Raw genomic sequence first — 144,179 nt, forward strand, 5'->3', positions numbered from 1 at the left:
AATTTACAATTTTCCCCCAGAATATCTGTATGAGAGGGCATTCCCAAAAAACATGAGATAGCATTCCAATAGCAAGGTGACAGCGAGGGCATGTGGAGTCTGGGAGTAGGTATGCTCGCCAAGCTATCTGTGGAGAAATAAAGGCTCTCTGCAGAAATTTATATTGCATTTCCCGAAAATACATATTGCCAGTGGTTCTGGTTAAATTCCTCATACAAGCAGAAAAAGTTGCCACTGATACCGAGAATACTCCATCTCAACTGAGGTGACATAAGTACCCTGTGACAGATCCCGTTGAAATCCCCTCTAGTACATGGAAAGCGAGAGGGGACTCTGTTTCTCCAGATGAAAAAAAGACTCTAGAGCCAAAAAGTGGGCTGGGCTTTGATTATCGAGCTGTAAAGACAGTATATAATGCCTAAGTTGTAAACAGCCAAAAACCTGGGCCGAATTTAAACCATAAATCCCCTGTAAGGTGGTGAATGATAAGAGAGCCCCCTCAGGATCCAACAAATGTCCCAGGTGTGTAATGCCTTGCTGTACCCAGCCCCACATACTAGTGGCCTGGGAGCCAGGGAGAAACTCTGGATTCCCTTGAACTGGAAGCAGGTAGGAACAGTGTTGGGGCAGTCCCAGCCGTCTGGTAGGGTATAACCGGGCCTTCCTAATCGGAATGATTAACGTGCTTTGGGAGAGCGCAGTTGGTAACTCTTTGCTCGGCCCCATTAATACATATTTAAGGTCTAGCGGAGCCACCAGAGTACGTTCTGCCAAAATATTTATATAAAAGGATGTCCCCAGTATCCATTCCCGGATAAGATGGAGATTCGCTGCCACACAATAAGAGTGTAAATTGGGGACTCCCATGCCACCAGCACCCCAACGCAGGGTGAGTCAAGAAAGTGGTATGCGTGCTCTCTTTATCTGCCAGATAAATAAACGCATCATTTTGTGCAAGACGGTGATGTCACAGCGCTTGAGCGACAAAAGTAAATTCTGCAATACATATAACCATTTAGACAAAAGGGTAATATTGAACAAATTAATACGCCCTCCCATGGAAATTGGTAAATTTTTCCAGAGACTCAGCTTTTCCCTAGTGTGTTTGAGCAATTCTGGTATATTGAGATCATATGTAGCTGATTGGTCCAAGGAAAGACGTATCCTCAAATATCTGATAGAGTCTTCCGCCCAATGCAAAGGGAAGAGGCCCCCCCAGTTCTCTCTAAGAGCTGACGGGAAACCCAGAGCCTCGGATTTATCCCAATTAATCCGCAGGCCAGAAAAGGTGCCATAATCCTGGACCACTCCCAACAAAGCAGGCAGGGATTGTCGGGGACTAGTGAGAAAGATGTCGTCCGCAAATGCGACATATTTAAAGACTTCTTTCTGTCCCTGAGAGTGAAATAGCACAGAAGAGGCCTGGATGGCCAACAGTAGGGGCTCCAGGGTCAATAAGAAAAGAAGAGGGGACAAAGGACATCTTTGCCGGGTGCCTCGGAACACTGGGAAAGTGGGGGAGCACTGACCATTCACCAGTAACGAGGCAACCGGAGTTGTATACAAGAGTTGGATTGCCTGATAAAAAAAAAACCCCAAACCCCATCTCCCCCAAGAGGCAGAACATAAATCCCCACTCCACTCAATCGAAAGCCTTTTCTGCATCCAAACTAGCAATGAGAACAGGAGCATTATGTCTAGTGCATAGCTCTATAGCCACTGCCAGGCATCGAATATTAGTCAAAGTATAATGTTTCTTAACAAAACCCACCTGGCCAGATTGGATCAGTTGGGGAAGAATAACACCCAGTCTATCCGCCAAAATCTTTGCCAATAACTTTTGATCCACATTTAGCAGTGAAATGGGGCGATACGAAGCAAGTAGCAAGGGATCTTTCCCTGGTTTAGGGATTAGAGTTATATGAGCCACATTCCCATTTACCGGGAAAGTGTCCTCTGAGATCAAAGCATTGAATACTAAAGAAAGAAGTGGGGTGAGAGGCTCACTGAGGCAGTGGTAAAATTCGGAACTATAGCCGTCTGGCCCCGGAGTCTTGAACCCTGGGGAGCCCTGTATGACCACCCTGACCTCCTCCTCGGAAATAGGCCTATTTAGCCACTCAGTCTGGGTCAGCGTGAGAGATGAAAGCTGCAAATGAGCACAGAAGGCCTCCCATTGATCAGGATTCCATCCATCAGCCTTATAAAGAGTGGTATAGCAATCTTTAAATGTGATCAGTATATCAGGGGTGTCATTGACTATACATCCTCTCGAATTTTTGAGAGCAGTGATATGGCAAGAACCCCTAGCTGATTTGACTAGGTTGGCTAGAAGTTTCCCTGTTTTGTTGCCATGTCTGTAAAGCCAATGTTGATAGAATAAGAGACTAAGTTTGGCCCTTTGATGTAAGAGAGAGTTAAGCGCAGTTTGAATGGCCAGATACGCTTCCTTGTGCGCTTGCTTATGAGACCTTAATAATGCCAATTTAGTCTGCTGAAGTTTCATGGTGAGTGACAGCAGCTGACTGTCCAATGCTTTTTTCCGATGGGCTATGTATGAAATGATATCACCTCGGATCACAGTCTTATCTATGTCTCAAAATAATATGGGATCCCCACTGTGTTGGGCATTAAGTGTTGCAAAATCTTTCCATCGCTCAAGTAAAAATGCTTGAAATGCACTATCAGTTGCCAGATAATAGGGAAATCGCCAGTGGCGTTTGGCACCGTCCGGAGGGAGCAACGCCAACTCGACCCAAATTGGGGCATGATCTGAAATGGCGATGTCCCTAATTCCTGCCTCAGAGACTCTTGAAAAGGAATGCGTACTGACTAACAAGTGGTCTATTCGTGAGTGGGTAGCATGAGCTCTAGAGAGATGCGTGAAATCTCGTTCAAAGGGATGTAAAGTTCGCCAGGTATCAGCTAAGTGTAAGGTCTCTTTGAGAAGGTGAATCCATTTCCCCGCAATCCCTGCCCGCCATACGGATGAGGATCTATCCAACTCTGAGAGCATTGAAATCACCCTCCACCACCACCAATTGATCAGTATATGGGAGTAATAGTTTGTGCAGGTTCTGAAAAAAGGGCTTTTGCTGGGAGTTCGGAGCATATATATTACAAAGCACCAGAGAGGTCTGATTAACCTGAGCTTCTAAGATGAGATAGCGACCTTGTGGGTCCTTAAGCTCAGAGAGAATCTGCAAGGGGATATTTTTGCAAATTAATACAGCCACCCCGACTGAACGTGTATTCGCAGATGCAAAATGCACCGACTCCACCCAATTTTGACGCAGTTTCCTATGCTCGACATCATTAAGATGTGTTTCTTGCAGAAATACGATATCAGCTGATTTTCTTTTCAGTGCCTGTAGGAGTTTAGATCTTTTAATGGACGAATTGATACCACACACATTCCATGAAATCAATTTAATTCCACGGCTAGCCTTCTATCCCATATCATTCCCCTGTAAGATTGACTGAACTGTGAGAAATTTCCAAATCCAAGGGAAGAGTGGCCATTCCAGCTCTGGCCACCTCCCTATATCAGTGAGTTCCCCATCCCATGCACCAACCACACACCCTAATTCACAGTATTTCCAGGACCTGTAACCCACCTTCCCAACTGCCCACCCCTCCCCACCCTTTCCCACCCTCATCTCCTGGTTCCTTCTGCCCCTTCCCCCTTCGCCCTTAAATCCCATCCTAGCTAACCCACACCTATGAGATCACCAAAAACGCTGGAGGCTCCCCCCTCACCAACCCCACCCCCGCTCAACAAAAAACATCGTGGGAATCTCAATGTAATAATCAGTAAGGTTAAAAGGAGAATACAAGTCCCACAACTCCATCTCAACTGGCTGCTGACATAGTAGAGTAAACAAACCTAGAACATAATGCGTAGGAGGCAGGTGCATCTTAAGATAACACTTCAAACGGTATGAGACTTCAACGTTCATTAATCAGTAAACACTTATGGGAGACCATGAGCCCGTCTTTCCTTAGCCACAGGGGCCAACTTCAACATCAGGCTTCGCTCTCCCCAAAAACGCAGTGAAAACAATGCATGCACATTATGCAACAGGTCACCCAGTGTCTGAGCCAGAGCTATGCCCTCCCTGTCTCTGCTCCGCAGCCTGTCCCAGCGTAGTAATGTACTTCTTGAGATCATCCACTTCTGTAAACCAACGGGGTCCTCCTGGAGTGGCCAGCCGGACCCGCGCAGGGTAGATTATCACTGCATGCTGGCCCAGATTGAAGAATTGAGCACACAGGGGAGAAAGCGCTCTCCGTTGCACTGACAGGGCTCCCGAAAAATCCTGAAATATTAAGATCTTCTTCCCCTCATACATCAGTGACTGCCCTCTGCGAACCCGCCTGCAAAATTTCCGTTTTATGGGAATAGTTTAAGATTTTTATAATCACCACACGCAGCTTCTCCTGTTGGGAGCACTTCTGCCCCAGGCGATGGGCCCTCTCTATGCGCAGAGGGCCATGTTCCTTGGTCAGCGACAGTTCCCCAATTCAGCCAGCGCTCCAGCAATTTCGGCAGGTCTCGCTCCTTTATGGTTTCCGGAAGACCGATCAGGTGCAGGTTCGACCTCCGAGACCTGTTTTCCAGGTCCTCGAGGCATTTGGTATGCCGGGCGATCGCAGCCTATAACGCTGCAACCTCCAACCTCGTGGTCTGTGTGCCATCTTCCCTGTCCGAAATTCTCTGTTCCAGCGCAGAGAATCGTGCCTCATAGCCTGCGATCACTGAAGTCACCTCCCTGATCTGGTATGATATTTTTTTGAATTCGGGCTCAAGGGCTTCCTCTACCGCCGCTCTTAAATCCACCCAATTAGCCGGCACAGGAGATTCCGCCATTCCGATGTCTTCATCGGATGCCGCGTCAGCAGGCCGCGTCTTTTCTTTTGCCTGTTCCTTCTCCCTACGCACCGTCCTTGTTGACATTTTTTGCAAGATTTGGCTCCTTGCAACTTCGGCTGACATAAAGTTATTCCCAAAGTCAACAAAGTCGAAAAATCAGCACGGGATGGGGTTAGATCGGCAAAAAGGGAGCCAGAGAGGGTCGACTACATCCGCTCCCTCTCACAGCATCACGTGATCTCATGTATTCTTAAGGTTAATAATGTTTGTTAACTCTATTTTGAGCCATCTCAACTGAGATATTTTTTGGATTCCCTTAAATCACCTGTGGACAATGCTAACTAACTCTGGATGTTGCATGTAATGTTTATATGCTTTATCTTTCCACAATTTTTCTTTTTCACTTTTTCAATTGTTTTGTATCGCTCTGGTTGAGTCTTGGGTTCTCCCCAATTTCTTTACACTATGGGCTAGGCAATTATTTTCCTTTTTTGCTTAGTTGTATTGGAAAGATTTTATAGCCCTTATTACTCACATATTTGTTATGTGTTATATTTGTTGCAAATTGCAATTTAAAAAAAAAAAAAAAAACTAGCCACAAATCTGGAATCCTCTCCCAATCCCCTGACCATCCTATTTGCAAATGCTAATAAACTCTGATCTGCTCTCCTAATGCACCCTTCACTGTTTTAAAAATATTGTCCCTACCCATCTTAATCCTCACTCTCAACCTCCAGAATCCACAAAGATCTCCCCAAGCTGAGCTGGCAGGAGGTCACAGTCTTACCTCCTACAAATTTGCTGTCCAGCATTGCTCTTGCACCAACACAACATAAAATTAAACAGTTATCTTTGCCATTCAGTGGCTTTTTGAAAATTGATATTTTAGTAAGCATGCTAAACCAGTCCCCCAAAAAGTTAGCAGATACATACTAAAATTAGTACATACCTGCATTTAAATGATGTGTTATATGTAAATTAGGCTTTAGAATGCATTATGGCATTGTGTGAAATGTTCTTCTCCACATTATTTTACAGTTGCCTCAGATCTAAAGCATGCCTTGGACCAATAGATACATTTTTATCTGCTCACTGTATCTTAAAATCCCTTGTACTGATAAACTGAAAAAAAATAGATATCACCAGAAATTTCCTCTCCTTCCACCAGTAAATCCCACCATTATCCAACCCCGTAAGCACCTTCATCCCATTCCCTGATCACCATTAGACAACTCCAAGCACAATCATCCCTCCAGCACATCAGACTACTCCTCCACAATCACATACACTATCAGTTGTCTCCCTCTCCAACTCCCTGAGCACCATCAGATTCCCATCCTCCTTGACATGATAGTGATGAAATGTTGCTAAGTGGCATCAATCGGAGGTCAGCAATGATGCCAACAAGAAAGCTCTTGTAGGAACTCTAGTCTAAAGAGATCCCAGCAGCTTAATAGAAACTGTCAACAGATCCTGGATTTTTTTTTTTTCTCCACCAAGCAACCGTTTTTTGTTAACTTATTTAGCAATAAAAGTAATTCTAATCAGAAATCAACACTTTCTCTTTCATGTGTTTTTTTATGCAAAGAAAAAACAGATCAAACTGCAAGGCAATGGCAAGTTGCTCTTCCTCTACATTTAGACAAGGTCTAATATATTTCTCCATTTCTCATTAAAAGATTGTATGACCAATCAAAACATTATTCATTGATTACAAGTTTGTTTTCATCACATCCTTAAATTTTTACTATACAGTCGGTCCAATCACAGATCTGATTTAAAATCTGCACCCAATCATTTATTACCCTGTATACCTATGTCCTAATGCTAAAGCAACAACCCTTTTCCTCCATCTTAGATCTCATCATCCATTTTATGCTTTAAGGCAACGTGTCCTTAAGCCCTCCATTTTGAGAGCCATCTCATGCTAGGGTGTCTGTTGCAATACTAATGCAATACTTTGTGATGTTTTTCACTATAAGAAACTGCAAAGTTCAGCAATATTCATTGTGACTAATGGTCCAGGTGCAGATCCAAAATATCCTTATTTCTTTAGATTTCAACACAATTTCAACATCAGATCATAAGACTTTAGCAATTTATAATAAACAACAGACTTGCTAAGCTTTGCAAAATATATGTTCCACAGCATCACTCTTTGTATAGCTGACCTACAAAATGGAGTCATCAGGAGCCACAAATAAAGGTCTTTCTACTCTAATTCTACACTCTCACATCTCTTCTGCTGGTGAAGACTTGGATTTGGGAGCTCCAGAATGGTAAAAGCAGCATGGGGACTTGAGAGGTTGAGAGAATAGGGATCTTATGATGCTTAGATGAGGTGCAATAGTGGTTAGGGGTTCTGATTGTGTTTAAGGAAGATCTGATGGTGATTGGAAAGGGTGGTTCACAGGAAGGGGATCCGGTGGTGCTCAATGAGGGTCTGAAGATGTTTGGAAAGGGGAATAGTGATTGGGGGTGGTAATATTGCCCAGAGGCTTGGGGAGAGGGACAGTTTGTCAATAGCAGGCTGAGTGGCAAGAGAAAATCCCCCATGCTAAATAGCTTCTACTTTGGACCAGTTAGTACAGGGAATTTTGTTGTGCACATGTTTTTGTACACCTGGTAAACAGAGTTCATTTTAGCAGACATACAAATATATTTTCTGCATAACTCATTAAATGGCATATTAGAGTTCTTATTGAGAAGGCAGCTGGTAAGAAAAGCACCTAAATATATGGTATGGTGAATAGCTTGGGGAAAATGTTTTTTTGCAAATGTCATTTGATTTCCAGCCATGACTATTCAGATATCATGCTATGCTTTCTGGTTGTGTAGGACTGAAAAGTTCAAAGGAGTTGGAGAAGGAATTACATTTTGGTGTCATAACTTTGCTAAGGTACACTTCAGCTGAATGATGTCCATAAGTAAGAGAACAATGTAAACAGGATGCTGGGTTTGATGGACCCTTGGTCTGACCCTGCATGGCAATTTCTTATGTTCCTATGTTCTTATGGCTGGAAGACTTGATGAATTTATTTTAACTTTATCTGTTGTTAGTTACTCAAGATACCTAACTCTAAAGAACAGATGAGGAGATATGGAAGCCTGCCACATGAGATCTCAAGAATGGTGGGAAAATCACTAATCAAAAGCCTCAGGATGCTTTTTTTGAATGCCAAATTCAACAGAAGAGAGCCTTCAGAATAGTTGTTAAGATAGAACACCTACAGATGTCTGCACCATTGTGTTAACTGAATTTGTGGGGTCAAGAGGGGGGATAATACATGGACATGGACTCATTCTCTTTTCTCTCAAGTGTAGCATTCAGCCCATTTGACCGTCACAATTTTTTTTTTTAAATCCAAATCCAACCTGGATCATTGGCAGATTTGGCCTCCATGGAGCAGCTCACTTACTTACTGAGAGATAAACTCGCCTTGTATGAGAAAACCTGGGCACCTTACTGGACTTGGTGTAGGACTACAGTGTAGTCCACTGATTCTCTGATTTCCTATTTGGAGATGGATAACCCACCTTACATTTTTTCTGTCTATAAGTCTTTCATCTCTTTTCTTTTCATTATCATTGATGTCTGTAATCATATAGTGATTGTTTTATTTACTTGTATGTGCCTCTGATGTTAAAAATGGTTTAAAATAAAAAGTTAAACATAAAAAGAAAGAACAAATAGCCAAAGTATGCACAGACTATTATTGAAAACTTTATCAAATAAAACCAAAGGCTGAGAATTGGGATTGTGAACTTTCTGACCTCTTGAATTGACTAATCCTGCCCAGGATAGAGTCTGAGTTAATTGAAAGCCTAATTCGCCAATCTCACTGAAGGAATTTGTGGCCACACTGAAATATTTTTAAAATAAATCTTCAGGACTATATGGGTTGAAGGGGAGCTCTACAAAAAATATCTTTTGTCAATTAGGCTTACATCTTCTTTCCCCTGTTAAGGTCCTGTTAGGGGAGGAGCACTGACAGAATCATGGAGAAGTGCCTTCATCCCAATGATTCTCCAAAAGGGAAAAGATCCAACAACATACCTGTCCAAACATAGTAAAATAGTAAATGATAAAGACCAAAATGGTCCATTCATTCTGCCCAGTTGAAATTCATCCTCTTTTGGCAGATGTACATATAAAATTCCCCAATGAAACTGCCTCCTTGGCTCTTCCACCTTACCTCTCAACCCTCTTCTTATATCTGTCCCAAGCAAGCTCAAAATCCATTACAATGTTGGCCTCCACCATGTTTTCTTGAAGCCTAAATGCAGTCAAACAATTGCTGTTTGAGCTTATAACTGCCAATCCACATGAGTTACCTTTATGCTTTCTTGGAAACCTGATACAATCACACCACTGCTGTTTAGGATTCTAACTGCCCCTCCATGCAAGTTACCTCCGTGCTTTCTTGGAGAGCCAGTAAAGCAATTGTACCACCACTGCTCTACATTGTGATTGTTGTTCTGTGCAAGTTACTCCAATGTGCAGGTTATCCCAATGTGCTTCAATTCCATCCTCTTGCCACTATGCATCCATTTTTTTTTTAATTCCATTACCATTTTGGTCTCCACCATCTCCTCCAGAAGGATAGTAACATAGTCCATTAAGTCCATTTCCCTTCTGAATCAAAACTATAAACTCCTGACCAGGATTATAAATTTTAGGAGTATTTCTGCCCTGATAATTCTGATTCATGAAAATCAGATGTGATAGCATGGGCCGGCAAGAATATGGCAATCTATGAAAGCTTCTCCCATGATTAAAGGAAGTAGCAAGCATGAAGAGAACCTATTCTTTGATTTTGGCTCTCGATATAGAGAAGTCATTTGACTGATTGAGTTAGGAATATCTCTTGGTGTTTATGAAGTGATGTGGTTGTCTCTTATCTAGATGGACTGGTTAGAAAAAGAAAGCAATTTTCAGTGCTGCAACAGCACTGAAAATTGCTTTCTTTTTTTAAACACAGCTATAGTGCAGTTAGTATAGCTGTGTTTAAAAAAGGATTGGATAAGTTCTTGGAGGAGAAGTCCATTACCTGCTATTAAGTTCACTTTGGGGCGGATTTTCAGAGCCCTGCTCGCGTAAATCCGCCCAAAACCGGGCGGATTTACGCGAGCAGGGCCCTGCGCGCCGGTAAGCCTATTTTACATAGGCCTACCGGCGCGCGCAGAGCCCCGGGACTCGCGTAAGTCCCGGGGTTTTCGGAGGGGGCGTGTCGGGGGGGCGGGCCCGAACCGCGCGGCGTTTTCGGGGCGTGTCGGGAGCGTTCCGGGGGCGAGCCCGGAGGCGTGGCTACGGCCCGGGGCGGCCCGGGGGCGTGGCCGCGCCCTCCGGACCCGCCCCCAGGTCACGTCCCGGCGCGCAGGAGGCCCGCTGACGCGCGGGGATTTACGCCTCCCTCCGGGAGGCGTAAATCCCCCGACAAAGGTAAGGGGGGGGTTTAGACAGGGCCGGGCGGGTGGGATAGGTAGGGGAAGGGAGGGGAAGGTGAGGGGAGGGCAAAGGAAAGTTCCCTCCGAGGCCGCTCCGATTTCGGAGCGGCCTTGGAGGGAACGGGGGTAGGCTGCTTGGCTCGGCGCGCGCCGGCTATACAAAATCCATAGCCTTGCGCGCGCCGATCCAGGTTTTTAGCAGATATGCGCTGCTCCGCGCGTATCTACTAAAATCCAGCGTACTTTTGTTTGCGCCTGGAGCGCAAACAAAAGTAGGCTATTCGCGCTCCTTTTAAAATCCGCCCCTTAGGGAATAGCCACTGCCATTAGCAATGGTAACATGGAATAGACTTAGTTTTTGGGTACTTGCCAGGTTCTTATGGCCTGGATTGGCCACTGTTGGAAACAGGATGTACAGGATGGACCCTTGGTCTGACCCAGTATGGCATTTTCTTATGTTCTTAAAGGGTACATTTTATCCACTTAGGGCCTCATTGACTAAGCATTTTTCCCATAGATACAGAATGTAAGAAATAGGTGGGCCTGAGCCTACTTGCCAGAGCCCACCCATAACCGATGCGTCGCCCTCCCCACGAAGAACGGAGACCCAGCGAGAAAGGGGGAAGGCCGTCCGGAGCGCCGGCGCGCAGGCGCTGATGCAGGCAATGAGCCCTGCTCCAAGTTACCCCAGTCAGAGGGGAGCGCCAGTGGCGCCGGCCGATGACGTCATCGCCCCTTTAAAGGGCCGTGGCTGAGGTCAGGGAACCCCTTTTCGGATTGCGCGCCGGCGAAGAACCCACCCACCCACCCCTGAAACAAGTTAAAGGAAAAGTTGAGAATCTCCTCGACGAGTAGAATGACACTGTGAATTATGTTAAGCATGCAATAGTATAATGTATAGATAGCATATGTGTATTAGTAAGTACATGTCAAATCTTATTCATGGTGTGAAATATGTCGCAGCTGAGAGGGAGGGGGCGGTTACCCGGGCCGGTTGGGTTTATTGCAAGTGGTGCTGGTGACATCACAGGATGGCGTGGTAGCCGATCAGCGCCTTGGGCGGCGCAAAAAGGCGGGGGCGCAGAATGCGCCGATGGTCGGGGCCCCCTTGCTGGCAGGCAAGGCGGGGGGCCCATCAAGAAGGCTGCCTTGCTTGGTACCTACGGCGGGCAACGGTGGATTCCATCATACCGGCTCGGGTACCCAAAGAAGTTTTTTCATGATGTGTTAAATAAAAGCTGTGGCCTTATTATACCAACAACAGTGTCCGTGTTTACATGTGTTACAAAATGAAATGCACAATCTTGGTTAATGTAGTGCAGGGGCCAGAAAGTAGGGACGACGGCTGCGTGGGTAAGTGGCGGCTGCTAGCGTTAAAGCCTTAGTAAATCAGGCCCTTAGTCTTTATAACAATTTTCATAGTGAAAGTACAAATTACCCCAGATCAAAGTATTCACCACCATTTGCACCTGCTTTTTTTGAGGATATTTTTCCCATGGAAATTAATGCATGTAGATATGATAATACATTCTCTTCCTCCCCTAACTCAAATATGCCCCTGAGAATGCTTCTTTTTAATGCAGTGAAAAGTATATGCACCATGGAAAACCATGTACACTTTTAGCCAAGTAAAAGGTGAGCAGTTTTCAAAGAGTCCTATTGCTTGAGTAAATCACTACTAATTCATTTTAATGGCTTTTGAAAATTGTTCTCCCCTTGTACACCTTACCAATTTCAGAAATGACAGTCAATACTTTTACTCCACAGAAGCTCCCATTAAAAAGGGGTACCAGATAGGACTGCTACTTTTCAGCCTATTTACTGCAACGAAAGTTCAGCAATTAATTGGTAAACTGAAAGATAATTATTACCCATTAAATGGTTGTTCAATAGCACTGATAAAATTACTTTGGGCTGATGTGAGTAGTTGCATTGCCTCTTTTATCAACGCATTTTTGACTGAGGGTAATCTGCCTGATCCTCTGAAAATAGCTTTGGTTTATTCTACAGTGAGAAAGGTTGGTGTGGATTTTGTGAATTACTGCCCAATCTCATCATTACTATTTCTAGCAAATATTATTGAACAAGTGGTGCTAGGTCAGATATAGGATTTTATTAATAAGGAATAATCTTCCAGATGAATTCCAGTTTGGATTCCATGCATAATTGTGAACTCCTTTTTTCAGGCTTTGATGTATTTCACCATAGATTTGATAGTGGCATTAATTTTCTACTTGTTCTGTTTGATATTATCTCTATCTTCGATACATGGAACCATTCCATCTTTCTGGATTGGCATTTCTGATGAGGTGCTCAATTGGTTTAAATCATTCCTGTATAATTGCTATCACATTGTATCAGTAGCTTCTTTCAGGTCTGCCCCTTTTACTTTATAAACTGGGGTACCACAAGGACCTGCTCTCTCTGCAATATTGTTTAATATCTGTATTTTTCCTCTTTGCCACGTTCTCACTAATTTAGGGGTGAACTATACAACTTTATGCATTAGATGATATCCATTTCTATATTCCTATCACAACAACAGTTTGGACAAGTTCACACAATGCCTGTCCTCTATTAAAACACTGGTTGTCCTGCAAAGTTAGTATTGAATCTGAAAAAGTTTATTTTAATTGCTCATTTTCCTTCTCCAGATAACTGTACTGTCCATTGTTTTTTATTGCACCATTGTTCTTGTGCAACATCAAGTTTGGAATCCTGGAGTTCTTAATGACCCTAAGCTGATGCTTTGGTTAAAAGCTCATTTCTAAGCTGCGTATATTATGAAACTTTAAACCATTTTTTTATGAATCTGATTTTTGGACTGTCATACAAGCTTTGATAATCTTGTCTACTGAAGATTATTATAATTCTCTTTAGCTAGGTCTCCCCTACTCAACCACATGAGCCTTGCAGCTAATACAGAATGCAGCTGCTAAGTTGGTAGCTGGGGTTCACTTCATGAGCACATCATCGGTCATATCTTGACAGCACTGGATCTTGGTGCAATGGAGAGTGAAGATTAAGATGCCGACCATCATTTTGTCTAGCTCCGTGATGCATAAATTCAGCCTTTAAGGTCTATCACCTGATGCGCTCTCTGCACCCATCACAGCATAATTTCTTAAATGTCCCTTCGGTCAAGCAGGTTAGATTACCTGAATCAAGACAACAGATAATGAATGTCACAGGTCCTCGGTTTTGAAATGCTTTGTCTGAGGTGATCAAGACTGTTGCTAGAACAATTCAAGAAGGTTTTAGAGACCCATTTATTTACCTCAGCCTTAGATAAATCCTCCTAGTAAATTGCACAGTATGTTTAATGGTCAAAGGGAAAAGGGTAAAGAAACACTGTTTTTGTAAAGATGGCGAAAGGGGCAAGCCAGCGACATGATAACTACGTCTGATATATTGTTTCATTTGCTGCAGTTGTTGCAGTGTTCATGTAGGTGATTTTAGAGGAGCTGCACTTCAGGTGTTTTTTTTCTGAATGTGTAAGTGTAACCTGCCTAGAACAGGGCACAGAGTGGAATAAATATTTTTAAAATAAATAAATAAAACCGTTTTCTTCATCTTAGTCATAGGACTACAAGCAAGGTCTATATGGAAAGGTGAGCGGTGTAAGGGCATCAGAGTTGGGCTAAAAAGCATGAACTTTCAGTAAAGGGCCAATTTTCAAATGTTTGCGGGCAGTTGCAAAGTCTGCAGGTTTTTTCCCCCAAGGATTTTGTTCCAGTTTTCAATAGGAAAGTGCAAGTGTAATTTCTCATTTGAAAAGTGCCTAGGAAAAAGGACCCGCAGAGATTTGTATATTCTTTTTCTGTAAAACAACACATGTAGTTTTGGAAATACAAAACTACATGTTTTATAGGCATTCCCTGCCCTAAACCGGTATCCTCCGATAAGGGCAAGCAGGAAAGGGCGAAGATCAAAAGGGCATCGATAAAAGAGCGCCACGAACAAAGACGCGGCTTATTAAAAGTGACGATGAAGAATGGTGAACCTCATAACCGTGATGAGATTAAAGGCCCATGCTAATAAAGGAAATGATGAATATGGGTGCCTTTAATGGTGAATAATGGTGAATTATTGCACATCAAAAGCTTTTTATTATTGTTGTTGTTGAAGCAATGATGAAGAACGGTGAATCTGTTCTAACTTAAAAAATTTAAGCTTTAAGCAAAAGCTTCAAAATGATTTTATTACCAGAAAGCTTTAAAATGATTTCATTATTAATATATCAGAAAAAATATTGAACAGAAAAGTCATTAATAAAAGTGCATTTAACTTAAAAAATATTGCATATGAAACATTTAAAAAATGATTTCAATATAGTTTTAAACCAAACTTGGAATACTATCAATGATCGAATATTTGTATCGGGCTAGACCTGAATCTGTAGGTTATGAGCTATTCCCCAGACATATTCAAGTGAGGCATGATTTCTGTAATTCCAGATGATTCCTTGAATTCGGGTAGCAGTTTCTTTGTATAGATTTTTGTTTCTTTGTGGTGGTTGTCCCGCTACTAATTGTTCCAGTTTAAGTTTGTTTTTGCTCTGCTCTTTCTTTAGTCCATTAATCGCCAAATAGTCAGATGATGTGATCCTAGAAGTTGAGAGAATCCTCTATGCCACCTCTCCTCTGCATTGTTTGTTTTTGGTAGGCATCCAAGGGCTTGCTCATATACATTCCAAAGTTTCAGCGGAATTAATGGTTCACTTCTACCACCATGACGTGATGAATGGCCTATCCGTGTGTCTTCAAAGTAATTGATGAATTCTTGAAGCTCTGCTGCATTGTTCATGAAGAAATTGCTTTTAATCAAGTCATCGAAGACATGGATGATGTCATTTACTGGTACAAATGTGAGTGCCACATGACTAGTTGTCATGTGGCACAACTTTCCACATGACTAGTTGTCATGTGGAAAGAGCATAGTCTGGGTCTGAAATGTAATGTGTAAGAACATCTGGAACCTGTTGAATATGAGGCCATATGTACTGACTGAAGTGAAAGAAGCACCATTGATGTTCTGCATTTTGAAATGTGACACGGAATGCCAGTAAAATAGAGTGCTCAAAGTCCATCATTTTTATCTGTGGATTCAGGCTGGGATGAAGATTTTTCAGCTCGGACAGAACTTGGACATAACTTCTCCTACTTCAGTCCATCATAAGAATCTAGACCAATGAAATGACAGTGTCATAGTTAATCGCATGTATGCTATAGATTTGTTGAAACATTGGTGAAAGCAGTTTTGAAGGTTCCGTCACCAAACTAATTTTCACACTTGCTCAATAAATCCAGGTTCTTGACAATCGAGAAAATTAGATACTGATTCTGACCAGGTCCACTGTCATTAATAAGGAATTGTTGTCCATTAAGAGGGGTAGAACACTGAGGTGGAATTCTTAGCTCACTAATGCAAGTAGGATTTGGCAAAGATGTCTGAGCATTATGACTGACAAGTCTCACAGTCTGCTTGAGGTGCCAAACTGGTAGAAGTCATCCAATATCAGCTGCCCCAAGGCCACTAGAAGCATTTGTGATGATCTGATTAGTTGCCTCAGTAGATGTTGCAGCACGTTCCTTGATACTGGATAGCACTTTCCTATATTCAATCTTCGCAAGATCCGGAGTGTGGTTGTGTTGTGAAGGCTCTCTCAGCAGAATACCATCTTTGGTATGACATCAAGATGTGCATTTCCCCAGTCGATATTCAATGCACTTCCAGAAGCATTTCTCATTAATGATAAAAGTTTAGACCTACTGCACTGCAGAGGTGCAAATACAATCCTGTGAACAATAAAAATTCTGCCACAACGGAGGCCTATATATATATATATATATATATATATAGATATATAGATATTTGCCTCTTCATTCTTTCAGTTTCACAAAGAATAACTATGAAGTTGGTTTTTGAGATAATACCACAATTATATGTAAAGTGTGGCTTCTCTTGTGTTAAATAATCAAAGAAATACTATGAATAACATGAAAGAAATAATGCTGCTATGTGTTAAATACTCAAAGAACTACTATTATTTGTTTCATGTTATTCATATTATTTTTTTTTATTATTTAACACAAGATAAGCCACACTTCAACAACAACAATAATAAAAAGCTTTTAATGTGCAATAATTTGCCATTATTCACCATTAGAGGTGCCCATATTCATCACCACCTTTATTAGCATGGGCCTTTAATCTCATCGCCATTATGAGGTTCGCAGTTCTTCATCATCGCTTTTATTAACCCCTTTTGATCTTCACCCTTTCCTGCTCACCCTTATTGAAGTAAACCCCCTAAACCCATCCCCCAGGAAATGCCTCTGCTCGGTGTGGGTAAATGTTCATGCGCTGTGCAACAACACACATGCTTTAACCTGAGGAAAGGATGGCCATGTTTCAAAAAGCCCTTTTGTCTAGATAAATAGCCATTTGTCTGCATGCAGAACATTTTCTGCTTTGAAGGCAATTTTCAAAATTATTTCCCCAGGTAAATTGGCAGTCTGAAAATTGGCCACCCTTTCTGCGGGTAAAGGTAGGTACAGATATCGACAACACACATACTTTTATCCAGAGGAAAAGGAAGCAGGCTCTGAGGCAGGATTGAATGTGATCAAAGAATGCTTCTGCATTTTGGCAAATGAGTGTGGGCAGGTGAACATCAATGGAACATCCGTGGTGGGTCCTCTAGTGTCCTTTTTAAAGACTCAAGGGACTCAGGGAATGCTAGGAGTGAGGGTGTGTCCTGCATTTTATTGTTCCTGTGCTGAAATAAACAATGCTTGCTTCATTAATAAAGTTATCTCCTGATTCATCTGCAGGCTTTGGCCTCCCAGAGGTGCACACACTCTAAATATACTTTTTTTTGCATTTTGACAAACTGTGGGGGAGAGGGGAGATTTGCAGAATTTCTATGAAATGTTAGCTTTATTTGGGGGGAATAGGACATGGAGGTGGTTTTCTACTATTCACCCTCCAGAGGCTAAAGGAATTTTTGTAATCCAAGACCTAACCGAATATCTCCCTGAAGAATAATTTCAAGATGGACGTAAGAATAGAACAAGTGGTCCTGGTGAAGTAGAGAGGACATGGGGATAGCAAAAGTAACAACACACACACACAAATCTATATATGTTAAAACATAAATAAATGAATGAAAAATGGAAACTAATTGAAATGTATTAGTTATGGTATAGTGTCATTACCTTGACTACAGCATGCACTCACTAAGCATGAGAAGTTAGATTCCCTTCACTTGACTGCTGGTCCTCAGCTTCTCAGTGTTTCAGGTGACAGTGCTTACCCTCTAATATTTCCTTCTACTTAAACTGAACATACTCTGACAAATCTTTTTTTTTCCTCTTCATTTTTAATTAGAAAAACATTCTACTGCCACAGGATAGGAAAATATTTTAAACCATATAATTTCCCATGTTATTTCCAGATCTGCTTCTTTTTGTGTTTGTGTGTGTGTGTGTGTGTGTGTGTGTGTGTGAATGATTGCACCCCATAGCTATTTACAAACAGAGCAACCATTTCACTCTCAAGGTTTCAGATGGAATTGCAATACTAACCTTTTACTCATGGCTGCTGAATATTTCAGGCAACTGAGAGCAAGAACGTCACCTAAACATCTACAAATAACTATACTATAAGAAAGCGAAGAATCACATTTTTCTAGGAGGTTATTCACCTTTTTTTTTTAACAAAATGCTTAATTTTGCGGTTGTAAATATAGCATGTGCATGTAGATTTTCGTGGAAATCTGGATACCTGCATTTTAAAACAGCAATAAATGTCAGAGGTAACTGCAGTGATATTTGTGGTTAAAAATAGTTTCTAAACTATAGAGCGGGAACCTCAACCCTGTCTTTTCTTTCTGGCAATTTCTCCCAATAAATGATGCGGGAAAGCAGATCCTGCCTGGCAATGCCATGAGTCCAAATAATAAGACAGAGGAGCACTAAAGGAATGAAACAAAATGTGCAACAGCACAGCAGAGACATCCAATCTCAGAGGAAGATCCAGCAGTTTCTTCCTTTTTTTTTTAAGACTTTATTTATCATTTTAAATCAAATTACAAGTTTACGCAACTTGACAAGCAATGGTACATAGGAGATCAAATACAAGAAGAGAGGAAATTGAAATGACAAATATGTGATCTCGATAGTACACTGTCAGACCATTAATAGGGGAGGTATGAACAGAAATTAAGAGAAGAAATATAAAAACAAATTACACAAGAAATAGGCGAACTAAGCTAAGGGCAAGAGTCCAAAATCACAAAAGTGCTAATCAAAAGCTATGGATTAGATGTAGGCAAGGCAGAATCCTGTCTAATTCTGTCCTTAAGAAAAACATTTAACTGGGAAGGATCAAAGAAAATGTATTTGACCCCCTCGAAATTTAACGATGCATTTACAAGGAAAATACAACCAAAAGTAGGCTCCCAAACTAATTACAGCAGAGCGCATGAGCAAAAATCCCTTCCTTTTAGACTGAGTTGCTTTGGATACGTCTGGGAACATATGAATCTTTAAACCTAAAAAAAGAAACATCTCTCTCGCGGAAAAACATTTTCAAAATGAAGTCCTGATCTGAGTCCAAAGTGAAAGAAACCAATAAAGTAGAAGGCATGGAATTTTCAAGAAAAGATGAAAGATGAGAGGAATCAACTGGACCAGCCTCTGGTGAGATATCATTCAATTTTGGAACTTTCAAATCTGGAAGATAATAAGCCTTAGAAATAGGCAGAAGCAAGTTTTCTTTGATACATAGAATTTTCATAAAGTATCTACGAAGCATCTCAACCGAGGTAACAAATCGTTTTTTAGGAAAATTTAAAATCCTAATATTCCGATGATGTAAGATGTTTTCAAAGTTTTCCATCTTATTTTGCAGAAACAAATCTCAAACAGAGAGAGTTTCAACTGAGTTTTGCAAAGCAGCCCCCTGAAGCTCTAAATTATCCACATGAGATTTAATCTCAGTGAACTGAGATAGAGAAGCAAGAAGAGAATTAGAGAAATCACGCTGTTGGGAAACAAACTGTGAAACCTGATTAGACAAATTAGCAATATCTTCCCAGATAATATCAAGAGTAACATTAGTGGGCTTAACAAGAGGAACAATTGTTACAGCAGTGAATGCAGATCCACTAATCCCAGTCACTGATGAAACTGAAGAAATAGAAGGCAAGTGTTCAACTCCTACACCAAACCAGCGATCTTTTCCATGGCTTGCTTCTTCCAAACAGACCCCTCCTGATGCTGAAACTGCCGGCTGAATGAGATCATCGGGGTGCGATGATTACAATGAGGCAAATATGTCTGCTTCCCCGGCAGGGGGGGCCAGTTGAGGAGGAGGTGAATGCTGCTCCGGAGTAAAGGAAGACTCTAGGTCTGGGGTAGCTAATGAAAGAGCACTTTTCGGAGGATTGCCCAAGGCTGCTGCAACAGAGTGATGGGAATCTTGGCTCCGGATAATATGATGGTCCACCGGGTTGATCAGAGACAAACCCTCCAAGGTATCAGGGAATGCTCTGGCCCTACCCTTCCTCTTACCCATTCTGAAAGGGAAACTCTGTTAGGAAATAGAAGAGGAAAAAAGAGAAATGTGAAGCACCACCTTTAGCATGCAGCCATCTTGGTACCACCCTCTTGAAATCATTTCTTCCTGTTTTTGGGGGTGCTTTTAGTTTATTTGTAACTGCTTAGATTCCCCCCATTTTGTGTAACCCTTGCCTCCCCATCCTTCTAGTCCAGTCAAGGCAGGGGCAGATTTCCTTCTTTCAGAATGTAGTGCCCACACCCCTAAATCTAGACACTATACAGAGCACATTTTTTATTTACAACTTACAATCTAAGTTTTTGTACCTGAGGCAATGGAGGGTAAAGTGACTTGCCCAAGGTCACAAGAAGTGACAGTGGGACTTGAACCCTGGTCTCCTGGTTCCTAGTCTACTGCTCTAACCACTAGGCTATTCCTCCTCCCATTTTCAAGACAACATTGAGAAATGATTTAGCTGGCTATCTTGTAGAAGGCCAACTTTAATTGCATTTTCAGCCTCAATCTACCTGACTAGCTATTGGCTAGAAATTGGCCTAAAACTAGTTGGCTGTAACATAGCAGATAACATAGCCAGATAAATATAAATCAGTTACCCTTTGTTGCGCTGGAGGTAGACCCTTGGGCCAAGGTGGGGTTGACCCGACCCATAGGAGGGATCCTACGGGTCCCCACCATCGGTAGGCGGAGTGGGCTGAAGGACAGAGACTGACTGGCGCTTCACCAAAACCAGCCCTCATTCCCCACAGGTTGAGCCTTTGGGTACCAGTGCCAGCTAGACTTAGGTGGGCCTCCGTATGTCGTCATCAATGGAAAGGCTGAGAGGTCAGCCCAAAGGCAGCAACAGTGGAATGGAGAAGTCTGTACTGGACAAGGCAGAGTCCCGGAGACCCGGGTGCCAAATAGAACCAAAGTCAGACAGGGGGCACCAGAGCAAGAACAGGCCTAAGCCTGAATAGGCCAAGTCCAGGACATAAACTGAAGAGGCATCATACAGCAAGCTGGACTCAGGGCCAGCGGCAATCGGGAAGCGGTGGCAAGACAAGGCTGAGGTTTGGGCTTGGAGAGAGTTAATGGTGTAGTCAGGCAATGCAGAGGTCCGGGCTTGGAAAGAGTCAACGGGCATAGTCAGGCAATGCAAAGGTCTGGGCTTGGAGAGAGTCAACGGCGTAGTCAGGCAATGCAGAAGTCCAAGCTTGGAGAGAGTCAATGACGTAGTCAGGCAATGCAGAGGTCTGGGCTTGGAGAGAGTCAATGGCATAGTCAGGCAAAGCAGAGGTCCGGTCTTGGAGAAAGTCAATGGCGTAGTCAGGCAATGCAGAGGTCTGGGCTTGGAGAGAGTCAATGGCGTAGTCAGGCAATGCAGGTGTCCAGGCTTGGAGAGAGTCAATGGCATAGTCAGGCAATGCAGGTGTCCAGGCTTGGAGAGAGTCAATGGCATAGTCAGGCAATGCAGAAGTCAAGTCTGAGAAGGCAATCCGAAGATAGGTTAGGAATCAGGAACACAGGAACAAAGGAGAACAGGAACCAGCGAGAATCAGGAACTAGGAACAAAGAAGAATCACCAGGAGGCAACGACTACACGACCAGCGTGGAGACCTGTTGCAAAGGCAATCTTTGGAAGCGGAGCCCGGCCTTAAGAACCGGAGCTCCGATGACATCATCATCCTGGGCCGCAGCCTGGTTCCCACCATGGGCCCTTCATAAGAGCCAGTGATGCGCACGCGCCTAGGGAGGGGCGCGCGCTGGACGGTAGTGACTCTCCGCGAGCCATGTGGAGAGGTCCAATGCAGAGCACAGGAATCCATAGATGAAGCTGAGGCACCGGGGGTGGTCTGAGTTTGGAGCCAGTGGCTTCCTGCCGCCAGGGAAGAGGAACCAGGCACTGGATTCGTCTGAGAGAGGTGAGGGGGCCGTGGCATGGGTCTGCTGCGGCCGGCACATATAACACCTTTGAACACAGAATTAGCCATGTAACTTAGCTGCCTGGTGCTGAAATTTCAGCATTGGCCACATATTTAATTAATTAATATCTTTATTTGTATTCTGCCTTTTGTGGCACTTCAAAGCAAATTATATTCAGGTACTGTCAGCATTTCCCAATTCCCAGAGTGCTTACTATCTAAGGGGGTCAATTACTAAAGGTTTTCTCCCATTTTGGGTCTATGACAAAAATGACGCCCTAAGTTTATACCTGAGGAAACAGAGGATGAAGTGATGTGTCCAAAGTCACATGTAGCAGCAGTGTGATTTGAACCTTGGCTTTACTGGTTTATAGCCCACTGCTCTAACTACAAGGCTGTGCTTTCATTCAAAGGTAGCTACCCCCTGTAGCCATGATGGAAACATGCCAGTCAGAATGCCTATTTATGAGTGGCTAAATACAGCCGCCTAGTTTCATTAGTTTTGCTCAGCAGTGCTAAGCTTTCAAAACCTCAAAACTCCACTCAGAGGGGCCTATTTACTAAATGTTTTTTCCCATTCTGTGTCTATGGGAAAATGCTTAGTAAATGAGACACACACCCCTAAATTCTTCATTCTGCTATATTTATAGCAGAATGATGAATTGCAAAAAAAGGGGTGGAGCAATAGTGGGAAGCTGGCCACATCACAGCGTGTAGTTTTGCCCGCCCCGGTTCTGCCGTGCCACACACTATCGCCCCCAGAGCGCCATGGAAAAAGGCGGTGCTATTTCCCACAGTGCTGCTGGCAATAATGTGGAACACATCACTGGGCCATAACCCAAATCCCGCCCACACTCCTCCCCTTCCCCAAATTAGCATGGCATCGCCACAATGTGGCCATAATCGCATGCCCTAATGCCCGTGATAATGGCCCATCGCAGAATAAAGAAATCCTGATAGTTGGGTAGCTAGTGTTACGATTCCTAACGTAGCTGTGCCATGGGAGGCCTCTCACCTTCTCTGAAGGCCGCTCCGAAGTCGGGACCTCGCCTGAGTAATCGTCCAGATCTTGCGCCACAGCCTGGGAGGCCTTCGGTGTCAGCAGGGCCTACCCGAGGCCTACTCCACTGCAGCCTTATGCTCTGGTGTGGGCCACGCCCTTCTCCTAAGGGGCGGGCCCGGGCTCCTCCCCACTTTTGTAGGGCCAGAGAGGTGTGGCCCATCTGGACTCCTCCCAGGCAGTTGCCTGCTCTTCTCCAGCACTCATGCATTGCCTTGCATTGGAGTTACTAGTCTCTGGAGGTCTCCTCTTCCAGCGCTTCGTCAGGCCTTCATTCTTTGTTCCAGCTTGGTGTCCGGTGTCTTGCACATTCCTGATGTTTCCTGATGTTTCTTGATGTTGGTTCCTGTTGTTCCTGTGCCAGTCCTTGCCTCTGACTGCCGGTGTGCAGTACCTTTCTCCTAACTGCTGGTGTGCAGCACCTTGCTTTGGACTGCCGGTGTGCAGTACCTTTCTCCTAACTGCCGGTGTGCAGCACCTTGCTTTGGACTGCCAGAGTGCAGCATTTGGTTCCTGATTCCTTGTCTTTAGTACCTCGTTTTCTTCCTGCGCTGGGCCCGCTCCCGCGGTTGTAGGACAGGGTGGTCCGTGACCAGACCAGTGGTACTGGTTGTGTAGGGCGTCCTGAGGGACCGTGCCAACGTCTGAACCTTCCAAGTTCCTGAGTCTACGTCTACAGTCTACAGTTCCCGAGTCTTTGTCTTCAGTTCTTGAACCTTCATTTGTTCTCGTCCTGCGCTGGTTCCGCTCCCGCAGATGTAGGAACGGGTGGTCCGTGACCAGACCAGTGGTACTGGCTGTGTAGGGCGCCCTGAGGGACTGTGCTAATGTCTGAATCTTCCAAGTTCCTGAGTCTATGTCTACAGTCTATGGTTCCAGAGTCTTCGTCTTCTGTTCCTGACCCTCCGTCTGCCCACGCCCTGAGTCCGGTCTGTTGCCTTTTGCCATCCCAGCGGCAGGTCCGAAAGGGCCAGGAACGGTTGGAGGACTGTTCATTACCAACATTCTGTAGTTGGTTCCAGAGGCATGCAGGTCCGGCTGGGGGTCGGGCCGTCTCTCGCTACCCACGCTGTCACACGCTACACCTACCCTTGGCGCGGTCCTGATCCACCTGGGATTGTGCCAGGGGACCAAGGGCACACTCCCTCTAAGGGGGACCACTCTCCCAGTGCTTCCCATAACAGCTAGATCACTTTATCACCATTGTAGAATGGAGATGACCCCCTTTTCTGCAGGAACTGCAGCATCCCCATCCTTGGCTGGCTTAAAAGCAGAAGGTGGCCTTGGGAGTGTAGCCTAGATCTCTACCATTCCTCTATCAGGCAGGCAATATAAGACAACTTTATTCTAATGTCAAGAAATCAAAATGAAAACTATTTAATATCCAAATATGTTTATGCATTATAAGGCATAGAAACTAAATTATGCATGTTTTAAATTAATTTCCATATACCTACAGTACCTGAATGTAAACCGATGTGATATGTCAGATTGAATGTCAGTATATAAAAAATATAAATCGATAAATAAATAAATACATAAATATGTATGTAGCACTAGTGAAAAGTTCCCGGTGTTACATGGGTTGTCTGGTCTATAACAGCCTATGTGTCTGTGTGCATGTGTATCTGTGTGCTGGGGGGGCTCTGTTCCTGTGCGTGTGGAGGCCAATGGCTGTGTGGAAGCCTGTTTCTATGTTTGTGTATGTGTTTGAGGGAACCTGTGTGCTTGTGTTTGTGTGTATGCCTGTTTGTGGGGAGGGGGGGGGGGTCCGTGTCTGCCTGAGCTTGTGAACATGCTTGCATGGGCTTTATGTACTTTTGCGAGCTTGTGTATGCTACTGTGTGAGCTTCTGTGAGGTTATGTACAATTGCATGAGCTTGTGCGCTTTTCTGGATGCTTGTGCAAGTTTGTGTGTATGAGGTTGTGAGTGGCTATGTATATATGCCTATTCCTGCCTGTCCCTGTGTGTGAGGGAGAGTAAGAGACAGGCCTTTGTAGACAGAGCATATTAGCTAACATTACCCAGTGTGGCTTGGGTTGTCTGATCAATAACAGCCTATGTGTACGCCTGTATGTATGGGTGCCTGTGAGTATGTATGTGTGTGTGTATGTGTGTGTGTGTGTGTGTCTGCATGTGTGTAAGATGAGTGCCTATGTGTGTGGGTGCTTTGCTGTGTGTGGGTGTTTGCCTGTGTGAGTGTGTGTCTGCCTGCATGTACATGCCTGTGCACATGTTTGTGTGTGAGTACCTGTATGCGGTTGTGTGCCTGTGTTTGCAAGCATGTGTGTCCACACCTTTGAGCTTGCATTCGTTTGTGACAGTGCTTTGCAGACAATGCATACTGGCTTTGCACATTGAACCTTCCACTGTTCTAGACACCACCAGTGGTCACAGACAGACACAAAGGAGTGGCCACCAACATGACCAACTGAGAAAAACCTTATATATATATATATAGATTATTCATATTAATCTTCAAAATAATTATGTATTTTTTTGCATTAGTATATATAGTACAAACTGAAACAGAATATTTAAAAGTGTTATGCAGGGAAAACAATTCAGTTTGGTTCAAGCCAATTCATTTCTGGGCAAATTTTGTTTTGGGGGGTGGGGTTTGCATTTTTATGGATTCTTCGGATCATTCATTTTGTCAAATAACATGTGCTATTTCCTGAAATGAATGATTCAAAACTTTTCAGACATTTTCAGATGAGTCAATGTTTCATTTTGGTTGCAACAAACATGCCAAAAATCAATTCATGCATTTCATTTTTCACATTCAGATCATCTGAATATGCACCTCTAACTGCTTAATTGAAGGTGCAATTCTTGTACCCAGTGTAAGAAAGTGGCAGCTCACAGTTGGCTGCTGCAGTTTTCTTTGTCTCTCTCACTATTGCTGCCCTGAATCTTTTAAAAATTGTGCCACTCCATATTCTCTCCAGTCCCCTTAGTGACTCTGGATTCAGTCTGCTTGCTTCCACGCCTTCCCACTCTCTGCAGAATATGTGGGCCCAATCTACCATCTGCTACATCCTCCTCCTTTCTGCACTAATTCCAGGCTCAGACTGCAAAACTTACTCCTTTCCTTACCTGCAGCAGTTCTGTAATCCCTGGAAGAAACCAAAAGAAAAGTATCTTGAGTTTCTGCTTCCTCATCTCCCTTTTTGGCCTATTTTGGGGACTTCCATGCCTTTTTAATGTGCTTCTCAAATCAATTATTTTAAAATTATGTTTCCACTGGTTTATATTTGGTATACATGAATCATTACATTTTAATGTAAAATATAGGGCATGACCCGCTGTCCATGGTCCTGCTTCATCCCTGGGCCTTCCTCTAGGTGCCGGCATGCACCTCTTCAATCTATTTAAAGGGCCAGCGACGAGAAAAGCCCACGGCCCAACCTGAGGTCCTCATCTGCTCACTTCCTGCTTCAGCCCTATAAAAGAGCTCAGTTCCTGTTCCTCGAGGCCTTTGGACCAGAATCCACAGTTGTCTATGTTCCTCTTGGGGTCAAGGTCCTCTGTGGTCTTCACTTGTCTAGACGGCTCTTCATTCCGTGTTCCTGGTCTCCTCGTCTTAATATTCCTGGTCTTGTCCTTCGTCAGAGCTCCTTCATCACCTGTTCCATGTCCTGATATTCCGTGGTTCCCTTTCTGAATCCTGATGTTCCAGATGTTCCGTGGTTCCCTTTCTGAATCCTGATGTTCCAGATGTTCCGTATTCCTGATGTCTTGGTCCTGATGCCTTCATCTTCGCCTCTGCACCCAGTTCCCAGTTTCCTGCATCCTCCTTTCCTGGCTGCCACCATCATGGTCTATGACCAGCCCATGGGGGGTGTGTAGGGTGCTTCGTGGTACAAGGCCTTCTTCTCGTCTGCAGCAGAAGTCTCTGGAAGACCCTTGTTTTTAATGTTCCGAGTTCCAAGTTCTGAGTCTTGAATCCCATCCTGATCTTCGGAGTTCCTTGCTTGCTTCCGTCCATGCTCAAGAGTCTGCCAGAACTTGCTCCTCTCCAGCGTGGTCCGCGACCAGCCACAGGCGGCTGTGTAGGGAGGGCCCTGGTGCAGGCCTCTACTGAATCTTCGACATGTTCCAGTCTCAAGTTCCACTGCTTCACCTGGATTCTGCTTTGCGCTCAGTGTGGTCTACAACCAGCCATGGGCAGCTGTGTAGGGTGCACTGCGATGCAGTTCTCACCCAGTACTTTCACCTGACTCCTGAAACCTTGCCTGAGATCTTCTGAGTAACCTGAATCCTTGTCCAAGTCTTCTGAGTAACTTGAATCCTTGTCTGAGTCTTCCGAGTAACTTGAGTCCTCATCTGAGTCCTTCCAAGTTCCAATTCTTCGTCTGACTCTTCCGAGTAACCTGAGTCTTCGTCTGAGTCTTCTGAGTAACCCGAGTCTTTGTCTGAGCTCTTCCATGTTCCAAGTCTTCGTCTGGGTCCGTCCAAGTTCCAAGTCTTGTTCCTGCCCTCAGCCTCCGTCTGGTCTCACACACTCATCATTCCCAAGCGGCGGGTCCGAAAGGTCTTTCAAGTGGACGGAGGGCTACTCCTGAGACCAGCATTGCGTTGCTGGGTCTTCTTGGTGCATGTAGGTCCAGCAGAGGGCTGATTCTGCCTGGATCGTGTTCTGAGTTCCTTGCTTTAGTTCCAGTCCTGCTTTGTTCCTGCTCTGCCCGTGCTTGCATGCGCTCACCTCCCATGGTGTGGTTCGTGGCCCCTCTCTGAGTCATGCCATGGTTCAGGGGCTCATGCTCTCCCATGAGCTAGCAGCCATGCCTGTGTCAGCATCTGAAGGCAGCGGTAGCAACAGGATCCGAAGGCCATGAGCCCGGTGAGCTGTGTCTGCGACGGGCTCAACTTCCTGGATATTTTTTGAACCTTGTTCCTTGCATAGAAAAATGTTTTCCTCCTAGTATCTGGACCCTTTTACCTGGTTAAAATTTTTGGTTATTGGTCTCTCTTCTGAGTATGTCTAGATTTTTATGACCCGCAAGATGTGCCTGCATCCAGTTTTTTAAGCTAGTCCAGTCCTGGAACTCCCTTCAACCAGCAGGAGGCGTCTGCACTAGTTCCAGAGACCATCTCTGTTTGGTCCCACAGAGATGTGGTGTTCCTTCCTGGGTTCCACACGACCTGCAAGAGGTGCCTGCGCCCAGGTTTCCACATCTCCGTTACCAAGTTCTGCTTCTTCATTGAGCATCATCAAGCTTCAGGGTGTGTATGCCTACTTGAATCAGATTACAGCAACTCCAGGTCCTTGGGTTTGACTGACCGGCAGGAGGCGCCTGCACCCTGGGCCTGGCTTCATTCTGACACTTCCAATTCTGCCCATGCTTTTTCATCTTGGTGCTCATTATGGGATTAATAACAGCTTCCATCCCGTCCCGACGCTGCTTTGTACAAGTAGGAAGTCCAGCTTCAAATTCCATCTCAAAGTTCCAGAGTTATCACCTCATTGGGACTCTTTGCCTTAATTTCATCATGGCAATTTGCCTTGTATCTACAGCTCGCAGACCACCATCCATCCTTCTGGCATCCCGTGCACAGCTTCTGAGCTGTTAGAGTATGGATTGGGAAATCCAACTTGTTCTTCATCCATCCATCTGATGCTGTCTCCGCTATCAGACTAGGTCTGTGATTGCCATCTATCAAGCCATTCTGGAGATCCTCTTCAAGAAAGGGCTTCTTGAATAAAGCTGGGCATGTAATTCTGTTGACCATCTAATGCCTTATGGAGTATAAATTGCCCCAAGACCAGCTTTCCATCTTTTGAGCAAGTTTGGACGGTCTAGCTCCATCTGGTGCTCCTTGTACCATTGTTCATCTAACAAGTGGTATCCACAAGTTTGCATTCCCGTGATACACTATCTTGCTTCCAAGATTCCAACAGTGATGCCCTAAATTTACCTATTGGCTATTACTTTCAAGAAGAACTTGCTGTGAAAGTGTTCCTCATTCTCATCTTGATTTAATAAAATGCTGAACTGGACCTTCCCTTAGGATGCAGCCTATTTCTACCTCTATGCCTCCAGTCCAATCTGGGTCATGACTTTTAAGTTTCATCATGTATTTGTCATGTCTTCAGTGTGTTGCTTCACCTCATTGCTTCAGCTTCTTCCAAGCCTCAAAGATCTTGTGTTTGGACCCCCATGTTCCCCAGCTGGTATAGAAGATATGCCTTCCTGCCTTCAGCCGTTGAAAAGAGGCTGAAGGGGTGCTTTGAGGAAGGGGTGCTGTTACGATCCTGCTCATGGAGCCCATCCCGTGAGCAGACCTCTTCACTCACCGCTACCAGCTCCTGGCCACGGACGTCCTTCCCAAGCGGCCAGGAGCTACTCCTGATACCTCCCTCCGCGGTAGGAGGGCCGCTGCTGTCTCCTTCCACCTTCCGCGGCTAAGCGCCGCTGCCCCAATAGCCGCCGCTGCCTTGGTCTTTGCAGCCTGGTGCTGCCCCAGACACCCTCGTCTTCATGGCCTGAGCCACCACCATTGACCTTCCTTTGTGCGGCCTGTGCTGCCGCTGGAGCTCTGCCTCTGCAGCAGGCGGTTTCCCCGTTGGCATTCCCCTGGGTGGCCAGAGACCGCCACTGGTGCTGCCTCCTTCATTGCGGCCCTGAGCCACCACCGGGACCTCTTCATCTTGCAGCCTAGTGCCACCACAGGACACCCTCACCTTGTGGTCAGGGCCTCTGCTGTAGCTTCCACCTCCGCAGCCCATTGGAAGCTGCCAGAGATCCTTTTCGTGGCCTGTGCCGCCACTAGGAAGCCACTGCCGGGGCCTGCTCCAGCTGTCTATGTCCATGGTCCTGCTTTATCCCTGTGCCCTCCTCTAGGTGCCAGCGCACACCTCTTCAATCTATTTAAAGGGCCAGCGGTAGGAAAATCCCGAGGCCCCCACCAGAAGTCCTCACCTGCTCACTTCCTGCTTCAGCCTTATAAAAGGGCTCAGTTCCTGTTCCTCAAAGACTTCGGACCAGAATCCACAGTTGTCTGTGTTCCTCTTCAGGTCAAGGTCCTCCACGGTCTTCACTTGTCTGGATGGCTCTTTGTTCTGTGTTCCTGGTCTCCTCGTCCTGATGTTCCTGGTCTCGTCCTTCGTCAGAGTTCCTTCGTCGCCTGTTCCATGTCCTGCTGGTCATAAGAACATAAGAACATAAGAAAATGTCATACTGGGTCAGACCAAGGGTCCATCAAGCCCAGCATCCTGTTTCCAACAGTGGCCAATCCAGGCCATAAGAACCTGGCAAGTACCCAAAAACTAAGTCTATTCCATGTTACCATTGCTAATGGCAGTGGCGATTCTCTAAGTGAACTTAATAGCAGGTAATGGACTTCTCCTCCAAGAACTTATCCAATCCTTTTTTAAACACAGCTATACTAACTGCACTAACCACATCTTCTGGCAACAAATTCCAGAGTTTAATTGTGTGTTGAGTAAAAAAGAACTTTCTCCGATTAGTTTTAAATGTGCCCCATGCTAACTTCATGGAGTGCCCCCTAGTCTTTCTACTATCCGAAAGAGTAAATAACCGATTCACATCTACCCGTTCTAGATCTCTCATGATTTTAAACACCTCTATCATATCCCCCCTCAGTCGTCTCTTCTCCAAGCTGAAAAGTCCTAACCTCTTTAGTCTTTCCTCATAGGGGAGCTGTTCCATTCCCCTTATCATTTTGGTAGCCCTTCTTTGTACCTTCTCCATCGCAATTATATCTTTTTTGAGATGCGGCGACCAGAATTGTACACAGTATTCAAGGTGCGGTCTCACCATGGAGCGATACAGAGGCATTATGACATTTTCCGTTTTATTCACCATTCCCTTTCTAATAATTCCCAACATTCTGTTTGCTTTTTTGACTGCCGCAGCGCACTGTACCGACGATTTCAATGTGTTATCCACTATGACACCTAGATCTCTTTCTTGGGTTGTAGCACCTAATATGGAACCCAACATTGTGTAATTATAGCATGGGTTATTTTTCCCTATATGCATCACCTTGCACTTATCCAGATTAAATTTCATCTGCCATTTGGATGCCCAATTTTCCAATCTCACAAGGTCTTCCTGCAATTTATCACAATCTGCTTGTGATTTAACTACTCTGAACAATTTTGTGTCATCTGCAAATTTGATTATCTCACCCGTCATATTTCTTTCCAGATCATTTATAAATATATTGAAAAGTAAGGGTCCCAATACAGATCCCTGAGGCACTCCACTGTCCACTCCCTTCCACTGAAAAAATTGCCCATTTAATCCTACTCTCTGTTTCCTGTCTTTTAGCCAGTTTGCAATCCATGAAAGGACATCGCCACCTATCCCATGAATTTTTACTTTTCCTAGAAGCCTTTCATGAGGAACTTTGTCAAACGCCTTCTGAAAATCCAAGTATACTATACCAGTTCACCTTTATCCACATGTTTATTAACTCCTTCAAAAAAGTGAAGCAGATTTGTGAGGCAAGACTTGCCCTGGGTAAAGCCATGCTGACTTTGTTCCATTAAACCATGTCTTTCTATATGTTCTGTGTTTTTGATGTTTAGAACACTTTCCACTATTTTTCCTGGCACTGAAGTCAGGCTAACCGGTCTGTAGTTTCCCGGATCGCTCCTGGAGCCCTTCTTAAATATTGGGGTTACATTTGCTATCCTCCATTCTTCAGGTACAATGGATGATTTTAATGATAACTTACAAATTTTTACTAATAGGTCTGAAATTTCATTTTTTAGTTCCTTCAGAACTCTGGGGTGTATACCATCCGGTCCAGGTGATTTACTACTCTTCAGTTTGTCAATCAGGCCTACCACATCTTCTAGGTTCACCGTGATTTGATTCAGTCCATCTGAATCATTACCCATGAAAATCTTCTGCATTACGGGTACCTCTCCAACATCCTCTTCAGTAAACACCGAAGCAAAGAAATCATTTAATCTTTCCGCGATGGCCTTATCTTCTCTAAGTGCCCCTTTAACCCCTCGATCATCTAACAGTCCAACTGACTCCCTCACAGGCTTTCTGCTTCGGATATATTTAAAAAAGTTTTTACTGTGAGCTTTTGCCTCTACAGCCAACTTCTTTTCAAATTCTCTCTTAGCCTGTCTTATCAATGTCTTACATTTAATTTGCCAATGTTTATGCTTTATCCTATTTTCTTCTGTTGGATCCTTCTTCCAATTTTTGAATGAAGATCTTTTGGCTAAAATAGCTTCTTTCACCTCCCCTTTTAACGATGCCGGTAATCGTTTTGCCTTCTTTCCACCTTTCCTAATGTGTGGAATACATTTGGACTGTGCTTCTAGAATGGTATTTTTTAACAATGACCATGCCTCTTGGACATTTTTTACTTTTGTAGCTGCTCCTTTCAGTTTTTTTCTAACAATTTTTCTCATTTTATCAAAGTTTCCCTTTTGAAAGTTTAGCACGAGAGCCTTGGATTTGCACACTGTTCCTTTTCCAGTCATTAAATCAAATTTGATCATATTATGATCACTATTGCCAAGCGGCCCCACCACCATTACCTCTCTCACCAAGTCCTGTGCTCCACTGAGAATTAGATCTAAAATTGCTCCCTCTCTCGTCGGTTCCTGAACCAATTGCTCCATAAAGCTATCATTTATTCTATCCAGGAATGTTATCTCTTTAGCGTGACCCGACGATACATTTACCCAGTCTATATTGGGGTAATTGAAGTCTCCCATTATTACTGCACTACCAATTTGGTTAGCTTCCCTAATTTCTCTTAGCATTTCACTGTCCGTCTCACCATCTTGACCAGGTGAACTGTAGTATACCCCTATCACTATAGTCTTCCCCGACACACAAGGGATTTCTACCCATAAAGATTCAATTTTGTATTTAGTCTCATGCAGGATGTTTATCCTGTTGGACTCTATGCCATCCCGGACATAAAGTGCCACACCTCCTCCCGAGTGCTCCTCTCTGTCATTGCGATATAATTTGTACCCCGGTATAGCACCTTCCCATTGGTTATCCTCTTTCCACCATGTCTCTGAGATGCCAATTAAGTCTATGTCATCATTTACTGCTATACATTCTAATTCTCCCATCTTACTTCTTAGGCTTCTGACATTAGCATACAAACATTTCAAAGTTTGTTTTTTGTTTGTATTTTCATTCTGCTTTTTAATTGATAGGGATAAGTTTGAATTTTTTTAGCTCAGGTGAGTTTTTAGTTACAGGCACTTGGACTACTTTTATAATTATTGGAACCTCACTGTCAGGATGCCCTAATTCTAATGCATCATTAGTATCCTTTAAAGATACCTCTCTCTCCGAACCATGCGCTGCTGAGCGACTGTCGGCTTTCCCCTTCGTTCTAGTTTAAGAGCTGTTCTATCTCCTTTTTAAAGGTTAGCGCCAGCAGTCTGGTTCCACCCTGGTTAAGGTGGAGCCCATCCCTTTGGAAGAGACTCCCCCTTCCCCAAAAGGTTCCCCAGTTCCTAACAAAACTGAATCCCTCTTCCTTGCACCATCGTCTCATCCACGCATTGAGACTCTGGAGCTCTGCCTGCCTCTGGTGACCTGCGCGTGGAACAGGGAGCATTTCAGAGAATGCTACCCTGGAGGTTCTGGATTTAAGCTTTCTACCTAAGAGCCTAAATTTCTGTGGTTCCCGTCCTGATGTTCCAGATGTTCCGTGTTCCTGATGCCTTCGTCTTTGCTTCTGCAACCAGTTCCCAGTTTCCTGCGTCCACCTTTCCTGGCATGCCAACGTCATGGTCCGTGACCAGCTCATGGGGGGCTGTGTAGGGCGCTTCATGGTACAAGGCCTTCTTCTCATCTGCAGCGCAAGTCTCCGGAAGACCCTTGTTTTTAATGTTCCGAGTTCTAAGTTCCAAGTCTTGAATCCCGAGGCTTGAATCCTGAGTCTTGAATCCTGTCCCGGTCTTCGGAGTTCCTTGCCTGCTCCCGTATTTGCCCAAGATTCTGCCAGAACCTGATCTGCTCCAGCGTGGTCTGTGACTAGCCACAGGCAGCTGTGTAGGGCGCACCCCGGTGCAGGCCTCTACTGAATCTCCGACATGTTCCAGTCTCAAGTTCCAGTGCTTCACCTGGAGTCTGCTTCGCGCTCAGCATGGTCCGCGACCAGCCATGGGCAATTGTGTAGGGTGCACTGTGATGCAGTTCTCACCCAGTATTTTCACCTGAGTCCTGAAACCATTTATTTTATTTATTTATTTAACAGTTTTTTATACCGACCTTCATAGTAGATAACCATATCGGATCGGTTTACATTTTAACAAGGGAAAAACTAAGGTAACAATTCAGGTTAATGATAGATAACAATGGAGAAGGAATAAGTCAAAGTTACAATCAACAAGGAATGGAAATAACTTGGAGGCTTAAAGACAAGCTGGAAGGAAGATAAAGGCAGGTAGAATAAATATAACGTGATACGAATAAATTAACGGGTTAGAGCATATGCTTTAACCTGGAGGTGCCAGTGTCCATTGTTCGGGAGGAAGTGTATCCAAAGACCTTGTAAGAAGTGTGGCTCCAACTAGTGATTATCCGGTGGACCTGGGAAGGCTTGGTGAAAGAGCCACGTCTTTAGTCTTTTTCTGAAGGTTAATAGGCAGGGTTCCAATCTGAGATTTGCTGGGATGTTATTCCAGATAGATGGGCCTGCTATTGAAAAAGCTCTGTCTTTGGTCGTAGCGAGGCGTGTGGCTTTAGTCGGGGGAAATTTCAGAGTGCCTTTGTGGATATCTCTCGTTGGTCTGTTAGAGGAGTGGAGTTTGAAAGGGATTTCCAGGTCGAGTTGGAGTTGCTGATGAATGGTTTTATGTATTAGGGTAATAGATTTGTACAGGATTCTGAAATTTACTGGTAACCAATGTAGATTTCTGAGGATGGGTGAGATGTGTTCACCGCGGCTGGTGTTGGTCAGTAGTCTCGCTGCCGCATTTTGTAACATCTGCAGTGGTTTGGTGGTGGATTTGGGGAGGCCTAGAAAGAGGGCACTGCAGTAATCTATTTTGGCGAACAGAAGAGCCTGGAGGACAGTCCTGAAGTCTTGGAAAAATAGGAGTGGTCTTAGTCGTTTCAAAACCTGTAGTCTGAAGAAGCTGTCTTTGGTAGTTGTGTTGACCATTTTTTTAAGGTTTAGACAATTATCTATTATTGCCCCAAGGTCTCTAACGTGCGAACAGGTGAGGTGAGCATTGTGTGGTGAAGTTGAAGGAAGATTGTTTTCATTTGACGAGATGAGGAGAAGCTCTGTCTTTGAGGCATTGAGGACCAAGTTTAAGCTGTTGAGTAGATTAGTAATGGATAGAAGGCAGTTATTCCAGTAAGTGAGAGCTTTAGAGATGGATTATGTTATTGGGATTAGAATCTGTACATCATCTGCGTACAGGTAGTGAATTAGGTTGAGGTCTTTCAGTAATTGGCAGAGGGGGAGGAGGTATATATTAAAAAGGGTTGGAGATAAGGAGGATCCTTGTGGTACGCCAAGGGAAGATTTTGTTAGAGGTGACTCCTTGTTATTAATTTTGACTTTGAAAGTCCTATTGCTAAGGAAGGACCTGAACCAATCGTGGGCTGATCCGGAGATGCCGATATCCTCCAGGCGATCCAGAAGGATGGTATGGTTGACGGTGTCAAATGCCGCCGAAATGTCTAACAGAACTAATAAGAAGGAATGTCCTTTGTCTAACCCCATTATAATATGGTCTGTAAGCGAAATGAGGAGGGTCTCCGTGTTGCGTGATTTCCGGAAGCCATATTGCGAGGGGTATAGGATCTTATGGTCCTCTAGATATTCCGAAAGCTGTGTGTTTACCAGTTTCTCTGTAAGTTTGGCAACGAATGGTAGATTGGAGATGGGTCTAAAGTTGGCTAGTACATTAGGGTCTAGATTGTGTTTCTTGAGGAGGGGCTTAAGAGAGGCGGTTTTTAGGCTGTCTGGGTAGCTTCCTTGAGTTAGAAGGCTGTTGATGATGTTTGTTAGAGGTCCTGAGATCGTGTTTGGGATTAGAAGAAGGAGTCTTGATGGGATATTATCAGCTGGATGACTCGATGGTTTCTGTCTTTTTAGAAGGGATTCAATCTCTTTGGTGGAGATTAAATCGAAGCTGTCCAACTTAGGTTTAAAGAAGGAGTTGAGATTCTCATCTGATTTGAGAGGTGTTGTATTAGGAGGAAGGAGGGCGAGAGTATTAAGAATCTTCAGTTGAAAGAATGAGGCGAGTTCATTAGCCTTGGATAGAGCTTGTTCGTCTGGAATAGGTGGCGGGGTTGATTTAGTTATTTGTGTTATGTAAGCAAATAGGGCCTGGGCGTCGTACTGGTAGTTGTGTATTTTGTTGGCGTAGTATTCCTTTTTCTTTTGTAGTATGCAGGTCCTATAGCGATGTAAGAAACCCTTGTATGCTGAAAGGGTAGTTGAGTTGGGGGTTTTTCGCCATCTGTTTTCTTTATGGCGTAAGTCCTGTTTCATCTGTTTTAGTTCGGTGCTGAACCAGGGTTGATTCCCCTTTTTATTAGGATTGATTGTTTTAGAGGTTATAGGGCACCATTTGTTTGCGACTGCTTCAGTAATTTTTTGCCAGGAAGATAGGGCTGATTCGGGATTAGATAGGTCCAAGTTGGAGAGTTCCTTGGAGAGCTGCTCGCTGAGTATATCTGATGGACATGATTTCCTGAATTGAATGGTAGAAAGGTGCGGAGAGGTGTGAGTCTGTTTGTATGTGGAGAAGGAAGATTCTATCAAGAAATGATCTGACCAAGGGATAGGGGTACATGTGGGATCTACCGTGCACGTGAATTTAGAGTTAATGAATATTAAATCCAGGATGTGACCAGCTTTGTGTGTGGGGCTGTTGATAGTCTGAGAGAATCCCATTGCAGTGAGGGTGGTGAGGAAGGCTTCGCAGTTTGCAGATCGCGGAATGGCGTCTGTATGGAGGTTGAAATCACCCATAATCATTGTTGGTAGGTCTAAGTTAATATGTTTTGCTATGGATTCTATGAGGGGTGAAGGGTCGGTTTCTAAAACTCCTGGAGGAGCGTAGACTAACAAAATTTGTAGAAGTTTTGACTTGACTAGTCCTAGTTCCAATTTGGATTCAGTCTTGATGGTGTGAGCGGTCAGTCTGAGTTTTTTCTTGGAAGCTAGCAGAAGTCCGCCTCCTCTTTTTTTGTGTCTATGGAAGGTGAAGATGTCATATAACTGGATAGGTAGTTGGTTGGTTGAAGCAATGTCCGAGTTTTTTAACCAGGTTTCTGTGATGGCACAGATGTCTGGGTTGGAGTCCAGGAGGTAATCATTGAGGATGTGTGTCTTTTTAGTTAAAGAGTGTGCATTGAGGAGGGTTACTGAGAGTAGCGTGAGGCCTAGAAGTTGGTTCAAAGGTGACGTCATGATTGGAATAATTCTTTTTTGTAAGACGTTTGTGGAGATAGGTAAGGAGATTCTCCTCTGGGTGTAAATGATTGGGATGTTGTATGTGAACATGATGAAAGAGGTTGGATACGACTGGTGAGAGTCTGTATGAATAAGAGAGATGTCTGTGGATGGATGAAGGAAGGTGTCTGTCTGGATGAACGGAGGTTTGGGTGATTGCTGAAAGGATGTTTGTAAGCTTGTTGGATTGATTGGAGGAGTGCTCTGTCCTCCGTAGGTGTGGGTGGTTGTTTGATCAATTGGTGGTAGAGCTCCACTTCTGGATCTCATGCCTGAGATCTTCTGAGTAACCTGAATCCTTGTCCAAGTCTTCTGAGTCTTCTGAGTAACTTGAGTCCTCATCTGAGTCCTTCCAAGTCCCAAGTCTTGGTGTGAGTCCTTCCAAGTTCCAAGTCTTCTTCTGAGTCTTCCAAGTAACCTGAGTCTTCATCTGAGTCCTTCCAAGTTCCAAGTCTTTGTCTTGTTCCTGCCCTCAGCTTCCTTCTGGCCTCACCCACTCGTCGTTCCCAAGCAGCAGGTCCAGAAAGGGCTTTTGAGTGGCCGGAGGGCTACTCCTGAGACCAATATTGCGTTGCTGGGTCTCCTTGGTGCGTGTAGGTCCAGCAGAGGGCTGATTCTGCCTGGTTCCTGTTCCGAGTTCCTTGCTTTAGTTCCAGTCCTGCTTTGTTCCTGCTCCGCCTGTGCTTGCATGCGTTCACCTCCCAAGGTGTGGCTCGGGGCCCCTCTCTGAGTTGTGCCATGGTTCAGGGGCTCACGCTCTCCCCATGACCTAGCGACCACACCTGTGTCAGGATCTGATGCCGCAATCACAACAAAGAGATACAAAGCAAAAATAAAAACTAGAGAAAATAAAATATAGATAGTAAATAGAAAGTACATGCTATCTTCAAAAAAAAAAAAATTTAGCTCGCTTTAATCTAGGTATTTCAGAAGACTATAAAGCAAATATGATCCAGATATGACTAAATTACAGAAAGTAGATTCACAAATCCAAGACATAAAGAGGTCGATATTTGTACGGGTTGTTTTTCAGACAATAATATAGGTGCATACTTTTGACAATTCAAGGAATGCCTCTTGTCACTGCAGATCAAGTACATTTTTACTCACAGAAATGACTTTAAAAATTACCCACCCTGGGTTCCATAAATAAAACACAAGCTAAACATATTTTAGCCTATTTATGCTGGAAAAAATGGTAACATGAAAGCCAAAACACTTAACATGCAATGCACTAAGCCTTTCAACATCTGTACTAAAATATAGCCTCAATAGCATATGAACTGTTTTAGAATGAACACTCATACAACTGTAGTTTCTATGTGCTATATGTAGTTTCCTTTTCAGAAAAAGAAAACCCAGACCAAAATCTCACTCCTCAGATGTCTGCCAAGGTGGAGAAGGAGTATCATCCAGCACTGGCACATATATATCTCATTCATCCCAGAGCAAGAAACTTTACAACCCCGAGTCAAAAGGACATCTTCCCTCTAAGGCAGAATGAAACTTATATGGAATTATTAAGGGAAACTTAAGGCCTTATTCATTAAATATATTATAAAATAGAAAAAAGTCCTTTGTGAATAACACCCGTAGACCTTCAGATATATATATATATATATATATATATATATATATATATATATATATATATATATAAACACATACCCTACCTAGTGGTTTTCTCTGCCTTTTAATAATTTTATCATTTTTCAAAAATTTATCAGCTTCCGAAACACTAAGTTAGCCATTAATCATATACTTGCTGCATATAAATCAAGCAAAATCATTTAGACACGGTCAAATGAACATTAAATGGGATGTAAAGTTAAAGCAGAATAGAAAGTCTTACCACAAAAATAACTAAAAAAAACACAAAAAAACCCCACCTTCTAGATTTTATTATGGAGAAAGAAATGATTCTTCTAATGCCTTAACCACTGGAACAACTACCTCAGGCATTCCTGCATTGCAATTTCAGAAAATGACAACGAGCTGTATTTAATGTGCACCGCAAGGATTCTAAGACTTCTGTTGCCATCATGTGTTAGAGTAACGTAAATGTTTTGTGTATAGTTGTGTACGTTTAAAGCAAATCTTCTATGATAACTGGTACATGCAAACCATGATTGGAATTTACATATACCTAGCTACAATCTATTCATGAAGGACCGGAGGAGGCATGGCACTATATATATAAAGCACAGTATTAAAGCAACAACATTGCTGGGCTTATGAGGTAAGGAGGAATCACTGTGGGTTTTCTGGAAAGAGAGAATGGAATATCATCCATCACAGACAGCATAGATGGATAGAGATGTAATGGAGGATATTCACAGGTTTGCTGTGAAAGGGGAAGTATTTCTGCTAGGGGATTTTATATATAGTAATGTAGTAACATAGTGATGATGGCTGATAAAGACTAAATAGTCCATCCAGCCTGCACAGCAAGTTGCTCATAGTAGTAATTTCCATTCCATGCAAGTTATCCCCCGTGCCTTCTATTAAGGGTAGTAACTGCTGCTCATGCAAGCTATCCCCCCTCCCTTCTGTTAAGTGTAGTAACTTCCACTCCATGCAGATTACACCCATGCTCCCTTTTTTTCATATCCAATGTCTAGCATTTAGGGATCCACAGTGTCTATCCCATACCCTGTTTTCGTCCTTACCATCTATTCCAGGAGGGAATTCCAGGCATCCACTACCCTCTCTGAGAAGAAATATTTCCTGATGTTGTTTCTGAGTTGACCTCCCTGGAGTTTCATTTTGTGACAACTAGTTCTACAGTTTCCTTTCCAACAGAAAAGTTTCACAGTTTGTGCATCATTAATACTTTTCAGATATCCAGACATCTTCTATATGTTGATTGGGACATCCCAACTGCAGTAACTATCTTCTAGCAGCAGGGACATCCTGGATTCTCTGCAAGGAAAACTGTTCTGTCAACTGGTAACTGAATCCACACAGGAGGGGGCAAATCTGGACCTGGTGCTTACCAACAGGGACAGAATTTCTGATGTTGTAGTGGATGATCACCTGGGAACCGGTGACTACCAGATGATGTGGTTCTATATTAGGATGCAAAAAGTGAAGGTTCATTCTGAGGCAAGGGTCTTAGACTTCAGGAAAACTAACTTTCTCAAAATGGGGGAGTACCTTAAGGAGTCTTGAGGAGTAGAAGGACAGTGGGCAAAACTAAAAGGAAATAACTTAAGGGCAATTAATCTTTTTGTTTGGAATATAAATAAAAGGAAGAATAAAAAGACACCAGTATATTACTGGCACTCCATTTTCATAGCCTAGTTTCAATTGACCAGCCCAAGTGGAGAACTCCACATCCTCCACAGGTACCACTTGTTCATATGTTTCATCTCGACAAGGTCTACATCCCATAGAAGCCTCAAAGATTTCATGAAACATGCCTTGTACACTGGCTGCCACATCGGCGATCCCTTGTTCTTGATTCCTCCCCACTATTCATGGATGGTAATAGCATGAATATTGTGTAGCAGCATCAACAATAGAATCACTCCCAGTCACCTCTTTTGCCCAGGGGTCAACAATGGACATGCATGGGTTGGGTATCAATACCTGCTGTATGTTCTGACTATGAAAATAGCTGGGAGGACCCATTGTAACTGGCCTCTCCAACGGCAAACACCATGTTCTTCACCCTCAAATCTAACTGGTCCTTCTTTTCTGCAGCCTCTGAGCTTCGGCTAGTTTCTTCGTGGAGACTAGATTGTCCTCTGCCATGGTTATCATGACACTGACGTCCTTCAGTACCACTCCTGGTCCCATGACCACCCAATTAGCCAGGAAAACATATTGTACATGAGGTTGATGGGATATTTCCCGAGTTGAAGCTGGTTTCTTAGATTCAGTAATAGCAATAGTGTAGCAGCTGCAAGCTGGCGATGAAGTCACTCAGGGGGCGGTGCCTGCTGGTACCGATACTATAAGGTGGTTTTTGACTGCTGTAGCGGCCCCGTACCAGGGATCGCCACTATTCCAGTCATCTCTGTTGGTCTCTGACAAAGTTGCAATCCTGATGCAGGAATCCCCAAATCACTCTTTGGCAATCACCCAGTGATCTGGCGGTCGATTAAAGCAAAGGATGTGGTTAATGCAGATAGTGTAGCTCAGTTTAAAAAAGGTTTGGATAAGTTCTTGGAGGAGAAGTCCATTAACTGCTAATCAAGTTGTCTTAGAGACACTAGCATCAGTAGCATGGGATCTACTTAGTTTTTGGTACTTGCCAGGTTCTTGTGGCCTGGTTTGGCCTCTGTTGGAAACAGGATGCTGGGTTTGATGGACCCTTGGTCTGACCCAGTATGGCAACTTCTTATGTTCTTAAAGTCCAATGTTGAAGAAATGTTTTTGTAGAAGCAATGAGTGCTCAGCACAGCTAGTATGCACAACTCTCTCCCCCACATAGAGGAGGGGAAGGTGGGAGGGATCGCAAAAAAAGTTCCCTCCAAAGCCGCTCCGATTTAGGAGCAGCCTTGGAGGGAATGGGGAAAGCCATCGGGGCTCCCCTTGGGCTCAGCGCGCACAAGGTACACAAGTGTGCACCCCCTTGCGTGCACCGACCCCGGATTTTATAACGTGCGCGTGGCTGCACACGCACGTTATAAAATCGAGTGTAGATTTGTTCGCCCGGGTTGCGTGAACAAATCTACGCCCGTGCATAAGTTTAAAAATCTGGCCCATAGTGGGTGGTTGTTGTAATTTCCTGTCACATCTCTGTCCTGAAGTGACTGCTGTATAAGTTATACTGCTGAAGCTAAGCAGATTACATTTTGTGTACATTGTGTCTGTTATATATAAAGCTGTTAGTGTAGCTGTGTTTAAAAAAGGATTGGATAAGTTCTTGGAGGAGAAGTCCATTACCTGCTATTAATTAAGTTGACTTAGAAATAGCCACTGCTATTACTAGCAACGGTAACATGGAATAGACTTAGTTTTTGGGTACTTGCCAGGTTCTTATGGCCTGGATTGGCCACTGTTGGAAACAGGATGCTGGGCTTGATGGACCCTTGATCTTACCCAGTATGGCATGTTCTTATTTTCTGGAATCTTTAAGAGAGAAGGCTGAAGTCAGTGTGCTTTAAGTCTCTAGCCTAAAAGTTACTTGACTATCCCACATGAACTTCATCAAGAATGCATGAACAATTTTACATCTGGTATTTAACATGACAAACTTAAACTTGCATTGTAATTTTTTACCTGGTGTTTCACATGCTGGCTTCTAGCAAGTGAAAAGAACAGCTTGCTAGGTGTAGAGGCAGAGGGTGCAGAGGCCTAACTGGGAAATCGTTGTCCTTGCTCAGAAGTGTATTTAGCTGTAATGGATTTTTGGTGGGGTTTTCCTTCTGTCTGATACTACGTTTGCTTCTTTTCTTTGAGGCAAACTTTCAGTGGCTTGCATTTCATTTTTGAGACTGAATATATATATAGGGTTGACTGGGGATGACTGGGGGTGGGTTTTTTTATGTCACTGAGCTGACTGGAGGAGGGATGTCACTGGGACTGACAAAGGGGTGAATGTGGAAGTGAAATGATGCTCAACATATAAACGTATGGGGCCCGATATTCAAAGCATATTTAGTGCTATTTAGCGGGATAAGTGGGACATATAAGGCTAAGTAGCAGCTGCTGAATATGCACCTACGTTCAGCAGCTGCCGCTTAGCTATATAAGACCCTAAAGGTTACACACACAAAAAGTAGGTATGTATTGAGCAGATCAAGTTAGCTATCTAACATTCGGCTAACTACCGATATTCAGGGGTTAGCTGCATAAGTATACGTGTAAGTTTAGATATCCCATAGAGCAGGTCTAAACTTAGCCGGGTAGACTTATCTGGCTAAGTGTATATATCTATGTGTATATTATTCAATGGCTTTGCCATGCTGCTGAATTAAACATCTAATTTAGCCGGATATGTTCTAACCAGCTAAGTTACTTACACTGCCAGCTCTGAATATCTACTCCACGGACTCTTAGAGTGCAAAGTCTGAGACTGAGCCGAAACCAGCTTTATCCTCGCCGGGGTCAGATATACAGAGTTTCAGCTCCCCCCCCCCCCCCACCCCCCTTTTCATTTACCAGTGTCTGCTCTGACACAGCACTTTCTCCTTTAGCAGCAAAGGCACAGCTGTCCTTATAGTGGTGGCAGCTTCAGCAAAGCATCCCCTCTCTCTCTGTCCCCTCCTATCTAGCATCCCCTCTTTCTCTTCCCTCAGCCCATACCCAGCAATCCTTTCTCTTCCCCTGTATCCCTCTCTATCCCCACTTCGAGATCTGTGCCCTGAGTCCCTCTCTTTCTCCCTCACTTCTTGCCCTGCATCCCCCAACCACTTACCCTTGATCTTCCACTTTCTTCCCCGCCCACTACTTGTCCTGCATCCCCCTTTCGCCCTTACTCACCCTCTGTCCAGCAGCAACAGCAGCCCTCACTCTCTTTTGGCCCCTCCAATCTCCTGCATGAAGCAGTCCCTTCTTTGGCGCCACTCTTTCCCCCTGCCAAGAGGCAGCCCCTTCCTCTCACCTTTTTTCGGTCTCTCCTGCCTCCTATGCTCCTCAGGCTGCAGTGCTGTAGATTTTTTCTGCAGTGGCAGCAGCAATAGCTGAAGAAACAAAATCAACACAGGGCCAGGGAGTCATGGGGCAGCTCCTGCCTTTCTCCTACATGAACGTATTTATTGCAGTATCCAGGAAACATGAGTGGTAGAAGGTCCCCCAGAACAGATTTGGGAACCACGCCCCCTGGGACCTTCAGCCTTGCCCACCCTCCTCAATTAATTTTCAGGCTCATAGGCTCCCTTTTGAGTGTTTAAAATTTAATTCAGCTATCATTATGTCCCCTCTATAACTCTTCCAAGAACAATCCTGTAAAATCACACAACTGGACATCATACTATTAAATAAAAAAACTTTGTTTTACAAAAGATACGTTTCAGAAACCAAGTCACAGTGACTGATGAATATGTGTTATGTGATTTTTAGAAATAGATTGCATAAAAATAAGATCCCAAAGAATACCTAAATTGAGGTCCATGTTCAGACACTACAACTTTCTTTGTTAGCCAGATAAACTTACGTCCCTAAGTTGTGCTGTATATTTAGTGGCACAGCTGCACCAATGAATATATATGGCTATCAAAGTTAGCCAGATAAATTTATCCAGCTACATTTCGAACAGCTGTACTGTACACCCAGAGTTAGCCGGATAACTCTATATATCGGAGTTAGCTGGATGACTTATCTGGCTAAGTCATCTCCTTCCCGGAATGCCTCCAGACACCTTTGGAACTTTCCTCATTTATCCATCCAAATTCATGATGGACAAATAGTTATCCAGCTAGAATTTGGCCAGAAACGTAGCCAAATTTTATTTAGATGGATAATTTCAAATGTGTTTGATTATGGACTGATAAAAGATATTCATGCTGCATTGGTTGAGGGTAATCTCTGAAATGGCTGGCTGGCTGGACTGAACTGGAATTTTTTTCCCTTCACTACTCACCATAGGAAAAACATTCAAATTAAGTAGTCACTTCAGTTACAGTGACTCCATGTCCCTCAATTACCAGGCACTTTGTGAAGTAACTTACAAATCCTGCAAAAAGTCACTTAGAATCTATAAAGCAAGCCTTCCATACCAACAAAAAAGTACAATAATTCACTACCAAAGTGAACTGGAAGACTTCAAGTGAAATCTTCAGTTGACCGTCATATGTCAAGATTCTGTTAACATTCACTGTGCAGAATGTATATGGTCTATTCTTTGACCACATCAATACATTATAATCACTGGTCACCAAAACTAGAAACAAACTCACTAAAGGATAATAGAACATAGTGGGAGAAAGCAATGACATTGCTCTAGAGTTTGCTTTGAATAATTATCCCTAAAGGAGGCTTTGGTTTGGTTCACAAGCACAGCTACGGACTGGGTGCAGCTAATTAAACGTATTGTTAAGGTATTTCCTGCCAGAAAGCTGTGGTAAGTCCCAGAGTACTCCTCTAGAGTTTTGGAAACTAACAGGGACTTATTGAAGGATAGTATACTAAGAGAAACTGCATGTTTAATTCCAGAGCACTGCTGCAGAAAGTTGCAGTTAACTGAACTTCCCTATCTGGTAGCCTGCTAAGAGAAGCTATGTACATGGGGGGGGGGGGGGGGGGATGGTATGTACTAATTAAAAAGTATCTGCATCTAATGGTAGTCTCAAGTATTATCTGTGAGGAGCAACTGCATAATAACTTAGAGCTACTGTTGAATCTGCTTAAGGGAATTCTAGCTAAGATTGTTATAAGGGTATTTGTGTGTTGGGTTTAGAAGGTTTGCAGTTTACACAAAATTAACTAGGTAGCCTTTAGAAGAAACTGCAGATTTGATTAAAGAAGTACTCTGGAATGAGCCCATAGAGGGGGATATGTTTTGAGGAACCTTAATCTGTGAATGCAATTACTAAAGATTAATGGATGCTGTCTATAACAAGTTTAAATGCTTCTTTCAGCTGGTAAAACTCTCTCATGCTCTAACAGGTAGTAAATCCTGTCCTGAAGTTTTGGAAATAATTCTTAACCCTGTTTGTGTAACTAGAGGACAAGGAAATAAAAATTGTGTTCTAATTTATATCCTGAGTGACTGTGTGATGACTGGGAAAAACCCAGGGATTAATAGAGGGTTTAGAGTGATAGGATTTTAACCTTCAGGGAAGTGGAATTGGTCACTGGTGAATGGTCATTGGTGACCAGTGAGGGAGTCATTATTAAAGGCATTTCCCAGAGCTTTAGTAAGGGAAATAGCTCAGGATATGACAGAATGACTGCCCTCATACTTCTACTAAACCCACTAGTTGTCCCAAGTCTCCTACATAGACATAAGTCAAAGAGAGCACCCCCTTGAGGACCAGATGCAGGCACGTTTGCTACAAGAGGTCCATATTCATTCATGGAGTGGCTAGCTAAGTTGGCCGGATACACCTATCCGGCTAACTTAACCAGGATGGTAGCAGCACGGCCGTGCCACTGAATACACTTGGCTGTCTTAAAGTATTTATTTATTTATTTGTGGTTTTTCTATACCGGCATTCGCGATAGGAATCACATCATGCTGGTTTACAATTAACAAAGGGGTGTAACAAGAAGATACAATGAGAACATTAACAGGTGTGGAATGAAAAACGTTGCAGTTACAATAAAACAGGGAAATACACAACTGGGAGCAGTGAAAAATCAATAGAAATTTAACAGAAAAAAAAAATTACAAATTTACAAATTGATGGTATTTACTAAGTTATGGACTCTCGCAGAGATATTGTTTACCATGTTAAGGTAAAGTCAGAGTCAGTTAATGGAGAGTTAAGGTTCAGTTGGGGTCTGGAAAGGCTTTCATAAATAGCCACGTTTTGAATCTTTTCCTGAATGTTGGAAGGCAGGGTTCCTGTCACAGATCCGGTGGAATGGATTCCATAGAGGTGGTCCTGCTGTGGAGAATGCCCTGTCTATGAAGGTTATGTGCTGAGAGGTTTTGGAGTGTGGTACCTGTAGCGAATCTCTATAGGACTCACTGATGGAATTGGAGATATGTGATCTCTTCTCCTAGTGTTTGTCAATATTCTGGCTGCCGTATTTTGAACCATCTGAAGAGATTTAGTGTGAGATGAGGGTAGACCTAATAATATAGAGTTGCAATAATCTAACTTAGAGAAGATTATTGCTTGCAGGACTGTTCTGTAGTCATGAGAGTGGAAAAGTGGTTTTATTCTTTTTAAGACCTGAAGTTTATGGAAGCAGTCCTTGGTGGTTTGGTTGATAAATGATTTTAGGTTTAGCCGATTATCAATGATAGCTCCTAGGTCTCTTTCTTGAGGTGTTTGTAAGTTGGCTGGTGGATTTGTAGTGATACTGCTGTTTTCCGGTGATATTAGAAGGAGTTCGTTTTTTGAAGAGTTTAGGATTAAGTTTAGGCTGGAGAGGAGGCTGTTGATTTCTAGAAGGTATTTTTCCCAAAATTCTAGAGTTTTTGTGATGGATTCTTTAATGGGGATGACGATCTGGACATCATCAGTGTATAGAAAGTGTTTTAGGTTCAGTTTGGTTAACAACTAGCAAAGAGGGAGAAGGTAAATGTTAAAGAGCGTGGGTGAGAGGGAAGAGCCCTGCGGAACTCCTAGAGAAGAGGGATAATGCTGAGATTCTTTGTTGTGAATTTTGACGTTGTAGCCTCTGTTCCCAAGGAATGTTTTGAACCAGGCCAGTGCCATACCTGTTATGCCGAGGTTAGCTAACTGATGTAAGAGGATGGAGTGGTTAACAGTATCGAATGCTGCCGAGAGGTCCAGGAGGATCAGTAAGTAGGCTTGACCTTTATCAAGGCCCATGATGAGGTAATCTGTCAGGGATATGAGTAGTGATTCAGTACTTAATGATTTTCTGAAGCCATACTGAGTAGGGAACAGGATTTTGTGGTCTTCGAGGTAGTCCGATAATTTGGTGTTAACTAATTTTTCCATTGCTCTGGCTAAGAAAGGGAGATTGGAGATTGGACGAACGTTGGAAGGATCTTTAGGGTCTGTTTGGGTTTTTTTAAGAGCGGTTTGATGGATGCAATTTTGAGGTCGTCTGGGTAGATTCTTTGGGATAAAGAACAATTGATAATGTCTGCCAGAGCTTTGGAGATGGTGTCTGGGATTAGAAGAAGCAGTTTGGTCGGGATATGGTCAAATGGATGTGATGAGGGTTTCATTTTCTTCAATGCTGATTGTATTTCTGAAATTGTGAAGGGTTCAAATGATTGGAGAGAAATGTCTTTGTTGGGGTGGAGATATGTGCTGGATGGCACAGGGGTATTAGACTTTAGCTGAATTAGAAGGTTAGAGATTTTATTGCTGAAGAAGAGGGCCAACTCCTCTGCTTTTTTCTTGAGCCTAGTTGAGTGGAATGTCAGGAGCATTGATTTGAGTTAAATTTGATACGTAAGTGAAGAGGGCTTTTGAGTCGAAAATAAGGTGACGGATCTTAAGTGTGTAGTAATCCCTTTTTGTTTTTAATGTAGAGCACTTGTATAGGTGGAGGGAGATTTTGTAAGCGGAGAGGGTGGTCGGTGACGGTGCTTTACGCCATTTGCTTTCTTTCTGTCGAAGGGAATGTTTGAGTTTTTGAAGTTCTTCGTTAAACCATGGTTGTCTGTTGGACTCATTGTGTTTGAGTTTTTTTGCTGCCAGTAGACAAAGTTTGTTTGCTGCCGTTTCTGTTATATTGGACCAGGAGTGGAGGGCTGAGTTAGGAGTGGAGACGTCTATGTGAGGAAGTTCTGAGACTAGGTGTTCTGAGACTATTTCCAGATAACCTTAGGACAGCCCTATGGTGTGACCAGAGTTAGCTGCGTAACAGGTCTAGACTTAGCTGCATAACTTATGTGGCCAAGTCCCAATATCTCTACTTAGCCAGATAAGTTATCCAGCTAAGTAGTGCTGCCCTGATCCTCCACTGCCCACCCACCTTTTATCCAGCTAATTAGATAGCAGGATAATTATCTGGCTATTTAGTAGCTGCTGAACTTGCACAGATATTCAGCAGCTACTAGATAGCTGGATAAGTCCTACTTATCCAGCTATCTGCCAGTTGACTATCAGCCCCAAAATGTCAAGTTGCTCTCAGGTCACAGTTTTAGTCTGTATTTCACTTAATTATCTGCATATTATGTGCTAACTGCAAAGATAAGAGGGATCTTCAAACTTTAGTTCATGCAATAATCTAGCCAACAAGAATGTACAGCAGTTGTCTTAAAAAAAACTAAAGCTTGTGCAGCATATTGCAGCAACATTACTTTTACCTGCAAAAATCTGATCATATGACCCCCATTATTGCCTGAATTACATTATCTGCCAGTTGATCAAAAACTCAGGTTTAAAATGTTATATATTGGTGTAAATAAAATAAATATATTATACATATTGCATGGTCATACAGGTCACTCACTTTATTTGGCAGATTTGCTGATTCTATCAGCCCTGTTGCACACTTACAACTCAATTTACTTTTCATTTCACCCCATCAGAAATTATATTGGAAATTACTTGTCAGTCAACTTTTTTGTAATATTGGTCCATCACTGTGGAAAGCTCTATCTCATGAGTTAAGAGTTGAAGACAACTATCTAAAATTTAGGGAAATATTTAAGGCCTGGTTTTTTGAGCAAGATTTTTTTTCTCTTTATTTTTATTAATTTCAAATTATATAAGACGAGAACTGTAAAGGAATTCAAAAGAGCTTGGGATAAACACAATGGATCCATAGTGGCTAAGGGATGGAAATGAAGATACGGGGTCAGCGAACTGCAGTAATCTGCAAGAAGCGGCAGGTACTATCCTGGGCAAAAGCCATGGGGGTAGCTTGCATGGAATGGCAGTTAATACTTTAATATAATAAAACTAAATAAATTAAAAGAATAATTAAAGCTTGCTGGGCAGACTGGATGGACATCTTGGGAGGTTTTCTGCCATCATTTACTATGTTACTTTGTTACATTCAATGGAGTGCCTTAGGGATCTGTACTGGGACCTATACTTTTCAATATATTTATAAATGATCTGGAAAGGAATACGACGAGTGAGGTAATCAAATCTGCAGATGATGCAAAATTATTCAGAGTAGTTAAATCACAATTGGTTTGTGGTAAATTGCAGGAAGACATTGTGAGTGGAAAATTGGGCATCCAAATGGCAGATGAAATTTAATGTGGATAAGTGCAATGTGATGCATATAGGGAAAAATAACCCATGCTATAGCTACACAATATTAGGTTCCATATTAGGAGCTACCACCCAAGAAAGAGATCTAGGCTTCATAGTGGATAACACATTGAAATTGCCGGTTCAATGTGCTGTGGTCAAAAAAGGAAACAGAATGTTTTGAATTATTAGAAAGAGAATGGTGAATAAAACGGAAAATGTCATAATGCCTCTGTATCGCTTTATGGTGAGACCGCACCTTGAATACTGTGTACAATTCTGGTAGCTGCATCTCAAAAAAGATATGGTTGCGATGGAGAAGGTACAGAGAAGGGCGACCAAAGGGATAAAACAACTCCCCTATGAGGAAAGGCTGAAGAGTTTAGTGTTGAAGACGTGGACCCTTGAGCCAGCTCGAGAGTTGGAGGATCCACTGAAGGGAGGCCCTCAGTGTTTACTCATAGCCAGGAGGCAGAACGGGACTTGGAGACCTGACAGGAACTTCACCTATACCAGCCCACATTCCCCGCAGGTTAAGCCCTTGTGTGCCGGGGCTGACACGACATAGGCAGAGGTCTCCTGGTGAAGGAAGTCCAGTAGGTGATCCAAGTCGAGGCTGGCAGAACTCCGGAGAGACGGTGATTGTCCAGGAGTCATGGCGGGCAGCAGAGGTGCAGCACAATGAACCAGGCCAGAGGTCGGGGCAGGCGGAAGACAAACGGAAGCCAGAGAGCACGCCAAAGGTCAGCACAGGCAGAAGACAGGAGAATCCAGATACCAGGTCAAAGTCAGAACTGAGGAAGCAACCGAAGACAGGAGCAGGAGAAGGAGCAGAACCACAGGAGTAGGAACGGAGACTGGAACAAGCAGGAACACCAGGAACTAGCAACTAGCTACTCAGAAGAGCTGACCTGTTGCCAAGGGGAAGAATGAAAGTCTGAAGTGGCCTTAAATAGACCTCTGCTGATCATGTCAGGTTAGGGGCCGGGCCAAGATTTCCCACCGTGGCCCCTTTAAAAGTCGAGCTTGGGCATGCGCACGCCTAAGGGGGTGGAGTCCCTAAAGAGGTCGGCGGTGTCTCCTTCGTGGGGAGGACGCCATGGCAAGGCCCCTGGACAGCCTACATCAGAGCGAGGAAGGCAGCAGGAGAAGCCGGCGGTCCACCAGTAAGGGAAGGGGGACCTGGCTACGGCCACCCGTGGCCGTATTTCCCAACAGTACTCCCCCCCCTCGCCCCTTACATCCCCTCACAGAGGGACTTGGTTTGTCAGGATGATCCTGATGGAATTGGTGGAGGAGAGATTTATCTAAAATGTTGGAGGCGGGCTCCCAGGTGTTCTCCTCCATGCCGAAGCCTTCCCACGATATCAAGTATTCCCAACATCAGTAATAAAACTTGACATCCAAAATGTCTTGTACTTGGTAGATAAGGTCCTCATCGGCAACCGTGTTCAGAGGTTCAGGTGGCTTGCGATGAAATGTTGAGAGTACTGAAGATTTTAACAGAGAGACATGGAAAACATTATGTATCTTCAGACTTGATGGTAAGTGTAAGCAGTAGGAGACAGGGCCCAGGTGTTCAGTCACCAAAAAGGGTCCAATGTACTTGGGAGCCAAACGTATTGAGGGGACTCGAAGATAGATGTGGAGAGTGCTCACCCACACTCAATCTCTGGGGTTGAAGAGTAGAGCCCGGCGACGGTGTTTATCTGCATCTTTCTTGGCAGAATCAACTGCCCATTGCAAATTAGCTTGGGTGGAGTTCTAGACCGAGTGGAGCTGCTGGGCTGTGAGCTGAGTTGCAGGCAAAGGCACCGTCAATGGGAGCCCTCCAGCACTTCCTTGACTTTGCAAATTTCTACCAGCATTTCATCCCCCACTTCTCTCAAAAGGTAGCTCCACTCACCGTCCTGACTAGGAAGGGTGCCAATGCCAAGGACTGGCCACCTGAGGCACTCCAAGCATTCGAAGACTTAAAACAGGCCTTTCTTCTTGACTCCTGCCTATGCCATCCTGACTCATCATGACCTTTCATCGTCGAGATGGACGCCTCTAAAGTGGCCGTGGGGGCAGTCCTTAGCCAGCTCTCCAGCAAGGGCATTCTACTTCCCTGCTCCTACTTTTCCCAGAAGCTCTTCTCCGCTGAAAGGAATTATGGTATTGGCGATAAGAAGCTCCTAGCCATAAAAATGGCCTTCGAAGAGTGACGGCAATGGCTGGAGGGGGCCCAACATCCAGTTATAGTATACACTGACCACAAAAACCTAGAATACTTGTGTCGGGCCCAGCGGTTGAATCCTTGACAAGCTCGCTGATCTTTGTTTTTCAGACAGTTTAACTTTTCCTTAAGGTACCGACCAGGCTCGAAGAATACCAGAGATGATGCTCTCTCCCGCACCTCTGAGATTGAAGACACACCAGCTGCACCTCAATACATCTTAGACCCAGCTAAGGTCCATCTAGCTGCCACCAACTTGGTTCCCCCGGGCAAGATGATGGTGCCCCTCCGCCTGCGTAAGAGAGTCCTGTCTTGGGTATACAACTTATTGATAAACGGACATCCCGGCAGGGCCTGGACACTGGAACTCCTGACCCGCTATTATTGGTGGCCTCATGTCAATCAAGATGTCCAGGCATATGTTAGTTCCTGCCCAAACTTTGCCCAACAAAAGCCACTACCTGGTCACCCATGGGGACTTTTGCAGCCACTCCCCGTACCTGCAGAACCTTGGACCCACATCTCTACATTCTTCATAGTTGGCCTACCACTGTCCGAGGGGCAGCAGATCATATGGGTCACTATTTATAGATTTTCAAAGATGGCCCACTTCGTGTCTCTCCCGAAGCTCCCTACTGTGCTTGAACTCACCCAATTATTTACACAACATATCTTTCGCCTGCATGATTTGCCACAGCACATTGTCTCCGACCGGGGGTCACAGTTCATGGCTAAATACTGGCGAGCACTTTGCAAGAAGTTTGGGGTCCAGTTGGACTTCACGTCCGCTTTCATCCACAAGGTAATGGCCAAGCAGAGCAGACTAACCGCACCCTGAAGAGTTTTCTCCGCTCCTTCGTGGGAGACAGGCAAGATGACTGGTAGTCCTGCTGCCTTGGGCAGAATTCTCCTACAATCACCACGTCCACTCTGCGACGGGGGCTTCCCCTTTCCAGATTGTTTCCGGGAAACAGCCTATGCTGCAGAATTTGGGCCATGCCTGGAATGGCCTGGAGACCGGATAGATCTGCCGGGTCCATGGCCTTGGCTAATGTTGAAGACGTTGACCGTTGAACCGGCTCGAGAGTTGGAGGATTCACTGAAGGGAGGCCCTCAGTGGTACTTGTAGCCAGGAGGTGGAACAGAATTCTTTGAGATAGCGAGGGTTGGATGCAAGAGTTTGACAGATGGCTGTAATAGTCTTGTTTGGCAAGTGCAATAGCAGACTAGAAGGAGGTCGGCATATTTTTGAAATGTATGAAGTTGGCATGGGAATTTAAGCAGAGATATTCTGCAGAGTGGGCACAGGAATGTAGAAAGTGAACTTTAAGCCATAGTTGGGGTTTGGCGTGCCTTAAAGCACATGCAAGGAAAGGAGCAAGAATATCCAAAGCAGAGGAGAGTATAGTGTTGTAAGAAGAACCTGCTTCATGAACTGAATCAGATAATGTAGTGGAGGAAAGGATTGAAGTACATTCAAGGGTTGAAAGCTTGGAGATTCCTGAAGGTGTTGGTGACTGGATGAAGTTGTGGGGGTAGGTGGTTTAGTGTGAAAGTTATCAGATGGTCTAAGAGAGGAAGAACTGAGGTGAAGTCTGAGAAATAGGAGTTGGACCTCATAAGAGACTAGAGTGGCAATATTTGCTGTTAGCTAGTTACCAGGCTAGCTAAGTGGCAATATTCAGAGTTAGCCGAAAATCGATCATGACCAGCTAAGTGGCAATAGTCTATATTAGCCAGTAAGCTCCATATTCAATATCCATCTGTAACCCTTTCCCTGGGGATGTGTAAGGACCATAAAATAATTTATTAACTGTGGCTAGATCTTCAGCCTCTTGCCCCATATTCTTTTCCTAAAGGGTGGGTCCTTTCTGTGGTGGTAAAGGAAATTATTCTCGGCCCAGGCAGGATTGTTTAGTATCCCATAGTTGTATGTTACCCTTGCTCTTTGGGACAGGTACACTTACAAACCAGGCTGGACTCTGGATGGATATCCAAATTAAAGTTTACTTGGATTGAGTTCAAAATAATCAAGAGGTGCAACAAATGAAATGTCCAGTTACATCCAGGGTCCTTAGATTTTTTTAAATTTTATTTATTTATTTATTATTTTTATATACCGACATTCAATCTGAGATATCACATTGCAGCATTTACTTGATCTCTAATTCTGTGGATGTGTCTCTCCAGGCAGGGGCTTGAAACTAGCATATCTTCTATGGCAGGGAATGATAAGTGTCTTAACTGTGTCCAAGCTGAACAGTCCTAACCTCTTCAGACTTTCCTCATAGGGGAGCTGTTCCATCCCTTTTATCATTTTGGTCACCCTTCTCTGTACCTTCTCCATCACAACTATATCTTTTTTGAGATGCGGCGACCAGAATTGTACACAGTGTTCAAGGTGCGGTCTCACCATGGAGCGATACAGAGGCATTTGACATTTTCCGTTTTGCTAATAATTCCTAACATTCCTCTTTCTGCCAATCCCAAGCCTGCACTCTCTTGCTGTAGCAGGGAAAGCTGGAGATAGTAGCCTCAGCCTGTATGTCTGTCATTATGGGCTCTGCCGCATTGCAGGGGCTATAGGAATATCCTCTACAGCACTGATGAAATTGTATATTGGGGTTTTGAAGGATAGTGAAATATGATTTTTGATGTTTTGAAAACTAAGGGTACTCCAAAAACTGGATCAGCATTGAGTTAACTTTAAACTTTAACTGGTTCTGAATATGTTGATTTTTTTTTCTTGAATTCCTACCACCATCTCCAACAATACGTATTTATCCAACTTATTTTAAGTTTTTACAAAATATGTGCTATATGTATTCCATATTAAACATATACAATAAAGTCAGAGCAAAAATTTAGTCTGACTCCCCATTAGTAGATGAAGTAAACTTAAACTTTGTCTTAAATTTTGCACCAAAATAAGGAATCAAGGAGCTATATATATATATATATGGGTTGGGTGCCACTAGATGGCATAGCGGTATTATGTACTACTAGGTTTCTATTCGTCTTATAAGGGCAAAAGGTAGTGCTATATGCTACAATTGGAAATTTCCAGATTCAGGGGGAAAGTACAAGGAGATATAGCAGTATGACAGCCCAATAAGGGAGTATGTTGGAGTGGTATAAAATGAAATGTTTCATGTGTGGAAGGGGCTTGTCTTCTGAGGAAGGAATCTCAGTAACGGAAGTCTCTGGAGGGTCCATGCTATGTGAATGATCCAGTGCTTCCTCCAGAGGTGTTGCAGGTGCTGTGAGAGGAGAGATCTGACGAGGGGAGTCTGGGGTGCTTCCCACAGTCCCTGGGGAGAGATTTTGGAACTGAAGAGCTTGAGTGACAGAGAGCAAGAGAGTCTGGAGGACTCCAAGGGCTAGATTTTAAAAGCCCTGCGCACCGGCACACCTATTTTGCATAGGCTGCCAGCGCGCGCAAAGCCTCAGGACGCGCGTAAGTCCCGGGGCTTCGTAAAAGGGGCGGGTCTGGGGGGCGTGGTGACGGTTCAGGGGCGGGCCGTAACTTGCACAACAAAGGTAGGGAAGGGATTTAGGTAGGGCTGGGGGGTGGGTTAGATAGGGGAAGGTGGGGGGACGCGGAAGGAAAGTTCCTTCCGAGGCCGCTCCGAATTCAGAGCGGCCTCGGAGGGAATGGAGGCTGGCTGCGCGGCTCGGCGCGCGCAGGATGCCGATTTTGCACAGCCTTGCACGCGCCGACCCCGGATTTTATAAGATACACGCGGCTATGCGCGTATCTTATAAAATCCGGCGTACTTTTGTTCGCGCCAATTGCGTGAACAAAAGTACGCACGCGCGTACTTATTTAAGATCTACCTCCAAGGTTTCAAAGATTGAAGTGGAGAAGAGGAGCCTGCAGAACCCAAGAGGAAGTGGTGTCTCCCAGGAGTTCCAGAGTGAGCCCAGGAGTTGCATCTTCCTGTGGAAGGGGATTAAGTTACCTGTGTTGTGAGAAAACAAGGAGAGAGCTTGGAAAAAAGACTTTAGGGTGGGAGAAAGGAGAGTGCTTACGAGAAGAAACCGTGGAAGTAAGCTGGGACCGCAGAGGCTCTGGGGAACTAGAGAAAACGTGTGACATCGGGGTAGTAGAAGAGAGTGGACAGTGTTTTTGTTATTTGACCAAGATTAGCAAATGAAGTGCCTAAAGAAATAAACTGTGATTTGAACCTGATGTGTTTGCTGCTATTTTATGTTAAAATAGACTTTTTTTTGAGGGGGGGGAGCTCAAGTAAGGTATGGACATTGGAATTTTTGGCAATGTGTTCTCTGCCCAGTTTGGGCCCTGCAGGTGGTCTTGCCCCCAGCCCACAGCATCTGGAGAGTGTGAAAGTATCCCCCTCCCTGACTGAGCAGATCCCCAGGGCTGGGAAGGTGACCCCCCCCCCCCCCAGGAAGGTGGGGTTACATATATAGAGAGAGAAATTTTAATACATACTTCTCTATAGAAATGAGTTGATTCATAAAATGTGCGTGAGAGAGAGGATGTGAGTGTGTGTAGTGGATGATGGTAATTCTACTTTTGCATCTGGTGGTTTCTGTGGATTGCAATGAGTTAAACATGGTTCACTAGCTATTCAATGTACAAATCACAAGCCTTGATCGGACTGTTTCTACTTTTAGATTTATTGAAATCCCTTGGAATGGACCTCTTCTGATCATTTCTGTGGGATTTCTAATGTTTTTTTTTCCAAGATCAGAGCATGTTCACATAGATCTCCCTGCATCAGCAGTTTGAGCAGCTCTCAGCAAGGAAAGTGGATCTGAGCAGTTCTATATTCTCACTGGGTGGGAGATAGAAAAGAGCGGCAAGGTTAAAGAGACAGCGAGAAAATGAAATGAAGAACTGGGAAAGTATTTTGAATGTGATTCAAGAAAAGGAGAAAAAAAGAGAGAGAAAAGGGGATGAGGAACATTGTGGAAACCAGCTTCACACCTCCAGGCTACCTGTCTTCAGCCTGCAAGAAATGAGATAATGTGTCAGTCCCTGAACAGAGACTCTACATGTGGGGTAATGTATCATATCTTTGGTGCTATGATCCCTGCTTTATAGGGATGTGAATCGTTTTCCATATCGTCTTAACGATAGAAATCGTGTGGCAGGGCAAGAAAATCGTCTTAGGCACGATTTTTTAGTTAAAAAATCGTTAAAAATCGTTTTTTTCCGATTAGTGCGCACTAACGGGAGTTAGTGCGCACTAACTGGGAGTTAGTGCGCACTAACTGAAAATGATACAATTTGACACTTTTCAGGTCAGTTAAGGTCAGTTTAGGAATGAATATGTATTCCTATTGGCTGCCCTCTTATTTATTCATGTTACCAAGTTTCCTACTGACAGTATATGGGGGATGGGAAATGGAAACAGTTGGTAGCTTGACAAAACAAGTAATGTGATCAGTCAATGTGACGAGAACTTGTGCCCTAACACTGATACCAGGGGTATTGTGATCTTCCTGCACACAGTGCCCTATCCCTATTAATACCAGGAGTGTTGTGATCTTCCTGCACACAGTGCCCTATTCCTGATACTGGGGGTGTTGTGATCTTCCTGCACACAGTGCCCTATTCCTGATACCGGGGGTGTTGTGATCTTCTTGCACACATCCCGATATCAGGGATAGGGCACTGCATGCAGGAAGATCACAACACTCCTGGTATTAATAGGGATAGGGCACTGCATGCAGGAAGATCACAACACTCCTGGTATTAATAGGGATAGGGCACTGCATGCAGGAAGATCACAACACCCCTGGTATCAGGGATAGGGCACTGTGTGCAGGAAGATCACAATACCCCGGAGGAGTGAGGGTCAGGCAGCTCCCCCCTGTCTGTGAAGCCAGCCTCTCACTAGTAATGCAGGGAGGGAGCTGTCTCAGACTTCACCATCCTCCCCCCCCCCCCTTACCCACACACCATTCACTAGCTGGGACATGGGGGAAGTCAGGAGTGAGGGTCAGGCAGCTCCCCCCTGTCTGTGAAGCCAGCCTCTCACTAGTAATGCAGGGAGGGAGCTGTCTTAGACTTCACCATCCACCCCCCCCCCCTCACCCACACACCATTCACTAGCTGGGACATGGGGGAAGTCAGGAGTGAGGGTCAGGCAGCTCCCCCCTGTCTGTGAAGCCAGCCTCTCACTAGTAATGCAGGGAGGGAGCTGTCTCAGACTTCACCATCCTCCCCCCCCCCCTCACCCACACACCATTCACTAGCTGGGACATGGGGGAAGTCAGGAGTGAGGGTCAGGCAGCTCCCCCCTGTCTGTGAAGCCAGCCTCTCACTAGTAATGCAGGGAGGGAGCTGTCTCAGACTTCACCATCCACCCCCCCCCCTCACCCACACACCATTCACTAGCTGGGACATGGGGGAAGTCAGGAGCGAGGGTCAGGCAGCTCCCCCCTGTCTGTGAAGCCAGCCTCTCACTAGTAATGCAGGGAGGGAGCTGTCTCAGACTTCACCATCCTCCCCCCCCCCCCCCCTCACCCACACACCATTCACTAGCTGGGACATGGGGGAAGTCAGGAGTGAGGGTCAGGCAGCTCCCCCCTGTCTGCGAAGCCAGCCTCTCACTAGTAATGCAGGGAGGGAGCTGTCTCAGACTTCACCATCCTCCCCCCCCCCCCCTCACCCACACACCATTCACTAGCTGGGACATGGGGGAAGTCAGGAGTGAAGGTCAGGCAGCTCCCCCCTGTCTGTGAAGCCAGCCTCTCACTAGTAATGCAGGGAGGGAGCTGTCTCAGACTTCACCATCCTCCCCCCCCCCCTCACCCACACACCATTCACTAGCTGGGACATAGGGGAAGTCAGGAGTGAGGGTCAGGCAGCTCCCCCCTGTCTGTGAAGCCAGCCTCTCACTAGTAATGCAGGGAGGGAGCTGTCTCAGACTGGTATCAGGGTTAGGGCACTGTGTGCAGGAAGATCACAACACTCCTGGTATTAATAGGGATAGGGCACTGTAAGAGATGACTGTAGTAGATTGAATAAAGATCTGATGTTTCTGCTCTCCTCACACCAAACAAAAACAACACACAAGCAGAGAAGCCCTTCTTACAAAGCTGAGCTAGTGAGTTAAGTAGGAGGAAAAGTAAACATACTGGTGCCAGTGTGGCTACTTAAAAAATACACTTACCAACAATCAATTACATATATTTGAACTGTGTACAGTTCCAGCCAGGACCACCTTTCTAAAATGCACAGTGATTGGCAAATTCAACATGCACTAGCATTTCAGGTGCCTGCTAACAAAAATAATAAACAAACAAGTTCTAGTCACGTGAGTGCTGATCATTACATTACTTTTTTTGTCAAGCTTCCAACTGTTTCCATTTCACATCCCCCCAACCATATTGGTAACATCAATAGATAAGAGCACAGCCAGCCAATAGGAATACATACATACATATTCATTCCTAAGTGACCTTTACTGACCTGGGAAGTGTGAACACTTTGTTTCATTTTCTGTTGGTGTTCGTTAGTTTCCAGTTCCATTTCCCATCCCCCCAACCATCACCTCAGTGGTAACCTTGGTAATATCAATAGATAAGAGGGCAGCCAGCCAATAGGAACACATATTCATTCCTAACTGACCTTCAGTGACCTGGAAAGTGTTTATTTGTATCATTTTCAGTTAGTGCGCACTAAATCGAGTTAGTGCGCACTAACGGGGAGTTAGTGCGCACTAACTCGAGTTAGTGCGCACTAACACGATTTAACGATTTTTAACGATAAATCGTTAGAATTTCTATTGTATCGTGTTCTATAACGATTTAAGACGATATAAACATTATCGGACGATAATTTTAATCGTTGAAAAACGATTCACATCCCTACTGCTTTATGCACTTAACACTGTGCTAGTATCATCACCATGACCCGTACTATTGTCATTCTCCATCAACAAGCAGGGCTGAATTATCCATGACATCCATACAACAGTGCTGTACAGATCCTTATCTCTTAGCTCATAGAGCTGTTGATCTACTGAGTGTAGATCTTCCAGCACATGCATTGCCTTCTGAGCCCCTCAGTCTCTTTTTCATCTGAGCTTCAGAATGTACTGTATGTGAACCCTCTCTGCATTTCCTTTGTGCTATTTAAAAAGAAAAAAAAAAGAAGAAAATAAATTTTCTTCACAGAAAATGTCTGGGCTAAGAAGCTCACCATCAGGGGCTTCAAAGACTGTGTATATGGTAAGATGCCCATCATTGATAACCATGATATGTTACTGGTTCCTAGGACCTGACCATGACCAGTCCAACTGCTACCGCTGCAGCTCTCAAAAGTCCAGAGCCTGGAAAATGAAAGAACTGAGTAAGTGTCTGAGGAGCCAATGTTATTCCTCTTCACAGAGCAGAGCACTTTCCAGCTCTCTAAGCATCAAGTTGAGCAGGAGCTCTTCAAGAAAATCTCGCCCTTAGAGCAGGGCAGGAACCCTTTGCCTTTGTCAAGATGGAGTAAACAGAAAAAGCACCATTCTCAAGCATCAGTAAGCCTGCAGGGTTCAGTGCTTAAAAAAAAAAAAAAAGAAGAAATGCTACTTCTTGGATCCAGCAGCACCATTGGTGCTGAAAAAGCACAGAGCCTTGGCACTGTTAATGCAATCGATACATGAAGCACTGGCACTATTGATACTTAATTCACCAGTGCATCAAGCCCCAGTGTTGTCAATGCATTGCAACCCAGTATCACTGACATATCAGGCCTCAGCACCATTGAGGCATCAAGCCCCAGAGCCACATGAGCCCTGAAACTGTCAACGCATCAATCCTCAATACTGATGATGATTCCTCCCTTTACACCTTCGAGCCTTGGACCGTGGATCGGTATTGTCAACAAACTGGACCTCTGTGCTGCCAATGCAGCAGTCACGGGGAGGATGAGAGGTGCGCAAGAAGATATGTTTCATTTACCTCCTCCTATTTCAAGAACAATTTCCCCATAGAGATTATTTGAGCAAGGCCGGCCTTCAACTAGAAATGCTGGATCCTATCTACTCGGTGTAGCCATTACTTTCTAGCCACCCCACAGGACAAAGATTACAAAGTCCAGAGAATTATCAAGACCTCTTCTTAGTTTCTGAGGAGGATGTTTCACTTCTAACACCTGGCCAACAAGCTCAGCAGCTCTTGAACCACATGGAAAAGTTGGTGAAGACTTTCTTTGCCTCCCTGCTAACTAAGGATAAGAAGGTCACTCTTCAACCTCTCCTCCCCAAGATATCAGATTGGTCCCTCAAAGATTCCCTTTCACTCTTGACACAAAGGGTACCCTATCAGAAACTCATGAGGAGGTTTGAGTTCCTGCTACTCTCTCACAGTGGAGTCTAGCAAGTCTGTGGACATTCACCAGGAATACTCCTCAAGGAGCGAGTACCACGTCCAGACTGTCACCTGAAAAACAAAGGAGAGAGTGAGGCCCCCGAGGAGCGGGTACCTCTGGTAAGTCCAAGGAGGCAAAGTAGCTAGGAAGTAGGAGCGAGTCTGATGACATTCCTTGCTAACTCGATCTGTTAGCAAAATACTGAGACCTTAAATATCCGTCGCAGGTGACGTCATATTCGGGAAACGCCCCCGAGGTTCGCGCCATCGCCGGTACTTCAGTCGGGGCCGCGCGCATGCCCCTATACCTCCAGGAACATGGCGGACAGCAGCGTCGAGTCGGTCCGGGAACACCCGAGGACTTGCAGCAGAAGGACGCCGCAGCAGCCAATCTTCCTGAGAACGAAGAGGGAGGCGCTAAAGAGGTAAGGAGGGCGGCGAGAGGGCATCGGGAACCAATGGTCACAACATCCTGTAAGAATTACATACAAGAATGTGGGGAATCCTATTTCCTGTGCTTCAGTAGCAAGGAAATTAGACCTGAAGTATAGAGTCCAGAAAACCCCGGGTTTTGGAATGGTACTGCTGCCTCACCAATCAGTCGTTGAGTCAGTACTGAAACGAGCAAAGAAATCAGGAATATTTTCCCAATATTCCACCAGGATAGAATCCTAGACACCTTTTGAGGGAAAAAGGTGTTTCAGAGTTCCATGCTTACCACGTGCATCTCCATGCCCCTGTTCTACATGATGCAGTATTTACATGAATGCATTCAAAAACTGAAACCCTTCCTAGCACCAGGGGAGGATGAATCTGCATTTTTGCTTCACTTTCAAAGAGGCTTCTTCCATCAGTTCCATCAATACTGGGCTCCTCCTCTGCTTCCTCAGCAGCATGAGAGACACCAATAAACTGAGACTCAACAGGTCCAGTCCAAACCTGTACTACATTTTTGACCAAATTTCAAATCAAGCCCTCAACTCCTCTGGTAAGGAGAAGAATTTGTCTGTACCTGGAGAAGTCAAACAAATCACCAAAGGTCACTGGGTGCTCATGTTTGTGGAATTGGTTACTACTTGTTTCTCCCAACTTACAATACTTCTCCATTGCTCAGTCTTCAATCCAGATCTGTCTTACTCAGTGCAACTCAACGAGGAAGTGGAGTCGCTGCTCACCTTTTTGTGGAGTTGCACTGAATAAGGAGATGGAATCACTGCTCCAGCAGCAGATAATAGAACCTATTCTACCCTATCAATATGGCCAGGGGTTCTACTCCCACTATTTCCCAAGAAATCCAGGAGATTGAGATTCATTTTGGATTTACAAAGTATAAACAAACATATCTTTAGAGAAATATTCAAGATGCACACCCTCAACACTATTCTGCCCTTCATCCAAGTGGTGGAGTGGATCTATGGCCTGGATCTGAAAGATGGATATGCCCACATATCCATCTGGCCATCCCACTGGCATTATCTACACTTTGTGCTAGAATCTTCGCACTACCAGTACCGAATGCTTCCCTTCAGTCTTTCAGCAGCACTGATGGTCTTTACCAAATGCATAGCAGTGCATCTCCATTGTCAGAGCATATGTGTTTTCCCTTACCTGGATGACTGGCTAGTGATGGCAATTTCCCAAGAAGGAGTATTGACCTCCCTGCGAAAACAATTCAGCTCTTGCAGACCCTCCTTACAGGAGAGAATGTTAGTTCCAGAAGATAGAGTCAATGTCCTCAGGTCCCTAGCTCAAGTCTTGGTGAACAAAGATCAGCAACAGCCAGGGAATTTCTAGTTGTTCTGGGCCACATGGTGGCATCCATACATGTAGTTGTTCTAACTTGCCTCCACATGCAAATCCTACAATGGGGCCTCCTATCCCAATGGGATCAGTTGGTCCAGCTTTTGAAAACTCTGGTGAATGTTTTACAGAAAATTAAAAGAGAACTACACTGGTGGTTAGACCTGTATATCTTATGGGAGGGATCCCCCTCCATCTTCCTCCCCATCAGGTAACGTTAGAGACAGACGTGTCCAACAAGGGATGGGGAGCACACACAGGTCCCTTCCAAACTCAAGGAACTTAGTCGCCAATGGACAACAATTCCAAATCAATCTTTTGGAACTTCAAGCAATCAGACACGCCTTGTGTTCCTTCCCATATCTCCTCAGAGGGAAGAGAATTCTCATCCAAATTGTCAACCAAGTAGCCATATTTTATATCAACAAGCAAGGAGGCACAGGGTCATGGACTCTCTGTCAGATGGCAATAAGGATATGGGAATTGCTGTGCAACAATCCGGCTGTTCTGCAAGCAATTGATCTTCCAGGGATTTCTAACACATTGGCAGATCACCTCAGCAGGGTGTTTCATCTTCACAATGGTCACTTTCTAAGCCCCCACCCCTCTGGCATGTGCTAGTGACCCTCCCACTGCAGTGGCTGATGTGATTAGGGCTATGGGGTTTCAGATGTAACCAGAAGTGTCACCAGATAGGAACACCAAGAGGGGGTAAGATAGAATGGGAATGCTCCTTTATACTGGGCCTCCTAGGAAATTAGAATAGGGGTCTGGAACTCACCTAGAAAGTCTTCCGGGGGAGGGAAGAAAGACAGAACCAAAAGATAAGAAAAAAAACTTCAAATGCAATCAGCAATCTCTTTAAGCAATTTAAACACTCCAATACTGGTAGATTTTATTTTCAGACAAGTATTGTCACTGGTATATTTTGCAAGAAGTAATGTTGTTCTATCTCCAGCAGTGGGTACATTTTGGTATCTGTATATACATTGCAGTTTAACTGTGTCTAGTGCAGTCCTTATTTGTAACCCATGATAAAAGCCTGTGAGCCCTGTCTTTAAGGGGAGTTTTGCCTTTAAGAGAAACTCCCTCCCCCCTGCTTCTCTCATTGGGAAGGGTCTGCAAGCCCTCTCAATTTAACTTGAGTCTTCTTAAGTGCCTTATTGGCTCAATGAACTGCCCTTCATGCCCCCCCCCCCCCCCCGCATCACATGGACCCTAGGCTCGCTACCATTGGATCTTGCCCTCTAGCCCCAGCTTGTTGGGATGTTTCCTGTAATCACTCTCCAAGACTGTTAGTCAGTCTCAAGCATGCTGCCTAAAGGCTAGAAGTACCTGCAGCCTCTGAAATACAATTAGCTTTTTTACATCTCTCTTCATCGCTTTAATCCTAAAGACTAATCAGCTTCAGAACCCCTTGTCTTCTCACCCTGAATCCCAAGAAACTCCATTTCCCTTCTCCTGCCTATCTCCAACTACAAAGATCTCTGTCTGGGGCATATATATATGTTTGGAAGCAACAGTTGTAAGTAATGGAAAATTATCTGTACAATAAATAATTTCAAACTTAAAAGATCTTTGCCTGAATAATGATTAAGGGGAGAAGTTAGCTGTTTGGAAGAGGGAAATCTGTGTATTTCTTATTAAGCCAGCACAAATGTTATCATGCAATATAACAACTTTGCAAACAAGTTTTAACTAACAAGAATTTTCATTATTTTTTTCTAGATCAAGAAAGTAATAGAATCAATTCCGACTATGGATAAAGTCAGTTATCAGATAAGTACTTTAGTAATTTGCCATTTTGATAAATGCATTGCTGATGATTTAAAGAATCTGTTTCTTTGCTTATACTTTGTTTACAGAGAATGCCATACAAATCAGCAGATTGATGTTCTGAAACTGATTATTAGGAGCCTTCTCCAATAAGCATGAGTTGTTAAAATATCTGAGTCCTTCTTTCTGTCTCTTCATATTTATTTTCTGTCACTGTTCAGATTTTGTTCTCTGTTCCTTTTCCTTTTTTTTTCTTTCTCTGTATTTTCACTATTTTTGTTGTCTGTGAATCTTTCCTTTTTGTATCCTCTGTAGGGATAAATAGTTATTGGTCTAGCTACTAGCTAGACTTATTGTGGCCGTGGTGTATTTTTCTTGATGATAGAATGGAATGTGATGTATTGGTGTCAAGAAGTGCTGGTCTACATCCTCTCATCATAGCTGGGGTTTGAAGAATTGGGGGTGCTGTTGGCGAATGCAGTTGAATAGCTGAGAGGATCTGGTGAATCTGTTCTCCAGAGCTCTTCTTATACACTTGGGCTGATCTTCTCTTAGCTGTCTATAAATAACTTAAAAATGGGACTCCTGTCTACACTACTGTGATAAAGTCTTCCGGTTAAGAAACTGAATACTCTGTGTGGTCTTATCGGCTTAGTGTCCTTTAGTCCTATCCCTACTCCTAGTAGACAAAGAGGGAAGGAATAACTAGTAGTACCAGTGTGGTTCAGGCACTCAGACAACCTTCACTCATAGGGGCGGATTTTAAGAGCCCTGCTCGTGTAAATCCGCCTGGATTTACGCGAGCAGGGCCCTGCACGCCGGTGCGCCTATGTTCAATAGGCCTACCGGCGCGCGCAGAGCCCCGGGACTCGCGTAAGTCCCGGGGTTTTCTGAGGGGGGCGTGTCGGGGGGGCCGAGCGGCGTGCCATTTTCGGGGCGGGACGTGGCATTTCAGGGGCGGGGCCCGGGGGCGTGGTTTCAGCCCGGGGCGGTCCGGGGGCGTGGCCGCGCCCTCCGGAACCGCCCCCGGGTCGCGTCTAGGCGCGCCAGCAGCCCGCTGGTGCACGGGGATTTACTTCTCCCTCTGGGAGGCGTAAATCCCCCAACAAAGGTAGGGGGGGTGTTTAGACAGGGCCGGGGGGGTGGGTTAGGTAGAGGAAGGGAGGGGGAAGGGGAGGGGAGGGTGTTAGTGAATTCCCTCCGAGGCCGCTCCGATTTCGGAGTGGCCTTGGAGGGAACGGCGGCAGGCTGCGCGGCTCGGCGCGCACCGGCTACACGGAATAGGCAGCCTTGCGCGCGCCGATCCAGGATTTTAGTGGCTACGCGCGTATCTACTAAAATCCCGCGTACTTTTGTTGGCGCTTGGAGCGCCAACAAAAGTACACGAACGCGCCGTTTTTGAAAATCTACCCCAGTGTGCCTACACCTTCCTCACAGAGGGCCAGATTTTTAAAAAGTTATGCGCATAAATTATTAGGAAGGGAATTATTAGGAAGGGAATGGTTAATAAAATGGAAAATGTCATAATGCCTCTGTTTCGCTCCATGGTGAGACCGAACCTTGAAACTGTGTACAATTCTGGTCACCGCATCTCAAAAAAGATATAGTTACGATGGAGAAAGTACAGAGAAGAGCAACCAAAATGATAAAAGATATGGAACAGCTCCCCTATGAGGAAAGGCTGAAGAAGTTGGCACTGTTCAGCTTGGAGAAGAGACAGCTGAGGGGGGATATGATAGAGGTCTTTAAGATCATGAGAGGTCTTGAACGAGTAGATGTGAATCGGTTATTTACACTTTCAGATACTAGAAGGACCAGGAGGCATTCCATGAAATTAGCAAGTAGCACATTTAAGATTAATCGGAGAAAATTATTTTTAACTCAACACACAATTAAGCTCTGGAATTTGTTGCCAGAGGACGTAGTTGGTGCAGTTAGTGTAGCTGGGATCAAAAAGGTTTGGATAACTCTCTGCTTCAGCGGCAGGGGGAATGAAGAAAAGAGGATCTATATACAGACAACAACCAAAAAGGACTGAATTACATAGTCTGGGAAAACAAATAAGCATGGGTGTAGCTTGCTTACTGCGGCGGTTACTACCCCTAACCAATTAAGCTAAATATTTCACATAGTTGCAGCTCCAACACTGCTCTCTGCATTAATGGTGGGGTTGGAAGGGAAAAAGAACCAAAAGGTTACTAAGAGCCAAGGGTAACAGATAAGTATGAGAAAAAAAAATTTGCAAAGCTTGCTGGGCAGACTGGATGAGCCGTTTGGTCTTCTTCTGCCGTCATTTCTATGTTTCTATATATAAGTTCTTGCAGGAGAAGTCCATTAACTGCTATTAATCAAGTTTACTTAGCTAATAGCCACTGCCATTAATTGCATCAGTAGCATGGGATCTTCTTGGTGTTTGGGTACTTGCCAGGTTCTTGTGGCCTGGATTGGCCACTGTTGGAAACAGGATGCTGGGTTTGATGGACCCTTGGTCTGACCCAGCATGGCAATTTCTTATGTTCTTATGTTCTTAAATCCATAAGATTTACGCGCATAACCTGACTTACGCACGCCAGCCCTTTTTTAAAAAGGTCCAGTGAAGCACGTAAAGCCCCAGGACGCGTGTAAGTCCCACGGCTTTACAAAAGGGGTGGTCTGGGGGCGGGGGCCTTCAACAGTGTCAGAGGACCGCATGCTGGCAACCTGCCAGCAGGCACAAAAGGTAAGACAAAGGATGGGGGGGAAAGGTTAGGAGAAGGGGTGGGAAGGTCATGCTAGGGGGAAGGGAACGGGGGAAAGCAGCTCGGCACACGCAAGGTGCACGATTGTGCACTCCCTTGTGTGCGCCGACCCCCAATTTTATAACATGTGCACGCATGTTATAAAATCAGTACATGTGCATGCGCTTCTTTTAAAATCTACCCCAAAAGGTTTACTCATGGTTGGATGCATGTTTTTGGGAGCGCTAGACTAGTATCAATGCAATAAGGGGATTAGAGGTCCACAACATGTGCTAATATATCACAACTAGCACCTACCACATTTAAATTCCATGTAGATGAGGCTATTAACTATTACTTTCTGATACATGAAAGCTGGATCCCCAATGCACACTTTTTAAAGCCAGGAATTAAACTTCAGCCCTGGAAGTGGAGAAACGTTAACTTGCAGTCAAGGGTTCATGAGAAACATTAAATATGGTCTTCTGTGTCGCAATGAGTGTGTCCTCCTCCTTAGTATCATTGTAGCTCTTGAATTTACTGCTTGCAGTGGTGAAATAAATGCATATTGACTCAATCCAATTTTCTTATAGCAACGCAATTTAGATGCCTGTAGTAATGGGTGCCTAATTTAATACACTACCAACCACGTCAAAATAAAAAAGAAGCCGGATCAAAACAGACACTCATATAGAATGCCTGATGCAAGAGTGCTCCTCAGTGCCATAAGTGACCTACCATGTTCAAGTAGAAGGCAAGAGATTTGTATTCATCATTTAGTGTCAAAGTTTATGAAAGGCCTTTGGCCAAACCACCTGTTCAATGGGATTTTAATATCGTTCTGGCACAGCTTATGAAATCACTCTTTGAGCCATAAGAGTTGGCTTCTTTGAAGTTTGTCACATAGAAAGTATTATTCCTTGTTGTGATAGTGTCACCCAGAAGAGACAATGAACTTTAGGCTTTGGCCCATTAATCTCCATATATGCATTTCTTCCATAATAGGGTAGTACTTCATACCCACCCCAAGTTTCTTCCAAAAGCAATCTCAGCTTTTCATATAACTCAAGCCATTGTGTTATACACATTCTTTCCAAGATCAAATGCACATAAAGATGAGAGAGTCCATCATACATTGAACTGTAAAAGAACCTTGACTTATTACCATAAGAACATAAGAATTGCCATACTGAGTCAGACCAAGGGTCCATCAAGCCCAGAATCCTGTTTCCAACAGTGGCCAATCCAAGTCACAAGTACCTGGCAAGTACCCAAACACTAAATAAATCTCAAGCTATTGCATATTAATTAATAGCAGTTTATGGATTTTTCCTCTTGGAACTTATCCAAACCTTTTTTAAACCCAGTTACACTAACTGCTGTAACCATATCCTCTGGCAATGAATTCCAGAAGTTAACTATGTGCTGAGTGAAATAATTTTATTTGATTCATTTTAAATGACCTTCTTTCTAACTTCATGGAGTGCCCCCTGGTCCTTCTATTATCTGAGAGAGTAAATAACCTGAGAGAAAACTCAACTGCATTATCAGACCTTGCAATGATTCATCTGACTATCCAAACCATCTGGGCATAGCACGGGCCAAACATACCTTATCCAATTGATTATCAGATTGCATCATGCACTGTTATGAGCTAGCTGGCCCACAGATTACAAGAATCAGTTGAACCTCATCAAGTAAGAGCCATGGCTGCATTAGTGGCTCATCTGTGAGCCATGCCTGTTGAAGGCATCTGCAAAGCTGCAACTCAATCATCCATGCACACTTTCATGTCTCATTACAGTCTGGAGAATCTATCAAAAAGTGGTGGAAAATCTGAAAAAAGCAGTTTTGCCCAAACTGTTCACACAGTAGTCTACTCTCAATGGTGAAGTCCAAATAGCTGTTTTTTAGTAAGTGCTCTGCTGCAACCCTCAGCTTAGGTCTCCTCATGTACCATGGCTAATTCAGCCCTGGTTTGTCGACAGAGAAAGCAAGTTTGTTTACCATAAACTATGTTCTCTCTAGACAGGAGAATGAATTGGCTATGCTAAATACCCACTTATATCTTTGGACTGAGCTCTAAAATTGACTGAGCAACTTGCAAGGCAACTCACATAAGGGGAACTCTTGTAAAAGCTCTATTAGTTGAGTGAGAAGGGTCATTTGGCACCATCAGATGACATCATCTACATGTCATGGTAACTAATCCTGCTGCCTATGGAGAACACTGTTTACGGTAAGTAAAATAGCTTTGCTGCAGGCCTCTTTTATATTTGCATAATTAACTACAAACTGATAAGTAGTGAAAGAACCCTAGTACACTTTGCAAAGTAATTTTTTCCCAGAATATCATCCAGTGAACATGACATAGTTATTACTTCTTTGTTGATCTTATTGAATGACATTCTCCACACAGCCTTTATTAGGTTGCTGGTATAAAGTCTTCTCTGATTCAAATCACTGTTGCAAACCTTGACATAGGTTCCTGGCATGAGGATGGAAAAATGTACCAACTAGAGGAACATTTTTCTCATTTTCTTTCATTTTTATCCTGGTTTTACTTGTGGGTTTTCCTCTTACTCTCTTTATTTGGATTCATTATTGGACCAGATGTTTTTGCCTCTTGGCAAGAGATAGATTTTTGCCTGATAGTGCTAAATTTAAGTTTCGAGCAAATGTTCCACGGTGTTTTTGGCACAAGATTTTGCTTACATCATTTTTTTTTCCCTGTGGATTCTATTTCCATTCCAGAAGTTGCAGGAAATTTTAAATCCTTGGACAAATGATGTGCTACTTTAAAACTGTGCAGAGAGAATTGCAGACTTTTTGCTGCTCTCTGTCCCCATGTATGCCCAAAAGCTAAATATGGCCCTTGATGGTGTGGATAAAAATATTCCATAGCATGCCAGAAAACTATTCAGGTCTATGCAATAAACTTTAGCATGCACATTAAGGCCCTCATGACATGTGTACAGTAAAACCAACTAGCTATGAACGAAGGCCTTAATATGAATATTAAAAGAATCTTAGTAGACATTAGCATGAGCATGCACAAAATTTGCATATCCACACATCCAAATGAAGGCATAACATATGAATATGAGGGGTTAAAGAGCTCACACTAAAAAACATAGGGTGGTAATTTTCATAAGGCGTTACGTATGTAAATAAATACTATTGTAGCAATTTTAAAAAGCATAAAGTGCTTTTAAAATCAGGCCTATAGTTAGTTTGCTTTCACTCCTCACTGCTTGGTGACTGCTTGGTAAATGGCCACTATTTAATACCTGGTGTTAACATAAACCTTTTATTTAAAAATATTTTTAACCCACAACTTCCAAATTTAAAATTTATCCAGGGCAGATCATATAAGTACATAAGTATCAACAAATATATAACAAATAACACCCATATATTACATAAAATTAACTACCAGGGGCTTACTAAATACTGTAGAAATGTGCATCATGTTTTTTTATTGTCTCGGGCTTTGTTTCGGGGTTCCCCATGGGATATTTCATTTTTCCCATGGTTCGGGGATTTTTTTTTTCAGGGGGCACCCCCGATTTTCGGGTTCCTGATCAACAAGGCAAATGTATTTCCAAGCAGGTTCCCAGAGGATAAAGTTCTTTGCTTTTACTGACATTGTCACTGTGGCCACACAGTAGTATTCAGAGGCTTTATGGTGAAAAGCTGTCTGAGCTTTAAAAGCTTTTTTCAGCTGACCAATTATTTTGGTTTGAGTTCAAAGCTTATGTCTGTGAACTGAGGTAGGAGGAAACTGTATGAGGCCTACAGTAAAGAATAGTTATAGACGGATGAATGGTCAAACACCAGTGTCTTTCTGAATCAGGGTAGCCAGATTCCTCCTTGGGTCTCCACGTATGCTCCCATTTATCCCCAACTAATTTCCACTCACTCTGCTCTTTGAAGATCCATACTGACACATAGACGGATCTAAACATGCAGTCACATCAGCTTTCTGCTCTTGGAACTCTTTGATCTCTCTATCTCCTCACCTGGAATGTAATGATCTCCCACGTTTTCCTTGTCCACTGCTAAGCAATGCCTATGGAATCAGGCTTAGCTGTATACTGCTTGGAAACCTAGCAGGAGAAGCCAAAAAAAAAACTGAGTACATTTAATTTAACATTCCTATGCTATTTAGCATGCACATGGTACTTTTCCAATGCATTTTTTGCTTTCCATGCATAAGAATAGTGTAAGCATGCTTTTTTTGACACTTTTTACCCGTGACCATATTCAATTTGCTTGTGCCTCTTAAGTGGCTTTTTAAAAGGCCATAATATGTTTTGGCAAACGCATGCTAAAATTGATTTTGATTCAGCTGTATTGATTAGGTCCTTTAGGAGCTGTTTTCAGTAGTAAGCAAAATAAATACTTAGCCAGTTGTTTAAGTTGTGTACTTATCTCAATCATTTTTGTACTTATTTCTAAATGTTTAACAAAAAATGTATATGCAATAGAAAAGATAAGTTGGGATGGGAAAAGATCATGAGAGGTCTAGGGGGCATTCCATGAAGTTAGAAAGTAGCAAGACTAATTGGAGAAAATTCTTTTTCACTCAACGCACAATAAAGCTCTGGAATTTGTTGCCAGAGGATGTGGTTAGTGCAGTTAGTGTAGCTGGGTTCAAAAAAGGTTTGGATAAGTTCTTGGAAGAGAAGTCCATTAACTGCTATTAGTCAAGTTTACTTAGGGAATAGCCACTGCTATTAATTGCATCAGTAGCATGGGATCTTCTACAAAATCATGAAAGGACTTGAAAATGTTAATAAATCAGTTGTTTACTCTCTCAGATAATAGAAGGCAAGGGCTACAGAAGTGCAGCACTCAGAACCAGAACTGTGCTCCTCCATAATTACTGCTTCTAAAATAAAGGAGGCAGAATTTGCAAAAATTGATTCAGAAGAATTATTGTATCATGGATTCCCTGAATCAAAGAATATTAAAGAGCTAGTGGCCAAAGAGCATTTGTGCTTCTAGTCAGTAGCATCTTAACCTCTACTGAAGACCATCACCAAGCTTGAACAGCCAGTTCCATATAGAAATGACATCAGGCCTCCTCTAGCAATTTCCTCTGGCTTCTCCTTACCTAGGACTTGCTAAAAATTTAGTCAGTGTCCTTTGCTATGCCACTCTGGGTAGCTGCTGTACACTTATCATGATGCTTTGAGATCTTCATGCCATGCTTTAAGTTTCTTTGATCTTTTGTCACTGCCTTGGGGGGATATATCTTTTGTATTTTGTTCCCACTTCATGGTGCCTTGAGCTGTTCATCCCACACTTGGTACAGCTTTGCCCCACTCGTGCAGCTGTGGGGGATTCATGCCACTATTGTTGGTGCCCTTTGCCCCACTTTTAGAATCTTGGGCTGTTCTGGCCACTTTTGCACCCTCCATTGCCTCAAGTACAAACTTAGATTGTGAGCCCTTTGGAGACTGGAAAATACTTACAGTACATGAATGTAATCTACTTTGAAGCAGCTGAAAGATAGAATATAAATCAAATCAAACCTTGGGCTCTTTGTGCCACATTGACATAGTCTAGAAGCATTGGCATGCCTTCACCCTTCTGATAATGTCTACCCACCCATTTCATTAGAAATGATTAGAAAATTCCAATTTGGGATTAGGCTACATTGCTTCCCCCATTGACTAAAATGGAAAAAAAATGAAAAAAAATGTTTTTGTTTGAAACAAACCAATCAAATGACTGCGACCTACATAAAAAAAAGAAGTTAATTTTTTAACTCTGCATGTCTAGTGTATATCTTTATGCATAAAAGAAAATAGTTGGACCCCCAATAATTAATGACAGAGGTGGGTGGCACCTTAAAGACTAAAAGGATAATTTTAAAATTAGAGCGTGCGCACATTCACATGAGTATCGACACACGAGCGAAGATACACTTGAATTTTAAATCATGCGTACACTTGCCCAGTCAATCAGACCATTCTGGCTCTTCATCCTGCAGAATACCCAGTTTATCTGAAAACCTCACACTGTCATATCAGGCCAAAAACGCGAGATCTGCAGACTTACTCCTCATCAGGAGTAGCAGTAAAGTTACACGGCTAATATGCGGCTGCGAGCTGTGGCCTCCAGTTTAACAATATCGAGTTACGCGTATAACAGTTGGCCGGACCCTGGAATGCCCCATGCCGAGCCCCAACTCTGCCCCTTTTCCACCCCTTTATTGTATATAAGCACGTAACTTCCAGCTTTGAAATACGCGTCAATTGTGCGCAGCCACATACTCATACATATGAGCTTTTTAGCGCGAGCAACCTTTTTGAAATTCAGTCTTAACCAATTTATTCAGGCATGAGCTTTCAAGGGCCAGAGTCTACTTCGTCAAATGCATGAAGTGTAGTCATATAATTAACAATGTATTTAGAATGGGAATGAGAATGAGGCTTTAGAAAGAGGGGGTCATGGGATGAGGGTGAAAGGGGGTAGACACATGAGTAATCTAAGGAAGTATTTCTTTACAGAGCGGGTAGAGGATGCATGGAACAGCCTTCCAGTGGAGGTGATGGAGACAATATATGAACTCAAGAAAGCATAGAATAAATACAGAGGATCTCTGAGGGAGTGCTAGGGATTGGAAAGCTGAATAACTGGTGTGGATCTGCAAATTACATAGGCCATATGGTCTTTTTCATCCATCATTTTTCTATGTTTCTAGGAGAGATTCATTTCTATTCATGGGAAGGTGCTTTTCTATAAAAATGAACTCAATATATAAAAAGGAAATAAAATATTATGGAATTCTTCTTAAATGCCTCTGGCATTCTAAATGATATATCAACACTCATTTTGAGGACTGCAATTAAAGATTGTTAAAATACATATGCTGCCCTTGGTATATTATACTTCAAAAAGCATCTGTATTTAATCTATTGTAAGGATTAAAGGCTAGAAGGCTAAAATATTTTTATTAGGTTGAAGTTTTATATATATAAGTTCAGCAAAGTGCTAGTCCATTTTCTTGGCATTCAATATTCAGCTCTGCTTTATACTAAGTAGTGAATCACATATATATTTTTGGAAACTGAAACTTCAGTAAACAGAATCTCACAGAGAAAACAAACATTTTAATTATGATTATTCTGGTCCTATATTAATAACATTATTATAAGGCCCAATTCATTAAGAAGTCCATTTTCAGTATGCTGAATAACTTGTCCTGAATATTCAGTAGGATAAAAGATCCACAGAATATTCTCAAAGTCATCCAGCTACATGTAACCAGATAACTAAAAAACCATAATCTGCAATGTTTGAATATAACTCCTTGGGTTTTTAAGTTATCTGGCCTTGTGTGGTCAGATAATTTGCTGCTTAACTGGATGTCTTCAAAGGCCATGCACCTCCACCCACCAAACCCCTCCTTAATTTGAAAATAATGTTCCAGAGTCTGAAGGTCGAGCCCCCCACCCCCATCCCTGGCTCTATTTAAATATTAATATCAAGTTGCTCCCCCTCCCCACCTCTAGTGCCCATGTCCTAGGCCAAACTTCCCCAGATCCCTCCCCTCCCCCTGACACTAAAACCCCCTGTTGGGCATGAGGTGTGCACTTACCCGCTTCCAGTGCTGCTTCTGTTATTTTTTTCTTTAACGTTCATATACAATAAGTGGGAAGTCAGTTGCAAATTGTTTTGAAGTTTCTCTTTTTTTTTTTTTTTTAAGCAAACTTTGAATTACAAAAAGAACTAACCTCAGCCACTCTGGACTGCCATGACAAGGTGCACAGATCCTGCACCGAGTTTTGAAGCAGAGGGAGGAACGGTAAAAAGGTTTAATGCGTTGGTAGGGTGCAGCCTGCATGTTGTACATTGTCTGGTCCCTGAGACAGGGATTCCAGGAAGAATGGGTGAGTCTGAAGCCCCTTCTGGCAGTAGTCATGAGCGTAAGTAATTCATGGGGTTTACAAGACAGCCTGCAGGCTGCGTAAGAGAGAGAGGCATGGACCTTTAAAAGTAGGCTTTGTATGGATGTGGAATGTGGGTTAGCAGTGGTGAGAAGAGAGGCCTTGCAGGTCTGCTGTTGGTAAGCCAAGAAACTGTTTCAAGGAAACGTAGCCAACGAAGAAGCTGTAAGTTAAAGGCACTGGTGACACTGAGACCCTGCAGCCCTGAGACAGGCAATTACTCAGAAACTGCTTGTATATTTTGGACGGTGTATGCTTATGGGCTGCGCTGGCACCCTGGAAAATCAGCTTGAACTATGCAAAGTTCTGGGCCTGAAGTAAGAGCAGCTTGCAACTCTCTTATACTTAAAATGGCTGCACTGCGAACTGCTTTCATAAAAGTGCCAAAGTGGCACATTAAAACTCCATTTCCTGTAAAAACAACAACAAAAAAACCCTCTGTCTTCTTTAGTGCCTGGAGAGGTCTTCGGCACAACATTTAAAACCCGTATGGAGGGCTGGCCCCATGGTACAGGCTGATGTGCTTCATGCTATAGTGGAGGAAACTGATATTCAAAGCTGTCTGACAGAGACAGCAGGGTCTGAGGCAACATGCTCATGCCTGAGGAGGGATGGAAGATACTTTTGCTGTGGCAATCCCCGATGACTGCACAGCAGCATGGAGAGATCCTTTCAGAGAGGACTTACAACCAGCCCTTGGGGAGTGGGGAGGATGGAATTTAAATAATAAGTAGAATAAAATCAGTGATGAAAAAAAGAAATTTAAAGTACAATCTGCCTGCAAATTGGTTTAGCATGCCATACTGTAATTATTAAATAAATGGCACTTTTAGCAGTTACAAGGATAATTCAATTTCACTCTTTTCACATGATTTTAGCTCTGTCTCATTGCTCTTTACACAATAAAAAAGATACATAGAGGTGAATTTTCAAAACATTTACGTGCGTAGAATTAGCATATTTGTATGTAAGTAGCTTGGATTTGCTTACACATTATTTTATAAACATCAAAAGTATACATGTATTTTCTGTCTCACGCACACATTTACGCATGCAAAAAAGGAGTGGCCTAGGAACATTTATCAGGGTCAAGAGGAACCCATGCAAGTTATTTCCTAAGAGGGTAACTTTCAAACAACTCCGTATGGCCCCGTATATATTTATTTTAGAATTATAAGCATGTATACGGCCACATGTATACATATATACATGCGTATGGCTGCATGGAGATCTACTACAGCAGGGATGGCCAACTCCGGTCCTCAAGAGCCAGAAATAGGCCTGGTTTCCAGGAATATGCATGAGATATTGTATACTTGCAAATAATGGAGGAAGCACATGCAAATTTATCGCATTTATATTTCATTGTGGATAGTCTGAAAACCTGTACTTTTTATGGCTCTTGTGGATTAGAGTTGGCCACCCCTGTACTACAATATTTTATAACCTGCACATATCAGGTACACACAGATTATAAAGTACATATACTGTGTGTGTATGTAAGGTATAGACATACATGTTTACTTATACACAAATATTTGCAATGCATTGAAAGAATGTACTTTTCCTACCTGTTTAAAAATATACAATTGTATATTTTACACGCAAAATAATTGTGACTGGCTAGCATAAAGCCCTGTTTTACATGTGGAAGCTGGAATTTTTTTTTTAACTGTTTACTTGTAGCAAGGGGTAATACATGGCAGCACACAAGTGACAAAAAGGGAAATACAAGCAATAATATATCATAACAGTATATTATTCAACATGCACGCGCAAGTGAAATTGCCAGTTTTCCCGAATCTCCACCAGTTCACCCAGCCCTTCTTCAGGTCCTCAAGATCCTACTAGTTCTTCACTCTAGTTCATCCAGACCTCCCACCCAACCAATGGTAGACAATAAATAAATGAGTCTGATATAAATTGTACAAGATAATTAGGTGTAAAATTATGCAAATAAGTTGGCAAAAGTAAACACATAAGTCTCATATAAAATAGCACTTTTCATGCATACCTCTTTTCCTCACCCCAGAATGACCCTAGACCACCCCTTTTTTTGCATATGTAGATGTCCGTGCAAGAGTGAGAATATGCGTGCACTTTTGATGTTTGTATAATAGCATGTACATGAATACAAACTAGTACTTACACGCACATATGCTAATTTTACTTTCATAAATGGCTGGAAAATTCATCCCAAGAGTCTTATGTACATACATTTAGCAACTTATTCATGTTATTTTACACCTGCTAATTATCTTGTGTAATTGAAATCAGACTCATCTATTGTCTACTTTTGGTTGGATGAGAAATCTGGATGAACTGGGGGAATTCAGAGTGAAGAACTAGGAGGGTATCTATGCCCTGGAGAAGGGCTGGGTCAACTGGTGAAGGTTTTGGCAAACTAATGATTTCAATTACTTGCACATGTTTTAAAATATATTGACTTCTGCACATAAATACTTAGAAAAAAAAAAAGAAAAAGAATGGAAAAACAACAAATCAACTGAGAATCTAACGAAGTATAGAAACAACTAGCATACTACAAAAAACCAATCTTAGACACCAAAAAGACAACTCTTTTAGCTCTTAACAGTTCGATTTGTTATATTTTCCCCTTGCTTAAGTTGTATCCAAGTTTCTCATCCTGTTCTATGTAAGACAATTATTTTTGTCACTGTATGTTGAAGGTTGCAATGTAAACCGGAGTGATAATTAACTCTGTTATTTGAACTTCGGTATAGAAAAGTTATAAATAAATAAATAAATAAATAAATAAATAAATAAACAAAAAGAAATACTACAGCTCAAAAATAGAAAAATTTGCAAACAACGCCAGAACCCTATTTAATATAGTAAACAACCTAACATGCGACAATCAAACAATCATCTAACCCTACAAGAAAATCAATGCAATGATGTAGCCCAATTCTTTAAAGACAAAATTGAGAATCTAAGGAAAAAAATCCCCATAACTACAAAACAAGAGATTAAGATGCCCACGAGAGACGTCAGTGTCTGGTCAGAATTTGAGGAGGTATCACACACTGAAGAAGAAAAAATGATTAAGCAATTAAACCCTGCTACCCACATAATCGACACCATACCCATTACAGAATTTAAAAAAATAGCCGACACAATAACCCCAACCTTAACTAAAATCATCAACCTCTCACTAGATGAAGGAGTAATGCCGGATACCTTGAAAGGAGCCGTAATCAAACCAATTATTAAGAAAAAGAACCTTGACCCCTTAAATCTTAGCAACTACACACCAGTCTCCAACTTACCCCTAATAGCCAAACTAATCAAAAAATCAGTTCAAAAACAACTATCAAACCACCTCGAAAATAACAACATACTATACCCAGCACAACTTGGATTTCGCAAACACTACAGTACAGAAACATTGCTATTAGCTCTATCAGACAATATCTTAAGAGGATTCGATACATGAACACACTACATTCTGGTTCTATTAGATCTCTCTGCAGCATTTGACACTGTAAATCACGGAATACTAATCAATAGACTGAAAGAAATAGGACTCACTAATAAAACAATAAAATGGTTCAAGTCATACTTAAACAATAGATGTTTCCAGGTACAAATCAAAAATACACTTTGGGACAAAGTCACACTGCTAACTGGTGTCCCACAGGGATCAGCCCTATCTGCAACACTCTTTAACATTTACCTCCTCCCAGGATGTTATTTACTAGCAGGACTGGGAATCATACACTACATTTACGCAGATGATATACAATTACTGTTACCCATTCCAAACACCATCGAAGAAACAATGAAACTAGCCAATATGTATCTAGAAATAATCAAACAGCTCCTAAACCAGATGCTGTGCTTGTCCATCCAGCCCTTACGTCACTACAAGGGCCTGACACCAAATGCTGTGCCTGTCTGTCCAGCCCTTATGTCACTACAAGGGCCTGACCTCAAAAGCTGTGCCTGCCCGTCCAGCCCTTCCATCACTGTAAGGGCCTGACCGCAAATGCTGTGCCTGCCCATCCAGCCCTTTCGTCACTACAAGGGCCTGACCTCAAATGCTGTGCCTGCCTGTCCAGCCCTTACGACACTGTAAGGGCCTGACCCCAAACGCTGTGCCTGTCTGTCCAGCCCTTATGGCACTTCAAGGGCCTGACCTCAATCACTGTGCCTGCGCATCCAGCCCTTTCGTCACTACAAGGGCCTGACCTCAAATGCTGTGCCTGTTTGTCTAGCCCTTACGACACTACAAGAGCCTGACCCCAAATGCTGTGCCTGCCCATCCAGCCCTTACATCACTACAAGGGTTTGACCTCAAATGCTTTGCCTGCCCGTCCAGCCTTTACGTCACTATAAGGGCCCGACCACAAACACTGTGCCTACCCATCCAGCCCTTATGTCACTACAAGGGCATGACCTCAGCTGATGTGCCTGTCTGTCCAGCCCTTACGTCACTACAAGGGCCTGACCCCAAACGCTTCGCCTGCCCGTCCAGCCCTTACGTCACTGCAAGGGCCTGACCTCAAACACTGTGCCTGCCCGTCCAGCCCTTACGTCACTACAAGGGCCTGACTCCAAATGCTGTGCCTGTCTGTTCAGCCCTTACGTCACTACAAGGGCCTGTCCTCAAATGCTGTGCCTGTCTGTCTAGCCCTTATGTCACTACAAGGGCCTGACCTCAAATGCTGTGCCTGTCTGTCCAGACCTTACGTCACTACAAGGGCCTGACCTTAAAAGCTGTGCCTGCCCGTCCAGCCCTTACGTCTCTCAAGGGCCTGACCTCAAACACTGTGCCTGCCCGTCCAGCCCTTACGTCACTACAAGGGCCTGACCTCAAATGCTGTGCCTGCCCGTCCAGCCCTTCCCTCACTACAAGGGCCTGACCATCAGGGAGAGGTAAATTTGACCCAGATGTTACCCCCAGTTAAAGCAATAAAGATAAACAATGAACATTCTCTGACTGTCCCTGATGAAATGCAGCCTGCAGCTAACCCATTTATAGACCTACTCTTCCCACACTTATGTGAAAAATATACATATTAACTACAACAGTTTAATGATAAAACATGCATACTCAGTATTCTGCCAACATATGTGAATATAATGTGTACATTTTTGGTATTTTAAAAAATGTCACATGTAAATTCTGTATTGCAAACACTCTGTCCTTTACATGCACAAATACATAAGAATATAATATACTGGGTCAGACCAAGGGTCCAAACCCAGCATCCTGTTTCCAACAGTGGCCAATCCAGGCAATAGGAACCTAGCAAGTACCCAAAAACTAAGTCTATTCCATGTTACTGTTGCTAGTAATAGCAGTGGCTATTTTCTAAGTCAACTTAATTAATAGCAGATAATGGACTTCTCCTCCAAGAACTTATCCAATCCTTTTTTAAACACAGCTATACTAACTGCACTAACTACATCCTCTAGCAACAAATTCCAGAGTTTATTGGTACACTGAGTGAAAAAGAACTTTCTCCGATTCGTTTTAAATGTGCCACATGCTAACTTCATGGAGTGCCCCCTAGTCTTTCTATTATCTGAAAGAGTAAATAACCAATTCACATCTACCCGTTCTAGACCTCTCATTATTTTAAACGCCTCTATCATATTCCCCCTCAGCCGTCTCTTCGCCAAGCTGAAAAGTCCTAACCTCTTTAGTCTTTCTTCATAGGGGAGCTGTTGCATTCCCCTTATCATTTTGGTAGCCCTTCTCTGTACCTTCTCCATCGCAATTATATCTTTTTTTGAGATGCAGCGACCAGAATTGTACAAAGTATTCAAGGTGCGGTCTCACCATGGCATGATACACAGGCATTATGACATTTTTCGTTGTATTCACCATTCCCTTTCTAATAATTCCCGACATTCTGTTTGCTTTTTTGACTGCCGCAGCACACTGAACTGACGATATCAATGTGTTATCCACTATGATGCCTAGATCTCTTTCTTGGATAGTAGCACCTAATATGGAACCTAACATTGTATAACTATAGCATGGGTTATTTTTCCCTATATGCATCACCTTGCACTTATCCACTTTAAATTTCATCTGCCATTTCGATGCCCAATTTTCCAGTCTCACAAGGTCTTCCTGCAATTTATCACAATCTGCTCGTGATTTAACTACTCTGAACAATTTTGTATCATCTGCAAATTTGATTACCTCACTTGTCGTATTTCTTTTCAGATCATTTATAAATATATTGAAAAGTAAGGGTCCCAATACAGATCCCTGAGGCACTTCACTGCCCACTCCCTTCCACTGAGAAAACTGTCCATTTAATCCTACTCTCTGTTTCCTGTCTTTTAGCCAGTTTGTAATCCATGAAATGACATCGCCACCTATCCCATGACTTTTTACTTTTCCTAGAAGCCTCTCATGAGGAACTTTGTCAAATGCCTTCTGAAAATCCAAGTATACTATATCTACCGGTTCACCTTTATCCACATGTTTATTGACTCCTTCAAAAAAGTGAAGCAGATTTGTGAGGCAAGACTTGCCTTGGGTAAAGCCATGCTGACTTTGTTCCATTAAACCATGTCTTTCTATATGTTCTGTGATTTTGATATTTAGGACACTTTCCACTATTTTTCCTGGCACTGATGTCAGGCTAACCGGTCTGTAGTTTCCCGGATCGCCCCTGGAGCCCTTTTTAAATATTGTGGTTATTTTAGCTATCCTTCAGTCTTCAGGTACAATGGATGATTTTAATGATGGGTTACACATTTTTACTAATAGGTCTGAAATTTCATTTTTTAGTTCCTTCAGAACTCTGGGATGTATACCATCCAGTCCAGGTGATTTACTACTCTTCAGTTTGTCAATCAGGCCTACCACATCTTCTAGGTTCACCGTAATTTGGTTCAGTCCATCTGTTGCAGTTGGGTGCTGCAGGCTGGACAGTGGACCCTTGGGCCGGACTACCCAGGGTGAGCGGGTAGGCCAGGAGGTGGAGCCACAGGCTGGCGGTGTTCACCCGGGAACCAGGAGCCCCTCAGGAGGAGCCCGTAGGGTTCTGGAACCTTGGGACTTGGGATATAAGCTCAGAGTCAATGGCAGATAAACCTGGGCAGGGAGAGAAGTAAGAAAAGTCCAAAGAGTGAAGGATAGTCTCTAGGCCGGCAGAGCAGGTCAAGGACCAGCTGATGACAGGACAGCGGGCGGCAGCGACCCCTGTAGTAAGCCGGACCGTGAGGCAGGGTTCGTAGAATACTGAAGCTGGAACAGGCTGTAGACTGGAACGGAGTCTGTAGCTGGCTGTGGACCGGAGCAGGCTGTAGACTGGAATGGAGTCTGTAGCTGGCTGTGAACTGAAGCACGCTGAAGCGAAGTCAGGAACGGACCAAGGTCGGAGGCAGGCGGCAGGCTGTAGCGAAGTCAGGAACGGACCAAGGTCGGAGGCAGGCGGCAGGCTGTAGCGAAGTCAGGAACGGACCAAGGTCGGAGGCAGGTGGCAGGCTGTAGCGAAGTCAGGCAATCCAAAGGTCAGTCAGGAACGAGGAACAGACGAAGCGCAACTCAGAACTACTAGGCAGTAGTGAACCTCGTTGCAAGGCAAGGAGAAGGCGTCCGGACGCCGGTTATATTAGGCTTCGAGCGTGGCGTCATTAGCACAGGCGGGGCCAGACTTCCGGGAACTGTGCATTCATAGTGTGCGTCCTCACGCGCGCACGAGGCAGCAGGGAGACGGGCAAGCAATGGCGGCCGCCACGAGGAACCAGCAGAGCCGTAGGCGTCCCGGGCATGCGGAACGCGGCGTTTCCAGCAGCAGAGGTGAGCCCTGTTCAGAGCTAAGGAAGGGGAAGCGGTGGAGACCGCAACACCATCTGAATCATTACCCATGAAAACCTTCTCCATTACGGGTACCTCCCCAACATCCTCTTCAGTAAACACCGAAGCAAAGAAATCATTTAATCTTTCCGCGATGGCCTTATCTTCTCTAAGTGCCCCTTTAACCCCTCGATAATCTAACGGTCCAACTAACTCCATCACAGGCTTTCTGCTTTGGATATATTTAAAAATGTTTTTACTGTGAGTTTTTGCCTCTACAGCCAACTACTTTTCAAATTCTCTCTTAACCTGTCTTATCAATGTCTTACATTTAACTTGCCAGTGCTTATGCATTATCCTATTTTCTTCTGTTGGATCCTTTTCCAATTTTTGAATGAAGGTCTTTTGGCTAAAATAGCCGGTAATCGTTTTGCCTTTTTTCCACCTTTTTTAATGTGTTGAATACATCTGGACTGTGCTTCTAGGATGGTATTTTTTTTAACAATGACCACGACTCTTGCACACTTTTTACCTTTGTAGCTGCTCCTTTCAGTTTTTTTCTTACAATTTTTTTCATTTTATCAAAGTTTCCCTTTTGAAAGTTTAGCACGAGAGCCGTGGATTTGCTTACTGTCCCCCTTCCAGTCATTAATTCAAATTTGATCATATTATGATCACTATTGCCAAGCGGCCCCACCACCGTTACCTCTCTCACCAAATCCTGTGATCCACTGAGAATTAGATCTAAAATTGCTCCCTGCAAACAGGTATAAAATTCTTGCTCCCAGTGCCTGTCTTCCTATTTGCACCATGTCTGAAAGGAAATAAACCCTGCTTAGGAAGCCTAACTTCCAGTCAAGGAATCACACTTTCCACAAACATCAGAGTGTGAAAGACCTGAGCCACAAGTAGCAAGACCTCCAAAACCAAATTAAGATGATGACCACCAGGATATGGGCAGAGAGGCCTGCAAGCCAGATGATCTTTTCCCCAGCAGAACAGATGATTTTCAGCACCATTTTGGAGGCAGTTGTGAGAGGTGTAGAAGAGCTGGACACATTGTGTATTGAAGGCCACCAAAGTGAGCAGTTTAAAAAGGAAAGTCATATAAACTAAAGTGCTTGCATGTCATGACAATAATAGTGTCTAATACCAAAAGTACATATCTATATGCTCGGTATTTCCATTTCATATTTCTTTTAGGAGATATGAAATGGTGCTCAAGGCTGATAGGGCCAGCAGTCAGGAGGCAAACCTAAATGTCAGTCCTCTCTCTGTCCATGCCTCCTGATGCATTACAAGTGCTTCATGGTCACTTTTTCTCATGGGAATGCTTGAAACAAAATTTGTGTACAGCAGAAGGTGGTAGAGTAGGACCCATGGAGCGTTCTCTTTGCCAAAAAGAAAGGTCCAGTGAATGAAAAGAGAAAAGCCCACATAGGGTGTATATTAAAACTTTGTACACTTTTCCTTTTCGCAAGGGAGGAGGACAGGCACCAACTCTGATGCTTCCAGACCCAATGGCCTTGGACAGGCAAGGCAGCATTTTTGGATGCTGCCCACAAGCCCGGAAGAGGTCAGTGAGGATGAGGAAGAGGGGGCCAGCAGATGAGCACACATCTGCAAAGTGTTGCCAGGCTTTCATAGAGGAGGATACTTGGCCCCTAGATACCTAGCCATGCATGCTGGATATCTGGTAATATGCTGTTTAAGAGGGGAAAGGCAGGCAACCTGAGGAAGACATCCTGTCTAGTAGAGAAGAGGAGATGTACACTCTAGCTGAGAGGCACATGCTGCAGATCAATGCAAGAATGGCAAATGAGATAGCAGGCCTAAGGTAGGACATCCAGGGCCTGAAGGATGTGGTCTGGGAAGAGATGCAGGACATGTATCAAGAGCTGCAGAGCATTCATGAGGAAATGCAGGACCAGGCTTGTTGTATGGAGGAATTTGCTGCAGCGAATGACACCCTGCCAGCCACTGCCACCATGGAATGTACCCTGGCATCCAATGAGTCCCTGTATGCAATCCCCACTAGCTTTTTTGGTACCATCACCCTGGATAGTGCCTCCCATGTGATAATTCCACCTGCCCCATTGGCATCTCATCACTTGCTCCACCACTGTCCATGATGGTTCCACTTTCTTCCATACCCACATTGATGCAGCCTCAAGCAAAACTACCACCACTCAGAGATGTCACAGGTGGGATCCTGACTCTTTGCTGTAATGGAGATGGTCTCACCTAATGTGGCTGCTGAAGAAGAGACACCCACCACTGCTACCAGGCCGTCTTCTCTCTAGCCTAACATTCCATCTCTGAAGAAACACAGCTTTCCATGCCACTCCTGCAGTTATCATATCCTCCTCTGTCCCCAGTTTATATGCCCTCTAAATACACTGCCAGCAGTGAACAGACTCCACTACAGAGGAGCACCAGACTGGAACAGATGAAGGCACCATAGCTTCCCCCCAAAAAGAGAAGATGCCCAAGGAAGCATTAACCTTCACTATTTAAACTTTTTTTGTATCAGAGTGTTCCTTTCCTGTACAGCCTGCTGCTGAGTCTTGTTATGTTTCTCCTGCAATTCCTCCTACCTCAGTTTGTATGCGTCCTCTTCTTCCATCCAGATCATCATGCCCCTCTAGAGGAAGCTGGTTGCCAGTTTTGGCCAGGTTATGAAGCATACAGCAAAATAGAAAAATCTCACAGATCTTTATGGGGCTTATTTATTTATTTAATTTATATTCTGTTTTTCAGACACTTTAAAGCAGATTACATTCAGGTACTGTAGGTATTTCCCTCTCCCTAGTGGGCTCACAATCTAAGGGCCTGATTTACTAAAGCTTTTCTGTTTCTATGGGAGAATGTTTAGTAAATGAGGCCCTAAGTTTGTGCCTGTAGCAATGGAGGGTGAAATGACTTGCCCTGAAAAGGGATAGCAGCGAGATTTGAACCCTGATTTTCAGCCCACTGCTCTAATCACTAGGCTACTCCTCCACAGGCAGTAGAAATGTGTTTTTAGTTAGCCAAAGGCTCTCTCAATAGGGATATGCATTAGGGATGTGAATCGTTTTAGGACGATTAAAATTATCGTCCGATAATTTTAATATCGTCTTAAACCGTTATGGAACACAATACAATACAGATTCTAACGATTTATCGTTATAAATCGTTAGAATCGTGAGCCGGCACACTAAAACCCCCTAAAACCCACCCCCGACCCTTTAAATTAAATCCCCCACCCTCCCGAACCCCCCCCCAAATAACTTAAATAACCTGCGGGTCCAGCGGCGGTCCGGAACGGCAGCGGTCCGGAACGGGCTCCTGCTCCTGCATCTTGTCGTCTTCGGCCGGCGCCATTTTCCAAAATGGCGCCGAAAAATGGCGGCGGCCATAGACGAAAAAGATTGGACGGCAGGAGGTCCTTCCGGACCCCCGCTGGACTTTTGGCAAGTCTCGTGGGGGTCAGGAGGCCCCCCACAAGCTGGCCAAAAGTTCCTGGAGGTCCAGCGGGGGTCAGGGAGCGATTTCCCGCCGCGAATCGTTTTCGTACGGAAAATGGCGCCGGCAGGAGATCGACTGCAGGAGGTCGTTCAGCGAGGGTTCCAGCGCCTCGCTGAACGACCTCCTGCAGTCGATCTCCTGCCGGCGCCATTTTCCGTACGAAAACGATTCGCGGCGGGAAATCGCTCCCTGACCCCCGCTGGACCTCCAGGAACTTTTGGCCAGCTTGTGGGGGGCCTCCTGACCCCCACGAGACTTGCCAAAAGTCCAGCGGGGGTCCGGAAGGACCTCCTGCCGTCCAATCTTTTTCGTCTATGGCCGCCGCCATTTTTCGGCGCCATTTTGGAAAATGGCGCCGGTCGAAGATGACAAGATGCAGGAGCAGGAGCCCGTTCCGGACCGCTGCTGTTCCGGACCGCCGCTGGACCCGCAGGTTATTTAAGTTATTTGGGGGTGGGGGATTTAATTTAAAGGGTCGGGGGTGGGTTTTAGGGGGTTTTAATGTGCCGGTTTTTCGATTTTTCGATTTTTCGATTTTTTAACGATTTTTCACGATTTTTCACGATATTTTACCCCCCCAAACGGCAACAATACGATTCCCTCCCCCTCCCAGCCGAAATCGATCGTTAAGACGATCGAGGACACGATTCACATCCCTAATATGCATTAGTTTGCGATAAAATAGGAAATAGAGACGATATTTCCTATTTTGTCGTGTTTCGGTAGGGCGACGAAATGTTAAGAAAACCCATGAAATTTCGTGTGGTTTTCTTATCGTATTTCGGGGGGGGGGGGAGAAAGGGCACATTAAAAAAAAAAACAAACCTAAACCCACCCCAACCCTTCAAATTTAATTAATTGCAAACCCCCCCCGTCCCGACCCCCCAAGACTTGCCCGACCCCCCCCCCCCCAAGACTTACCAAAAGTCCCTGGTGATCCATCAGGGTCCTGGGAGTGATCTCCCTCTCTTGGGCCGTCGACTGCCACTAATAAAAATGGCGTCGATGGCCTTTTGCCCTTACCCGTGTGACAGGGGCTATCGGTGCCATTGGCCGGCTTCTGTCACATGGTAGAAGCAATGGACATCTGGCGCCATCTTAAAAAATGGCACAGGCCATCCATTGCTCCTACCATGTGACAGGGGCCGGCCAATGGCACCGATAGCCCCTGTCACAAGGGTAAGGGCAAAGGGCCATCGGCGCCATTTTGATTACTGGCAGCTGATGGCCTGAGAGCGGGAGATCACTCCCAGGACCCCTGCTGGACCACCTGGGACTTTTGGTAAGCCTTGGGGTATGGTTGGGCAAGTCTTGGGGGGGTCGGGAGGGTAGGGGGTTGCAATTAATTAAATTTTAAGGGTTGGAGTGGGTTTGGGTTTTGGGTTTTTTTTGTTTTTTTTTACAACCCCCGTTGTAATTCGGGGTGGGTTTCAGGCTTTGTTTCGGGGGGCAGACGAAATAAAATCGGCCCGAACCACAGGAAATGACATTTCCCGCAGCAGGCAGATAATGAAGGCCGAACCAAAAAGTTCGGCCGAACCACATCTATCTCTCAATGGCTGTCTTGTTCTGCCGATGGGCCCTGTTGTAATGAGCATCTGCAGCAATCTGTGAGTTAGCTAGCAGGATCATAAGTCAGGTTTTGAGAAGATATCCTCTATCACCTATAGGGGAAAAGGCAGAGAAGAGCAGAATTAGATATTCTTTAGTGTTAAGCAGCATGGTAGTTCCCTGGTTGAAGTTGGAGCAGGATTTCTGGACCAATGCTGTAATTCCAACTCCAGTGATATGCCCTTCCTAGTAGTGGTCATGAATTCCTGACTGCAAGAGGATGTAGGCATTGTGACAGGATTCCAGAAACCTGGGCATAATCTCCATGATGATCCTCTTGGCATCACAGAACACCTGCATTTGAAGGAGTGGAAGCCCTTGCAATTGCAGTAGGTGGCCTTATCGCCCCTGGTGCCCTGATAGAGATGTGAATGCAATTTGTAGCCCTCAAGACAGAGAAGAAGCATGTAATTTAATAGCAATCAGGCATGATTTGTTGTTATTGCTGTCTGCTCTATGAGAAAGCTATATAGTAATGCATTTTCCTGAAAAATGCAGCCAGGAACTGATAAAGGGGTAGCAGACTGGCATATTGCAGCCATGAACCCTAGAGGTGTCTGGAAGGTTCCAGTGCCCAAAAATGCCAGGGCAGTAGTGACTTTGAGGTGTTATGGCAAGGTGTGACCCATGCAGGTGGAAGGGGGCAGGTCCTGTTGTAACTACTAGCATAGGTACAGTAGGTCTTCCTTGTTGAACCTGAACCTGCTCAAGACTTGTTCCTCTGACAGATCCAAAATCCGTGCCCTAGTCCTGTATATTCTCTGTATGTTCTCCTCCTCCTCCACGAGAATCCAAAAAGTTGTGCGCACAAATTGCATATTTTTGTTAGGGAGAAGTATTAAAAGATCAGTTTTTGTGTTCATAATACAAAAGGCTTTCAATACTGACCTCTAAATTTAAAATTAAGAGAAAAGTACAGCAGTAAAATAGTTCCACCCTCAAGATTAGCTGGCACCATTTTTGAACTGCGAGCTGGCAGGGCAGACGCAACTGGGGATCCCTCCTGCTACTTTCTGATTCAGAGACTCCTATGGAAGAGGTAAGTGCAGACCTGGGATGGAGGGTGGGGAGGCTTAGGGGAAGAAGAAAGAGTACATTTTGTTTCTTTTAGGGGATTTTTCATTGATTTTCTCAAACAAAAATCAACAGAATTGATGGCGGTGGTGGGGAGGTGTTTTGTTTCCTTTTAAATTAAATGAAATTGAATACAAATGTTCCATCATGTTTTTCATTTCCTTTAAACAAAAATACATAACCCTACAGAGGAGGTGCCTGGTCTGCAGAGGAGAACAGAAGGTTGCATTGAACAGGGAAGGAGATATTAAGAGACTGGAGTGCCTGTATGGGTAAGAAAATGTGCCCCTAAGTTATTGTACTGGTTTCAGGTTAGAGGGAGAAACCGTGTTGAAATTTGGTCTTCCCACCTCACCATCCGCTCCTTCATCCTACCTCTTTTCTGCTCCTCATGCCTGCTGGTACTTAATTTACTGCTGAAGCTGAATGTCTCTCTTCTTCCACCTTCACTGCCTCCCCTTTTCTCTTCCCCATCCTTCTCTCCTCTTGTCCTTCCTTCTGTTTTGTTTATCACCCTTGTTGGCATTTTCAGATTAACTCCTGGAATTCATTCTCACTTTCCAATCCCCTCCCCCTTTCCTCCTCCCTCGCCCTCTGTATGGCTTGCCTTCTCTCTCCCCTCCGCCTTTCTTCTGTGCATACACTGAATGCCCTATTATGAATCTCACCTTGCATCACTGACACCTGTCATGTGGCCCATTACAGATTTATGCTTTCTATTGCTGCACCTATGCTCTGGAATAGCCTACCTGTGGATATCAGACCGAGGTAAGTTACCTTACATTCTGAAAAAGTAAACAATGTGGATCCACCCTGTAAACTGAACAATTTGCCACTCTAGTAAAGGACATGGTGAGCACTGATGGCTGGGATAGTTGCTAGTTGGGTAAATGTTGAACAGGATGTGATCTACCTGGCAGTTTCTGACTTTGTGTCATTTTTAGTTTTAGGTGGCATAGGCTGATGGCAGCATTAGGACATGTAACTGGGCTACTTTTCATTTTATTGTGCTTTCTTCATGGTGGTCACTGGTTTCTTTAATATTACCTATTGATTGTGGGTTGTTTGTGTTAGTTGATGTGTTTTATGCTTTGTGGCATTTTTGCACACAGCATTGAGTGATCTTTTTGACCAGGGAATTGGTATATCAATATCAAATACATAAATAACGAAGAAATGAAATGTAAAACCTATCTGAAGTAGGAAAATCCATGGGTGGCCCATGGTCCAGAAACTATCCTGATCTTTCAGGCTTACTTTAGTATACTGATGCCATTTGGTCTCAGTACATGAAGCAGAAATACTTAGAAATGTTTTTCTTTAGAAATGTAACATCTAAAAAACTGCTACAAATTGAATTTCATCTGGCTATTAGATGATCACTTTGAGAGCCAAGGATATGTCAACAACTTGGGCAATAAAATGTTTATGAGGTTTGATTCTGATTCCAAGAAAATTCTTGTTATGAACTACATGCCTTTTGCACATTTCTAAGAACATTGAAGTAAATCACATTAGCACCACTATTTTATAAATTCTATTTATTTTCACAAATATGTGGCATTACTTAGATATTTTTCTGGGTCTACCAAATCTAATCAGAATTTCCGTGACCGAACCTGTTTTGAACTTCACAGAATAGCTTGCAAACTGAAATAATATTACTGGGGTCAAAGGTCAAATGTTTAACTTTTATCTTAAGAACAGTCACAAAAATTAAAAATAAAAACTTTGTGATTGTTGATGTAATTTGTAAGGTAGAAAGTCAAAATTTAAGTTAGACTTAGTTGCTGTGCTATAGCCTTCATTCAACCATTTCTATAAAGCATCCAAATGTTTCACTGACCTGACAAAGAGAGTATAACTCTTGAAAGCAAAATCCAATAAAGTCCAATAAAAAGGTATTCACCTATAACAATATTTGTTACAAATTTTACCACCAAATACAATCAAGAGTGTGGCACAACAGCATCATAAAAATACTACATTAAAATGCACATAACAAAACTCTCCTGCCCAATCAACAGAATACTCTAGAAGGCATCAATATCCATTTAAAATCAGAAATCAGAATCCCCAAACCTCTAACTTTGGGCTTTGGGGCATAATTTCCAGATTATCAAAATACTTCTAAACTTTTAAACTAGAACAAAGGGGAAAGCCGACAGTCGCTCAGCAGCGCATGGTTCGGAGAGAGGTATCTTTAAAGGATACTAATGATGCATTAGAATTAGGGCATCCCAACAGTGAGGTTCCAATAATTAGAAAAATAGTCCAAGTGCCTGTAACTAAAAACTCACCTGAGCTAAAAAATTCTAACTTATCCCTATCAATTAAAAAGCAGAATGAAAATACAACCAAAAAACAAACTTTGAAATGTTTGTATGCTAATGCCAGAAGTCTAAGAAGTAAGATGGGAGAATTAGAATGTATAGCAGTGAAAGATGACATAGACTTAATTGGCATCTCAGAGACATGGTGGAAAGGGGATAACCAATGGGACAGTGCTATACCGGGGTACAAATTATATCGCAATGACAGAGAGGAGCACTCGGGAGGAGGTGTGGCGCTTTATGTCCGGGATGGCATAGAGTCCAACAGGATAAACATCCTGCATGAGACTAAATACAAAATTGAATCTTTATGGGTAGAAATCCCTTGTGTGTCGGGGAAGACTATAGTGATAGGGGTATACTACCGTCCACCTGGTCAAGATGGTAAGACGGACAGTGAAATGCTAAGAGAAATTAGGGAAGCTAGCTAACCAAATTGGTAGTGCAGTAATAATGGGAGACTTAAATTACCCCAATATAGACTGGGTAAATGTATCATCGGGTCATGCTAGAGAGATAACGTTCCTGGATGGAATAAATGATAGCTTTATGGAGCAATTGGTTCAGGAACCGATGAGAGAGGGAGCAATTTTAGATCTAATTCTCAGTGGCACACAGGACTTGGTGAGAGAGGTAACGGTGGTGGGGCCGCTTGGCAATAGTGATCATAATATCATTAAATTTGATTTAATGACTGGAAAAGGAACAGTGTGCAAATCCAAGGCTCTCGTGCTAAACTTTCACAAGGGAAACTTTGATAAAATGAGAAAAATTGTTAGAAAAATACTGAAAGGAGCAGCTACAAAAGTAAAAAATGTCCAAGAGGCGTGGTCATTGTTAAAAAATACCATTCTAGAAGCACAGTCCAGATATATTCCACACATTAAGAAAGGTGGAAAGAAGGCAAAACGATTAGCGGCATGGTTAAAAGGGGAGGTGAAAGAAGCTATTTTAGTCAAAAGATCTTCATTCAAAAATTGGAAGAAGGATCCAACAGAAGAAAATAGGATAAAGCATAAACATTGGCAAGTTAAATGTAAGACATTGATAAGACAGGCTAAGAGAGAATTTGAAAAGAAGTTGGCTGTAGAGGCAAAAACTCACAGTAAAAACTTTTTAAAATATATCCGAAGCAGAAAGCCTGTGAGGGAGGCAGTTGGACCATTAGATGATCGAGGGGTTAAAGGGGCACTTAGAGAAGATAAGGCCATCGCGGAAAGATGAAATGATTTCTTTGCTTCGGTGTTTACTGAAGAGGATGTTGGGGAGGTACCCGTAATGGAGAAGGTTTTCATGGGTAATGATTCAGATGGACTGAATCAAATCACGGTGAACCTAGAAGATGTGGTAGGCCTGATTGACAAACTGAAGAGTAGTAAATCACCTGGACCGGATGGTATACACCCCAGAGTTCTGAAGGAACTAAAAAATGAAATTTCAGACCTATTAGTAAACATTTGTAACTTATCATTAAAATCATCCATTGTACCTGAAGACTGGAGGATAGCAAATGTAAACCCAATATTTAAAAAGGGCTCCAGGGGCGATCCGGGAAACTACAGACCGGATAGCCTGACTTCAGTGCCAGGAAAAATAGTGGAAAGTGTTCTAAACATCAAAATCACAGAACATATAGAAAGATATGGTTTAATGGAACAAAGTCAGCATGGCTTTACCCAGGGCAAGTCTTGCATCACAAATCTGCTTCACTTTTTTGAAGGAGTTAGTAAACATGTGGATAAAGGTGAACCGGTAGATGTAGTATACTTGGATTTTCAGAAGGCGTTTGACAAAGTTCCTCATGAGAGGCTTCTAGGAAAAGTAAAAAGTCATGGGATAGGTGGCGATGTCCTTTCGTGGATTGCAAACTGGCTAAAAGACAGGAAACAGAGTGTAGGATTAAATGGGCAATTTTCTCAGTGGAATGGAGTGGACAGTGGAGTGCCTCAGGGATCTGTATTGGGACCCTTGCTTTTCAATATATTTATAAATGATCTGGAAAGAAATACGACAAATGAGATAATCAAATTTGCAGATGACACAAAATTGTTCAGAGTAGTTAAATCACAAGCGGATTGTGATACATTACAGGAGGATCTTGCAAGACTGGAAGATTGGGCATCCAAATGGCAGATGAAATTTAATGTGGACAAGTGCAAGGTGTTGCATATAGGGAAAAATAACCCTTACTGTAGTTACATGATGTTAGGTTCCATATTAGGAGCTACCACCCAGGAAAAAGATCTAGGCATTATAGTGGATAGTACTTTGAAATCATCAGCTCAGTGTGCTGCAGCAGTTAAAAAGCTAACAGAATGTTAGGAATTATTAGGAAGGGAATGGTTAATAAAACATAAACTGTCATAATGCCTCTCTATCGGTCCATGGTGAGACCGCACCTTGAATACGGTGTGCAATTCTGGTCGCCGCATCTCAAAAAAGATATACAGTTGCGATGGAGAAGGTACAGAGAAGGGCAACCAAAATTATAAAGGGAATGGAACAGCTCCCTTATGAGAAAAGGCTGAAGATATTAGCAGACTTAGTGCTGTTCAGCTTGAAGAAGACACAGCTGAGGGGGGATATGATAGAGGTCTTTAAGATCATGAGATGTCTTGAACGAGTAGATGTGAATTGGTTATTTACACTTTTGGATAATGGAAGCACCAGGAGGCATTCCATGAAGTTAGCAAGTGCACACTTAAGACTAATTGTAGAAAATTATTTTTCACTCAACGCACAATTAAGCTCTGGAATTTGTTGCCAGAGGATGTGGTTAGTGCAGTTAGTGTAGCTGGGTTCAAAAAAGGTTTGGATAAATTCTTGGAGGATAAGTCCATTAACTGCTATTAATCAAGTTTACTTAGGCAATAGCCACTGCTATTAATTGTATCAGTTGCATGGGATCTTCTTGGTGTTTGGGTAATTCCCAGGTTCTTGTGACCTGGTTGGCCTTCATTGGAAACAAGATGCTGAGCTTGAAGGACTCTTGGTCTGACCCAGCATGGCAATTTATTATATTCTTAGTGTGACAGTTGGCTTCACGAGCCAAAGATTGAAGAATGGAAAAGGAGTGCTTTGAGACTGGGTTTTGAGGACTGCTCCTAGGCCTCATCTAATTTCCTAAATTTCATCTAATTTCCAATTTTTTCTCATGAATGCCCATTCCTATTAGAACACTAATATGGAAACTGGCTTCATGATATTCTTCAGTAATTCCTCCAAGATGTTTAAATACATTTCATTTGCTTGCAAGCAGCTGAGTCAACAGATTGCTAGATGCTGTACAGTGTTCATTTACCTTTCTTACAATGAAAGGAAACAGATTTCAAACTAGTTTTTAAATGAATGTCAGACAAAGTAAAAGATGCTAAATTAGCACAAATTTGAAACTTTTAAGCAGTAGCACCAAACATCAAGGCTTCAACACTGGCTGCTCTCTATTCACACATCTTTCACAAATATTCATAATTCAATCATTGTAAAATATCTATCTAAAATGTAGAGTATATCTTATATTTACTTATTTCATGCTTGGATCAGAATGAGCAAGTAGCATGCAGGCTAAAATGCTAAAGGAGTTTCTCGGGAATTGTAAATATCAATAGGCTAATAGTTTATGGTGTATATGATTGTCCAGGATGAATAGGTGAATAGGGCTGGAAGAAAAGCACATTTTTATTAAATTATGTTCCTCTTTAAGCCCTCTCTAACTTATAAACCCCACCCTCTTAACAGTCACATCCACCTACAAACTATTCACGTATTGATATTTAAATGTCCCAAGATTTGCATCTTAAATGCTACTTAGCAATTTCAGATCCAAGCACGAGGCAGGTAAATGTTACATATACTCTTACTTGAGTTAGATTTGTTTTTAAGATAATTGAATTATGAATGTATGTGCAAGATGTGTGAATGGGCAGTAGCCAGAGTTGAAGCTTTGATGACAAATTTCTACTAATCCAACCCCTTTTTGTGTCTGTTATCACATGCTTGGGATGTGCATTCGTCCTGGTTCGGCCACCACAAAAAATGAAGCAGATTTTCCCGAAATTTCAGGAAAATTCATTTTTTGGGGTTAGTGCAAGAGAATTAAGAACAATAATGTTATATGGCAAAGGACTAGAAATATTCAACATTTGCAACAACATATCCCAAACAGCATGCCAAGAAATATTCATAATCAGGCAGTAGTATAAAAGATGGGAAAGTGTAGTTTTGAATGTACCACATGACCAACAAGCATGGGAGGTAGATAATCCAGCCTTATACATTGTTCAGGGGTCCAGATGGCAATATGTGCTAAAATAAAAATACATTGATTGAGTTATATGTGAAAAAAGAGAAACACATAATGATTTTTCCCAGTATAAAGTCCAAAGAAAATCATCAGGCAATGACAATTCATGTGTCCATGTCTCCAAGCCAATTCATCTCTTAAAATTAGCAGTCTTGGAGGCAACAACATTGTTGTTGTTACAGAGACATGGTTCACTGAGTCTCATGATTGGAATACAGACATCCTGGACTACAACTTATTAAGGAAGGACAGAGAGGACAGAAAAGTAGGAGGAGTAGTTCTTATATCAAAAACAATATCCAAGCAACTAAAATGCAAGGGACGTAGGGTAGAAAATAAGCATTATGAACTATCCTAAAGAAAGAAGCTCTTACTTCCATTTACAGGCCTCTTCTTCAGACAGAAGAGCTGGATGGAGATCTAATCGAAGACATCCAAAAGGTGGGAAATAAGGAAGAAGAGTTGGTTGTTGAAGATTTTAATCTGTTGGATGTAGACTGGAATATCCTTTCTGCAGAATCTACAAGAAGTAGAGAAATAATGGATGTCTTTCAAGGTGCTCTGCTCAAACAAATGGTAATGGAACCCACGAGGAAGGGTGTGATTGTTGCGACCGCCTTTGAATCCAGTCGCTTGTTCTAGAAGGATGTGAGCCCTTGGACCACAGCACAGCTCAGGGAGGAGCCCCAAGACACATACCATGGGAGGTGAAAGTGTCCAAGCACAGGCAGGAGCTGAAACATGGCTGGACAAGGATTGATACGGAACATCGAGGAACTGAAACAAGGCAGGCTCAGACCCCTGCTGGACCTGCAAGCACAGGTGAGACTCAGCAATGCAATGCTGGTCTCAAGAGTAGCCCTCCAGCCATTCAGTAGTCCTTCTGGACCTGCCGCTTGAGAACAATGAGTGCATGAGGCCAGATGGAGGCTGAGGACAGGAACAAGATGAGACATGGAACTGAGGAACTTGGAAGACTCAGACGAGGACTCAAGGAACTTGGAAGACTCAGATGAAAACTCGAGGAACTTAGAAGATTCAGACGAGGAGGACTCAAGGAACTTGAGAGACTCAGATAAGGATTCAGAATTCAGCACTAGTACAGGGTGAGTTCTGCACAGCAGAGCACCCTACAGAGCCACCCATGGCTGGTTGCAGATCACGCTGAAAGAGAATCAGACTCAAGACGAGAAGATGAAGGCTTGAACTGGAAACATGATGAAGATTCAGGAGAGGCCTACACCAAGGCGCGCCCTACACAGTCACCTGTGGCTGGTCGCGGACCACGCTGAAGCAGAGCAGTCTCTGGCTTGAGTCTAGGGCATGCATGGAAACAGGAACAAGGAACTCCAAAGACTGGGAACAGGATTCAAGGCTCAGGATTCAGGATTCAAGAATTCAGGATTCAAGAATTCAGAACTCGGATTCAGGAACAGCTCAGCATTAAAGCAAGGGCCTTCCGGAGACTTGTGCTGCAGATGTGAAGACAGGACTTGTGCCATGAAGTGCCATACACAGTCCCCCAATGGCTGGTCACGGACCATGACAGTGACACACCAGGAAAGATGGGAGAGCAGGAAACCTGGAAGCAGGACGAAGAGCCAGAGACAGGAACACCTGGACTAGGAATAGAACATCAAGAACATGGAATGCCGGAACATCAGGAACATGGAGCAGACAACGAAGGAGCTCCGACGAGGAACAAGACCAGGAACATCAAAAACATCCAACAAAGTTCCATCTAAACATGAGGAGACCACAGATGACCTTGACCAGAGAGAGACCACAGACAACTGTGAAGATCCGATGCGAAGGCCCCGAGGAATGGAAGCTGAGCCCTTTTATAGAGCTGGTGGAGGAACAGGCTGATGACATCATCTGTTGGGGCCGCGGGGCTTTTCCCGCCGCTGGCCCTTTAAATAAGGTGCTGAGGCGCGCATGCATGCATACCTATGCAGGGCCCGGGGAGTGAAGGAGGAAGCTGGCGTCAGTGGCCTCCCTGCCACAAAAGAGACATCAGTGGCAGCACTGCTGCCGTGGGAAGATTGAGGTGACAGTGCCTTCCCTTGCCACATAGAGATGGTTCCAGCAGCGGCTGGAACAGCAGCTGCCCCGCCTGCTGCACACAGCGGCATCAGGCCACGAAGGGGCAGCAGTGGCGGTCTGGGGTGGCAGTAGCGCGATGGTCCAGGCCACACAGAAGCAAGGTCCAGCAGCGTTGGTGGCAGCATCAGACTGAGATGGAGTCTGGGAAGGCGAGGGAGCTGCTCGCGGGCCTGTGAATAATGTCTCAAATGTCCACATAGGTGACCACCTGAGTACCAAGTATCATCAGATGGTATGGTTTGATATCGCAAATTAGATACAGATAAGTCACACGAAGAACCAAGTTTTGAATTTCAAAAATACAGACTTTGTTAAAATGGGGATGTTCCTGGAGGAAGATCTAGGACTGGGAGAAAATGAGTGAGGTGGAACAACAGTGGGCCAAATTTAAAGTAGCTACTACAAAGGCAACAAATCTCTGTTAGAAAAGTAAGAAAAAATAAAAACTGATCTGGTTCTCAAAGGAGGTGGCTGAAAAAATAAATGCAAAAAGAATGGCGTTTAAGAAATATAAAAAATCCCAAAAAGAGAAACACAGGGAAGAATATCTGGTGAAGCTGAGGGAGATGAAGAAAGAAATCAGGGAAGGAAAATATCAAGTGGAAGAAAGGATTGTCAAAGAGGAAACTGACAAATCATTTTTCAGATATAACAGAGAAAGGAGGGAAGCCCATAGTGGTATAGTGAAATTGAAAGATGACAAAGATCAATGTGTAGAGAGAGATGAAGAAATGGCAGAAATATTAAACAAATACTGCAGTTCAGTATTCACTAAAGAAGACCCTGGAGAAGGACCATTGCTTATTTAGAAGATCTAGATAGTGGTAGGGTAGACAAAACTCTGCTTACAGAAGAGAATATATAGGAAGAGCTAAGAAAATTGAAAGTGAAAAGGCCATGGGGCCAGATGAGGTACATCCCAGGATACTGAGGGAGCTCAAAGATGTGCTGGTGCGTCCGCTGAAAGACCTGTTGAATAGATCTCTGAAAATGGGAGTCATGCCACATGACTGGAGACGAGCTGTGGTGGTTCCTGTTCCGTGTCCCTGTCGTGGCAGGCCTGTGACCAGGCTTACTCACCTTTGGCGCTCGGCTCCCATACCCAGCCCGTCCTCCCCGGCGGCAGTGGCTAGCCGCTTGCGCTCCCGCACCCCCGCACCTCCTCAGCCTCCCTCTGTCCCTCTGCGGGCTCTTCTGGCTCTCCCTTGTTCTTCCACGGACTCCTCCAGTTCCCAGCGGGTCTCCCCATGTGGGCTGCGGAGAGACGCTGCTGTCCAGTGGCCTGCTTCTTCCACTTTTAAAGGAGCTGCAGCGGGAAAGCTACTCGCTGCCCCATATGATGACATCATCGGGACCTGCTACTTAAGGCAGGGCCCACCTCTCATTCCTTGCCTTGGCAACAGGTCTCCATGCTTGTCGTGAGCTCGTTGCTCATTCTAGTTCCTGACTTCATTCCTGGTTCCTCTCTAGCCTTGCTTAGACTGACTATTGGCTTTGACCTCTGCTACTTTTGGACCATGCTCAGGACTGACTACTGGCTTTGACCTCTGCTACTTTTGGACCATGCTCAGGACTGACTACTGGCTTTTACCCTCGCTTCATTGGAACTACGCTCAGACTGATTACTGGCTTTGACTCTTGCTTCGTTGGACTTTGCTCAGGACTGATTCTTGTCCTTGGCTCTTGCTCCACTGTACCTCAACTAGCTCTGCTGCCTGCCCCAACTCCAGCCTGTTCCCGACCTCGCCTTCAGTATCTCCTTGGACTTGGCCTTGTCAGGCTCCGGCTTTCTGCTGCCCGGGCGTCACTTGTTCTTGTTTCTGGCCTGTCCTTGGTGCCAGAACATCTGGATCCCTGCCTCTTCTGGACCTGCTTTGGTCCCTCTGATACCTCTGCTGGTCCCTGGCTACCTGCTACCATATCCACTGGGAGTCATCTAACGGAGGTCCGCCTAAGACCAGCCAGCCCTGGCACACAAGGGCTCCACCTGCGGGGAACATTGGCTGTTGTCTATTTTTGCTTCATTCATGTGCTAAACCATCTGGGTGTTGAGGTAGCTAGAATTCACTTTAAATTATCCAAAATCCCACCTGAATCTGTTGCCTTGATTAGGGGTTCATAGGAGCTCTGTAGACATGACTGGCGAGAACCTGTCTCACAAGATCACCTTGATTTTTGCAATGAAGGGAATAATATGGAGTTAATAGACATCAAGTTGGAACATGTTGAATGTTGGGCCTCATGGCCTCAACAGTTTGTCATTCCCAAAGTATGTCTCTAGTGCACCATAAAATCAGTGACTGCAGGCTACTTGGGGTCTTCAAGAGAAGTGTCCAAGTCACCAATTAGCTCAGGAACTCTGTGTGTTTGGTAGCTGGTTCATTCAGATTTGACCAAGGGTGCGTCTTCCAAATTCCTTCATATCAAACTTTGGAGGCCTTCAACCTGGAAGGAGGAATCCATTGTGAACAGTTTCACAATCTGGTTCCCTGGCCTGCTCTGAAAATATAAATGTTCTCACACACTCGGCAATATTGAATGCTTCTAAAAGTTTTCTAAAATCAGTTGACTGATAACATTGTCCTGGGTGAGATTATCGGGTAGATCCTTTTTTTTTTTTTTTTTTTTTAATCTCCTATCATTTCTACTTTACTATGGATATTTCCCCTACATTACACCATGGGCTCAGACCAAGGAGAGATGTTAATGTGGGTCCAGAATTAGAAGACACCAATACTTCTGCTGCAGCTGGCCCAGACTGGAGAAAGGTGGTGGGAATGAAGGCAAAAAGTAAAATAAAATTATAAGTAAAATCAGAAAAGTTAAACTTACAACTATAAAAGCAGAAAAAATTACTTGAGGACTAAACAAATTTTGTCAGATGTTCAAATTGGCAGAAAATGTTTCCACCCCTCGTTCTGTGCACATGCACCCCTGACACCCTGGGAAACTAGGGACAGTGTTCTCTGTAAATCAGGGTTTTGTCTGTCTTCTGACAGAGTGGCAGCACGATTCCCAGCATTAGGGGCATGGGTGGCAGCATGACCTTAAGGTATAGTGTCAAGTGCAGGCAGCAAGGCAGTGTGTCGTCAAGACCCCTAATATGTAGAGTCTAGGGTATGGTAGCAAGACACCCCCCCCCCCCCGCCCAGATGTATTGTTGGTATGAAAGCTTCACCTCGATTGGTCCTCACTTCTGTCTCCTTGCCCTCAGCTCTGTCCAGGCCTCTACCTCAGCCAGAAAATTCTTGGTTGCTGTACTTAGTCTCTCTGCAGCACTTTTCAGAGGACCATGGAGAAGAGACGGATGAGGGGGGGGATATGATAGAGGTCTTTAAGATCATGAGAGGTCTTGAACAAGTAGATGTGAATCAGTTATTTACACTTTCGAATAATGGAAGGACTAGGGGGCATTCCATGAAGTTAGCAAGTAGCATATTTAAGACTAATCGGAGAAAATTCTTTTTCACTCAACGCACAATACAGCTCTGGAATTTGTTGCCAGAGAATGTAGTTAGTGCAGTTAGTATAGCTGTGTTTAAAAAAGGATTGGATAAGTTCTTGGAGGAGAAGTCCATTACCTGCTATTAAGATCACCTAGAGAATAGCCACTGCCATTAGCAATGGTAACATGGAATAGACTTAGTTTTTGGGTACTTGCCAGGTTCTTGTGGCCTGGATTGGCCACTGTTGGAAGCAGGATGCTGGGCTTGATGGACCCTTGGTCTGACCCAGTATGGCATTTTCTTATGTTCTTATGTTCTTATGGTATTGGCGAAGCTCCAGTCGGCCTCCGTCTCCAAGTCTGCTCTGCCTCCCAATGGTGGGGACCCTTGGGGCTCGCCCTAAGGGTAGCGTCAACCCAACCTCAGGCCAAGGGTCCACCACCAGCACAACAGTCCCATTTCACAAGAGTGGTAGCAGAGAGGAAGCTGGAAACTACAGGCTGGTTAGCCTCACCTCCATAATGGGAAAATTAATGGAGACTCCAATAAAGGAAAGGATAGTGAACTAGCTAGAAATTGGTGTGTTGCTGGACCCGAGGCATCATGGATTCACCAGGGGAAGGTCTTGTCAGACAAATCTAATTGACTTTTTTGATTGGGTGACAGAAATTTGGAAGGAAAAGTATTCAATGTGATTTACTTGGATTTCAGCAAAACTTTTGATATGGTCCCACATAGGAGGATCATGAATAAAATGAGAAGCTTGACATATAAAAGAACATCATCAGCATAAGCTGACAATTTATGTTCCATTTCTTGAATCCTGATACCCATTACTAAAGGTTCTTGTCGTAATGAAAGCAATAATGGTTCAAGGGAAAAAACAAAAAAGGTAAAAACAGACATCCTTGTCTTGTTCCCCTCTGCAAAGGTACCCAATCAGAGAAGTTCCATTAATTGAAAGAGAAGAAAGGGATATATGATACAGCAGTTTTTGAAAGTGAAATAAATGAATCTCCATAACCAAACCAACTGAAGACGGTAAATAGGTAATCCCATTCAATGTGGTCAAGGCCTTTTCTGCATCTAAAGATATGACCACTATGGTTTCTGAGATATCCTTACCAACTAGTTGCAAATTATGAAATAATTGGGCATTATCAGTAATGAGTCGGCCGTTCATAAAACCAGATTGGTCGACATGTATTAATTTAAGTCTAAAAGTGAGTAATTTGGCAAAGATCTTGTAGTCCACATTAAGTAGTGAAATGGATCTATGATTTAAGACTGATAAAGGATCTCTATTGAGTTTAGGAAAAAACACTACTTTTGCGACATTAAAAAGATCCATGACAACACCTGTGTCTTGCATAGCACAGTAAAGGGAATATAATTTAGGCAGGAATTGAACAGAAAAGGCCTTATAGAATTCAACTGTAAAACCATCTAGTCCGGGAGCCTTCTGGGACTGGAAAGAAGCTAGAGCACACCCGGTCTCTGAAACTGTGATTGGTGAATCTAAACTGTCTTTCTCCTCAACAGTTAGGGAATGATGACTTAAGGAGAATAAAAACTTTGTGAAGAGAGAATGATCACTGTGAGATTCAGTATAAGGAAAGACAATAGTCTCTACAATCTTTAATGATCTCCACTTGAGTAGTAAGCATGTCAACTGTCACTGATTTTAAAGCAGTAATCCTCTGATGTTTCCAATGGTTTTCTAAATAATTACAAAAACAAAATAGGTTTCACTGGTCAACATTTTTTCATTTATGTTATAACCACCTATGCAGAAACTCACATATATTGTTTGTAGGACCCACACTCAACGAGTTTGTCTGTCAATCAAACTCATAGTAAAGGTTGTCTGTCCATTTACTTTATTTAATTGTTGACTTATTTTTTGTATTTTTTTTGTATTTTTTGAAATTTTTTGTTTGGTTTTCTATCTCAAAATTTTCATAAAAGCTGACGAACTGAAGCTGCCACACTACAGTATTTATCCCATGACAATTTCTAACATGATTTTTAATGGTTTACCGAGTTTGTGAGGAACATGGGACTGTCTCTTAAACATCACAGATGTGTTTTTTTGCTCCATTGAATCTTTTGCTATGACATACCTGCATTGGGATAAATACTATAGTGTGGCAGCTTCAGTTCGTCATCTTTTATGAAAATTTTGAGATATGAATAACCGACTTCCTAGTGTAATTCTTGCCTGCGTTTTGCTGTGGTGGTGGAGTACTCCTAGAATCTCCTCTACCTTGGACAATGAATCATTGGATGAGAGGTTTAAACATAATTTGTGGTTGCGTTTAGCAAACATTACACATGTTACTTCCTTTTGCTTAATGATTAGTTCAGACTTGCATACTATGTTGGGCTCATGCCTCATTCCCATGTTGACCGGTGGCATGATAAGGAAAATGTGACCTGGAATGTAGATATGGAGCAATAATGAGCTGATTTAGAGCAATCAAATTTCTAGCTTGCAATGCATAATAGGAAACCTATAAAAACAGTTGGAAAGGAGAAGTAGTTAAGCAAAGCTGTACTTTGACAGGCCGTGGGTTAATGTGAGTATAGCAGTAAGGTGTTTTATATTGATTTGCTTGCCAGGTATATGTTAGATACTTTGCTTCCTGTATAGGCCAGTTGTAGCCTACACAGTTTTATAACACAGACATTAATATAGCATGTAATAAATTTAAACTAATAAAAATTTTTATTGCATTAAGAAGCCTTTGCAATTGGTAGTTTGTTCAGTGTCATTTTCTCTCATATGACAATAGTTAAAATAGTTTAAAAACAGATAGAAAACCAAACAAAAAATTTCAAAAAATACAAAAAATAAGTCAACAATTAAATAAAGTAAATGGACCGACAACCTTTACTATGAGTTTGACTGACAGACAAACTCGTTGAGTGTGGGTCCTACAAACAATATATGTGAGTTTCTGCATAGGTGGTTATAACATAAATGAAAATATTTTGACTAGTGAAACCTATTTTGTTTTTGTGAGTGTGTTACACACTTGTGAGGGTTTCTGGAATACATTGGATATTGGGCATTGTTTGTGTTTGTAAATAATTAGCCAGTAATTTCCCAAACCTATTTTGTTATGTATAGTATCTAGATCTTTGGAGGAATATAGCCCTACTCACAAGATTATTAAGCAATTTGTTATATTGATATTTTAGTTTGTATAACTTTGCCAGTTCTAAGTTGTCATTGGATCTGATATGATCTTGCTCAAGCAAATATATCTACTATTCTAAATTTTCAGACTTCACCATAAATTCCTTACATTTTTATGGAGTAACTAATAATTTCACCCCAAATTGTAGCTTTAAAAGCTTCCCAGATAGCCTGTTGAGAAATTTCTTTTGTATCATTTGAAAGGAAACAATCATCTATAGCAACCAAAATTTATTGCATAAAGGTAGTATCCTCCAGAAGATTAGCATTAAATTTCCCCTCAGGCACACCAAAGGGAGGCAAATCCCACTGAAGGAATATAGATACTATATCATAGTCAGAAATGAGAATAGGAAAAATATAGTAAGTAGTAGGGATGTGCAGAGCAAAATTTTATGTTCATATTTTTTATGTCCGAAAGGGGGTCCCACTTGCGGCCAATATGGACATAAAAAAAATCCAATGAGTTGGGTATATGTACATATGTGCAAAAAAAAAATTAACCCCCTCACCCTCCTTAATCCCCCCCCAGACTTACCACAACTCCCTGGTGATCGAGCGAGGAGTGAGGACGTCATTTCTGCAATCCTTGGCGAGAAGCATGTGACGTCGGTGGCACGTCGAGTGACGCGGCGTCACGTGATTCCCGGCTCGTTCGCGCCGGACGGCTCGTTCGGCCCAAAAAGAACTTTTGGCCAGCTTGGGGGGGTCAGGAGGCCCCCCCAAGCTGGCCAAAAGTTCTTTTTGGGCCGAACGAGCCGTCCGGCGCGAACGAGCCGGGAATCACGTGACGCCGGCGTCATTCGACGTGCCGCCGACGTCACATGCTTCTCGCCAAGGATTGCAGAAATGGCGTCCTCACTCCTCGCTCCATCACCAGGGAGTTGTGGTAAGTCGGGGGGGGGGGGGATTAAGGAGGGTGAGGGGGTTTATATTTTTATTTTGGCTCAACAATCGCAATTTCCCACATATCGAACATATCTATGTTCGATATGTGGGAAATCCGATCGTTTATGTCGAATCAATTTTTTAAGTAAAAAAAAAATATGAGTTGCGTTTTACTAATGCGGTCAATCCGAATGCACACCCCTAGTAAGTAGTAAGTAGGACCTAACAGACTTCGAGAGATCAAGAAATAGTCAATATGAGACTCGTGTGGGAAGGAGTGGAAGGTAAAGTCCTTATTTGTTCAATGCAATATTCTTCAGGGATCCACTAGTCTATGAATTGAGATAAGATTAAAGATGGCCAATGCTAGAAGATTGCTGGTAAATAACCAGATCTATGGGTTGACTGAAGTCACCGTCCATCAATATTGGAAGATCAGCTTACTTTAACAACAATGTTGAAACATCCTGTTAAAAGAAAGCAACATTACAGTTAGTGCATAAAGAAGCTGACCCACCTCAGCTGGGGGGGAGGGGCAACAACTGGGGAGGTGCTCTGCCTCTGGAGCAAGGAAGGGAGGGAGCAGAGGCTGGGTGTGGGCTAGCAAGCATGATTTTAAAAGCATGGTCGGTCCTCCTACCAGCTTCTTCTTTTAGTTGTTTTTTTGCAGGATTAGAGCTCAGATACTCTGCTCTCTCACTCTCCCCTTTGCGTCCTTTCTTGGTTCTCCTATTCTCTTTCTTTACTTGAGGCCAGACCAGGTTCAGGCTTATACCCCCTTTGGCAACCTGGATGTCTGTTAATTCCTCCGTTACAAAAAAAAAAAAAAAAGGGAGGAGGATGGAGACCATGGATTGGACCTGCGAGTGTACAGGGTAGGTGGATGCCCAGTGGGCCTCACTGCAGGTGGCAGCTTCAGTGTTCCTCACTCAACCTTAGTCCTCCCTTTGCACCTTGCAATTGTCAGGGTAAGTTCTGGTGGAAGTGTTGGCTGTTTCCCCCCATCCCGGCATTTTGCAGAGTTTTCTTTTCTTTTTCTTTTTGCTGGGCATGTTTCCTGTTCCTTCCCCTCCATACTGCAGCTCCATGTGTTAGGATCTCCTGGATGAGTCATGGTGGAAGATCCATATGCCGGCTAGTGGGTACTCTCTCCCCCACCACCACCAAAGCATTCAGTGGCATACACGAGGTCCAGGCCTTTCCCCTTCTCTCCCAGTGCATGGAAAAGAGATAATAAAAAAGAGAGGGGTGGTGCGGATCTGGGAATGAAGGGGAGAGTGACAAGAGTAGTGAGCAGTGCATTTCAGGCCCCCATCCACTCAAGCCCTGGGCGTAATTCCCAGCATTCAAGTTTGCAGAGACAGTGATGCAGGGCCTGTGTTGCCGGGAGGTATCTACCACGCTGTTTGTGGCTCCCAGTGATGAAAGTTGTGAGTGGGGAGCAGCTTGTCCCAGAGGTGGGTGGCTGGAGCAAGAGTGGGCACTTCTGGAGCCTGCGGGTATCCAGCCATTCACAGCATGGCAATTGTTGTGGCAATTTAAAAAAAAAAAAAAAAGATCTCAAGCAGGCTTTGGCTGAGAGTCTTCTGAGAAGTCCTTCAGCAGTGTGTGTCCCATGGAGGAGAGACCTATCTGCTGCAGTCTCAGAATGGCTTGCCTTCTTTTGTGGTGGTGCAGCTGGGGCCTTCGAGGGCATCTGTGTGGCGCATAGAGTGTGGTCCTCCTCCTGCTAGATTGGAGGAGCAAAGCAATTCAGGGTGGGATGTTGGAGAGACGCCATTGAAGCTGAGATTTGTGTGGGCCATGTTGTGGCCTGCAAGGCGTTCACTTCATGCTCCAGGGTGGTACTCCATTCGTGGGTTCCTTAAAAAAAAAAAAAAAAAGATAAAAGAGGAGGCTGGAGATGGTGGGGACTTGAACCCTGTTGCAGTAAAGTGCCGAAGGAATGGAAGCCAGCATCATCCGGAGATGGAGGGCCCCCTATCCCCACTGCTGCAAAATGGTACCAGATGGTGGATGCAGGTATGGCGGTGGGGGGAGGGGAGACAGTGGCAGCTCTTTGCACCACAGCATGCATTTAGCATGGACCCAATTGCAGGCATTGCTAGGGAAACGAGATGTGGCTCCAGCTTGCAGTCATTTTCTAGGGCTCAGCAAGCCTCTATACAATTTTTCAAGGAACCCTAGCTTCCTTCCCTCCCCACCCCCCTGCTGGCCACGCCATTGTGTGTGTTCCTTCTTGCAGTGGCCTCGCATTGGTGGTAGCTCATTAGGGAACTTCCCGGCCTGGTCTATCTGCTGTGATGATTTCCCCCCCCCCCCACCCCCGTTTGCAGCGCGCACCCCGGATGGCCTGGTTGTTCTTCAGCTACACCCAATGTGCAGTGCAGGCTGCCTGAAGCAGTGTTAGGACCCTATCATTGGAGCAGGTGGCTGCAATGGTGCCTGTTTTTAGGCTGCGGGGTGCTCGGGTCTCAAGAAGCCTGTGGGTACTTTGCAGGTCCTGCCAGCCAGGATCTGCTGTGATGGTGTTGCATTCAAAAAAAAAAAACAAATAAAAAAAAAAAGATATTCATATGGAATTGCCTTCTCCATGCAGGTTATTCCTCATGCCTCCCAGTAAGGGTAATAGCTGCCTCTCTATGCAGATTACCACCATGCCTTCTCTTAAGGGGAGGAGCTGCTGCTCTGTATTTGTTACCCCCATACCTTCTGTTAAGGATAGTAATTGCTGCTCCATGCATGTTACCCCCCCCCCCCCCCAAATACCTTCCATTAATGGTAGCAGCATAGTGACAGCATAAGCCAGTAAGATCCTTGGCTACGCAGCGCTATACGTTCTGATTCCCCAGTTTTATTTTCAGACTTCCAGCATGCAGGCATGCAGGCATTTTTTAATTTCTCTTCCTATTTTATATTGAATCCACGACCTGCCTATTATCAGAAAATATAGGCAGATTGGAGTGATTCTGTCTGCATATCTTTAATTTAAGTTCTTGAGTTAATTGATCTGTTGGCTCTATATTTAAATACTTCGAACCCTCTTCTGCATTTGAGACTGTTCAGGAGTGCCCAGTCAGGCATGCAGAGGCAGCAGAGGATAGCGAAAGCAATTTTCTTCATTTCACGTGGAAGCTAACAGAGATGAGACCTGCCAGTCAATGACATCAAAATGCCTCATGTTAGAACACTTAATGTTTCTAAAACCATTCTTTGTTAGTTGGCTCGGTTTGCCCAGCTAATGGTTGATCACTATCAGACATCTGGGTCAGGTAGTACCAAGGGTCCCACCACAGGCTCTTTCATGACAGCATTTTCTGTGTGTCATCTTTTCTATTTCCTTCTCAGGTCCTTTTATGGCACCTAAGCATTAGCACTTTTCCTGCACGACATATTCGTTTTCCTCCTGCACATCCTTTTGACATCCCAGCAGCAGTTACATGTGGCAACATGCCTTTGGCACCAGGAGTGATTTGGGCAACTATTTATGCGCTCTTATCTTTGCGAGATACTAAAGCATCCTTTTGCACTTCCATGCTTTACCTGTGCCGGTAATGTAGCAGAGGGGGTCAGCAACTCTGGCTTGTCCGATTGGTCACAGACAGGTTGCAATTTGCTCAAATATGGTACTTTGCTCATCTTTTATTGAGTATTCTGTACAGCCCCAGCAATAGCCCTGATAAGCCATTGTTTCCATGTCACTGAATGAAATTTACTTGTCAGGTCAACTTTATCTCCCAGGAGCAACAACCGGCAGCTGCCAGACTGGACATTTCTACATCCTATGCCACAACCCACTGCAGTGATATGCAGAACCTTTAATAGTAGTGGCGCTACCTGGTCATCAATTGCATTTTTCCTTCTGTAATTATTCTGGTGGGCAATTTTCAGGTATGGTCAGCTATACTTTCCTAAGAACATAAGAACATAAGAAATTGCCATGCTGGGTCAGACCAAGGGCCCATCAAGCCCAGCATCCTGTTTCCAACAGAGGCCAAACCAGGCCACAAGAACCTGGCAAGTACCCAAACACTAAGAAAATCCCATGCTACTGATGCAATTAATAGCAATGGCTATTCCCTAAGTAAACGATTAATAGCCGTTAATGGACTTCTCCTCCAAGAACTTATCCAAACCTTTTTTGAACCCAGCTACATTAACTGCACTAACCACATCCTCTGGCAACAAATTCCAGAGCTTTATTGTGCGTTGAGTGAAAAAGAATTTTCTCTGATTAGTCTTAAATGTGTTACTTGCTAACTTCATGGAATGCCCCCTAGTCCTTCTATTATTCGAAAGTGTAAATAACCGAGTCACATCTACTTTTTCAAGACCTCTCATGATTTTAAACACCTCTATCATATCCCCCCTCAGCCGTCTCTTCTCCAAGCTGAACAGCCCTAACCTCATTCCCTTTATCATTTTGGTTGCCCTTCTCTGTACCTTCTCCATCACAACTATATCTTTTTTGATATCTATTATTGTTGCTGGACCACACTTTACTGAATCTTGTGAAGCGACATAGTGATGCTGTAGATATGTCACCACCCATTGTTAAGCACCCCTTCATCTGCATTATCTAATACAGCTTTAACAATTTTCATGCAGCTATTGCGATGCTTGCCTCATTCTGGTGGCTCCTCATTGCCTGTGTTGATTCTAATTTTCTTCTTCACAGGACTGCAAAAACATGACACTCTGCTGCAACAATATCTCTCAGGTTAAATCATCGGTATTTCCGTCAACAGTTCTTGCTTTTTGTCTTGGTGCTATCAGCTAATATTTGTTTATTTATTTATTTATGTGTTTGTTTGTTTACTTATGTTTTACCCTTTTGGGGGAAATAGGTCTGATCACAAAAGGCCATAAAATAATTTCTTTCTGTGGATTAGCTCTTCTGTTGTTCCCCAATTCTTCTTACTCCTGGGGGGGATTCTTTCTGTGGGTTGAAAGATAACCTTCATGGCCAAGCAATGGAAACCTTGGGGGTATGTGTGTGTGTGTGTGTGTGTGTGTGTGTGTGTTTTAACCTTGCTCTTCAGGACAGGTGTACCTGGATAAAACAGGCAGGACTCATTGGATGAAATGTTCAAAAAAGTAATTACTAATATTGATTGGAGGAAAATCAATAAAATGATTAAATGAAATGTCCAAATGCATCCAGATTCTTTGGCTTTAGTGTAGTACAAGTTTAAATGATGCATCCCTCTGCGGAAGTGTCCCTTTTTTCTGAAACCTGGAACTTGTAATCCATCCATGATATGGAATGAATGTTTGTCCCAAGGGACTGGGGTATCCTAACCAGGGCGGATGTCCCTTTTCCCAACAGTACCTGACTCCAGAGGGGCACCTCCGATCTTCACCTGCCTGTGTGAGTGGAAGCTCCAGTTGGGGGTCTTCTGATGGTCTTCTTCTCCAAACTCCACTTTGACAAATAGTTCTCTCACTGGGCAAAGAAGGGGGTTACAGGAAAAGCACCTTCCTTCCCACAAATCGAAAAAGTACCAAAAAAGGTTTCACTTGTTGAGCTCTGCAATCTCCTCTTGATGGGTCAAAGGGGTGTACAGGTCTTTCTTGCACCTCTGGAGAGGGGGTTACAGCCTCCCAGAAGGTGCAGGTTAAACCAGCCGAAATCCTCATTTTCAGACTAGGAAAGATTACAAAAATCACTCAGCTTCCCTCTCTTTCCTTCCAGCCTATCACCAAGAACTGGCAGGGCATTGTTTCTCTCTTCTTTTGCTAATCTGAGGGCCTTACCCTGGGGAGCACACTGAAACATGTCCTTTCTTTTTGAAATCAAAACTACACTGCTTCCTAGTCACATGGTATGACCCCACCACCACCGCTGCCTTGTGCCTAATAGACTGTCTATTCCTGCAAGCCTCCATGGGAGGAACGGTACTGAATGGCAAGCCTGTATTGTTGATGTCTAAGCAGGGCTGGGGACTAAGGCCATGTGGTGGAGACCTAGGTATCTCTACATATATTACATTATTAAAGGTATTTTCTGACTGCCTCTAGTGGAAGTAGCTCTTTCAAACCAGTTTTTCTCTTCCACAAGCTGTTGCCGCAGCTTGTTTGCCAGACATGGCAGTTCTTCAAGAATTCATATAGAAATTCATCATTGGATTGTGGAGCATTGGTGGTGCTATCTTGTGGTTAATCTCCCCTCCCCATTCTGACAGGCGTATACTTTTACGCACCCCTATTCTAGATCATAATGTGGATAAGCTTTAGAAATCATCAAATAAAATGACCCAGTAATGTGGTTGGCACATAATCTGCCTGAGTTCACTGATGTGACTATAAGTTCTCTGAGAGATCCCACAGCTCTTTCAACCTTGTTCTATGTGATAGCTGCAAAGTCTACAGACCCAACACTAAAACTTAGCAAATATTCTTGCCAATCACACAATTTGTGTGGGCATTTCACCTCTCCTTAACCATTTAGTCTGTTCCCATTGATTTTCTTTACAGGAGTTCTATTTTGCATCTCAGATGGGGGCTTGGACATGCGTGTGGCAATATACAGCATGTCCTAGCATTCCGACATGAAGGCAATAACATATCTTGGTGACAACCTGCAACCATCTCCTTTGGGTTTAGAGGAATTGTGCTATCTCTGCTGTAGTAAGGCAATAGATGTCTTTTCCTGAATGTCAATCACATATGTTAGCGCCAATCCGTAGTTTCCACCTTTAGTCTTCCACCTCATCAGCAATATGCAGTAACAGCAATGTTATGGCTTCCCAAGTTGCTGACCATTAGTCTTGTTGGACTTTGCAGCTTTAGGCAGCATTATGCATGCAATGATATGGCCACAGCTGGATTGGTGGGATTCCCATGGCAAGTGAGGTGTCACTACCATGGGGCTTGTGGCGGGATTGACCACATCCTGTGATGCATGGCATGTGCATTGTTTGAAAGCTGGCCAGGCTGAGAATACCAAGTAAATTAGTGTTCTGCGTCTATGAGGCATTGGTGGATAGGAGCGAGATGAGTTACCTGTCAAGTCTATGGTTTAGATGGATGGGGTTGGCCTGTATACCACCTGAAATTCTGTTGGCATGCTTAATGAATGACCCCTGCTCTTTTATGGATCAGGGCCTTATTGCACCGCAGAGAATTTTTATCAGTGATCAAGGATTGAATTATAAGGCATGGAGGGCAAGGCTTCAACAGCTCTGTTTCCCCACCCCCCAATGGTGCTACATTGCAATAGCATGATGCTTTGGAGCAGTTTTTAAAACTGGGGTGAGACTTCGATGGCCCTGCGCTCCCAATGGTGCTGCATTACTGTAGCATGATCCTATAGAGCATTGGCAAAAATAAATTTAGCAGGTGAGGGTGTGGTCACCCTGGGTATTGAGAATATATTAAGAATTATTAGGAATTTAAAAAAGAGAACATATAACACCTACCCTGATTGCTCTTCATTGGCTTCCAATAGAATCACGCATTCAATTTAAAGTTCTCTGCATTTTACACAAAGTAATATACGGCGACCAAAACGATTGGTTAAAAGCTACTATACATTTATATACCCCGCAGAGAAATCTGAGGTCAGTGAACAAAGGCCTCCTGACCATCCCATCACTAAGCTCTGTGAGGCTATGCCAAGTACGAGAGAGGGCAGTGTTATTGGCAGGTCCAAAATTGTGGAATGAGTTATCGATTGAATTGAGTTTGCAAGCTGATTTTAAAATTTTTGAAAGAGAATTAAAAACCTGGCTTTTTTACAAAGCATATATGAAATCCTGCTAAGTCCGTTTTTAACTACTGAATTTCTAATATTGTATTTTTACTATTTTTATGTTATTTTATACTGTATGTAGCATTTTTGAGAGAGATTGTTTTAGCAAAACAGAATGGAGAGCTATACAAGACTGATCGTAAAACTATCCTATACTTTGTCCTATTCTTATACTGCTCTTTTATGCTATCTCCTCCTGCCTTAATAATTAAATATTTTATATAACACTATATTTATATGCTTTTTATTTTATTATGAGCTTGTTTTACTTTATACCTATGTATTTATGTTCTTAATTTTGTGAACCGTTGTGATGGTATAACTGAATGACAGTATATAAAAATCTGATAAATAAATAAAAATAAATAAATACATTCGTAAATGTTTAGTAATTGAATTGTATGCAATTGAGTTGTATGCATTGATCTATGCAGCAGCCATATCCATCCAATAAAGATCTTCTTTGCAAATGTTGGTGTGACAGAGTTGTCTCTTACAAATGCATTAGGAACAATTGGAAATGGGGGGCTGGGGAAATGGAGTGTGGATGGTTAACCATGGTTAAGCAAGAGGAGGTAGTTGTCTGTACCTGAGATGTCTGAGGTTAAGCCAGTGGTGTACCTAAAGTATTTAGCATCCAGGGTGGATATTTCCTTTGGCATGCCCCCCCCCCCCCCAAAAAGTTCAATCCTTCAGCCCTCCCCAGTGATCTCCGGTTCCCCTATCTCTCACACTGGCTCTCTCTCTTTTTTGCTCACACACACTCCTTTCTCAAAGGTTCTCTCTCTTGCCACACACATCCCTTCACTCTCTTGCATACACTCTCACATACCCCTGTACACAGGCTCCCTCCATTTCTCTATCTCTTACAAATACACATTATGAAAGTGTTGGTATAATTTAGGGGTGCTTGTGACTTGACCACATCTAGAATTTGGGGTCAGAAGTGAATATTCAGTTATCCTACCCATTTTCCCATGGGGTCCTTGTGATTATAAGGTGATTTGGTGTTGATGGTCACCAGGTGAGATCATATAAATATGGATTTAACCTTTGGTCTAGGAAAAAGTATTTATTATGAAAGTTAAAATATAATTAGCTGTAAAAATGTAAAAATAGCTTTTATGGTCATGAAAATACACAGGACTCTGTTACATTTATTTAGAAGTTAACCTGAAAGTTTGGTGTGATTTTGAACTGTACAAGTAGAGGTTTTTAAATTGGTTTCATTTTCAAATTCATTTTAATGAATAATCTAAAAAGTAGTAAAAACATGTTCCATGCATCTCTCAGAGAGAGAGAGAGAGAGAGAGAGAGAGAAGAAAACTCTTTGCCATCCCATAAACAATGCCATGGTAATGCCATAGTAATGCAAGCCCATCTTAGTGTCATTGCAAAGCAGCTGGGTGATCAGGTCTGTGTAGCAACACTAAGTTGAGGCAAAGCACAGAATCATTTGAGAGGTTATTTGCCTTAAAATAATATTTTGAACATACTAAAAATTATTTTGAAAGATGTGTTCCTTAGACAAGGAGTTTTTAAATGGTTTCTTGGTAGATAAGAAGGTTTTTTAAGTAGATGAGAAGTATTTCTTGAAAAAACTTCAGAGGAGTAAGGATCTCTTCTGAGAATTTTTCAGAAAGCATGTGAAAACTGCAGAGCGAGCTGTGTTGCAGACTGAGGCAGAGCTGAGTGCTAGTAGCTGCAGGCAGAGCTGTGTTGGAGACTGCAGCAGAGAGACCCATTTGCATGTTCCTGTCACAGAAGCTTAGACTAAGTGGAAGAGCACCCAAGTACCCTAGGAAACACTACTTGTGTGGGTGACAATGGAGTATATTTTCAAAGGGTTATGTGTATAACCCTGAAAACCTGCCTCTGCATGTGCCAAGCCTATTTTGCATAGGCTCGGTGGCACGTGCAAGCTCCGGGGCTTTGAAAAAGGGGTGGGAAGGGGGCAGGGCCAGGGGACGGTCCCAATTCCTCTGGCACAGTGGACGTGCCAGGGGATGGCACACCGGCAGCTGGCCGGCGCACGCAAGTTACACCTGATTCAGGCAGGCGTAACTTAGAGAACAAAGGTAGGGGGGATTTAGGTAGGGCTGGGGGGTGTTAGATAGGGGAAGGGAGGGGAAAGTGGGGGGGAGCAAAAGGAAAGTTCCCTCCGAGGCTGCTCTGACTTTGGAGCGGCCTCAGAGGGAAAAGAGAAAGCCATCCGGCCTCCCCTAGGACTTGGCGTGCACAAGGTGCACAAGTGTTCACCCCCTTGTGCGCACCAAACCCGGATTTTATAATATGTACGCGACAGGGCACACATGTTATAAAATTTGGTGTACATTTGTGCGCAACAGGTAATGCTCACAAATGTACCCCTCGTGCGCTCCTTTAAAAATCTGCCCAATGTGTGAAAGTGGTGTTTATTATAATTTTAATCCTTTATGAACTAAGAAATTAGTTAAAGTAAGGCTAACTTTCTATGGCTGATCCACAGTGGTTTTTGCCAGCTTTGATAGATAAGTGGATGATTGATAGTCTGATTCTGAGCTGAGTTAATTGAAATATATACTACCTCAGAAAGAAAAATTGTTATTAAGTCCACAGACTTCAGATTGTGTACATTAACCTGTAAATAAAGGTGTTACAGTGTTTAATCACAGGACCTGTAGATAAAGGTATCTCTGTGTTGTTTCCTTAGGAAAATAATCTTCAAAATAACTTGGAATATAGAAATCCTACAATTTGTTCCTGTCTTTATTGGCAAATTAGTGTGGAATGTGAGAGCGAGAGAGAGAGAGAGAGATTAAATATTTTCTTTACTTTGTGAGTTCTTTCAAAACCAGCATCCTTAGACAGGGTTGAAATAATTATCTTTTTATCTCTATTAGCAAGAACTTCAGTCTCATTTAGATGCACACACTAGCAGCATAGTAGACTGTGGAAGATTGGTGGTATGAGGCATTCTTTATTATTGATTTGGTTTGAGATAGCAAAGTAGGTGAACCTCTGTACCCTGAGACTTTGTGATCAAGAGTGGTAGATCAAGTCTAGTCTGTGCCATCAAGCAGCATGAGCTATTCCTCAATCACAAGCTACCAAAGCTTCATATCATTCCTTGGTCAGCGCTCTCTACCCAGTATTCACAAATACTCTCAAAAATAATTACCCAGAAATCAAAGATAAGTGTGCACCAATGAACTGTGACATAATTTTGATAAACTGCATATAAGAGCATTGGCATACATGGACATACAAGAGGTCAAAGTCATTGCCTTAAAATAGGTTAAAAATAAAAGTTGTTAATACTTACCTGGAGAATTCCAGAATCACCTGAAGAGCTTGTAATAACAAGTTAACATAAACAATCAGATTTCTTGAATTAAAGTTGAAATTCAACATTTGTTCTCATTAAGAAGTAACTAACTGAGGAAATACTTATCTGATAGTACCCTGGTAAGAAGTAATCCTTGTATAGTTACCAGTTTCTATTCCAAACTGTGTTAAGAATTAGAGTGAGTGTCACATATGAAAATTTGTTTTTGTGCACCAGAAATTATTCACACTATTGAAAGGTTTGTTTGTTCAATAATTACACTTGTTTCTAGAAGTGAAGCACCTAGAAAATGATCCATTTGCCAGCAAAATTAAATTCTTTAATTTAATTTTAAAAGTACTTCTGAAATAAATTTTCTATTTTGATTTATTTTCTTGTAAATATACTCTGTGGGCTAGATTTTAAAAGCCCTGCGCGCGTAAATCCTGCAGGATTTACACGCACAGGGTACTTGCGCACCGGCGCGCCTATTTTGCATTGGCCGCCGGCACGCGTAAGTCCCGGGGCTTCGTAAAAGGGGCAGGAGGGGGCATGTCCGAGGGCGTGTCTGGGGTCAGGGGGTGGTCCAGGGCGGGTCTGGGGGCATGGCAAAGGTTCAGGGGCGGGCTGGGAGGGCAGTCCCGAGTCCCCCAGCACTGCGGCCTGTGCCAGGGGATGCCGAGGCAGTGCGCGCAAATTACGCCTGCTTCAAGCAGGCGTAACTTGCCCAACAAAGGTAGGGGGGGATTTAGGTAGGGCTGGGGGGTGGGGTAGATAGGGGAAGGGAGGGGAAGGGAGGGGAAGGTGGGGGGACACGGAAGGAAAGTTCCCTCCGAGGCCGCTCCGATTTCAGAGCGGCCTCAGAGGGAACGGAGGCAGGCTGCGCAGCTCGGCTCATGATGCAGGTTGCCGATTTTGCACAGCCTTGCACGCGCCGACCCCGGATTTTATAAAATCTGGTGGCGCGAACAAAAGTACGCACACACGTATGTTTATAAGATCTACCTCTGTGTGTGCAAACTATCTCCATACAATCTTTAAAAGTGGAAACCCCTATAGCCTTACCATCTGGCTATAAACATGACCGTGCCCAAGATAGTTTGGTGCCCAAGGGTATTTACAAGAACATAGACATAAATTCATTGGTATATAGAGCACACAAGTCCACAGTCTGGCCAGGCTTGGCCAAGGTGGCACAGCACTGTCTTCCCTGACAACCAACTAGTGTGACCAGTGAATATGTCTTCTTAATGATAGGAGACATCATGAGCCTTCATCACTCAAGCCTAGCTCCAGAGTTTATGAACAAGCTGGTCTTTTTGAAAATCAATCTGCCTTTACTTGGGCTTCCATAATTTTCATGTAAATGTCAAGATGACTGAAAGCTACTTGAGGGCCTTGCTGTCACACTGCCTGTCATGCCCCTGACATACTAAAGGATCTTGCTGCTTCTATGCCTGCCCAAGATGTACTACCTAAGTGAATTGCCTACCTACTCTTAGGAGTTGTTGCGATTCCGGGTCGGCCCCGGAATCGCCGCTCACCTCGGGGCAGCCCCGGTTCCTGGCCGCCTTCCCCGCGCCTCCGGGGGCCTCTGCCGCCGCAGGCCCGGCGCGTTTCCATCTCGCCCGGGCCTGCAGGCTCCCCTGCCGTCGCGTCCTCGCTTCGGCGGAGCAGCCGGCGTCTCTCCACGGCTGGCTCCGCCCCCTAGACGCGCGCGGCTGAGCTCCCTTCTTAAAGGGGCCAGCGCGGGAGAAGCTGGGGACGGCCTCCGATGACGTCAGATGCTGCAGGGCTATTTAAGCCCTGCAGTAGCTCCTCTTCTCTGCCTTGCAACGAGGTTCTCAGGTCCTGCCTGCTCCCAGTTGCTCCGGTCCCTGTTTCTTCTCTTCGTTTCCTGGTTCCTGACTCGGATCGGCTTCGGTGACTCCCTGGTTCCTGACTCGGCTTTGGCTTTCGACGATCCTCTGCTTCTGACCCCGGACTGGCTTACGGTGAACCTCTGGCTTCTGACCCCGGACCGGCTTCCGTTGACTCTTCGGCTATCGACCTCGGACTGGCGTACGGTGATCCATTGGTTCCTGACTCTGGACTGGCGAGCGACGACCCCTCGGTACTCAACCTTGGACTCCATCAGATTCGACCCCCGCGGGTCCTCCTAAGTCCCAGCGGCCGGGTCCCTACGGGCTCCTCCTGGGGGGACTCCGGCTTCCAGGGTGAATCTCCTAAGTCCCAGCAGCCGAACTCCTACGAGCTCCTCTCGGGGGAGGATCGGCTTCCAGGGCGAAGACCTTCCCGCTACTGGACCAGCTCCGTCGTCTCCACTCTCCTCGCCAAAGCCCTTGGTCGCATAGGGCTTTCCGCAGTTCCTTCCGCCAGCCACCTTCGAGTCCGCTTCTGCCGCCTTCCGATCGGCACCAGTGCTGAGTACCGCTCAGCCGCCTTCCATCCTTCGGTTCCGATCGGTCCAAGGGTCCACGAAGTTAACAGGAGTCTTTCTTCTACTGCTGTGTTTACCTCCCATGCTCCCTGATATACTACCTTGGGGGTCATACTGTTAATATGCCTACCCTCCATGCCTATTCTGTACCAGCATAGGAGCTTTTGTGCCTCTGTATCGCTTTTTATTTGGATTTCGGCCTAATTCTTCCATTCAGTTTATTGTTGGTTATACTGGGGTAATTTGTCCCCAGAAAAAAAATGTGAAAAAAATAAAAAAAATACAAGCTTCTCCTCCCACCCCCACCTTTTCTATGGCTCTTTGTTTTGTTCTACCCCACTACAATTGCAGCCTGGTTCTCCTACCCTGTTTCTTTTTTAGTTATACTGTGGTGTTTTGTCTCCAGAAAAATAATCTGAAAAAAAGAAAAATAATACAAGTTTCTCCTCCCACCCTCATCTCTTTTCTGGTTCTCTAACTTATTATTTTGTTGCACATCTCTAGGATCCCAGCCTAGTTCTCCCACCCTTTTTCTTTCTTGGTTATATGGGGGTGTGTTGTCCCCATAAATCTTCAGCCAGAAGGAAGAAATGCAAGCATAATAGAAAAGATGCACAGAAGAGACCTTTACATGTTCTAAATGCAGGAAAGTTTTCAGTAGGAAGGGAAAACTAAAATGATACCAAAAAATGAACAAAGGGAAGAGACTGTTCAGCTACAGAATATGGGGAAAGCTTTTTTTTTGTAAAGCAAACCTCACAAATTATCAGGAAAGCTCATCTAGCCAATGTTTACTTGACATCCCCTTGCTGAGAATTGCATATCTAGCAGTGACACATGAATGTGCCTTTTTGATATATGGACCATCATTGTACAACTCTCTTCCATGTAGCATCCGCTTAACAAGGGAAACAAAAATGTTTAAGAAGCTTTAATAGCTACGCGCGGGCATAGATTTGTGTGCACAACCCGGCATGCACAAATCTACACCCGATTTTATAACATGCGCGTGTAGCCGCGCGCATGTTATAAAATCTGGGGTAGGTACTTACAAGGGGGTGCACACTAGTGCACCTTGTGCGCCAAGCCTAGGGGATTCCTGATTGGCTTTCCCCGTTCCCTCCAAGGCCACTCCAAAATTGAAGTGGCCTCAAAGGGAACTTTCCTTCGGCCCCCCCCCACACCTTCCTCTCCCTATCTAACCCGCCCCCCAGCCCTACCTAAATCCCCCCTACCTTTATTTTATAAGTTGTGCCTGCCTCCAGGCAGGCGTAGTTTATGCGTGCCGGCTGATGGCTGGGCTGCTGTGCCTGGAGGCTCCGGCTCTGCCCTCACCCCGCCCCTTTTTTCGAGCCCCGGGACATACGTGCGTCCCGGGGCTTTACGCGCGCCACCGGGCCTTTTGAAAATAGGCCCTATGCGCGTAGGCTTTGAAAATCTGCCCCTCATCTTTTTAACCTGGCCTTTCTCAGGAGTGGTATGAGTCCTCTTCTAAAATATCAGAAACGTTGATTTTGACAGGTTTTTTTTTAAGTTGTACTATTATTTGTCTTATCTGTTTAGTTATTTTATATATGTTATTTTATTGTGCATGTATATTGTACCCCACCTCGGACAGTTCCTCTGGAGAGGGGAGTGATAAATAAACCTTTTAAATAAATAAATGAGAAACTATTGTCATATTCTGATTGTGACCAAAGTTTCAATCAGAAAGCACATTTTCACAAGAAACCCAAAATTTCACCAAGTTCAGGTAGGGAATATAAAATAAGCTTCTGTCAGAAAAGTGATAGTGATAACAGATCATTCTCTTGTGCTAAGTCTGACAAGTAGTAGTAAATGCTTTAACAGGAAGACAGACATATCCCATGCCACTCTACCTTGCTGATATACCCCTCCTGCTTCACATTGGGGGTCTTTCCGCCACTCAGCCTTGCTGCCATACCCTAGACTCTACTCTTGCCATTATGTTGTACCTCTCATGGTGCCTTGGTGTGAGGATGCCACTCTTTGTGCTGCTTTGTCTCTTTATCAGTTCCTTCGGGTTTTTGCCACCTTTTCTGCTTCATTTCCCCTTCATAGCACCTTAGGATGTTGGTGCCACTCTTGATGCCATTTTGCCTCTTATGTTGCCTTCAAGGGTTCATGCCACTGTGGTTGGTGTCTTCTTTTGAAGCCATGGGGTGTTCTTCCCACTCTTGCTGCTTCCTTGCTCCTCTGACTGTACCTTGGACAACTCATGCCACTGCTGGTACCCCTTGTCCATCCACTAGTTTCATTAGAAATGATTTAAAAATTCCAATTTTGGAGCCCCAAATAGGCTGCAGTGCTTCCCCCATTGGTTTTGAAAGGCAAATTAATAAGTGAATAAAGCAAACAAAAAAATGTATTTTGTTTGCAACTAATAAACCAAAGAAAGGTGCCCTATGAAACAAATGAATGAACCAAAATTAAAATTTGTCCTCTTTACATCGCAACTGCCCATTTTCTCTCATCGCTAGCTTGGTAATTGATGGGTATGAAGCAATGAATATCTCCTCGGATTCCATGCTGTAAAGGCAGCCCTCATTTCATTTGCTACTGTGCTTAGAGTGAAGGAAACATATTTCATGTTTATTCCTACTGGAATGCTGGCAAGGCGCTTCATTATGCCAGAAATTATATCTGTCTAACAGAGTTCTCTGAAGCTACAGATACTGAAGGCTTTTGTTATTGTATATCTGGATTTTGAAAGTCATGTTGAGGTTAACAGCTAGGTAAAGACGAAGTTTGTTTAAAACTTGCATTTCACCAGCTAACATACAAGGCATCCTTATACATTTTCCCCTCATTTTTATTCTTTTGTATTCAGACTGTACTTCACTTTAATGTAGTTTATATTCAGATATTTTGAGGTTGATATTCAGCCCCACTTAGCCAGTTAAGTTACAATTTAGCCAGCTAAGTGATATTTATATGAATATTTGGCCGTGCTGAGCTGTTTATCCTGCTAAACAGTTGGCGAAGTAAATGAGGGGTGGGATGGGGGTGTTCCAGTGCGAAGCTACGTATCCAGCTGGACAGCTATTTGGCCATTCTATAGTTAGATGGATTAAATTATTTATTTATTTAAACTTTTTTTCTATACCGACGTTCATGAAAAAGACACATCGCATCGGTTTACAATGAACCAAGGTTAGAATTACATCGAACTGGGTTAATTTGAACAGGGTTGCATCAAACAATCAGGTCGATACTGTAAGACCGCGGGAGAGCGGACGAACGCCCGCTCTCCCGGCGCGCGCACCAGCCCTTCGCCGGTGCGGGCTATTCAGTATTTAAATGAGGTGACGCGGGAAAAATGGGGAAAAGGAGGTGCTAGGGACACTAGCGCATCCCTAGCGCCTCCTTTTTGTCAGGAGCGGCGGCTGTCAGCAGGTTTGACAGCCGACGCTCAATTTTGCCGGCATCGGTTCTCGAGCCCGCTGACAGCCACGGGCTCGGAAACCGGACGCCGGCAAAATTGAGCGTCCGGTTTTCGGCCCGACAGCTGCGGGCCGAATTCAAATTTATTTATTTATTTTTTTTACTTTTTTTTACTTTTGGGGACCTCCGACTTAATATCGCTATGATATTAAGTCGGAGGGTGCACAGAAAAGCAGTTTTTACTGCTTTTCTGTGCACTTTCCTGGCGCCGGAAGAAATTAGCACCGACCTTTGGGTCGACGCTAATTTCTTAGAGTAAAATGTGTGGCTTGGCTGCACATTTTACTTACTGGATCCCGCGCGCATACCTAATAGGGCCATCAACATGCATTTGCATGTTGAGGGCGCTATTAGGTGCCGCGGGTGGGCCGCGTGTTTTCCTCCCCTTACTGAATAAGGGGTAAGGGAAAACACGCGTCCAGAGCAGGCTGACAGTGCGCTCCGACGGAGCACACTTTACTGTATCGACCTGAATGTATAGACAAGAAAAAGGTAGGAGAGGTAAAAACCAGCACATAATCAGAATTATCACCCAGCAGCATGGCTGTGCAGCTGTGTTAGCCAGATACGTTTTCCTGGCTAACTTGCTGAGCTGGATAATGGTTGAATATTGGCCTCTTCATGTTATTCATCTTTTTTAAATCTTCAAGATGGGTTTGCATAAAAAGTGCATGAAATATGCTACATCACACTCCTTATTTATTGTCCTTTATAATCACGTGTACTCAAGAACTTATACTTAACCTGGTTTAAATGTGATTGAGAATGGTTACAGGCAGCTCCAATTTTTATTTAAACATTTCTTTGCAAACTATGCCAAAACATCAAGGAAGGGTCTTGTCTTCAGCCAGTTTAATATATCAGGTGAACAGCTGTGATACAGATTTCAGGCATATTGCACAGAAGGTTAAAACCGGGATTCTTATAGCATCAATCTGCTACTGACAATTTTAGCAGCAATTGTGACTGCTTTCCTTACTATTGGATTGTAGGGGGATAGCCTAATCCTGCTATGTACTCTAGTCCAGTGGTCCCCAACCCTGTCCTGGGGGCCCACCAGCCAGTCGGGTTTTCAGGATATCCACAATGAATATGCATGAGAGAAAATGTGCATGTTATGGAGGCAATGCATGCAAATTTTCTCTCATGCATATTCATTGTGTTTATCCTGAAAACCCGACTGGCTGGTGGGCCCCCAGGACAGGGTTGGGGACCACTGCTCTAGTCCAATGTGGCAAGTCTTATAGAGAAAATGTTCACCCTCTGGTACAGAAGAGTTCAATAGACTATTTCTGTTTATAAGACAAAACCAGCTCTATTTCCCCAAAAGTGTCCCATACAACTAATGTATCAATCTTATGAGCTCCTCTCCCCCCCCACACACACACTTTAGTGGTTTTAACAACACTATACTTCACATGCATTGCTTTACTTATGTACTTTATTTTTAGTTATCTTTTGCATAACATATCCAAACATTTCAGTGGTAGCCATTTTCCTTTAGTGATGTGGTTGCAGCCTGCATAAATATGTTTTTCTAAAGCACTGAAAATTGTAGATGGTGTCTCTCTAAACCAACACTGCTGTCCATAAGTATACATTAGCAGAAATCAATGGCCACACTCCATCCCCTAGCGCAGCTGTTCCCTGTAAACTATTCCCCCCATGGAAGATGCTTTCTGTGAAGTGGCACATGCACTGTATTTTCATTCATACATAATGAATGTAAGAATTTCTATAAACTGCATTTGATTTCCTAATTTAGACTTTAGTACTTAGTTATGAGTTTAGTGGTGCCCAATTGGTTCCTCCTCTGCCAGGCTAGTTTTCAGGTTATCCTTAATGAAATTGCATGAAATTAATTTTCATATATGGAAACCCAGTGTATGCAAATTTATCTCATGCATATTTGTTAGTGATGTCCTGAAAATCAGACAGTTTAAAGGGGAGGAGGGGAGAAGACCAATTTGAGCACTATTAATGTTCATCCATATAAAGGCAAAAAAAAAAAAAGCTCTGAATTTGCATTCCTAACTTTGCCAGTGTGACAGAAATGTCATGGAAAAATCTCATAAAAAATAAATTCAAAAAGTAAGTCTTTTTCACAAATACATTTTAAGACAGTAAAGGGTGGATTACCTGAATGTAATCCGCTTTGAAGTGCATGAAAAGTAAAATACAAATAAATAAATAATGTATGATAATTTTGGTGGGATATTGTAATATCCTGGAGAGACATGTCCCAATAATCCTGACCAGGATTTGTTTGTGCTTCCTAGTAGGTCAGTTCTGTGAGGTTCAGGACCACACACACGCAGGCAGACCAAGGAAGAATCAGAGAAACTACGCTGACTGTAAACTGCAAGTGCTAATAAATATTCTTAGCTCATTCTTGAGCCTTGCTCCTGATTTTCTGAAACATCTTGGGCCATTATACTGGCAATAAGAATGGCAGAACCTGCACCTACATTCTTTTGAAACTGCACTTCAGCAGAACAGCTTCATGTCCAGCTCTCTGCAAACAAACCAGTAAACTGCTCCTGCAATCTACAGGCAAGGCCACCTGCAGCACTGAGAGGGGAAAAAAAAGGCATAGATCCTGTGTTATCTATCCAATCTACTGCTGTCTTTGTTCACACACTTGATCTTAGCCAGGAGGCTAAGCTGCTGTCTTGTTCTATGAGCCAGTGGTACAAGTTAACTGTTTCACAGACTCAGTTTTGACATCCTGCTGAATTTTCCCTCTAAAAGGCCACAATTGACAGAACTGATATAAGAATATAAGTGCCATGCTGGGTCAGACCAAGGTCCATCGAGCCCAGCAATCTGTCTCTGATAGTGGCCAGTCCAAGTCTCAAATACCCAGCAGATCCCCAATAGTTGATCTATTTCTTATATTTCACTCCCAGGGATATGCGCCAGCTTTCCCCCGTCTACCTGACTAATAACTAGTTTTGGCCTTTTCCCTCAGGAATTGTTCACCTCTTTTGAATCTCACTATGTTAGTTGCCTTGACCAAGCCCTCCAGCAACAGATTCTATAGCTTGATTGTGCGCTGAGTGAAAAATAATACTTCCTATGATTTGATTTAAATTTACCGATTGTTAGTTTTCTGGAGTGCTCCCTAGTCCTAGTGTGATTTGAAAGGGTATATAATTGTTCCTTATTTACCCATTCTACCCTATCCATGATTTTATAAATTTAAATCCTATCCACTCTCAGTCGTTTCTTAGCCAAGCTAAAGAGCCCTAATCTGTTTAGCTTGGTTTATAAATCCAAAATACAGAATTAATCCAAAAAGGAATAACATTATATGTCAATTTATGGATTAGAATTAAGATTTTAAATTTGACCTGCCATTGGACCAATAACCAATGCAAGAAGAAAAGTGTAGATGTTATGTGTTCCCGAACCAGGATAGCAGTCAAAATGTGTGCTGCTGAGTGTTGTACGATTTGCAGAGCTCTCAAACAACTATTAGGGAAGCCTAAGAAGAGGGAATTAAAGTAATCCACAGTAGAAAACATCAAATCTTGAAGGATACTAGAAAAATCAGCAGGATCAAGCAGTGGTTTTAACCTCTGTAAAAAACGTAGTTTCATAAAAGCTGATAATATGACAAATTTATATATGTTTTACTCGAGTAAATGCTTTTTAAAATCAGGCCTTTGATTTTAATGGGCAATAAACAGTCTTCAAAAAGAAATTCAGTAGGGATATTAAAAGAAGGGAATCTACTCAAAATAATCAACTCAGCTTTATCTATATTAAGAAGCAACTTTTTGTAATGCAATCACTGCTTGATAGCCAAGACTGAAATTTCAAAGTAGGTAACCAAGATAATACCACTGGAATAAAGAAAGGTCAAGGAAGAGAATCAGTTCTGATAGCCATCACAAACAATATTCATCTCCATTTGGATCAAGGTGATGATACCCTCATTGTCCTACTTGACCTCTTGGCCACCTTCAATACAGTTGATCATCATCTCCTGATCCAATGACTCAAGGATATCAGCACTGATGGCACTGCCCTAAAATGGTTTGAATCATTCCTTGACAACAGAACACAACTGGTTATATGGGCCAACAAATCATCCTGCTCTAGAGAAATCACCTGTGGAGTGCCTTAGGACTTGCTTCTCTCCCTGATATACTTTTCAACATCTACATGCGCCCTATCTGTGACCTTCAATATCAAGTGCAATCTATTTGCGGATGATGTCTAGCTCCCCATCAAAAAAAAATCTGACCAAACTTTATCCACGACCAATATAAATAACTGTCTTACAGAGGTAGCCCAATGGCTTAGCAAACACAAACTCAGACTAATCCAGTCTAACTTGGAACTCCTCTGGCTCAGCTGCCAAGGTCACCTCCTAACATCACTTCCTTCACTAGCAGGTACCTCCTTCTATCCTAAGGAGTTGGTATGAAGCCTAGAGGTTCATCTCAACAAAAATCTTTCAATGGAACCCCAAATTTTGAAAATAGTAAAGACTTCCTTCATGCATCTGAGTCAGATCCGCCAATTATATAATTCCCTTGATAAACACAACCTTACTGCTGTAATCCAAGCATTAATCACCAGCTGAATCAATAACTGCAAGTCCTTATATCAATGCTTATCAACTCAGTCCTTGGGGCACACCTAACTAGTCATGTTTTCAGGATATCCATAATGAATATGCATGTGATAGATTTGTAATCACTGCTTCCATTGCATGCAAATCTTGGATATCCTGAAAATCTGACTGTCTAGGTGGGCCCCGAAGCACCACCTTATACAACTGCATCTCACAATAGTTTGACGTGCATCCAGTTTCTACAGGTACTTAAGCAATTGATCATACCAAACCTATTCTACATCATCTTTACTGGCTCTCAGTAGAAAGCAGGATAACATTTAAAACTCTCTGCTTTGTCTACAAATGCTTGAAAAACATGCCTCTGAATACCTCCCTCAACTCCTCTCCCCTTACACACTCTCAAAGTAACTTTGTTCTGCCAAAATGGTTCTTCTTTCTTCTCCTCTTCTGACTGCTGCAGATTGTCCTGCATGAGACTGTGCCTTCATCTGTTAAGCACCAAAAATTTGGAACAAAGTACCACTAACCCTGCGCCTGGAGCTCTGCTACCTTAAGTTCAGGCAAAAATCTAATGCATGGCTTTTCAGTCAGGCCTTCCCCTAAGATCTACATCTTCGATCCAACTTCCTGAAAACCTCTTTATGGTTATACACAGCAAAGATATAACTGGGTCTTGAAACTATTCACAAATGGAATTTCCTATACTGGATCCCAATGCTTCATTAATTGCAAAGTCTGATTTAACTGTAAGCTGTTTTATTGCCTCTGTTCATTTATTTATTTATTTATTTATTTGTTTGTTTGTTTGTTTGTTTGTTTCTCCGGTTTTATATACTGTCATTCGGTGCAGCCATCATAACGATTTACAAGATTCAAACAGAATACAGATAAGTAAACATAGTTGATCATTGCAAAAATAACAGTGGGAGGGATGAAGCGAAGAGGGAGAGGGCGGGGGGAAGGGAAGAGATGGAAAGAAAGGGAAAGGAGGATGGTAATGGTATTGGGATGTATTCATCTTAGAGGTAGACTCTCAGTGTTGTTTCTTATAAGATCATATTGGTAGATTTTAAATAAGGCTACTGAAAGGATAGAGACTTGAGGGACCCCTGCACTAAAATGTGGTGCCAAGTAGAGGCACTAGTTGCAATTCTGACTTGTTGCTTCCAGTCAAAGAGAAAGGAAGTGAACAAAGAAAGAACTGTCCCAGCCATCCCAACATCTGCCAGTGTAGCAATCATGATGCAATGATTAACAGTATCAAAGGCAGCAGATATATCCAAATATACCAACAAGTACTTGACTCAGTTGCCGAATCTATGCTGAATTTTATTGACACTTGAAAGAACTAACGTTTTGGTATTAAAACATTTCCTAATTACAGTTTGTTGAGATGGAATGATCTTCTATAAACTCTGTTCACTGCTATAATACGGTAGATTCTATTATGTTTTATAGACATGGCAGAAAAGAGATAGGACAAAAATTGGCCAGCAGCAGGGTGCAATCCAGGTTTATTTTTAGTAAAGGACAAACAGAAGCCAATTTTAATAAGTTTGGCATTTTCCTTAATCTAGGGACATTTTAACAATGTTGGCAATGAAAGTTCTTCTCTAAAAGCCATCAGTAGAGATATAGAGCAGATGTTCAATGAACATGCAGCTGGATTCATTTTGCCAATAATTTGTGCGATCTCAACAGATGAAATGACCTCAAAAGAATCCCACAAATTCCTATCTCAGGCACACAAACATGTAGACTCATCTAAATGTGAAGGAAACCTGCTACATAAATCATTATCTGTATAAAGAAGTCTGCATATAGTTGACATTGATTAGAATCTATGCTTGAACTATCCACTTCATTCTGTGAGGTGGTGGAAATAGTAAGGTATTTTACTGTTTTAAATAACTCACAAGTATTACTCATAGAGACCCAGATTCATTTGGAAAAATAAAGACATTTGGAGATCCATATTCAAAAGCATTTAGCTGGCTAACCAGAAGCTAGCCAGTCAAATGAAGATTTGGGCAATTATCCAGCTAAATTCTAGCTGACTAATAAGATAGCAGGCTAGAATTTAGCCAGCTAACGGTCATTTATCATTTTGGGTTAGATCCTTAAAGCTAGCATTAAATAACACAATGTGCATTAATATCCCATTAGTTATGCAAATGGGAGAAGTTTGGGCAGAGTTAATGATAATGAGTGGCTCCTAATGTGATAGAGTAACGCACAGTGTCAATAATTTCTGGACTCAAAGCCAGGGCAACAAGAACACTTCAACTCAGCAAGAGGTTTTTAAATTTAGTTTATTTGGCTTCTTAAAAGACAAGTGTTCCTGTGAGATGCGATATGCCCTCTATCTGTAATAACTAGCATCTCAATGACTATATGACATGCCCTGACTTATATAATCAAAATACAGCACTACCGAAGTTTCCAGAATGAATGACGTGACTGCCCAAAGACTTATTTACAAAGATACATTATGCTGTTGTCATGACAATCTATCATGTATAGGAAATGCTTGTGAGGACATCCTCCATTCATTTGTAGAAATCATACTATTTACTTATCTTCCCTGAAACCACCCTTCTACCATAAAAGTTCCTTTATCACCCTGGCTTTGATGCACTGTGTTCTTCTGTTCTTCTCTTGATATTCTTTGTTGTGTAAACAAATCGCAAGTCTGTGGCTTCAATAGGAGTTAGGCCTGAATTCCGTTTCTTGGCACCAGGATTTAATTAAAACTGTAACTTTAAAAGAAGAATCTTTTCACCTGGCTCCTGTCCGTTGAGATATGCATTTGTAACACAAAAGCCTGCATCCTGGACCCAGCTTCCCTGTATTGTGGTGCAAACATGGTCATTGATGCCTTCCTGGCCTGTAATTATAGGCTTTGCAGAGCCTGCCAGTAGGTCTATCTCAGGGATATTCTGCAAGTCATGCTCAGAAAGGCACTCAGAGTTCATTCACCTCTGACAGGCCACAGTACAGCAGAGGCGTCTGGGTATTTTTCCTTCCTAATATTGTGTATCTGATCAATCATATTCTTCAACAGCAACATGGGTTTTAACACCTTACTTACCGAAAAGGTTTTGTGAGAGAGAGAGAGAGACAAAAAAAAATAAAAATAAAAAAAATATGTAAGTTTCCTATTTATACCACTGTAAGAGGGGCACTTTTAAATCAGGTGAGGTTTGGGGGGGTGGGGTAGATTTGGGGGAGGCTCTCATCAGCTGCAAAAGATGTATCATGTGTTGCAGAAATTACCAATGCGGGAGCAGGGAAATTATCATAACCATACCCCCTTTTTTTTTTTTTTATGAGGGGCGTAATTTCTGCTATATTTATATCATTTTGATTAATCTAGGCCTAAGTTAGGGACATAACTGAAAGGAGTTGAGTTAGCTAACTGTGTTATTCAGAGCTAGCTGAATAACTTAACTGCAAAAGTCTGGTTGGCCCATAGACCTGTAGTAAAGTTAGTTGTCTTCATTCTAGCTGACTAACTTAAGATAGCCAGCTATATTCAACAGTGTGGCTGCACTATTATATATTAGGGATGTGCATTCGTTTGCAACGAAATAGGAAACAGAGACAATATTTCCTATTTCGTCACGGTTCGGGGGGGGGGGGGGGGTCGATGAAATGATAGGAAAACCCACGAAATTTTGTGTGGTTTTCTTATCGTTTCTTGGGGAGGGGAGAAAGGGAAAATTAAAACAAAAAAAACCCTCCAACCCACCCTAACCCTTCAAATTTAATTAATTGCAACCCCCCACCCTCCCGATCCTCCAAGACTTGCCCGACTCCCCCCCCCCCCCCCCCCCCAAGACTTACCGAAGGTCCCTAGTGGTCTAGCGGGATCCCGGGAGCGATCTACCCCTCTCGGGCCATCGGCTGCCACTAATCAAAATGGCGCCAATGGCCCTTTGTCCTTACCGTGTGACAGGGACTATTGGTGCCATTTATCAGCCCCTGTCACATGGTAGGAGCAATGGATGGCCCGCACCATTTTTTAAAATAGCACCGGCCGTCCATGGCTCCTACCATGTGACAGAGGCTGGCCAATGGCACCGATAGCCCTGTCACATGGTAAGGATAAAGGGCCATCAGCACCATTTTGATTAGTGGCAGCCGATGGCCTGAGAGGGGTAGATCGCTCCCGGGACCCCGCTAGACCACCAGGGACTTTTGTTAAGTTTTGGGGGGGTGGGCAAGTCTTGGAGGTGGTCGGGAGGGTGGGGGGGGTTTGCAATTAATTACATTTGAAGGGTTGGGGTGGGTTTGGGTTTGTTTGGGTTTTTTTTAAATCTGAAGGGTTGGGGTGGGTTTTGGGCATCATTTTGGGGGGACAGATGAAATAAATTTGTCCCGAACCACAGGAAACGAAATTTCCTGCGGCGGGCCGATAATGAAGGCCGAACCAAAAGGTTCAGCCGAATTACATCTCTATTATATATATACTTCCAAAGTTACTCAGATAAGTTTATCCAGCTAACTTTGCTATCCAAACATTGACTGAATATGGATCTCTTGGAATCATTTACTATACTATATCCATCAAGCATTTTTTGATAACTTTAAGGATTTGGGTAGTTGACACACAACACCACTTAAGTTCTTTCAAACTAGCTTCCTCTCTCTTTAATTCTGGGTGTTTATTGGTGCAATGTCACCGTGATTTTGTACATAGAATTTATATATATGTTTATAAAATAGGTAGAGAAAATGTGCATTTTCTTGCATTGGAAAAATATGCTTTTCCTTAAACTTATGTATTATATAAATTGTGCAGCTCCCATTACACAGGTAATTAAATATTACTAGCATTAATCTCTGCACATCCATTTATGTGCGCAAATGCTGTATTACAGATTGTTTTGAATGTTCGGCTCTTTGTGCTTATTTTATTTCAAATTATGATTGATTATTCAATTAATAGCTGCTACCCTAGCAACATATAATATAACTTAGGCAAATATAAGCAATCTTACAATATATACAGTACCCTTAATTGTAATGGCATAATCTGAAGAGCAGAGCAAAAGAATATAGGAGTTAAGCTTCAGAAGAAATTTCCAACTACTTTGCTTTCCAATAACATGACCCAAGGCTTTGTGCACTGAGAAACTTGAAGTAAATAGGGGAATCAGCAGAAACTCAAAAATAGTCACTTATGTATTCTCACTTTGGGTTTGTTGCAGGCAATGTGTAGACTAGCTCCATAAATCCAAAAGAACTGGTAGCCATAAAAGCTGGCAAGCATGATTAGTAGCTGCATCCATCAGCTAATGATCTTTTGAACAATAGTACTTGATAGGTTATTATATATCATGAAATACAGAGAAGACTGGAGGCTATATCCTCATTAACAGGGTCATTCATCAAGCTGCTCTAGGGCCTCATCGTGCAATAAACGGGGCCTGACATGCCATAGATATGCAATGTTTATCACAACATGCATTTGTTTTTAATTATGATAATGAGTATGCAAAATTTAAAAAATGCTAATGAAGGACTCCATTGCATTTTGTGGTATAATATTGCATACTAATGCTGGATTTAAGATGGGAAATAAAAGACCTCTTTGATTTGCAGTAGGGGAGCAAAAATTGTTTTTATCACACCATAGCAGCCATTATCACAGGATAGTCGTATTTATCGTGAGTGATAAAATGAGGTCTTTTCTCAGACACACCTATACAGCCCTGGTAAGACAATAAAAAAAAACTTTTCTTACCTGCCCTGTCTTCCTAAAATTACAATGTTAGGTGGAAGTGTACCAGTTGTGGGATAGTGGCTGCTTCAGGCTGCTCAACAAAAACAACCACAACCACTACAAGAGGGAAGGGAGATTCTAATGCCTCCCAGGGAAGTACCCTGCACTAGAGCCAGAGCTGAAAACCTGCTGGTGATACAGGATAGCACCTGTTAGGGATTGCCATGCAGGAGGTAATTCAGGTGGTACACGGAGTGCATCTTTCATCCCTCAACAACATTGCTGGAGATGCCTGAAGAACACATGGTTAAGAAGTATCTCCTGAGCTCTCATGCTATCATGAAATTACCTATATCAAGAACTCAGAGGGGACCTGGATCCTGTCACTGAAAGGCCCCATGCTATACCAGGCCTCTCCAAAACTATTGTGTGCCTGCATTTTATGGCATCTGTCTCATTACAATCAACAGTCATGGTCCTCAGAGGAATGCTGCAAACATCTTTCTCCTTCTGTCTGGGCCAGGTCACAACAACTATACATGGCTGCAATAATCGTTCATCAGATTCCTTCATGAAAGGCAGGACTTGCCAGACTTGAAGAGAGGTTTATATGCCATTGCAAACTTTCCAAATGTTCTGACAGCTATTGTCTGTATTCACAAAGCTATCATCTCCCCACCCCCCCAGCTCAGGGAGGAGATCTACCACAACAGAAATCTCTTCCATTCCATCAATGTGCAAATGCTCAGTGACGTTCGGCTGTGCAACTTTGATGTGGTCGCCAGGTATCCGGGAGCTGCACACAATTCCTTTATACTTAGGCAATCTGGCCTGTTTGAACAATTTGAACATAGCCTCTGCTGTGACGGTTGGCTAATAGATAAGAGCAGTGCTTCTTTCTATCATCCCTCTTCAGCTGTGTGTTTACAGCAAACAGCATTGACATGGGGGGGGGGGGCTGTTAGGGATGTGACTGCATTAGGGAAAAGACAAGTGACTTGCAAATTTAGATCAACAAGCCCAGGTTTCTCTCTCCATGCTGCAGAGGCCTGCTAATGCTGCATGTCCATACAATGCACTTGCCACAAAGCTCTGTCTGTGACCGAGCACTACAACTTGTTAACTTTAAGCAAGTGGCTGTTCAAATACTCTCTCTTGAAGCTGTTGAAATGTCACTTGTCAACCAAAGCCTTTTTGTGTCCACAGTGCAAGGACTCCCAGGTCAGGTGCGCCCTGTTAGTGCTCTGTCAGCCACAATTTGTCTTGACAATTACAGGAATTCAGGGGTTCAGTTTGAAGCTGGGGACTGTGTATTTTGGGCCAGTCTTAGCCACTGTGTCATGTCAAACAAATGTGTATCTGATACAAATCCTGGCCATGGGACTCCACAGCCGGGCTCTCACCTCCTCTCCTGCTGGCTCCTGGCATGTTGCGGCGTTCCCCGCTCTTCGCTGGGCCATGGCTGGGCCTCTCCGCGGCAGCGTCTCCTCCGGCATACCCCGCCCATTAGGCATACGCGCTAAGGGCTGAGATTTAAAGGGGCTGCGGTGGGAAACCTCGGCCCGGCCCCTTGGATGATGTCAGACGCCGGTGAATATTTAAACCCAGCATCAGCTTTCATTCCTTGCCTTGCAACAGGGTTCACTCTTCGGAGTTGCTAGTTGCTGTTCTTCGATTCCTGTGTTCCTTCCTGCCCCGTGTTCCTGATCCAGTTTCTGCTCCATACCCGCTCTCCAGCTCCAGTTCCTGCTTCCTCCTCGGCTTGTCTTCTTGGTTCCTGACTTTGGCTTGGCTCCTGGTATCCCGCTGGTCTGCTGCCTGTCCCGACTATTGGTCCGTTTCCTCGATTTGCACCACTGCTGCCTGCCATGACCTCTGGACTTCCTCTGGCTCCGTTCCTCCTCCGCCTGCCCCGACCTGGGCGTTCGTCTAACTCTCAGTCACCCATTTAGCCCTGCTGGTCCCCTGGTTCTGATCCACCTCCCGGCTATGGACTCTGCTGCAGGCCTTCCTCCAGCAGTCTCTCTCCATCCCTTAGCCAGCTCAAGGGTCCATTACCATAACAGTTTGCAAGGCCATGGACCCGGCGGACCTCGCTGGCCTCCAGGCCATTCCCGGAATAGCTCAATGGCTACAGCAGCAGCAGCACTGCTTGGATGTTTTAACTGCCACGGTTGAAAGACTGGCGTCCCAGCGGGATTCAACACCTCCGGTGGGTCCCTCCACCTTCACCTCCAGTCCCAGCCGCATCCATGCACCTTCCGGCTCCACCCCATTACTCAGGTGAAGCTAAGCAATGTTGGGGTTTCCTCAATCATTGCTTCATATGATTTGCTCTCCAGCCAACACAGTTCCCTTCTGACCAGGTGAAAACCACTTACATCCTATCCTTGCTGGATGGGAGGGCCCTGGCTTGGGCCTCAGCATTATGGGAATGTAACGATCCACTGCTGGGGGGTCTTCAACAGTTCATTCACAGCTTTAAACAAGTTTTCAATGAATCAGCTCGCCAATTCACCGCAGCAGCTGAGCTTCTGCCTCTACGCCAAGGTTCCTGACCACTGGCGGACTATGCGGTCGAATTTTGCACCTTGGCGACTGAGCTGGGTTGGCGGGAGGACAGCCTATGCAGCATCTTCTTAGAAGAATTGTCCTCTTGCGTTAAAGATGAACTGGCGGCAAGAGATCGTCCAGATGACCTCGAAGGTCTGATTGATCTGGCAGGAAGGATCGATTGCAGGCTCCAACAACAGGCTCGAGAGGTTAAAACGGTCCATAGACCAGTCACGCTGGCTCTGGCCTTCTCTCGACCTACGTCTTCACTGCTGGCTCAATTGAGCAGTCAGGGTGACAAATCCATGCAACTGGGGCGAACTCCTCTTACCCCTGAGGAAAGGAAATGACGCCGATCGCTAGGTCGGGTCACTTACTGGCTCAATGCAGTGAGCGGCCGGAAAATTCCAGGGCCTAGGTGTCATCGGGGAGTTGTCCCTAGGCTGTATCAACCCTACTCCTCAATGTACAGTACCTGTGACCCTCGAGTGCCCTGGAGGAACATTCTCCACTCTTGCCTTCGTAGACTCCAGAGCAGGAGGGAACTTTATCCTTGAAGATCTGGTACAACAGTTGCAACTCCCCATACTTCCTCGCAAACCTCCATTACAAATTTCATCTATACATGGCACATTACTTCCAGGGTGCATCTCTGCCACCACAACCCCGCTGATTCTTCGCACTGGAGTGTTCCACACAGAAGAAATCTCGTTTCTAGTCTTGGAGAAAGCCATCCATCCTATTGTTCTAGGGTTACTGTGGCTCCAAAAGCATTCTCCTATTATCCATTGGGACACTCTGCAAATAGCGGCTTGAAGTACGCACTGCTTTTTGTCCTGTTTACCGATATTACCATGGCCCTGCATTGATCCAATGGCCATTCCACTCGCATTACCACCACAGTATGCTGACTATATGGATGTATTTTCTAAAGAAATGGCGGAGCTCCTACCACAGCATCGACCATTTGATTGTGCCATTGATTTACTGCCTGGCACAACGCCACCTTGGGGGAAAGTATACCCCTTGTCTCTTCCAGAGACACAAGCCATGTCTAACTATATCAAGGAAAACTTGGATAGAGGATTCATTCATCCTTCTAATTCACCAGCTGGGGCTGGCTTCTTTTTTGTCGCTAAAAGGGACAGTTCCCTCAGGCCCTGCATCGACTACAGAGGACTCAACGCCATTACACGTTGAGACAGGTATCCTATACCACTCATCCCAGAACTGCTAGACTGACTACAGGGAGCCAAGGTCTTCACCAAACTCGATCTCCTTGGGGCCTACAACCTCGTATGAATCCGCCCAGAGGACGAGTGGAAGACTGCCTTCAACACTTGCGACGGGCACTACGAGTACCTCGTCATACCATTCGGACTATGCAATGCCCCTGCAGTTTTTCAAAACCTAATGAATGAGGTACTACGGGACATGCTCCATTCTTCCGTTATAGTTTAACTGGATGACGTCCTGATCTATTCAAAGGATATTACCACACATCGCCAGCATGTAAAGCAAGTGTTACAGCGGCTTAGAGACAACCACCTCTTTGCTAAACTAGAGAAATGCTTGTTTGAACAAGAGTCACTACCTTCCCTGGGGTACATTGTCTCTTCAACTGGATTTCACATGGACCCAGACAAGGTATCTGCCATTAGAGATTGGCCTCAGCCTGTGGGGGTCTAGGCCCTCCAACGATTCCTTGGGTTTGAAAACTTCTACAGACAGTTTATACCTCACTATTCTCACGGCCCTTACCAAGAAGGGAGCTAACACTAAAGAATGGTCCTTGATAGCATGTCAAACTTTTGAAGATATAAAGAAAGCCTTTTTATTAGACACCTGCCTACATCATCCAGATCCACAGCAACCTTTCATTGTGGAAGTGGATGCGTCAGATCTAGCAGTGGGAGCAGTACTCAGCCAGATCTCCAACAAGGGTAATTGCCATGTTCTTGTGGCCTTGTTTGGCCTCTGTTGGAAACAGGATGCTGGGCTTGATGGACCCTTGGTCTGACCCAGCATGGCAATTTCTTATGTTCTTATGTTCTTAAGGGCAAGCTACTTCTCTTGGAAGTTCTCTGCTACCGAGAAAAATTATGGAATCAGCGATAAGGAGGTTTTGGCCATCAAATTAGCCTTCAAGGAGTGGTGCCAATGATTGGAGGGGGCTCAGCATCCAATAGTGATGTACACAGACCACAAGAATTTGGGGTTTCTGTGCCGTGCACAACATCGGAACCCAAGACAAGCTCGCTGGTCTTTGTTCTTCAGTCGCTTTCACTTCTCATTATGTTACAGGCCTGCAGCAAAGAACATACGTGCTGATTCCTTATCTCGTACTACTGAAAGTGATGACTTATCCAGCCCACCTCAATATATCTTGGATCCTGCAAAGGTTATTGTTGCAGCTATGGAACTAGCTCCTCTTGGCAAGACAGTAATTCCCGCTTACCAAAGAAATAAAGTTCTCTCATGGGCCCATGATTCACTTACAGCTGGACATCTTGGTAGAGCTCGAACTTTGGACTTCTCACCTGGCATTACTGGTGGTCTCATGTTGGATGAGATGTTTGGGCCTACGTCAACTCCTGCCCTACTTGTGCCAAACAAAAGCCTTTGTCAGGTCATCCTTGGGGCCTTCTTCAGCCACTACCCATTCCTACCTATTCCACGGACTTTATAGTGGACCTGCCAGCATCTGAAGGGAAGACTGTCATTTGGACCGGTGGACCGGTTTTCTGAAATGGCCCATTTTGTCCCTTTGCCCAAGCTTCCGTCTGCACCTGAGTTGGCCCAACTCTTTACGCAACATATTTCTCGCACTCATAGACTACCCCTTCATATTACCTCTGACAGAGGCCCACAGTTTACAGCGAAGTACTGAAGGGCTCTGTGTAAAAAATGTGGGGTTTGCCTAGATTTCACCTCTGCATTCCATCCCCAGAGTAATGGACAAGCAGAGCGAACCATTCGCTCTCTGAAGACTTTCCTCCGAGACTTTGTAGGAGACAAGCAAGACGACTGGGTGTCTATATTACCATGGGCTGAATTTTAATACAATCACCATGTCCATTCAGCTATAGGGTTGTCTCCCTTTCAGCTTGTCTATGGTAGACAACCCAATCCACCGTTGCCTCTCCCGTTGTCGGTGCCATCCCCTGCGGCTCAGATATCTGCGCAGCAGCTTCATTCTCTTTAGAACTCCATACAACTCAAATTGCAACAGACGGCTGCCTTTGCTAAGAAAAATGCTGACAAACATTGACATCTAGCTCCTGTGTTTCACCCTGTGTTGCGATCGTGCCTATTCTCGCCCTCGCTCCACCCTCTCTACCTTTGTGGAGACTCCCTTCGGCTCAGACGGACAGATGCAGCCGCGGCTTCTCCCACATCTTGGTCCCGGTATCCCCGGGCTGGCCTGACGCTAGGGATCCACCATGTTCCTGATGGCATAAGGGCGCGCGCGCTCCAGACTTTGTAACAGCAAGGGCACGAACCTCGGGGGTGTCCCCCCGTAATGACGTCATCTGTTTTCAATTTAAAAGGTCTTTGTTTGCTAACTAGAAGCGAGTTAGCAAGGAACTCCAATGGGACTTGCTTCGGCAGTCCATGCTACTTGCAACTACGTTCCGAGTCAGCTAGGGGAATTCTTCCCCTCTGCTCGGCCTTTTCAAACTTACCAGGAGTACCTGCTCCTCAGGGGCTCCTCGCTCTCTATTCTTGATTTCAGATTGTTGGACGGGATCCGGTACTCGCTCCTTGAGGGCCTACGTTCCCGAAGACTCAGAAGACTCCTATTGCCTGGAGGCGATCGCAGACATGAACTCAGTGAGTCCTATTACAGACAGGAACCGGTACTCGCTCCACGAGGGCCATTGTTCCTAATCTCTAAGGCTCCCTTCAGTCTAAGATGTTATCGCAGGTACAGAGATCGTGAGTTACCATTGCAGATTTATTTATTTAAAAAATTTTCTAGACCGTCGTTAAGTTAAATACCATCACAACGGTTTACAGAAGGGCACAATAAAGAGAAATATGGGTGGTATAGATTACAAATTACTCGTGTGCCATCATAGTGCAACTACGTTCCGAGTCAGCTAGGGGAATTCTTCCCCACTGCTCGGCCTTTTCAAACTTACCAGGAGTACCCGCTCCTCAGGGGCTCCGCACTCTCTATTCTTGATTTCAGATTGTTGGACGGGATCTGGTACTCGCTCCTTGAGGGCCTACGTTCCCGAAGACTCAGAAGACTCCTATTGCCTGGAGGCGATCGCAGACATGAACTCAGTGAGTCCTATTACAGACAGGAATCGGTACTCGCTCCACGAGGGCCTATGTTCCTAATTCCTTTCTCATACTCTCTTCTTCCTCAGAAGATATCGCATACCTATATATTATGGATTACTATTACAGATTAACATATAGGAACCGGTACTTGCTCCATGAGGGCCTATGTTCCTAAATCTCTTCTAGCCTCTCTTCTGTTCCAGAAGCCATCCCATACACAGTTATTGTGAGTTCTATTTCAGACTGCCTATAGAAACCAGTACTCGCCTGCGGCTCCTGTTAGTGTATACTGAAGACTCTCTGTTGCATAAGAAGACACTACAGAGATCTACAATTGTGAGTGTATCATCTACCACTGGTTATGCCCAGCATACCCTGTCTACTCTTTACCTATAGTCTCTCCTTACAGCTCAGCAACTCAGAGATCGTATTTCCAGTATCAGAAGGACTTCAGCCCTGCCGGGCATATCAACTCACTCCTGCCACCTCTGGTGGTTCTACTTCCAGTCTAAAAAAGAACTATCTGTGTTTGTCTCAATACTCCAGCCTAGCCGGTGGTCCCTCTCAGGATCTCTACTTGAGGTTGCTGTCATCTGCCATCGGCCCAAGGATTCACTATTTCCACTAAGTGTTACTTCCTAAACTAATAGAGTGGTATTATCATCTGCCACTCTGTGGGAGCCAACCCACATCAGACCATTACTCCTCTCTCTGCGGAAGCTGATGCATATCAGATAGCTATCTTCCGTGGGAATTAAACAAGTTGCTGGTTCATCTTTCTACAGGAACAAAGCATAATAGTTGCTACTCCTTCCCTCTGGAAGAGCAGAGCACTAACAGATTGCTACTCCTTAGCAAGATCCGTAACAGAGTGCTAACTCCGCTTCCCCTGGCGGGGTGATCGCTAACAGATTGTTAACTCCTCCTTCAACGGGAGTATCTAGCAGCCAGATTCATAACAGATTGCTAACTCCTCCCCTCTGGGGGATTAGATCTATAACAGATGGCTAACTCCTCCCCTCCGGGGACCAGCTCTATAACACCATGGAAACAGAGTGTGGTTAAGTACAAAGCACATTCGTCTTCACATTCTTTCTATGCGCTTAGCACCCAAATTCATTGGTCCATTCGTGGTTTCAAAAAGGATTGGTGCTGTCTCCTACCATCTACAGCTTCCCAGCACATTGAAGATTTACAATGTATTTCACGTGTCATTGCTCAAACCCTTGATACTCTCAAACTTCTTTCGAAAACCTCCTAAGCCCTCCAAAACAACTGACAAAGATGACACCATCTATCAAGAATGAGAGGTCTTAGATGTAAGCATTTACCATCGTAGATGGGAATATTTATTGTCCTGGGAGGGATGTGGTCCTGAAGATAACACATGGGAACCCACTGTTAACATCTTGGACAAATCTCTTCTTCACCAGTTTCATCAGGACCTTCCGAACAAACCCAGACCCACAAGGAGGGGGCATAAGAGTGGGGGTACTGTTACAAATCCCGGCCGCGGTACTCCACGGCCGGACTCTCACCTTCTCTCCTGCCAGCTCCTGGCATGTTGCGGCATTCCCCGCTCTTCGCTGGGCCTTTCCGTGGCAGCGTCTCCACGAGGGAGAGGCCGCTGAGCTCCTCCGGCATACCTCGCCCCTTCGGCGCGCGCACGCTAGGGACTGAGATTTAAAGGGGCCGCGGCTGGAAACCTCGGCCAGGCCCCTTGGAAGACGTCAGACGCCGGTGGATATTTAAACCCAGCATCAGCTTTCATTCCTTGCCTTGCAACAGGGTTCACTCTTCGGAGTTGCTAGTTGCTGTTCTTTGATTCCTGCTTTCCTGCCTCCATGTTCCTGATCCAGTTCCTGCTTGCTCCTGCCTCCATGTTCCTGATCCAGTTCCTGCCTGCTCCTGCCTCCGTCTTCCTGATCCAGTTTCTGCCTGCGCCTGCCTTAATGTTCCTGCTCCAGTTCCTGCTCCGTACCCGCTTTCCAGCTCCAGTTCTTGCTTCCTCCTCATCTTGTCTTCTTGGTTCCTGACTTCAGCTTGGCTCCTGGTATCCCACTGGTCTGCTGCCTGTCCCGATTATTGGTCCGCTTCCTTGATTTGCAGCACTGCTGCCTGCCACGATCTCTGGACTTCCTCTGGCTTCATTCCTCCTCCACCTGTCTCGACCCGGACAGTTCGTCTAACTCTCCGGCACCAGGAGAACCCGTTTAGCCCTGCTGGTCCTCTGACTCTGATCTACCTCCCGGCTACGGACTCCGCTGCAGGCCTTCCTCCAGCGGTCTCTCTCCATCCCCTAGTCGGCTCAAGGGTCCACTACCATAACATTATCTCTGGAGGACATACAGCAGAACAGCCAGGAACATGCACTAGGGATGTGAATCGTTTTAGGACGATTAAAATTATCGTCCGATAATTTTAATATCGTCTTAAACCGTTATGGAACACAATACAATAGAGATTCTAACGATTTATCGTTATAAATCGTTAGAATCGTGAGCCGGCACACTAAAACCCCCTAAAACCCACCCCCGACCCTTTAAATTAAATCCCCCACCCTCCCGAACCCCCCCCAAATGACTTAAATAACCTGCGGGTCCAGGGGCGGTCCGGAACGGCAGCGGTCCGGAACGGGCTCCTGCTCCTGAATCTTGTTGTCTTCAGCCGGCGCCATTTTCCAAAATGGCGCCGAAAAATGGCGGCGGCCATAGACGAACGCGATTGGACGGCAGGAGGTCCTTCCGGACCCCCGCTGGACTTTTGGCAAGTCTCGTGGGGGTCAGGAGGCCCCCCACAAGCTGGCCAAAAGTTCCTGGAGGTCCAGCAGGGGTCAGGGAGCGATTTCCCGCCGCGAATCGTTTTCGTACGGAAAATGGCGCCGGCAGGAGATCGACTGCAGGAGGTTGTTCAGCGAGGCGCCGGAACCCTCGCTGAACGACCTCCTGCAGTCGATCTCCTGCCGGCGCCATTTTCCGTACGAAAACGATTCGCGGCGGGAAATCGCTCCCTGACCCCCGCTGGACCTCCAGGAACTTTTGGCCAGCTTGTGGGGGGCCTCCTGACCCCACGAGACTTGCCAAAAGTCCAGCGGGGGTCCGAAAGGACCTCCTGCCGTCCAATCGTGTTCGTCTATGGCCGCCGCCATTTTTCGGCGCCATTTTGGAAAATGGCGCCGGCTGAAGACAACAAGATTCAGGAGCAGGAGCCCGTTCCGGACCGCTGCCGTTCCGGACCGCCGCTGGACCCGCAGGTTATTTAAGTCATTTGGGGGGGGTTCGGGAGGGTGGGGGATTTAATTTAAAAGGTCGGGGGTGGGTTTTAGGGGGTTTTAATGTGCCGGTTTTGCGATTTTTCCATTTTTAGATTTTTCACGATTTTTCACGATATTTTACCCCCCCCAAACGGCAACAATACGATTCCCTCCCCCTCCCAGCCGAAATCAATCGTTAAGACGATCGAGGACACGATTCACATCCCTAACATGCACAATCATATTATGAGGTTGATGTGTGGCAGCTGTGATGTATAGCTTCAGTGTTAGAGGAGTGTTAGAAATGGATAGCAATAAATTGGTTGTGAATGACATGGATATATTGTGTAGGAACCCCAGTTGCAGTTTCAGGAAGATCTGACACAACATAAGCAAGTGCTAGAGCATATATATATAAAAGGCAGCATGGACTTTGGGTTTGGAAATAGCATTGTAAGGCTCATGTCAAGCTACAGTCTAGCTTCTAGTATATAATAGCATGCTGTGGTTGGCAGCGATATCACAGAGTCATGGTGGTATGAGTGATGCAGCCATTCTCTCTTTGCCACAGGAGATTCGGGATATGGTTGCAAGACCTGGCTTCTCACACCTGTCACAATTCCCAACACACCAGCAGAGACGAGATACAATGGATACATTCCGATATCTCAAC

This window comes from Rhinatrema bivittatum, chromosome 2 (assembly GCF_901001135.1).
Source record: "Rhinatrema bivittatum chromosome 2, aRhiBiv1.1, whole genome shotgun sequence".
Classification (NCBI taxonomy): Eukaryota; Metazoa; Chordata; class Amphibia; order Gymnophiona; family Rhinatrematidae; genus Rhinatrema; species Rhinatrema bivittatum.